The 121,896-nt window shown below is 34.2% G+C and overlaps 9 protein-coding genes across 11 annotated transcripts; 8 read left to right on the plus strand and 1 right to left on the minus strand.

The window, feature by feature from the left end:
• Nucleotides 1–10,755: 10,755 nt before the first annotated feature.
• LOC133831616 (small ribosomal subunit protein RACK1) lies at nucleotides 10,756–12,776 on the plus strand. The gene is made up of 2 exons (XM_062261985.1): nucleotides 10,756–11,723; nucleotides 12,457–12,776. The coding sequence occupies exons 1-2, from the start codon at nucleotides 10,839–10,841 to the stop codon at nucleotides 12,556–12,558; spliced, it is 987 nt and encodes a 328-aa protein (XP_062117969.1). The 5' UTR covers nucleotides 10,756–10,838; the 3' UTR covers nucleotides 12,559–12,776.
• A 25,450-nt stretch (nucleotides 12,777–38,226) lies between these two features.
• Nucleotides 38,227–46,158, minus strand: LOC133831618 (uncharacterized). Its single transcript, XM_062261986.1, has 9 exons — nucleotides 45,741–46,158; nucleotides 44,532–45,040; nucleotides 43,728–43,927; nucleotides 43,456–43,629; nucleotides 41,902–42,216; nucleotides 41,465–41,623; nucleotides 41,201–41,350; nucleotides 40,882–41,079; nucleotides 38,227–40,795 (listed from the first exon to the last, which is right to left on the minus strand). Exons 1-9 carry the CDS (start codon nucleotides 46,120–46,122, stop codon nucleotides 38,686–38,688), a joined length of 4,197 nt encoding a protein of 1,398 aa, XP_062117970.1. The 5' UTR covers nucleotides 46,123–46,158; the 3' UTR covers nucleotides 38,227–38,685.
• Nucleotides 46,159–59,329: 13,171 nt separating this feature from the next.
• Nucleotides 59,330–66,922, plus strand: LOC133831619 (alpha-dioxygenase 2). Its single transcript, XM_062261987.1, has 10 exons — nucleotides 59,330–59,469; nucleotides 59,567–59,827; nucleotides 60,714–60,863; nucleotides 61,034–61,167; nucleotides 62,521–62,734; nucleotides 62,850–62,995; nucleotides 63,764–63,991; nucleotides 64,531–64,733; nucleotides 65,228–65,471; nucleotides 66,467–66,922. The coding sequence occupies exons 1-10, from the start codon at nucleotides 59,344–59,346 to the stop codon at nucleotides 66,687–66,689; spliced, it is 1,929 nt and encodes a 642-aa protein (XP_062117971.1). The 5' UTR covers nucleotides 59,330–59,343; the 3' UTR covers nucleotides 66,690–66,922.
• Nucleotides 66,923–69,149: 2,227 nt separating this feature from the next.
• On the plus strand, nucleotides 69,150–74,718 carry LOC133831620 (exonuclease 1). Its single transcript, XM_062261988.1, has 11 exons — nucleotides 69,150–69,353; nucleotides 69,481–69,655; nucleotides 69,743–69,821; nucleotides 70,229–70,273; nucleotides 70,417–70,566; nucleotides 70,720–70,837; nucleotides 71,110–71,210; nucleotides 71,632–71,729; nucleotides 71,857–71,949; nucleotides 72,486–72,703; nucleotides 74,073–74,718. The coding sequence occupies exons 1-11, from the start codon at nucleotides 69,239–69,241 to the stop codon at nucleotides 74,624–74,626; spliced, it is 1,746 nt and encodes a 581-aa protein (XP_062117972.1). The 5' UTR covers nucleotides 69,150–69,238; the 3' UTR covers nucleotides 74,627–74,718.
• Nucleotides 74,719–75,416: 698 nt separating this feature from the next.
• Nucleotides 75,417–77,040, plus strand: LOC133831621 (probable glutathione S-transferase). The gene is made up of 3 exons (XM_062261989.1): nucleotides 75,417–75,528; nucleotides 75,826–76,150; nucleotides 76,556–77,040. The coding sequence occupies exons 2-3, from the start codon at nucleotides 75,842–75,844 to the stop codon at nucleotides 76,919–76,921; spliced, it is 675 nt and encodes a 224-aa protein (XP_062117973.1). The 5' UTR covers nucleotides 75,417–75,528; nucleotides 75,826–75,841; the 3' UTR covers nucleotides 76,922–77,040.
• Nucleotides 77,041–79,622: 2,582 nt separating this feature from the next.
• Nucleotides 79,623–81,766, plus strand: LOC133831622 (probable glutathione S-transferase). The gene is made up of 3 exons (XM_062261990.1): nucleotides 79,623–79,932; nucleotides 80,520–80,837; nucleotides 81,266–81,766. Exons 1-3 carry the CDS (start codon nucleotides 79,663–79,665, stop codon nucleotides 81,629–81,631), a joined length of 954 nt encoding a protein of 317 aa, XP_062117974.1. The 5' UTR covers nucleotides 79,623–79,662; the 3' UTR covers nucleotides 81,632–81,766.
• Nucleotides 81,767–84,771: 3,005 nt separating this feature from the next.
• Nucleotides 84,772–86,664, plus strand: LOC133831624 (probable glutathione S-transferase). 2 transcript variants are annotated; one of them, XM_062261994.1, is made up of 3 exons: nucleotides 84,772–84,818; nucleotides 85,126–85,446; nucleotides 85,896–86,664. In XM_062261994.1, exons 2-3 carry the CDS (start codon nucleotides 85,138–85,140, stop codon nucleotides 86,259–86,261), a joined length of 675 nt encoding a protein of 224 aa, XP_062117978.1. In that variant the 5' UTR covers nucleotides 84,772–84,818; nucleotides 85,126–85,137; the 3' UTR covers nucleotides 86,262–86,664. The 2 variants fall into 2 exon arrangements, with proteins under 2 accessions (XP_062117978.1, XP_062117977.1); XM_062261993.1 differs by lacking the exon at nucleotides 84,772–84,818 and adding an exon at nucleotides 84,877–85,035.
• A 25,729-nt stretch (nucleotides 86,665–112,393) lies between these two features.
• On the plus strand, nucleotides 112,394–113,893 carry LOC133831623 (probable glutathione S-transferase). Of its 2 annotated transcripts, XM_062261991.1 has the most exons (3): nucleotides 112,394–112,435; nucleotides 112,697–113,021; nucleotides 113,477–113,893. In XM_062261991.1, the coding sequence occupies exons 2-3, from the start codon at nucleotides 112,713–112,715 to the stop codon at nucleotides 113,840–113,842; spliced, it is 675 nt and encodes a 224-aa protein (XP_062117975.1). In that variant the 5' UTR covers nucleotides 112,394–112,435; nucleotides 112,697–112,712; the 3' UTR covers nucleotides 113,843–113,893. The 2 variants fall into 2 exon arrangements, with proteins under 2 accessions (XP_062117975.1, XP_062117976.1); XM_062261992.1 differs by lacking the exon at nucleotides 112,394–112,435 and having other exon boundaries at nucleotides 112,684–113,021.
• Nucleotides 113,894–116,557: 2,664 nt separating this feature from the next.
• Nucleotides 116,558–121,097, plus strand: LOC133831625 (beta-glucosidase 44-like). Its single transcript, XM_062261995.1, has 11 exons — nucleotides 116,558–116,862; nucleotides 117,247–117,305; nucleotides 118,104–118,179; nucleotides 118,245–118,316; nucleotides 118,466–118,553; nucleotides 118,949–119,201; nucleotides 119,304–119,419; nucleotides 119,593–119,810; nucleotides 120,197–120,228; nucleotides 120,315–120,417; nucleotides 120,678–121,097. The coding sequence occupies exons 1-11, from the start codon at nucleotides 116,592–116,594 to the stop codon at nucleotides 120,947–120,949; spliced, it is 1,560 nt and encodes a 519-aa protein (XP_062117979.1). The 5' UTR covers nucleotides 116,558–116,591; the 3' UTR covers nucleotides 120,950–121,097.
• The last annotated feature ends 799 nt before the right edge of the window (nucleotides 121,098–121,896 follow it).

The raw sequence follows: 121,896 nt of genomic DNA on the forward strand, positions 1-121,896 counted from the left end.
ATTTGGCCCGTTGAGGGTATAATTGTATATTTGTATGCATGTCGGTGATATGTTGTTGAGACGACATTATAGTGTGGGTTTGTTCGAGCTATTCGGCATGAGACAATCTTGGATTATTAGTTAGCGGTCTAGTCATAATGGGTTTAAGTTCGGGGCTCGGGATGAGTCTCGGGGTAATTTTAATGACTAGAGCGTTACCGGGAGTTAAAGGGTAACGGGATATAAATTATTGGTGTTCGGGATTATTGAGAATAGCGGGAATTGGAGAGAGTTAATTATGATTAACGAGATAAGTTGGAAATGACAAATTTGCCCTTGGGAGTTTTAGAAACCCTTAATTGACCTAGGGGTATAATGGTCTTTTTACCCCTAGGATAGATATAAACCCTTTAGGCTGTGAAACAGAGGGAAAAATAGAGCAAGTCTTGAAGCTTACCCGTACCTTCCTTCTCCTTCGTCTTCTTTGTGATTTTTGTGATCTTGTTCAGGATTCTAGCTTGGGAAGTAGACCTTGGGAGTTTGGGAGAGCGTTCCACCATTGAAGAGCATCACAACCTGAGTTTGAGGTAAGTTTTCAGCCATTAGTTTTCTGGTATGCTCTGTTTTGGCTTTAGTTTTCAGCTTGTGATTTCTTTGTGGATAGTTGGAATTAATGGAAGTTTTGGTTGGGGTTTAACTTGGGTTTTGACGAGGGAGTGTTTTAGATCAAGTTTAGGGGTTGTATTGGATGTTTGAGTGGTGTTTGAGCTTGGTTTGAAGGGTTGGTTCTAAGGGAAATCGCAAGGGAAGAAAAACCAGGGTGTTGGCTAAACTGGGGGTTGGGCCGTGGCATGGCCAAGGAGGGCGGCAGCCCTTGAGGGATGCTGAAGGAGGCCGCCTCTGTTGGAGGGGCGGGCCGCGGCATGGCCAAGGAGGGTCGCGGCCCTTAGTGGCATTTTGGCTAGAAATGGGTTTTCGGCTCGGGGATGCTAGTCTTAGGCCTCGGGATCGATCCTACTACCCGATTTAGTAGTATTCGATGGCTCGGAGGCTAGACTTTGGTTTGGGAACCCTTTGTTATTAATTTTATTGATAGAATCTCATAATTGGTTATGACCAGGTAACCGCTAAGGGACCAAAAGGTTGATCGTTCTCAAGGGTCGTTCTTATTATTAATTCTCGCTCGAACCTGAGGTAAGAAAACTGCACCCTGTGAATATATGACATGCGTGATTGTTATTGAGGCATGTTGATTGATAAATGTGGACATGGATTGCCTATTAAATGCTAGCGAACGTTGTTTACTTGTATATGTACTGACTAGTCAGGAACACTGACCTAAGAGTCATAAATGGCATAGCATCATGAACGCAAGGCCAAATGAAGATTAGATCTAATCGATATCAGCGTTGAATGGCTCTAAGGCATTAACGTTGGACCGACTCTAAGGTCGATGAACTTATAAGCGCTTGTCTAGTCTGAGACTAGTTACTAGAGCCAGGGCCAAAGGCCCGGTGACTGTTTGTCACATGGCTAGGGAACGTTGTTCCAGGGTTATGACTCTAAGGTCATGAGGAAGGTTATGTTGGGGACTAGTCACCATGCACCTATCATGTTCGAACTAATAAAAGTTCACTTATTTATTAAGCCCCGGTGACCCTATCGTCACGAGGCTAAAGGGAGCTAGACCCAACTTAGTGACTTTTGCGACTGTCACCTATTTGTTTGGATTGATAGTCCTGAATGATTATTATGATCATTGTTGATATTATATCATGCTTTATTGTGTTTTCTTGCTGGGCCTTGGCTCATGGGTGCTATGTGGTGCAGGTAAAGGGAAAGAAAAGCTCACCCAACCTTTAGTGGAGAGCTTAGGTGGTGATGTGTACATAAGTGGTCGCTTGACCATCACGGCCAAGGAGTTCTCAGAGGAACTAGGGGGTTTACCCTATTTTTGCCGCTTAGGTTGGCGGGTTTGTAATTTTGAAACAGTAATGACCATTTTGAGTTGTAAATGTAAATGTTCGTGTGGGCCCATGAACAGTTTTATGTATTTAATAAAATATATCATTTCATTTTTATTGATTTTCCACCTTAATCTGTTAATAACACTTAGAACACGTTTTTAACCAAAGGACTCGGGTAGCGATACAAATTTCTGGTTCATCGTAACTGTTATGGGGTAACTAGGGCGTTATAGCACAGGTGGTTGAGAAGGCACTCATAGCTGAGAGTGCAGAAAACAAGATCTGGCGAGATAATGCAGCCAGAAAAGAATTTAGGAGAACAGGTTCTCCTTTTGTGGGTTCTAGTAGGGGTGGAGGCCCTAGTGATCAGAAGAGGAAGGTTCCTGACACCTTCCCAGTTCCAGGTCCTGATAGGCGACCTTGTGGTATTTCAATGGGCCACTAGGGTGGTAGTGAGGCCTGGAAGACTCATTCTAAATGCCCTGTAAAAGGCGTCATTTGGGAGAGTATAGGGCAAATGCCTGCTTTTTGTGTGGAGCAGTGGGTCATTTTAAGAAAGACTGTCCTAAAGCAAGAAAGGAAGAACCCGGGAAAGCGGACAGCTCGGCCCCAGCTCGAGTGTTCGCATTGACACAAGCAGAAGCTGAGGCTTCTCCCTCAGTAGTTACAGGTCATCTTCTTAGTGCTGGAACCCCTTATAATGTTTTGATTGATTTTGGTGCTATACATTCTTTTGTTGCTAGTAGTATTATTGATAGACTGTGTAGACCCTGTGATTTTTATGCTGTGGGGTTTGGAACTTTGTTACCCACTGGGGAGTTAGTAGTATCCAGGAGATGGGTCAGATTTTTGCTAGTGACAGTGGAGGGCAGAGAGTTGTCAGTGGATTTAATAGAGTTAGTTATGACTGACTTCGACATGATTCTGGGTATGGATTGGTTAGTGAAGTATGGAGCAACTATAGATTGCAAAAGGAAGATGGTCACCTTTGAGCCTGAAGGTGAGGATCATTTTGTGTTTGTTGGTACTGTGCATGGACCTCGCATACCTATGGTTTCTATTTTAAAGGCTAGAGATCTATTACAAGAAGGTTGCATTAGATTCTTAGCCAGTGTAGTTGACACCGCTCAGGTCATGCCAGTGAGACCAGAAGAGACCAGATTAGTTTGTGAATTCCTGGATGTGTTTCCATAAGATTTGCCAGGGTTGCCACCGCACAGAGAAATTAAGTTCGTGATAGAACTGGTGATTAGTGGTGAAAAATACACATTTATTGATTTTAATAGTCAAAATAAATTAAGTTTTAATTAATATTTTCATGGAATTAATATGATTTATTTTATAAATGAAAATATTTGATTATAATTTAATTTATTATTATTTTGTAGGAATTAAAGTTGTATTTTGATACTTTGAAATAAAGAGAAAAAATAATAATCAAATCTGAAAAAAAGAGAAGAGAAAATGGTATTTTTGAAGATTAAAGCCCAAGAAGGAAGCCCAATAGGACCCAGGCCCGCCAGCTACTCTTCTCCCAGCCGCCAGGTGTCACTGCCACAGCGTGCCACGCGTCCCAGCAGCACTCCAACTAGCCACCAAACTTGCGTCACCTGTCCGAAGCATTCCTTCCAACATCCAACAAATGCTCAACGTAACCCTCATTTCCCTTTAGTTGACCCGTGCCTTCCCAGTAGCCCAACAAAGCAGTCATGCCCAAGCCTCTTCAGAGTCTTGCCTCCTCCAGCAGCCCAAGGATTCTAGCAGGCCCAACAGTCCATCTGAAGCCCAGTAGACCCAACTCCTCCTGCCTTTCTCCTCCAGCCCGTTGACCCAGTCAACCAGCCACTTTCCTTCATCTCCACCTGCTAACGTGGCGTGCCTTCATTGGCTGCGCTTGGTCAATGGACCAGCTGCCACCAGCCACCTTTGGCCCAACTTTTTGTGCACTTTGGGCCTTGCAAAATTGCCATTTTGAGCATTAAAGCTCATCTTTTTTGGTGTTTTTGAAAAATGGCATTTTGACCATACACCAAAATAACTAGATTAATATTTATAATAAGATTTGATTTTTCAAAATCATATTTTATTATTAATATTTCAGATTTATTTTGTAAACCCCAAATTGTTGTTTAATTTCTTCTTAGTCTCTTTCTCCCTCTATAAATAGGGATTCTCATTTCATATTTTGTATGTAATTTTTAGGTAGCAAAACTCTACCAAATTTTAGTCTCATCTCTCATATTTTCTCTCTAGAATTTTATGAGAATGTTTAGCATAATAGGCTAACCTTCTTGGGAAGGTTAGGATGATCATATATGCACTATGACTTTGTTTGGTATTTTTGATTCACCATGTGCTTAAAGTTTATATATTTGAGTGATTTATTTTCTTTCATCTCTACTTCTTCATCTTGTTATCTATAGTTATGTTTACTAATAGTATATAGATTTTTTCATGCACTTTCTATGTATTATCAAATTAGTGAAAATAATATAGATAATATCTTTATCATTTTCTCCATCTTATTCATATATATTCACTTTTATTAAAATCTATATAGATTTAGTCATGCTCTTTCTATGTATTTTATAAATAGTAAAAGTAATATTTGTGGTAAGTTTTATGTCCAATCTCTTATTGCATTATTGCCAATGGTATAATGTCATTTTTAGATTTCTCATAAGATTTATCTCATCTTTCCATGGTAAAGAATAATAATCACTTGACTACATTTTTGTTAAATATATTTGTGCTTCAATGTTAAATCTTCCAAATAAATAGTTGGGATGTGAACTATCCATTTGTGTAAATTTTGTGAATCAAAGATCCAAACAAATAAGTATGCATATCGGTGATTCTTGATCCTTCCTACTTGTTATCTATTGTTACATCACATTTTATTCTATCTTTATTTCTAATCTTTAAATTTCAAAAACAGCAAAAATATCACTTGTTCTATTTTCCTCACATTATTTATTTCTAACGTTTTTATTTATTGATTAACTTGTTTCTTTACCTCATTGTGGAATCGACCGCCCATCTATACTACGACTACCGCTAAGTAGAAGTCACGTTTGGGCGTTAAACAACTGGCACCAGGGATGGAGCCAGTGTCTAAAGCACCTTACAGAATGGCCCCAGCTGAGTTGAAAGAATTGAAGGTACAGTTGCAAGAGTTGTTGGATTTAGGTTTTATGAGACCTAGTTTCTCAACTTGGGGAGCGCCAGTACTGTTTGTAAAGAAGAATGATGGTTTCATGAGGATGTGCATTGATTACAGGGAACTGAATAAGCTAACAATCAAGAACAAGTATCCTTTGTCAATGATAGATGATATGTTTGATCAGTTGCACGGTAAGAATGTATTCTCGAAGACCCACCTTCGTTCTAGTTATCATCAGTTAAGGGTCAAGGAGGGAGACATACCGAAGACTACTTTTCGCACCAAGTATGGACATTATGAGTTCTTAGTCATGTCTTTTGGATTGACTAATGCCCCAGCTGTTTTTATGGATCTGATGAACAAAGTCTTTCAATGATTATCTGGACCAGTTTGTGATCGTCTTCATCGATGATATCCTGGTTTATTCTCAGTCAGCGTCAGAACATGAACAACATCTGAGATTGGTTCTACAGAGACTGAGGGAGGATATACTGTTTGCAAAGTTCAAGAAATGTGAGTTCTGGTTATCTCAGGTATCTTTTCTTGGGCATATTGTCAGTAAGGAGGGGATTAAGGTAGATCCAGCAAAGATCGGCCAAGGCCAAAGAATGCTTATGAGGTTAGAAGTTTCCTTGGTTTGGTAGGATATTATAGGCATTTCGTGGAAGGGTTTTCAAAGATTTCTACTTCATTGACTGAGCTGACACGCAATAATCAGAAATTTGTGTGGTCAGACAAGTGTGAGAACAACTTCCAGGAACTGAAGCAGAGATTGATTACAGCTCCAGTTCTGAGTCTTCCAACAAATCAGGAGAAGTTTGTGATTTACTGCGATGCTTCACATCAGGGTTTAGGCTGTGTTCTGATGCAGTCAGGCAAGGTGATGGCTTATGCCTCATGTCAGTTGAAGGAGTATGAACAGAGATATCCTACTCATGATTTAGAGTTGGCGGCTGTGGTAAAGGAGTTACCTTTATAGGGAGAAGTGTGAGATCTATACTGACCACAAGAGCCTGAAATACTTCTTCACGCAGAAAGATTTGAATATGAGACAAATACGTTTGCTAGAGTTAGTAAAAGATCATGATTGTGAGATTTTGTATCACCTAGGAAAGGCCAACGTGGTAGCTGATGCTTTAAGCCGGAAGGGTCCAGGGAAGATTTATAGTGCGAGGTTGATAGCTAGAGAGTTAGCAGATGATATGACCAGAGCTGGTATAAAGTTGCTGGTTGGCCAGTTGGCCAATATTACGCTACAGTCTACATTGTTGGAGAGAATCAAGGGGGGTCAGTTAGGTGATCCACAACTGATCAAGATCAGAGATGATGTTTTGGCTAGAGCATCCAGAGATTATACAGTGTCTGATTTGGGCTTGTTGAAATACAAGGGTCAGATATGTGTTCCGTTAGACACTGCTTTGAGGCGAGAGATTCTAGATGAATCTCATACTACACCTTATTCTTTGTATCCAGGCACCACGAAAATGTATCAGGATGTGAGATCGTTGTATTGGTGGCCGAGGATGAAGAGGGATGTAGTGAAATATGTGGCTAACTGCTTGACATGTCAACGGGTCAAGGCTGAGCATCAGAGGCCGGTAGGGTTATTGCAGCCTTTGGATATCTCAGAGTGGAAATGGGAGGACATCACGATGGATTTCGTGGTGGGGTTACCCAGGACTGTTGGTCAGCATGATTCTATTTGGGTTATAGTGGATCGCTATACCAAATCAGCTCACTTCTTTCTAGTGAGGATTACTTATACAGTTGACCAGTATGCAGATCTCTATGTGAGAGAGATTGTGCGCCTCCATGGATGCCCACTGCTAAAGACAAGCTCGACTCACAGTTCGGTGGGTAACGAGTTGAATACATGTTTAAGTGCTTAATTGAAGTATATGCCTTATCTGCATGCTAGAATAGGGAGTATGAAACATACTGATAGGGCCTGACCCTTGACTGCTATATGGATACAAAAGAGATGCTTATTAGCAATATTGTTGCATGTGAATGTTGTATTTGTTCGGTTTTGACCGTGGGACGGTTTCTGAATATGTTATCATTGCCTGATATGTCGAGTCACTGGTTGCATAAATACTTGGAAGCTATGCCTCCAAGGCAGTCAATCAGACTGGTTGAAACTAATATCAACGCCAGAAATGATAACCAGGGCCAAAACCCTCCACCTGCCCCTCAGAATTGGCAACAGATGTTTGCAGATATGCAAGTGAGACTTTAGAGGCAAGAGGAAGAGATTAGATTGCTGAGGCCGCTAGGGAACGATGCCTTGTACGTGCACTTATGGTGGTACCAGTTCTAGCACATCCAAAAATTGAAAACAGGTGGGAACGATTGTATGAAAGGTTCCGAAAGCAACATACTCCAATTTTTGAGGAAGGCCCAGATCCACTCAAAGCTGATCAATAGATGGGCATGATCAGTTCAATCCTCGACTTCATGAGGGTGGCGGGCAACGATAGGGTGGGTTGTGCCACATATATGTTCTGAGATGATGTCCAAATTTGGTGGGAGGTTGCGTCCCAGACCTAGAACGTTGCTGCTATGGGTTGGGAAGAGTTCCGGGAGTTGTTTAACGAGAAATAATACAATGACACAGTTTGAACTGCGAAGGTTGATGAGTTCACTAGTTTGGTTTAGGGCAATATGACCGTGACTGAAAATGTCCTGAACTAAAGTAGTGAAGCATGATATATTATTATTAATAAATGTATTTAAATCGACATAATATGATTACTAATTGCGTATGCACCGATATACTTAATGAATAAATCAAAAGTAAATGAGCTTGAGTACTAGTGACATGTGCTAAATGTGCTAAAATACATATACCATCCACAGAGTAGATAATAGTTCTAGGGACGATTCTAATACACATGCATTGATTTGAAGTTCATTTTCCCAAGGCATATGGGCTAATCTACACTATTCGTTTCTCTTACATAAAAAATAAGGCATCTCATCCAAGGATGAATTTCTAAAAAAACAATCCTTTGAGAAGATTCTAAAATTATAATGGGTATTGTGGTTTGAGAAAAATAAAAGAACCAATTGATAACTTATAACACAAATACAATAAGTGATTAAGTGGATATCTATAATTTTTTTTCTGCTACTGAGTGAGTCGGTAGCATAATCTAAACCTTTAAAAAGTATATTTTTGCCCATAACTATATCCTACCTAAAATTATAATTCATATCACCACCTCCAAAAACATTCTTTAATTATTATTGTTATTGTTTTAACTATTATTATCACTACTATTAAAATTGTTAAGACTATTACTAATATTAATTCTTAAAAGTAATATCTTAATCGAGTGTTAATATGACTTAGTCATGTTTAATCAAAAAAGGTAACTTAACAAATTGGGGACTAATTAGGTTAGAGTCCCAATTAGTTGGATATTTCTGTTATTTTTAAAATATATAATTTTAAATAGATTATTTATTATTTTTGGTTGGTTGTATAGTTACATTATCAACTTTTCAATATGTAACACTTGCTCTTTTGGTGAGACCTAATTGGGCTCAAGGTATTGGTCCTCATGTCCAAGCTATTTACTTTGATTTTCTTTAGTTGGTTTTGGCCATCAAAAATAACTTTGGTGTACCAAAATGAGTTAAGAGTTACAGATTTCAATATTAAAACTTAATTGTCTAATTTTGGGAGGATATGTCTTTCTCATGTTGATTCTAATTTTAATATCATCACTCATTGATTGACTAAACATGTTTTTAGACTAGACAATGAGGTAACTTGAATGGAATAAATTCCTTTCCCTATTTGTAATTTGAGAAGTGCTACACTCAACCTTCTATTTCAATTTCTTAGTTAACCTTTGCCCCCAAAACGCATGCTGTAGAATTTTTTTTTCTTCATGGTGGTGTTCGTTATAGTTACGATATTATTATTGCAAATTTTTTAAAAATTCCGAATAGTTTACATTTATGAAAATAAGTTTGTATTTTTGGTAAACCGAATATTATGAATATTGTTTTCGGCATTGTAACCTATTTAGAATTTTTAAAAAATTTACAAAATGTATGTCGTAATCACAACGAACACTGCCATAAAGAAAAAATTAGAAAAAAAAATACTACGACATATATTTTTGGGAGTTGAAATTGACTAAGAGATTAAAATAGGAGGTTGTTGCTTGCACTCCTCTTGTAATTTTCTACGAGAATCAATCTTTTCTAACAAAAACAATTACTAATTCGGTATGAACTGACTCGATGTTACAAATAAACCAAAACCAAAAGTAAATGAGCTTAAGTACTAGTGACACATACTTAATGTGCTAATCTACACACACCATCCACACCACGGATAATGGTTTAGTTGGCTAAGTATAAATTTTTAGTTAGAAAAATGGCAACTTGATATTTTTGTCATTGGTAACACACATTCATGTATGGTGTTTAAGAAAAAAAAAAGGGGATGTTTCATAAATATGGTTTTTATGTTATTATTGTGCAAAAATACGAGGATTATACTTTTCCTAATTTGTATGGAAAAATTTATTAAGGAGAAAACCAAAGTATGAGAAACACAATTGCTAACTAACTAAATATTAGAAACTTAATTAAGAGTAAAACTATGACATAAACTAACTTTTATACAAAAACATGGAAACTAAACCTATAAAAGTGATTTTTTTTAGAAAAAGCCATAGAATAACTTATTTTTTGAAAAAAAATCATACTTTTGTAAACATTATTAAAAAACCTATATAAAATGTAATTTCTTAAAAAAAATAGATTTTTTCATAAATATGATTTTTTAGCCATTAATATGCAAAAATATGGTAATTAAACTTAATTAGTTTGTATGGACAAATTTAATTAAAAAAAATCAGACTATGAGAAACAAATATGGCATAATAATGATTTTTTTACAAAAATATGGCATAATAATTATTTTTTTACAAAAATATAGGAAAAAAATCTCATAGAAAAGAATACAAGTTTTAAAAAACCATAAAAAATACTGGTAAAAAAAAGCCATATTTTTTAAAACTTTATTTAAAAACTCATATAAAATGTAATTTAAAAAAAAAAAAAAAAAGAGAACCACAATGAGAAATTATAGGAAATGGTCCAAAATAAAGTCATCAAGAAGCTAATGTCCTCATTTTTAAAATTGTAGATAAATGACCATTTTACATTGTTGAGTATCTAAATTGCCTTTTTTTATAATTTATTTATTTATTTAGGATTGTATGACTTTAATATAGTAGTATATGTATATTAGTTTTGTTTAATTAGTTTTTATTTTAAAGTTATATTGATTTTTTAAGTTTTGTTGGTATATTATTTTCCAATTAATGTATTTAGTAATATGTGATATTAAATAGATGATTAGGCTATTTTACTACAAAATTAAAAACATGAACATTTATTTACTTTCACACAAGAACAAAAGTCATTTTGCACCATACCCCAACTACAATTGGAGTGAAAAATTTAGGCCCAACACCACCATTTGGGCTATCCCAATCCAAAGGCAGAATAAGTTTTTACACACCCAAACAGCCGCTTAGGGTTGTCATATCCAAAACCCTAATCATGATTTTCTTCTCCACTCGTACACATCCCATCTATCTCGATATATAAATCCCATTTTTAACACTCTTTTCTTTCCCACAAACCCTAGAAACCCCAGAGGAGCAGCAGCCGAACCCCAAGACCTTCGCACAGAATCAACCATGGCCGCTGAAGGACTAGTTCTCCGGGGCATCATGAGGGCTCACACCGACATGGTCACGGCCATCGCGTGCCCAATCGACAACTCTGACATGATCGTCACCGCTTCCCGTGACAAATCCCTCATTCTCTGGAAGCTCACCAAGGACGATAAGACCTACGGTGTTCCCCACCGCCGTCTAACGGGTCATTCCCATTTCGTTCAGGATGTGGTTCTCTCATCCGACGGTCAGTTCGCTCTATCTGGATCTTGGGATGGTGAGCTCCGTCTATGGGACCTCGCCGTCGGAGTCTCTGCCAGGAGATTCGTTGGCCACACAAAGGACGTTCTTTCCGTGGCTTTCTCGATTGACAACCGTCAGATCGTCTCCGCCTCCCGTGACCGCACGATTAAGCTGTGGAACACTCTTGGTGAGTGCAAGTACACCATTACCGACGGTGAGGCTCACAATGATTGGGTTAGCTGCGTTAGATTCAGCCCTAACAATCTCCAGCCCACTATCGTCTCTGCTTCTTGGGATCGTACCGTCAAGGTCTGGAATCTTTCCAACTGCAAATTGAGGTGCACTCTGGCTGGCCACGGCGGATATGTGAGCACCGTCGCTGTTTCTCCTGATGGTTCTCTCTGCGCCAGTGGTGGGAAAGATGGTGTTATCTTGCTCTGGGATTTGGCTGAGGGAAAGAGACTGTACTCTCTCGATGCTGGTGCTATTATTCATGCGCTCTGCTTCAGCCCCAACAGGTACTGGCTCTGTGCTGCTACTGAGAACAGCATCAAGATCTGGGATTTGGAGAGCAAGAGCATTGTTGAGGACTTGAAGGTTGATCTCAAGGCCGAGGCCGAGAAGACCGACGACACTCACGTTGCAACCGCAAACAAGAAAAAGGTAATCTAATAGTCATATTTATCTAAATGTGGATGTGTATAATTTCTTATCTGGGTAATTGGGGTTCGTTTCGATTTGCTCATTTTGGTTTAAAGTACTCTAAATTGTGCATATATGTATTGGTTGTTGAGTATGGAACGTTGATTGTTATACAAAATGCAGTCTTTTTTTATGTATATATATTTAAGGTGAAGTGAAGCTCAGAGTTAACTCTTTAGAAGGTGATTCAGGCTCAAGAACATGAAAATTGAGAAGTGGTTTAAGAACAAAAGTATTGAAAAGAGTCGACTATCGTTTGTATGATGAGATAGTCTTGGTGTTTAATGCTATTATTTAAGAACATAAGCACTAGAAAGTTAACTGCTTAGAAGGTGATTCAGGTTCAAGAACATGAAAATTGAGAAGGGGTTTAAGAGCACAAGTATTGAAAAGGGTCGATTATCGTTTGTATGATGAGATAGTCTTGGTGTTTAATGCTATTATTTAAGAACATAAGCACTAGAAAATTTGCATTTTTTCTGATAATTCTTTGTGGCTAATACTGTTACTATGTTTACTGTTATAGATTTTGGTATTCGTATCTATCCTGGCCAACATTTGTTTCTTTATATAATATAGTTAAGTCATCTGTGTATGTTGGGCTAGCTGATAATGGATCATCATCTTGTCATTGAATCGAACTGGATTCTTGTCTTGTCTTTTGGTTTCTTATATGGTTGAACTTGAATTACAGGTTATTTATTGCACAAGTTTGAGCTGGAGTGCTGATGGAAGCACTTTGTTTAGTGGATATACCGATGGAGTAATCAGAGTGTGGGGAATCGGACGTTATTAGAGAAGCTTCTCTCAGTAATACTATTCTCCCTAATGCGCTTCTGTTTCTTAGTTTTGAGGACAAAAACCCGTATTTACTCTTCTTAAATTCTAGTGTTTTCAAAAAAAGTATTTAGGTTTTTGTTGGAGATGTTGAATTTTTGGAATACTCTAAGTTGACTTGTGGCTTTGAGGCCTCATTTGTTTTGGTTTTGTTTTTAAATATTTCATTAGATATCATATTGGTCTCACTATACTTTTTTCTATTTTATCCAATTTGATGGTGGAATTCGACGATGGTGTGCAATGTTTCGAGAATTGTATAGGCTCAATTCTCCTTCAAATTGAATGATGAAATATTTTGCTGTCAATGGAAAAAGTGAGTTAAGAGTATGAATAATGATTAGTGAAAAATGTATGTGGATTGTTATGGTGGCCAAAATCAGTGTTATGTTTATTAAAATGTGTTTATGGAGGTTAGTTAAATGTTGCTTAATATCAACAGAACTTTAAGCAAGTACCAGCTTCACTATAGGTGATTTGTCCTTCGCATCATTTGCTACTATAATAATTTCTTTAATTTTTCACTCAAGTATACTTGGGATTTTGCTTCCCTAAATCTGCCAAAATTGTTATTTCAATTAACTTTGTCAAAATTGGATTCGTAGGACTATTTTTAACCAATTTTGAGAATATCCAACCATACTCGTTAATTTTTTTAGTCAAATTTTAGCTTAGTCATTACTAATTCATATCAACTACATTTTAGGTAAATATTGATTAATTCAACGATCTTTGTAAATTTAAATTTTAGACAGGTTAATATAATAAGTATCTACCTATTGTTTGGTCAAGTTTTATTTTTCATTACTATTCATTTCATTTTAACCACATTCCCGGTTTTAGTTAATATTTATTAGTTCAACCATTTTTATAAATTTTGCTCAAAAAAAGTATTTTTTATAAATTTAAACATATGTTAATTTAATAATGACTTAATCTTCATTAAGAATAGGGGTATATGTTGTATAAGTTTCATGCTTGATACAGTTAAAAACATAATATTTTATTTTTACAATAAAAATACTCAATGTTTAGTATATATTAAAAATAAATACTTATAATTTTTTCTTTGCATCGAAAATATCCAAAGTTGATTCATATATAATATTTTTAGACCTAGCTCTAATTTTGTTTTCAAACTTGACTAAGTAACTAAGTACCATGAAGATTAGTTTAAATTTTTTGTTTGGGTCTTATTCTTTTCCAGGTCTGGCTAAGTAAGCGATTATCATTGCAACAATTTTTTTTTTTCTTCAGACCAAGCTATAATCAATTACTTTCATGATCAATTTTAACTCATTTTTTTTAATGTATAATTTTTTTTTTCTAAATCTAATTAAGTAACCAGTTATAATTCAATGAGTATTTTGATAATGATACATTACTTAAAAATTAAAATGATCTTTATAGTTGTAAATAATTACCACCACACCACTTAAAAAATAAAACTGATTTTATTAGTGGTAACTAGTTACCACACACCACTAAAAAAAATTGACAGCAACATACAATTACTACCACATAAAAAAAATCTAAATTGTTTTGATAGTGGTAATCAATTACTGCGGAGAAAGTGTTGAAGAATAAAAATGGAAGAAAAGAAAAATAAGAGAAGAATAAAAAACATGGTGTGGAAGGTCTGAATTTTTTTTAATATTTTATAAAATATCAATGATAAAAAAATATTACAAATAGATTAAAGTTATAAAAATAAACTCAAAACATATTAAAACTAGCTACTAAAATTATATAAAAATAAAATATTACTATGAAGAAAAAACTCATAAAAATGTAAACTAAAAAAATGCGAAAAAAACTGCCATTTTATTCAAAGTTTTAAAAAAATACCATAGGTGTAATTTCTTCTAAATAAAAAAAATCTTAAATAGTAAAATGAGTATAGAATTATAATTTCTTCTTAAATAAAACTATTTCATTGAAAGCTGGCAATTAGCCATAATAATACAAGCAATAGATATTGGGTAGCCTGTTTGGAAAGTGCATGAGTTGCTTAATTGAATTTCCTAGAATAGTAATACAACTTAAAATTATGGCTTTCAAATAGCTTTTCAACTCTATTATTCAAAATTAATTACAATTTTTTTTTATTTTATATCAAATTTTTATATCACTTCATACATCACATTCTTTATATTTTTCTTTGCATCATTCAAATATTATATTTTAAAATACCATTTATTCATTTAAATAAAAAAGCACTAAATATTAATTAAAAATTCTTTAAAGGACAAAAACAAAAGTAAAAATAATAAATATTATTTAATTTTTTTTGAAGAAGCTCTAAACTATTATCTACATTTACAGATAAAATAATAATTTTTAGAGAATCTTTAAAATAAAGAATTAATTTACATCATCCCAAAGATATTTTGAATTTGTTTCTTCAAATATTTGAAGAATTCTCTATCATGAAGCATCTAACTAGAGTGCTCTTACATCTCCAAGAACAACTCCACATGAGAAAGCAAAGATAACTCATAACTCTATTATTAATGCAATCCATCCATAGCATTTGAGCAGTTAGAATAGAATAAAGGATGATTAAGGAGAGCCCTACTTTGTTTGAGAGGATGGCTCCTTAGAAAAGAGCATAAGAGCATGTAGGAGACACTCCAACGTAGCAGTATATCTATATCTAATTTGCTGTGTTTGTTACAGTACACATCATATATGCCGTGTACTGTAGCACACGGTATTCTTTTTTTTTTTCTTTCATTATTTTATTATATATAATTATTATTATATATATATTTATATTATTATTTATATATATATTTATATTATTATATATATAATTTAGAATTTAGTTTATTATGTGGAGATTAAATTGTATATAACACAAATTATTTTTTTAATTATAATTTAAATAAAATATTATTAAATATTTGTATTTTTTTTAATATTACACAATACAAACATTACAAATTTAAAGACACATTAAAAAAACTAAAATTGAACACATTAAACATCACAATCTCATTATAATCAATAGTACACATTCTCAACATTCACAATCACATTACAATTTTTTTTAATATTAATCATAGTAATGCACACGAAACATTAATTAGAGTAGTTTTATTTAAAATATTAATCAGATATAATAATTGTGATGATTTTGATAAATTAATATAATAATAAAAATAATATTCAATTTATTTAAAAAAATAATATAATAATAAATAATATTTTTTTGTGTGTAGTTTTTAGTGTTGTGATTGGAGTGAACATAGTTTTTGACATCAAATTTGATGTTGGTGTGACACCAAATAAGGTGTCAAGGTTGGAGATACTCTAAAAAGGGCTATTTTTTTTTTTTTAACAAATATTATACTAATATATATATCTTCCATATAAAAATATGTTTTAACAACTTTTCTTGATTTTAATTTTTTTTTTGCTAATTTTAATAGAATATTATAAATATTTAATGAAATATGATTTTAAAACAAATTAAAATAAATATTTATTAATTATTTTAATATAAAATCAAATATTATAATAATATTTAATTTTAATACAAAACTAAATATTTAATAATTATATTAATATAAATTCAAATGTTATAATATATCATTATTATAATAATATATAATACATAATTTTAATTTTTATAAAATTTCAATAAAATAAATATTTAATTAACTATATTAATATAAATTTTAATATTATAAAATATCATTATTATAATAATATTTAATACAAGACTATATATTAAATAATTATATTAATATAAATTAAAATGCTATAAAATATTATTATTATAATCATATATAATACATAATAGTAATTTTTATTAAAAAATTATCATTTATATTTTATAAAAAAATGTTACTTTTTTTTATTACTTAATCTAACTTTATACAATATAGGAGTGCACATGAGTCGGGTTTTCGAGTTTCGGGTGCATCGAGTTCAGGCTTTGCGGGTTTCGGGTGGATGAAAGTGGTACCGAATCCGGTCCAAAATTTTCGAATTTCGGGGTGGTTTTGGGTTTCGGGTGGGATTGGTCCAAAAATAGGCTTTGGGCCGAAAATGGGCCTTAGTAAAAAAAATTCAAAAATAGAATTTTTTTGACACTTAATTTTTTTTATTTTTTACTTTTCACATTTTTTTTTAACTTTGTTTTTAGTTTGGTAATGTTGATTTTTTACAAATTGGGTCTTGGTAACTTTTTTTGAAAAAAACATTAATTTTTTCGAAAATTATTATTATTGTTTTAATTATTTTTGGGTTTGGGTCGTGCGCCCTTAATTTCAAAATCCGAACTTGACTCAAACCATGTCGGGTTCGAATCAGATTTCACCCGAATTTGACAAGTTTTGCAAAAATTTGGGTTAGTAAGGTCAGATTTGCAGATTTTTCGGGTTAAATGTTCACTCCTAATATAATATATATTTATATTAAATATCAACAAATATTATAAATATATTGTATATACTTGTCGTGTATGAATACATAACAGTGATGCATTATATGTTGCTTGCATATATTCGAAACCTAATATAAAATACATAAATGTAATTTTTTTTAAAAGGGGCTAATATACAATTTTACATATATTCGAAACCAGCTTGACCCTGGCATTTGCATCACCATGGAAACATCCCAAGAAATCAAGAGCCACGTTAAAACCAAGAGCTCTTCCATTTCAACATCTTTCAAGGTACCAATAGCAATTATAGCACTGATAAAGAACTCTAAGCAACAATCATAGCCGATAGATGAAGTAGGAGGCTTGACCCAAACCAAGTCTCCTAGTAGCAAGCTAATATCCTTATTTCATGGCCATAATTAAGACAACTCTATGATAAATAAAACATATTTTTATTTAAAAATTAACTAAATTTATAATACAAAAATCTAAAATCAAGACCATTTACCCATACCAAATAGCTCCTAAGATAACATTATTCAAAGAATTTTTTTTTCTTGGTTGACTTATAATTAGTGAGAAAATTGATTAAAAAAAGGGATATTTTTTTTCCTAAATATATAATTTGTTTTTCGTTTATTTTTTCTTTTACAATACACATCAACTATTTTGTCTTCAATTTTACGACTTACCGTTTTAAACATACAGTTGATGATTCACTTCCCATAAAATGTTTAAGAAAAATATTTTCTTTTTCAAGCAAAACCGTTTTAAAAAAATGATTGCCGTAGTTTTTATTTTTTAAAAACTATTATGAATGGTAATTTTTCAAGGGAAATTTGATAAATCATGCTTACATTAGCTTAATAATTAAAATTTAAACCAAAGTTAACTACCATATGATAAAAATGCTCATCTTTCATTTAATACCAAAAATACCCCTGTCATAACAAAATCTCATACATTTTCTCTCTAAAATCTTGCAAGAAAGATATACATGGGTAAGTAATTTTCTTTGATTCTTGTTGTTGTTGGTTGTTTTTATGATTTAGAATGCTGTTTAGATGTTGGATCTGTAGTTTGTTGGTATTTTTTGCTGTTTTTTGGGTGAAAATTGTGTTATGTGAAAATTTGCGTTTTTTTTTGTTCCTTAAGTTTTTTTCTAAATGCCCGATAGTGTCCGATAGAGGCCCGATTCGGGCACGATAGTTGTTGATTTTCAAGGTTAGGGATGAAGGTCCGATGGCAACCCGATAGTTTTGGTTACCCGACAGTCATAAAGGTTCGATGGCTACCCGATGGTTGCCCGATTATTATTTTGAATCTATACACCCTTTAAGTACGATAATGGATCGATAGTAGTCCGATATATGCCTGATTGTTGTTATTAAGTTACTGCGGACCTAATAGTACGATGGTACACGATAGTGATAAAAAACATAAATAAAAACCGTAACTTTTCCCCTGCCACTTCCCGTTCCCTCTCTCTGCCAAAACTCTTCACTCCCAAAAAACCATCGAGCAACCCATAACTACCCTCACCCGACCATCTCTCTCCCTCACTCGACGGTCAGAAAAACCCCCACCACCCGACGAAGGAAAACCCAGACCACCGGAGACCAAGCCTCACCCAAACCCTGACACTCACCCAAACCCCAACCACCACCGGAGACGAAGAAAAACTCAGACCCTGAAGAAAAACCGACACCCCATTACGCAAAAATGTCTAGGGTATGTGTTTTTTTCAATTTCTTTTCCATTGCAAAATGTTATAGTATGTATTGTTGAATTTGACTGTGTGAAATCTTTTAAGCAGTAAAATTTTGAATTTTTTTTTTGGTTTTTTGAGAGGTACGATAGGGTACGATAGTGGGTCGATAGGGGTACGATAGTGTTTGTGTTTTCTCATAACTTCAGGTTGAAGATGATTGTACGATAGGGGTACGATAGTGGTTCAATGTTGGTACGATAGTTTTGTGTTTTCTGATAACTTGAGGTTGAAGATGAATGTACGATAGGGTACGATATTGGGTACGATGTGTGCTCGATATTGAGAACAAATTGTTGTGTTTTTATATTCCGATGGTGTACGATGTGAGGTACGATGGTGCACGATAATGTTATAGTTCCAGTTTTTGTAATGCCCCGGATTCCCTATTATGGTTAATGGCTGGATTAGTAGGCCGGGAGGGCCATAACTGTTTAATTATGCCATTGAATGTGTTTATGCATGTTTATGAGAATTATATTATAATATGATGTTAAATGCATGCATGTGAGCCCACATGTGTTTACAGGGGTATTCTGGTAATTTGGCCCGTTGAGGGTATAATTGAATACTTGTTTGTATGATAATGATATATTGTGAGACCACATTATAATGTGGATTGGTTCGAGTATTCCGACATGAGACGATCTTTAAACATGATTTATCAGTTTGGTCATAACAGGTTTGAGCTCGGGGCTCAGGGTGAGTCTCGGGGTGAATTTAAAGGTTATAGCGTTACCAGGGATTTTAGGGTAACGGGTTATGAAATATTGGTGTTCAAGGATATTGAGATTAGCGGGAATTGGGAAGCGTTAATTATGATTAACGGGTTAAGCTAGAAGTACCAATTTTGCCCTTGGGGTGACTTTAGAGGCTTAAGATGACATAAGGGCATTTTGGTCATTTTAGGGAGGATTTATATGATGTTTAGTGGTTGAAGGCTGTAGAATAAAACAGAACAAAAACAGGGGTTTGCCTCTCCCTTACCCGTACCTCATCTCCTTCATTGCTCCTTTGGTGGCTTTGTGTTCTTGGTGATAATTCAAGCTAGGGAAACTTAAGGGCTGGGTTGGAGACTAGTGTTAGCTTGTGTGGAAGGTTCAAGACAAGTTTCAAGGTGAGTTTTGCCATTAATCACAGCTAGTACTCTGTTTTTGTTTATAGTTTTCAATTCATGTTCTTGATGTGGGAAGTATGAATCAAAGGAGGTTTTTGGTGTTAGTTGGTTGGGGTTTGGTGTGAGTGAGATAAGGATGTTGTAAGGGGGTTTAATTACATGTTTGGAGGAGGTTTTATGATGGTTTGAGGGGCTGGTTTGAGAGAAAAACGCACAGGGGGAAAATCTGGTTCGTGCGTGGGCTAGTTGCTGAACTGGGCTGGGTGCCGCGACACAGCTTTTGTGTGCCGCGGCCCAAGCGCGTCTGGCAGATAGGGCTTGGGGGCGTGCCGCGGCCCATAAGGCCAAACTTTGCTAAAAGTGGTTTTTAGCTTAGGGATTCAAACCATAGGCCTCGGGGTTGGACCTAGTACCCGGTTGGGTAGTATTTGAGGTCTCGGGGGCTGGGATTTGGTTTGGGAACCCTCAGTTAGCATTTTTTTTATTGACGAATCCTATATCTTGGTTATGACCAGGTGACCGTCGAGGAATTTAAAGGTTGATCGTTCTCAGGGGTCGTTCATATAATTATTCTCACTTGAACCAGAGGTAAGAAAATGGTGTTTTAGTACAGTTGCACCCTGCGTGGTTTGATACTTGAGGCATGTTGGTTGATATATGTGGACATGGATTGCATATTAAATGCTGTTGAACGTTGTTTACCTGTTTGAGACACTGACTAGTCAGGGACCGACTCTAAAGTCGAGAATCTTGCATTGAATGGCTCTATAGCATTAATGCCAGACCGACCCTAGGGTCGAGAAACTTATAAGCGCTTGCCTGGCTTATAACCAGATGATTATAGCCAAGGTATATGACCCCGGTGACTGTTTGTCACATGGCTAAGGGACGTTGTCCATAGTTTCGACTCTAGAGTCGTGAGGAAGGTTATGTTGGTGACTAATCACCATACACCTGTCCTAAACAACTTATGAAAGATTCATTTCTCAGTTAAGCCCTGGTGACCCTATCGTCACATGGCTAGAGGGAGCGATGCTCATTATTGTGACTTTTGGCTATTGTCACCTAGTTGTTGGACTGATAGTCCTGAATGGTTATTATGATCGTTGTTGATATTATATCATGTTTTATTATGTTTTCTTGCTGGGCCTTGGCTCATGGGTGCTATGTGGTGCAGGTAAAGGGAAGGAAAAGTTTGGCCAGCCTTGAGTGGAGAGCTTGGGCGGTGTGATGTACATACAGGGCCGCTTGACTGCCACGGTCAAGGAGTTCTTAGAGGGACTAGGGGTTTACCCTATTTTTGCCGCTTAGGCCGGCGGGGATTGTATATTTGGAACTGTAGCAACTCTTTTGTAACATGAACTACTTGTAAACATTTTAAAAAGGCTCATGAGCAGTTTATTTACTTAATGAAAAGTACCCTTTCCTTGTTACTGGTTTTCCACCTTAACCTGTTAATAACACTTAGATCACGTTTTTAACCAAAGGACTCGGGTAGCGGGTCAAATTTCCGGTTCACCGTTCTCCGTAACTGTTCTGGGGTAGCCAGGGCGTTACAATTTTCCAGGTAAACATGTCGGTTTCAGAGGTGTGGAAAGAAAGCGAGATCCAAAAGAGCTTAATTGGAGTAAAAATAGTATTTTATTTTATGTGGATCTTTGCATTTCAATAGTTTCCAATCAGAATGGATGTCCTACATTTTATTACTATTGTTTTATAACTAATTTAAATGTAATAATTATATAAACTATAAGGATATTTCTGCTGCTGTTGCCCGTTCTCATGGCGGTGAGCGGGTGATCCTCCTCCAGATCCTTCGCGGGTACCTACTTCTTGTGAGACAGATAATATAATATAATTAGTCTATATTTTATCAATAAATAAAAAATTGTTAATAATTTTATTCAATTTAATTTTATTATTTATTTAAAATATGCAGCAGCTCCCACGAAAAGAAGAGGTAGGTATCGATCCAAAAATTTGGAGCAGCTCATCCAAGAAAATAAAGACTCGTTGACTCTACAATTTGATTTGAAGGAGGGAACCTACAGTAGTTGGTGATTTTGGGACATTGTTCACGAGACTTATTGATAACCTTTTTGGTCACCATGTGTCGTTATATTATGACTTGTGTCAGAGTATTCCGGATGAACACAAGATAGGATCGATGCAAAAGATTGAGGTAAGTTTATCAACTTATTCACATGTAATGTTTTTTATAATTTCAAAATTCTAACAAGTTTTAATTTTTTTTAATGAATTTTTCATTCTTCCCCAAGCTCTCCTAGAGTGGTGATTGATAGAGACTGACATTAAGCGAGAGTTTAAGGATCACTACAAGGATAGAAAATGTCACAAGGGGGAAAATCTGGTTCGTGCGTGGGCTAGTTGCTGAACTGGGCTGGGTGCCGTGGCACAGCTTTTGTGTGCCGCGGCCCAAGCGCGTCTGGCAGATAGGGCTTGGGAGTGTGCCGCGGCACGGCTTTTTGGGGCCGCGGCCCATAAGGCCAAACTTTGCTAAAAGTGGTTTTTAGCTTAGGGATTCAAACCATAGGCCTCGGGGTTGGATCTAGTACCCGGTTGGGTAGTATTTGAGGTCTCGGGGGCTGGGATTTGGTTTGGGAACCCTCAGTTATCATTTTTATTGACGAATCCTATATCTTGGTTATGACCAGGTGACCGTCGAGGAATTTAAAGGTTGATCGTTCTCAGGGGTCGTTCATATAATTATTCTCACTTGAACCAGAGGTAAGAAAACAGTGTAAGAATATAGTTGCACCCTGTATAGATATATGGCATGCTTGGTTTGATATTTGAGGCATGCTGGTTGATATGTGTGGACATGGATTGCATATTAAATGCTATTGAACGCTGATTACCTGCTTGAGACACTGACTAGTCAGGGACCGACTCTAAAGTCGAGAATCATGCATTGAATGGCTCTATAGCATTAATGCCAGACTGACCCTAGGATCGAGAAACTTACAAGCGCTTGCCTGGTCTACGACCAGATGGTTATAGCCAAGGTATATGACCCCGGTGACTGTCTGTCACAAGGCTAAGGGACGTTGTCCATAGTTTCGACTCTAGAGTCGTGAGGAAGGTTATGTTGGTGACCAATCACCATGCACCTGTCCTGATCAAGCTTATGAAAGAAATCACCTATCAGTTAAGCCCTGGTGACCCTATCGTCACATGGCTAGAGGGAGCGATGCTCATTACTGTGACTTTTGGCTATTGTCACCTATTTGTGGGACTGATAGTCCTGAGTGGTTATTATGAATGTTGTTGATATTATATCGTGTTTTATTATGTTTTCTTGCTGGGCCTTGGCTCATGGGTGCTTTGTGGTGCAGGTAAAGGAAAGGAAAAGCTTGGCCAGCCTTGAGTGGAGAGCTTGGGCGATGTAATGTACATACATGGCCGCTTGATCGCCACGGTCAAGGAGTTCTCAGAGGGACTAGGGGTTTACCCTATTTTTGCCGCTTAGGCCGGCGGGGATTATATATATGAACTGTAGCAACTCTTTTGTAACATGAACTACTTGTAAACATTTTAAAAAGGCTCATGAGCAGTTTATTTACTTAATGAAAAGTACCCTTTCCTTTTTACTGGTTTTCCACCTTAACCTGTTAATAACACTTAGATCACGTTTTTAACCAAAGGACTCGGGTAGCGGGTCAAATTTCCGGTTCACCGTTCTCCGTAACTGTTCTGGGGTAGCCAGGGCGTTACAATTTTTTTTAAGTGGTGTCCGATATGGTGCGATAGTGTTCGATAGTTGCTCGATAGTAGATTGCAGAATATAAAATTTGATGTTTTTTTTTGTTATTCTATTTAATTGGGTATTTATTTGTTTTATGCAGAATTTAAGACCTCCACAACTGATAGTTCCAGTAGAAGAATATTTTACAGGACGTATCACTTGGCGCGGCAGTTGGTACTTTCCAAAGATTAAAGTAAAATTTATACAGTGTGGTTTATTGGATAGGGTGAACGAATCCCCTTTCAAACAGTTCTTCATGGCGGAACCATTAAATTTTTCTGGTGCCTTAGTCCATCAGCTGTTGTTGCACAAATTCAGAGGGGAGAAGACTGACGAAGTCCAGTTTTATATTGGGAAAAAACAATGTAGATTTAGCCAATTGGAGTTCGCTTTAGTTACTGGTTTAAATTTTGAGGTCGGACCGTCTGAAGCTGAGATTAAAGCGAAGACCACTTCGGATCGGTTGATTCTTGAGTACTTCAATGGTCATTCCCCAGTGAGCATAGGGAAACTGCGCAGAACTTTTGAGAGTTGTCAAATAGTTGATGATGTGTACAAGATGGGTTTGTGTTTATTAGTAGAGGGTGTTTTGAAAGGTCGTGAGGAGAAGTTGATGGTTTGGACTGACATGCTGAAGATGGTAGATGACGTTGACTTCTTTTTCCAGTACCTGTGGGGGAAGATATCATACCAGAAGTTGTTACAAACTTGTCAAAAAGACTTTGTAGAAATGAAGAAGCATTTACAGAAGAAGATTGAGAAAGGAAAGACTTAGAAGGAGGCCAAGTACTCTATTTATAGGTATGTTGCAGCATTGCAGTATTGGGCTTTTGAGTCCATCATTGAGTTGGGTCAGGATTATGATGTGAGATTGGGCCAAGGCATTCCAAGAATGATCAACTGGCAGAGCAAGGAGAAAGTAGAGATACACAAAGAGCAACTTATTAAATTGTTTGCCAAAAAGGTGAGCTTTTACTTTACTTTTTAAATATTTTGAATGTTCTATATTTTTTTCTAGATATGCAATTCTATGGGTACTGCACGATAGGAATATGATAGAGTACGATTTGAGTACGATTGTGGAGTTATTTTGTGGTTTTTTGTCAATTGTTTGAAAACTGGCTAAGGGGTACGATTTGGTACGATGATGGTCCGATTGGGGTACGATATGTATTCTTTATTAATGTAGTTGTAGAGGTACGATATTGGTACGATGATGGTACGATAGTTAGCAAGTAATTCTCACTTACGGGTACGATATTGTTATGTTATGGGTACGATATGGGTATGATAATTGCATGATATGGGTACGATATGGTACGATAATTGCATGATATGGGTACGATATGGTACGACTAAGGTACGATTGGAGTACGATAGGTTACCATTGTTCACCAATGACAATTATTTATTTTTTATATTGTTTTACTTTCCAATCTAAATATTCATTGTTTTTTGTGGCAGTTGACAGTATACCCCTACCTGTGTGCCCGACCTGCTGAAGAACAGTATGTGAGGACCCTTACAGACAATGAAGCCCCATTGTATGTGGACATGGGGTTAGAGGAACTAGAGGTGGGTGCCGATGGACAGCCTACACAGGAAGCCTTACAGAACCAGGCTGAAAAGCTTGCTGAAAAGTTAGCTGAGCAAGCAGAAGCAGCAAATATTTTTAAGGAGGTTTCACCACCTCCAGCACCTGAGGCACCTGAGGTTCCCCCATCAGCACCTCATGCCAGCACCTCCTCCCAAGCTGAGCAACCAGGCTACTCTATGATTTTGGCCAGGTTGGAAAAGGGTGAAGGGCAACAAAGTGCCCTTATTAAAGGTCAGTCCGAGATCTTGGGTCAATTGCAGAAGCTGATGACAATGATGGAAGATCTTAGTAGGCCAGCTCCAGATCCACACCCTCAGTCCACTGAAGAAGGCCCTCAGTCTCCTGTAGATGAAGACATTCTCCCTAACGATTACAGACCTGATGATGTAGATGATCACATTTTTCGCACACCAGAGGATAGGCAAATTACTGTAATCGGAGATACTGAAGATTCTGAAGTACAATTCTTAGACATAGCTCCACCAGCACCGGAGAAGAGGAGAGAAAGAAAGAGGCCTAGGTGGTTCGATGAGTACACTGCAATGAAGAAAAGGAATAAGAAATCGAAGACATCAGTGAATGTGGATCCATTGAGGGTTGTTGATGGTAAATTACTTATGACCTTTCACAAGTGGTTGCTTGGCACCATTGAGAATAAATATCCGAGGGAATGCTTCTCAGGGACACACGATGCTGCTTGGTTCCTGAAACTGCATACTCCGAGGACATGGATTTCTGACTCTGTAAGTTTTCTATAACTTCATAATTAAAGAATGTTGAAAATTTATTTTATTATTTCTATATGTAGTGGTACGATATAGGTACGATTGGTGTACGATGGTAGTACGATAATTATAATTGTCAAATTATAAACTGTTTATATTGTCCATGGTACGATGATGGTACGACATTAGCACGTTAGGGGTACGATATAATTTGTTAAGTAATTACTATTAACATCGTAATTTTAGAATTTGTAGTGGGACGATATAGGTACGATGGTAGTACGATAATAGTTAGTTTCAAATTGTTAACTTACTTTGTCAATGGTACGATGATGGTACGACAGTGGGACACTAGTGGGTACGATGGTGTATAATACAGTAGTTTTTGCCATAAAGGTACGATGATGGTACGACATTAGCACGATAGGGGTACGATAGAAGGTTTTATTGTTGTTATTTAGTTACTATATTCATGTACGATTGGGGTACGATTATGGTACGATTGGGGTACGATATTTACTATATTCATGTCTGATAGTTTTTTGTTTATTTATTTTGGTACGATAATGTGGTTACCGACTTAATTTTCCTTTAATGTAGCATTTAGATGCAGCATTTCATCTCATGAGGAGGTGTCTAGAAGTTTATCTTGACGTGTACCCTCATAACTGTGTTGTTATGCCTACAATTTTTCCCGAATCATTGAAGGCTCGGTGGGACGCTTTTCCAGGTTCTGACTACTCCAGCTTTAGTTAGGATGACAGTATATTGGACCTGGTTAAGGGTGATGCAGTCTAGTTCTTACCGAGTTGGCAGAACAAGGAGTTCATTTATTTTGCCCTCTTCTTGAAAGACCAATTGCATTGGGTAGCTGTAGAGGCAGACCTGAATGGGTGGATGTTCAACATCTTTGACTCCAGTATTGGATCAATTTTCGAAAACGATTTGATCAGTTTGATGGTTGACTGGTGTACCATTTTCCCGTCGGTCTTGCGACAGTCCAGTTTATTTGAGAACCATGACGTTATACTCGCGCCTCAGTTGACAACATCAGAGAACCAGGTTAGACCCTTCGATTGGAAACTCACTCCACGTGAATTCGTACCGCAAACAAAATCCAGGTGAACTTTATTAAATATCACATATTAATTATTATTTCTTAATTACAAAACTTTATTAAATTATTGTTTATTTTCTAATGCAGTGGCGATTGCGGATGTTACGTAATTAAGCATATTGAACATAAGCTTCTACAACTACCATTTTACAATGTAACTGACAATAATATGAAATTTTTTAGGCAAAGGTGGTGTATAGACTTATTCTACCAAAACTTATGTTGAACGGTCTTAATTTTTTTGAATTGTATAATTTTTTTGATTGCTCTTTTTGTAATTACTACATTTTAATGTGTTTAATCTTTGCAATCGTACTATCATCGATCACTATCGTACTCTATCGTACCCTCACATGACTCACAAATTTCACGAAACTGTACTGAAACCATACCATCGTACCACTATCGGACCAATATCGTACATTATCGTACCCTAATGTCGTACATTAACTATCGTACTACATCGAGTAACATCGTACCATATTGTAAGATACATTTAAATAATCATACAACAAATGATATCGTGCATTGTCGTACCGACATCGTGCACTATCGGACCAACACTGGATTATTACATATTTAAGAGTTTCATAATGGAGAAAAAAACAGAAAAAAACCTGCAAAATCCAGCACATAACAAATATTACTAGTTCAAGCAGAAATAAAACATAATAGGTCAACTAGAATACAAACAAAACAATTTAACCTCAGTACTTGCAAGACGCTTTGTTGTGCCCTTTACCACCACACTTGCTACAACATCGTTGTATCACAACCTTGTCTCCATTAGAAGGATATCGATTTTTCCTAATTCGTCCGACTTTTTGCTTCTTTGGTCAGCCTACAGGTTTCTTCTCAATCGGTACTCCAACTTGGATGTTCTTAATGTCTTCAGGCAATTCCCAATCATCCTCATCACCAACTGGCATAATTGTCCCCTCATATGCGCTCTTCCAACACTCTCTTGTGTAATTGTAACGCCCCAAACTCCAGGGACCGTTACGGTGTGCCTTGTAAACAGTGCTAAACTCGCTAATCGAGTCATTTGGCCAAAATCGTGAACTAAGTATGATTAGCGGTTTAGGGATTAAAAACTTTGGTTAAGATGTAACGTTTCACTAGAACCTTTAATATATACATTGGAATCCCGAAAATATAATTTCAGAGTCTATTACAGAAAATATTTACAACAGGCCGTTCTAAGCGGCAAAACAGGGTTCAACCCTAGTTCCACTTTAAACCTCGGTCGTGGCGGACGAGCAGCTGCATATGTACACGTCATCACCTAAGCTCTCCAACTCAAGGATGGTCCAGCTTCCTTTTGCCTTTACCTGCACCACGTAGCACCCGTGAGCCGAAGCCCAGCAAGAAAACATAATACATCATGATATAATATCAACAATAACCAAAGTAACCATTCAGAACCAACGGTCCATACAGGTAGGTGACAATAGCCAAAAGTCACAATAATGAGCATCGCTCCCTCTAGCCATGTGACGATAGGGTCACCAGGGCTCAACTGATAAGTGATTCTTTCATAGGTTCGTTTAGGACAGGTGCAAGGTGATTAATCACCAACATAACCCTCCTCACGACTCTAGAGTCGAAACTATGGACAACGTCCCTTAGCCATGTGACAAACAGTCACCGGGGTCACATACCTTGGCTATAGTCATCTGGTCGTAGACCAGGCAAGCGCTTATAGTTCTCATTGACCTTCCGGTCGGTCCAGCACTAATACCCCATATGAATCATTCAATGCCGGCCTCGATTAGATCTAATCTTTAGTCGGCCCGGCGTTCACAACGCACTGCCACTTCTGACCCTTGGGTCGGTAAAACGCGACCAGTGCTCAGCCCGTGGTGAACTTAACTGATAAGTCACAGCTTCACAGACGGATCTGACACCATTGTCGATTCTGACTAATAAGTCAGCGCCATACACAGGTAAGCCATGCCACCAAACATATATCACATGTCCAACGTCCATAAACAAGGTATTTAGCATGCTTACTAACAGATACCAGTACAATTAGGACTATGCATTAACACAGAGGCTCAAGCTCTGAACGATATCACACCCAGTATACAAAGCATGTCCTAATCACATGTTTCTTATCTATCATATGCAATATATTCAACACATGCACCAATAACAGCCATGCATGTCACGTTTAGTAGTCAACCAACATTCATCAGGAATAGCCATGCATGTCATACATAATAATCAACCGACATGCATCAATAATAACCACGCACGTCATACTCAGTAATCAACCAACATGCATCATAATAGCCATGCATGTCACGTATACACGGGGTGCAGTTTTCTTACCTCAGATCCGAGCTAGAATCAATATAAGAACGACCCTTGAGAACAGTCAACCTTTAAGCCCTTAGCAGTCACCTAATCATAACCAAACATAGAACACCATCAATAACATGATAACCCAAAGGTTTCCAAACCAATATCTAGCCTCCAAGAGATCAATCTAAACTAATCCAAGTAGTAGGGACACTCCCGAGGCCCATAGCTAAGTTCCTGGGGTCAAAACGAGCAAACGGGGTGAAAACAGGGCAAGGGCTGCGGCCCTAGCACCTTGGGCCGCGGCCCCCAGAATTCCAGAGGCAAGCGCCGCGGCGCCCCACACAAGGGCCGCGGCGCCCAGCGAAACAGAAAGGCCACCTGCTAACTCGAGCTAGGGCCGCGGCGCCCAAGAACAGGGCCGCGACGCCCAACCCAGAACCATTCTACAACGTGTTTCCAACACTTCAAAGTCCCCAAAAACACACCTAAACATTCCACAATCATCAAAGCAAAGTTCCCAAGCTTCCCAATACCTCAAAACCCTCAAAACCCAAGGTTCAAACAAACCGAAAACTCAACAATTCACAAAATCAATTCAAAGCTTAGAAACTCGAAATAACTCAAAACTTAAACTTCAATTACCTTTGATTGGGTTGTTTTCCGTCAAATCCTTCGGCTAAGAAGCTTCTATTCTTTCCTAGGATCGCTATGCCTCGACCCTCGCTTGATTCCGACTCCTAGAACTCAAGATATCTTCGAAAACGCTCAAACGGTAAAACGGACCGTCGAGAGAGAGAACGAGAGGTTTCCTAACGTACGTTCTTATCTGACAAGCTACTTCAAGCTTAAGTAACCTCAAATAAAACCCAGTGCTCGGGGTCCCGAAAACACCCCCAGGGACATTATAGTCAAAACTTCCAGAATTCCATCCAGATCTCAAATACTCCCAATCTATCACCAAATAAACATTTCTATTACCCCGAAATTGACCCCGTTATGACAAAACCGCTAATCCATTATATATGACCGTCTCATGTCGAATAGCTCGAATATATCTCCATAATAATAAAATCTCATTCACAAATTACATTATGCACCCAATTTACAAATATGCCCTCAACAGGCCAAATTACCAAAAATAAATTCTCCCATATGCATGAATTTACCATAATATAATAATATAATTCACGTAAATATGCATATAATCATTAAATACTATAATAAATCAATTATGGCCCTCCCGACCTCCTAATCAAGGTCCTAAACCTTATTAGGAAATTTGGGGCATTACAGTAATATTGAGAGCACAATGCGTACATGCTAATATTTCATTCTTGAGCAGCAGCACATGCATGTGGACAAGGAATCTTCATGATTTGGAATAGGCCGCAACTGCATGTTCGTGCCTCCAAATCAACTATACCACCGCTCTGAACTGTTCCTCCGGGGTGGACATTAAATGTATAATGTAACGTCCCAACTCCAGGGACCGTTATGGTGTGCCTTGTAAACAGTGCTAAACTCGCTAATCGAGTCATTTGGCCCGCCAGAAATGTGTAACTAAGTATGATTAGCGGTTTAGGGATTAAACATTTTGGTTAGGGTGTAACATTTGACTAGAACGTTTAATATATACATTGGGATCCCGAAAATATAATTTCAGAGTTTATTACAGAAAATATTTACAACAGGCCATTCTACGCGACAAAACAGGGTTCAACCCTAGTTCCACTTTAAACCTCGGCGTGGCGGACGAGCAGCTGCATGTGTACACGTCATCACCTAAGCTCTTCAACTCAAGGATGGTCCAGCTTCCTCTTGCCTTTACCTGCACCACATAGCACCCGTGAGCCGAAGCCCAGCAAGAAAACATAACGCTATACATAAACATTATCAAATGATTATCATTATAATCACACTGAGCCTAAAGCTTTCAAACCAATGAGTGAACATCACATGATTCAAGTGGGAGAGTGACTACTAGGTAAGCCACTAGCCTCCAAGCACTTATTTCATTCATCGACCCTCGAGGTCGGTCTGGCATTAATGCTCTTTGAGTCATTCAATGCTGATGGTCGATTAGATCTAATCTCTGTTGGCTTGCGTGATCCACGCTAAGGCCATTCTGACTAATAAGTTAGCGCTATGTGACCAGTGTCCAGTATCACTGCCGAACCTGACTAATAAGTCACAGCTTCACAGCTGATACTAACACCTTTGCCAATTCTGACTGAGGAGTCAGTGCAATGTGACCAGTGCCCAGTACCACTGCCGAACCTGACTAATGAATCACAGCTTCACAGTTGATACTAGCCCCTTTTCCAAATCTGACTAATTAGTCAGTACCATGCACAAGTAAGCAATGCTATCAATATGTATCATATGTCAGTTATCCAAGAATAGGGCATTCAGCATGCTTACTAAACAGTCGCTAGCATAATCATGATCATGCACAAACCCAGAGACTCAAGCTCTGACCAATCTCATATTCATCATTCATGGCATGCCCTAATCACATGTTTCTCGTGCATCACATTTAATCACCCAGCATGCCTCAATGATAATCATATGCAAATGGGCAAGATTTCCAAGCATTCATTATGCTATCAATGTTTACATTTAAACATCCAACATGCATCAATCATAGTCATGCATGTCACACATGGGGTGCAGTTTTCTTACCTTGGGTTCGAGCGAGAATTAATAAAAGAAACGACCATTGAGAACGATCAGCTTTTAGTCCTTTAGCGGTCACCTAGTCATAACCAAACATATAGGATATTAACCGAGATTTTCGGCAACTATATTAATGAATACTATTTGCTAGTGATAATAATGAAAATGGGAAATCGACACGAGGTTTTTACGTGGTTGGGGCGTTAACTAGCCTTAGTCCACGAGTCCATATATTAGAGCAAGAAGAAGCTTTTACAATGGAGTTTTCTGGCTATATCTGGACAGAGTCTCTGCCCTTTTCTTTTTTCTCCCATTTTCCTGTTGTCCTCAGCTCATATTTATAAGCTGAGGGGGTCATCGGGTCTGGGCCGCATCCGACCCAGGCCCATCAGAGGAAAGTGTAGAGGGGCCCTTTCTAGTGAAGGCCCAATACAAAAAGATATACAATGCTCATAATACAAACCAACTAAGGCCCAATTAGTTGACCTGAGACACCAGCCTTCGCCCGACAAAACGGCGCTTGGGTTCTGATCACTTCGAGTCACGAGGCTGATTCAGGAGACAAGATTGGTCAGGGTACTTGGCTGCGCAGTCCTGACACATCAGTGGACAATCCCAACGCTGCCTTTTCTGCAGGCGAAAAGTGGGGGGACAATGCCCACGCGAACTGAGGCGGTCTCAGGATCCTAGGCGCCCGGCCCTTCAACTGGGGAGGAGGCGATCCAGGTCCGTTTACCTTCGGCCTGCTACATTTACCTCGGGCCCGGATCATTCCAGGCTTCGGGACGGGGACGCATAAGCCGCGACGCCTCGGGCGCCCCGGACATCCTCGGGACATTCCAAGCTGAAGATGAACCCGGAGGGACATCCCGGACCCTTCCAAACGGGCCCAATCTGGAGTTCCTGGGCCAGGCCCGAATGCCGAGTCGGTCCACTGACCGCGGCCCATTGCGAAGGCCCAAAGCCCTTCCAGGAAATGGGGATAACAGATACCATTAATAAAAATGACCAACATAGGTTCCCAAACCAATATCTAGCCTCCGGGACATCAATCCACACTTAACCGAGTAGTAGGACCAACCCCGAGGCCTATGGCAAGCATCCCCAAGTCAAAAACCCTATTCTAGCCAAATCTACCCTGATGGGCCGTGGCTCACCATAGCCATGTCGCGGCTAACCCTCAGACAGAGGCAAAATCTTGCCCAGAAGCACACTCAGGCCGCGGCACGCCATAGCCAGGCCGCGGCACATTACCCTGATCAGCCCAAAAACCAGCAACGCACCAGCAAACTCCCCTGCGTTTTTCCCTTGGAACCAGCCCCTCAAACCAATCCAAAACAGCAACCTAACACCCAATTTAACCTCTAAATATCATCAAATTCTCACCCTCATCAAAACCCAAGTTTCCAAACTCAAGAACTTCCAATAATTCACAACTAACACATCAAAATCCCCAACTGAAAACTTAATAGAAAAACAGGGTATACCATGAAACTCATGGCTGGAACTTACCTCAAACTTGATTTTTAATCCCTTTTCATGGCTGAATCAAGTTCCTAAGCTCCCACCTTCGATCTCCTAGCTTAACTCCTCAATTTGGCCTCTCAAAATTCAAAGGAAAATGAAGGGAGGAACATGTACGGGAGAGAAGGAGAAGTGATGAAGATAGGCTCTGTTTTTGTTATGTTTCCACAGCTTTCTAAACCCCAAAAGCTTATATAAATCCTTAAGGTCAAAAGACCATAATGCCCCTAGGCCAATTTTAAAGCTTCTAAGCACTCCCAAGGGTAAATTTGTCATTTCCAACCTATACTGTTAATTATAATTAACGCTATCTGATTCCCGCTAATCTCAACATTCTCAAATACCAAAAAATCATAACCCATTACCCTTTAATTCCCGGTAATGTTCTAATCATCAAAGTGACCCCGAGACTCACCCCGAGCCCCGAACTTGGACCCCTTATGACTAGACCGAACACTTACATTCCCATGATCGTCTCATGTCGAATAGCTTGAACCAATCCACATATAATGTGGTAAAATTATAATTCACCCATATGCATAAAATTACACAATCACGCCCCCAACGGCCAAATTACCAAAATGTCATTGCATTTAAAATATGAGCCCATACGCATGCATTCACCATCACATAATAATATAATTCACATAAACATGCATATAATCATTAAATATCATAATAAATCAATTATGGCCCTCCCGGCCTCCTAATCAAGGTCCTAAACCTTATTAGGAAATTTGGGGCATTACATATAAGGTCCAGCTCTGTCGACGCTTAAGAACCGAGATTTCTCAAATTGACATGACAAGTCCCCCTCCATAACTGGTGATAGAGTCGTGCTACACTTTGCAGCGGTTTCCTTTCGAGTAGCAAACCATGTTTGAATAGTAAACCTGATGAATTCAACAAAAGCAGTGATCGGGAAGGCTCTTGCGTCCTTAGTTTTGCTGTTGAAACTTTCAGCCCAATTACTTGTCATTACATTGTAACGGTCCCCTGGAAAGTACGCACGAACCCATCTTTCAAATCCAATGCCCTCAAGATATAGTGCAACTCGAACATCCATTGCTTTTATCTTCTCAAATTCTCTTTCAAAATTGTCTTCTTATACGAGTATGCACAACTGTAAATATGATCCGTGAAGCAATCAGTCTTGAACTTGCTAGCCACGTTCATAATAATGTGGTGGTAGCATGCGCTGTGGGGTGCATCAGGGAAGACAAGTTCCAAAGCATGAACAATGCTTTGATGCCTATCCGATACGAATGCTAAGTTCTCAACATCACCAATCGCTTGTTTCAACTTCCTCATGAAATAGGTCCAAGAGTCGTGGTTCTCACTGTCAACTATTTCGTAAGCAATCGGAAATATGTGGCTGTCTGAATCCAATGCCACGGCACACAACATTTGGCCACCATACCTAGTTTTCAAGAAGGACCCATCAATACATATAACAGGTCGACAAAACTTGAATCCCCGCCTACAAGCACCCAGAGAAAAAAAGCAATACTTGAAGCGACCCTCGTCTACCTTGAAATCAGTAATGGAATCGGGATTGTTCAACTGCAGCATGTGCAAGTACCCAGGTAACTTCGAATATGAAGCTTCAGGCGTACCCCTAACTATGTGGAGTGCCTTCTCTCTGCATCTCCAAGCCTTCTCATAACTCATTTCGATCCCGAAAGAATTCTTCACATCTTCTCTTATTTTGGAGGCTAAATAATCTGAACCGTTAACTGAGAATTTATCCTTGATCAGTTCGGCAACTACCAAAGGTGATGCTTGACGGTTATCTTTTTTTCGAACATCGAGGGAACATGTGTGTACATTTTCAAATGCTGTCACCTCGAACATGTTAGAAAGTTGCTTCTTCTTCCCTCTTAACCTCCACCCACAATCAGGATCCCTGCATGTAATGTACCAAACATCAGTACCAGACTTCTTAACTATAAAGTCGAATCCCTTCTTCATTGCAAACAAGCCAGCAACCTTCTTTAAATGTTCCTTGTCTCTGAAAAACTTTCCTAAATGAATCTCCCCGCCCGATGTGCCACCCATAGATATTTAGTGACTATTATCCTCAATGTCTTCTCTTGTAAACATCTGAGCTTTGAATTTACTATAATATGTCGAAGAAGATAGTGGATCACTAAATTCTCTAGCATCATTTGTTCCGTCTTGACGACTACTACTAGTACCAGGTGTTTGGCGATCTTCTCTACGGGGTCTACTTCTACATGTTGTTTGCCTCGGTATTTGGTACAAAAATGGACTCAGGCTCAAAGCTTGAGAACGGACATTTGTTTCTTGGTTGTCTCTTACATCATCATTGCAATCAAAATCAGCATCAGGTTCAGGATAATCAGGAAAATCGTCATTGCCCTCAAAATCATCTTCAGGGTCAGGACAATCAGGAAAATCATCATGAAATAGCATCTGTGCTACATGATCAACTGTCGGTATGAAAGGGTTTGATTCAGGTACAGCAGTGACTACCAGCACCTCCGGATTTGTTTCTGGAACATAAGTCTCAACCTCACTACGAGTATCCTTAACAGTACTTGGTGGAGGATTACGATCAACGATGATATTCTTCTCCACCAAAGTCACAAAAAGGGGAACAAATTCATCTGGCTTCTTCAAAAGCATTGACAAATATAAGCTTACACCCTTGTCATTCCTTATAAGTTCAGGCCGATACATTAACCCTTTCATGTACTTATAATTCACTTCTAATTTCAGGTCATACTGCACTTTGTCAACCTCCAGCTCTGAGTACAAAAGTTCAACAAGTTGTGAGTAAGTTATGTCCTTCTCCAACTCGAACGTTATATTTTCGGCTCCATTAAAAACCCAATCTCTACCTTCACGCTCCCAAACACCATTATACATCAAGTACGCGAACAAAGTTGACCCTATCATGTACAAAGAAAAAAAAAATCAGTAAATGGCAACAAAATGTCGAAATTTAGTTCAAATTTTTTAGCATCGTACCAGTATCGGGCCATATTGGGCGGTATTGGGCAAAGTTTTATTTATATTTTTGATCACTTAAAACACTAATATCGGGCAAGTATCGGGTACCATCGTACTATTAGGTCCGCAGTAACTTAATAACAACAATCGAGCATATATCGGACTACTATCGATCCATTATCGTACTTAAAAGGTGTATAGATTCAAAATAATAATCGGGCAACCATCGGGTAGCCATCGGACCTTTATGACCATCGGGTAACCAAAACTATCGGGCAACCATCGGGTTGCCATCGGACCTTCATTCCTAACCTTGAAACTCAACAACTATCGTGCCCGAATCAGGCCTCTATCGGACACTATCGGGCATTTAGAAAAAACTCAAGGAACAAAAACAAAACGCAGATTTTCACAGAACACGATTTTCACCCAAAAAACAGCAAACAATACCAACAAACTACAGATCCAACATCTAAACAGCATTCTAAATCATAAAAACAATCAACAACAACAAGAATCAAAGAAAATCACTTGCCCATTTAATCTCTTCACTATGAGCAAAAATAACACAAAGCTTGATGTTTCTCCTCAAATAATTCACAATGTCCGAATGTGTATCTTTCTTGCAAGATTTTAGTATGAAAATCTTGTGTGTAAAACGTATGGTGAAGAGAGAGTGAGAGAGAATGTATGGTGAAGAGAAGGTATGGTGAAGAGAGGTAGAGAGGAACAGGGAGAATAGAGAGGAAAAGTGTTATGAGAGGAGTATTTTTGGTATTAAATGAAAGATGAGCATTGGTATCATATGGTGGTTAACTTTGGTTCAAATTTTAATTATTAAGCTAATATAAGCATGATTTATCAAATTTCCCTTTTTCAATCACTACACTAAAGCACCTTGGTATATGGAACCATCATTTTGGAAAACAATATTTTGTAGTTCATTGATTTTTGTTTTGCTTAATAACAATTAAAATGCAATTCATGCTACAATTTGTTTTTCCAATAGCAATTATTATATTATATATATATTTTCTATATAAAAAATGTGCCGATAAACGAAAAATTCTAACGGATTATATTTTTAAAACTAACTAAAAATAGATATTTATTAATAATATTAATATAAATTTAAATTTAAATTTTATAACTATCATTATTATAATAATATATAATATAAATCTAGATATTTAATAATTATATTAATATAAATTTAAATAATATAAATATTATTATGATAATATTATATAATCCTAATTTTTTACTAATTATATTAATATAAATACAAATATTATAAAATATTATTAATACAAAATAAGATATTTAATATTTATATTAATATAAATTTATATATTATAAAATTTCATTATAATAATATATAATACGTAATCTTAATTTTTATTAAAAAAATATTATTTATGTTTAAAAATAGTATCATATTATATATATATTTAAAAAAATCATAAAAAATATTTTGATTTAACATGTTTATGTAATTCTTTATATATAATATTATTTATTTATTTGAAATTTATAAAACAAGTTTAATAAAAAATGACGTGTATTGCATTTGTATGTAGTATATATAAAAATATAAAAGTTCAAATGCAAGCATATTTAATTCACAAAGAAAAAGAAGTACGAGGAATGACTGAGTATAGATGGTAACAAAAACTTATCTCCAACATTTGTTTGTCACAAAATAAACAAATGAAGACGTTAGACTACAAAAAGAAGAATCAGCAAAAGAGAATAAAAAATTGACAAACAAATCAAAACCCTAAATACACTGAATCATAAAAGCCAAAAGGCCACTATACAGCTTGAATTCGTTAAAATGCTCTCTTCTATCAACTAACACTTGTCTCCTATTAGAAAACGCTTTAATCTATTTTTCTTTTTCTCTTATATAATAATATCACAAATGATTCAGCTCTTGAGAAGGGTCCAAAAAAATATATATATAGGGGAAACTCACCAATTCATGTCCACCGAAAGAATAATTCCTTCAACCAAACGACTGTGATCACTTAAAAACTTCAGACGTCCAGCATCATTGGCACTCTCTGTATCAAAATCAAAGACATTTTTCTACCAGAAAACTACTACTACTACCATTAGGTAAATTGAAGATGCTTCTTTTTTCGCAATCTGTTTTGACGAACGTAAGCAAAAGTTACACCACCAACCTTATTGTCATTTTCAGCCTGTTTCATCTTCGGTCCCTCGGGAGCAACTTCATGTCCGGTACCTAGATCTTGTTCGCTGGGCTTTTGTTCGCTGGATGCAGTGGTTGCACGATTCCCATCGTTGAGTTGGTTTACTCTTTTGGAAAGCAACTGGGATCCCCTGATCAAACTGGATGGATGACATGGCTCGGTGTCACTTTTGCGGGTTTGCTGCTCCATCTCTGGTTGCTCTTGCGCAAGGGAAACAACAGAAATGTTATTAGCATCGATACCACTTTCCACATCAATGCTCTCCATTTCCATATCAAGAAATGGTCTACCAGCCTCATTGTCACCAGCAAAAGCAGCAGAGTTATCCATTACAAGACCAGATGTCACATTGCACAATGGAAACTTGTCAGAAGCTCGGTCGTCACAGCTTGTCAACTCACCATTTGGCATGGGCATTACACTTCCAGCATTAGATGTATCTGCTTCCTGCTGAATAATCAATGGAGGGCAAGATTGATTACTACCACAACCATTAACTTTAAGTTTTCTCTTCTTTGCTCTATTTTTTAGGAAGCAAATAAGTGGAATGTCCAGATCTGCAGTGACTACATTCTGATCAGAACAGACTATGCCCGTCGGCAGAATGTCCAGATCTGCAGTGACTACATTCTGATCAGAACAGACTATGCCCGTTGGTGGAATGTCAAGATCTGCAGTGACTACATTCAGTCCCTTTTGTCGAGAAGGAACTGATACAACTTCTTTTGCCCGTCGGCGGTACTGTTTAGTACCTTTCGTTTTCTCTGAGGCGATTTTATCATTTTCACAAGGAGTGTCAATCTTCTTACCACCAATTGCTGTTATTTCTGTTGAATCCAGGCATGATGAACGACCATGCTGAACTGTGACATCAGTAGCAATTCCTGTTAGCAATGACTTATCAGAAGATAGACTGGAAGGTTGATGTTCTCCTGAATCTGGAGTACTTTTTCCACTATAATTCTGCTTCAAACTCGTTTCGGTATTTTGTGGCGTACTAGCTCTTTTTGTTTTGGTTGATGCAGTATTACATTCACCAAGAGGCTCGGTCCAATCACCATTACTTGTTAAATTCAATATTTCAGGCTGTAACAGAAGATCCTCCCTCTCTTCATTTGGTTCAGCCAGTTCTGTCATCTCAGAGCATGCTTTAGAAGATCGTTTTCTCTTTTTAGCATCTGGTTTACTCTTCTTTTGTGAATCTCGCCGAGTAATCTCTTCATTTGGTTCAGCAAGTTCTGTCATCTTAGAGCATGCTTTAGAAGATCGTTTTCTCTTTTTAGCATCTGGTTTACTCTTCTTTTGTGAACCTTGCCTAGTAATGGCTTCATGCACATCAAATTTATCAGCCTGGCCAAGAGGCTTAGTCCAATCACCATCACTTGTTAGATTCAATTTTTCAGGCTGCAACAGAAGACATTCTCTCTCTTCATTTGGTTCAGTGAGGTCTGTTTTCTTAGAACGCGGTTTATAAGGCCGTTTTCTCGTTTTAGTCTCTGGTTTACTCTGTTGTGAACCTTGCCTGGTAATGGCTTCATGTGAACCAAATCTATCAGCCTGACCAACAGGCTCAGTCCAATCACCATCGCCTGTTAGATTCAATTTTTCAGGCTGTAACAGAAGACATTCCCTCTCTTCATTTGGTTCAATGAGGTCTGTCTTCTTAGAACGTGGTTTATAAGGTCGTTTTCTCTTTTTAGTTTCTGGTTTAGTCTCTTGTGAACCTTGCCTGTTAATGGCTTCATGCGGCTCGGTCCAACCACTGTCACCTGTTAGATTCAATTTTTCAGGCTCTAACAGAAGACATTCCCTCTCTGGTTCAGTGAGGTCTGTCTTCTTAGAACGTGGTTTATATGATTGTTTTCTCTTTTTAGTTTCTGGCTTACTCTTTTGTGAACCTTGTGTTTCAGCCTGACCACAGTTACTTATGTTACTTATTCCCAAGACTTTCTTTCGATCTGTTCGAGAGTTTTCTCGGGACTTTTTCAAATTCTCCTTCCTTGCTTCTCTGTGGAACAAGTAAAAGTTAGAAACAGAAGGATATATACAAAAAAAAATATGTATCCTAGAGACCAAGTGTTCATTAAAATTTACCTTAGCTTTCCAGCCTGTTTGTTAGATTGATTAATGTTCTCACTAGTAGTCATCAATTGTAATGGACCAAAATCACTAGGGCAAAGAGCAGGACGCTCTGACTCTCGATCTACAAAATTTCCTATAAAAGCGGCTTTTTGTATTCTTCTAGCTGCTTGAAGCAAAGGCACCTCATCTGGAAGCAACTTCTTCCATCTCCTGGAAGCAGAGAAAAAGAGCAGCAGTAACAGAAGTTAAAACCAACCCAGGAGCAAATATCAGCATAAATTAAAAGAGAAATATTCAAGGAGAGTTAACTTCACAATAAAAGAATTCATACCTCCGGCACATGTTATCAGTGCGTCTTGGCATTGCTGCAGCAACCTTAGCCCAGCAATATCCATGTTCAGCAATAGCTGCTCTCAGCTTGGCATCCTCTTCTACAGTCCATTTATCCCAGTTCAAAGAAGGGTCTAAAGAATTCACCCATCTGACACGAGAATTCAAAGTTTTACAATTGGTAAAGTGAAAATGCATGCTTAAATGTTTATACTAAATAATAATTAATTAAAAAAAATGTCCAACATGAAAATTTTAATAGTACCTTTCTCTACATTGCACCTCTGTCCGACCTGGCACAAATTGAGCTGTTTTCTTCCAATTTCTAGGTCCAAACAACAACTGAGCCACTTTAAGTCGTTTGTCTTCATCTGCAGTCCACCTACCTACTTTTTCTCTAGTTGGATGGAGAGACTTTTTCCACCTAGTAGTACAATATAGTCGAGTCAAAAGTTAGAAACCTTACATTACAGGGAAGCATAATATATATACATATGCTCATTTACAAAAAATTTGGAAATCCATAATTTTCTCAGTTTTAAGTAAAACGGTTCTTTCATCAACATCACAAGAGTTATCATATGAGTTTTTAAATAAAGTTTTTTTAAAAAAAGATGATGGAATGAAAAACATTTTCACTTAGTTTAACTTCATAGAAACCAAATATGATAATTAATTTCTAAAATAGCATAGCTAACTAACCTATTGGAGCATTGGGTACCAGTCCATCCTTCTAAAACAGAAGCTACAGATTGCCAATCACTCTCACCAAATATTTCAACAGCAGAACGAAGTTTAGCATCCTCATCCTTGGTCCACTCCCTTTTCAATATCGAAACATTCAAACTCCTCTGATAGCGTGCCAAGCATTGAAAAGGAGTCCTGTTTGTTCTCAATGATGCAGCAATATCAATCCAATTATTGATCCCCTTCTCCTGGATAAATAACAAAAGATATTTATCCTCTTCAGCAGTCCATGGATTACGATTGATCAAAGGATCTTCAAAGTTCAACCACCTGCAGATTTCAATCACACAATTAAGCCGAAGAAACTTGCACACTGATCCACATCTACATGATTATTGGGTCCAACGAATAAGAATGGAAGCATCACAGACGTCTGTGATGATAACATCACAGACGTACTCATCACCACTGTTTTGAGTAAAGTACAGGTCATTATCAGTCCCACCTGTATAACCTAGGCTGCTGTAGCATTTTTAATCAAATCCAACAATTGTAAACTTGTCTGTGATGCTATATCGTCATAGACGTCTGCGAAGCTTGCTTCGTGGAAGGACACATGCTTTGGGGAGAAACCAACACAAAAACACTAGTCAAGGCCCACAAATATTGAGACAACAGCAATATGAAAATGGATCTAAATGGTAATTGATATAGCACACAAACCAAGGTATGCTGCTCGGCTGGTCCTATGTCTAATTGGATAAAGCTGTTTTAGTAATTGATATAGGATGGACATTAGTCAAATTTCAGTTTAAGAGTTCAATTTAGAAGTCAAAAATTCAGTCTAAGTCTAAAAAGACGGTCCTCAAATTAGTCCATGGATCTTAAGCCTTAACTATGCTCTATTTTACAAGTCATTGAAAATTTAGTTGTCGGAGATTCCTACTATTTAATTTTGCCAAGTCTTTATAGTTTCCAAGAGGCTTCAACTTTTTTCAGAAATAACAAATTTGTACAGAATCTCCAGAAATCTAATATTTTCTTTGAGTTTGTTAGTTGTGACTAGCTCCGATTGTGTGATGAAAAAAACTTCTAGCTGTAACTCCTTACAACCCAACTAATAATGAGAGGAAAAGAAAGTACAGCAAACAGCACAAACAAGTGTGTGCCATGAGGACAAAATCCAGAACCATAGCTAACAATTGTTTGGGACACAATATCAGATGAACACATATTCCCAGTTATCAAACACATAAAAGTTAAATCAAACAAAAAGAAACTTTCCAACAAAGTCCAAAATGTCCAGTCGATGGGACAATTCCAAATGTTCAGTCATACCAACTATCAAGTACCTTAGCAGTAATCAAGAATACTAGAGAAAGGGAAAGCATAAAGCTCTCTACCATAATTGAATTTGATAAACTCAACAGTAAAATATAAATTCTTTGACTGCAGAATTAGGATCGGTCTTTTAGTCATGAGCAATTACTGTCTCTTTAAGTCAACATTTTCAAATCTCAAATCAGACAATAGATCAATGCTGAAATCTCACATAACAAGAGAGCATACCTCGCTTCACATTCTGCACCAGAACGTCCCACTACATGCATAAAAGCCAAATGCTCCCAATTAACCTTGGGCAGAAAAGCTTTAATATTTTCTGGAGTGATGTCGAGATTCTTTATTGATGCTAAAATGTTGTCAAGATCATTTGAGATATCATGATATTCTCCAGTGCCACCACTGTTAAAGGAAAAGTGAAATAGATAAAGTAAGTCTCAAGCAAATTGGAATGACCATAATGCAATAGGAGCAGTAAAAGATAAAAAGAGAAGAAATACCTCAGCCGATCCACCATAACTTGAACCATCTTTTCTTGAAATTGTTGCTGAATTCCCCTTTCAAGATTTTGTATCTCATTCTCTGACCATTTTTTACGATCTAATGACAATGGGAACTTTGTCAAAGCCATTTTGTAATTTGCAACATGAGAATTCTCTGCCGGGCCATAATACGTAACAGGGATCCTTTTATCATGAACCTGCAAAACTTAGTGCTTCTCAACATTACAATAAAGCCACCAAATAATAAAAGTAAGTTGAGTTTGACAATAAAACTTGCACTTTGAAAATTAGTCTAATAATCTTGTGGAATACTGACACAATTTTATGCCTCACCAAATGACCATATGCTGGACAGCATAACTTTATTAAAGAAATTAGAAGAGAAACCAGGAGAGAAGGAACAACAATAAACACATAAAAGATAGTCATTACTAATTATAAGAAAATGGGGACAAACAGCAATACATGAAGCTAATATAATGCCAAAAGACAAAAAAGAAAAGAACAACTATAATATGTTGATAAAGAAGCTCACAGAAAGGCAGAAACTATATCCTAAGAAACTTATCTTGAAAGAAAGCTGGCAATATAGATAAAGAAAACCAGTTTATGCAATTACAGATGCACATAAAACAAAATCACCTACAATTAGATAGTTGTCCTGTATTCCTTAATCTATCCCATGTAGCATGTAGGAATCTTATTTGCTGATGCCAAAAATTTCAGATATGTGAAAAACGGTTAGACTTTATAGTCACTTCAAAGACCTTTGAATAACAAAGATTGCGCTGGGCAACTAACCTTTGAATCCTTACAAGGCCATGACTTCTTCCGTGAAATCAACTGAACACGAGAATCTTTCAATTGGGATAAAGCACGTCCAGTTCTTCTTTTGCAATTAACCTGAAAATCTCTGAGGATTTTAAATCGTTCCTTCAACTTCTTGTTCTCCTCAATTTTTGTTTCAATCTGAATCAACTTACTCCTTAAAATCTTTTGAAAAGACCTATTTTTTTTAATGGCATCCATAAAAACCCTTGCAGATTTGGGGAAGCTTGAATAGTTGGATTGTGATGTTGATGGGTTTGAGTTATTTCTGTGATGCCATGTAATTTCAGCAGCAGGCTGCATCTCCAAATGGCCATCCGACTGAGGGGTGGTGCCACAAGCATACTCAGAACCTGAAGGGCTGCAGGCATCATTTCTATGAACAATCAAATCAGTGCAAGAGCCCTTCTCCAAGGATACACGAGGATCAGGAACCTGCTCTTGTGTCTCCAAAGAAGTCTCTGTGCTATTTTTCAAAGCATCTGAAATCATAAGCAGATGAAATTACAGAATCTTCATGAAATTTTCACAAGAAAAGTCAAGTTACTGAAAGATCAATTTCACACCAAGCCTACAGATATAAGGAGTCAGAAAAAACACAATAATTATTGACAGATAAAGACAAGCAAAGAAATGATTTGTGATTCTGCATAGTCTTTGCGTCCATTAATAAAATGAAAAACGAAGCTACAGCCATCAAACAACAAGCACACACCGAAGTATCAAGAATAATAATTGAGCATTTAGAAGTGATAACAGAAGACCTAAACGTCTGGAGGAATAAAATTTGCATAATCAAGATATAGCTTAGGCATATCATTCCACTCAAGGCACTATAGATTACGTCCAAACAAATTTTTTGTTCAAGAGATCGTCAACAACAATCATAATAGAGTGAATCATTTTCAAAGTCCTAACTATTTTAATAGTTCAAACAAAAATATCGAAATGCAAACCAATTTAGCATACATACATACATACAAACGCTCAGCTCAGCTCAACTCAAACTCTTCCGAATCGAAGTTAAAGAAAGTTCAGAAATTAAACAAGACATTGAAATTGCTCCGTAAACAGTTCGAATAACCCAACTCCACAGTTCAATTTGCACACTGACGCATACTCGCATTAATCTAAAACCACACCATTATTACAGCAAAAGATTAACAATATGAATATTATTACCATAATCATATGCCGCAAAGCGCTTCTGTATGGCACGAAGGGTTTCAAAATCATCATCCTCGTCGTCATCGGACGTAGCCGGTGGCAGAACACAAAGAGGCTTCAGCGACAGAGGTTCGAATACGTCGGAGAATGTCGAGAACCGGTTCTTTATATTCCGAACCAGCTCAAGGTCATCTTCATCATCATCGTCGTCGTCGTCTTGGGAGATAGATTCGCCGGCGGTGGGGGCGGCGGAAGGGGATGAAGGATTGTGGAGATCATGAGGATCGGTACCGGTGATCATACAGGCACGTTTTAGGGCTTCCATATCCTCATCGAAGGCGTCGTCGTCTTCGCTACTGGACTTGTCTCGTTCTTCTTCCTCTTCTTCTGGAGCCATTTTTCTGTGTTTGTGTGTAGAGAGAGAAAGAGAGAGCGAGAGAGAGAGAGAGGTTTTGTGGGATTCGTTTTAAAGAGAAAAACCTCTCTAGAGAGTCTGGGGAGAGACCAACAGAGTGTCATACAAGACACGTTTTTTTTCGGGGATAAACAGTACGGTAACGAAAAATCACACTTTTGGAGTTTTATTTATTTTTAGCAAGAAAAATGGATTAATATTAAAAATATTAGATTTTGTTTTGGGCCAATACTTGTACCGAGGCCCAATAAGAAAGTCCAGATATAGGCCCGTCTTATAGCGTGAACCATTACACATCACATGCTAAAGAATACAAGTCCATAACCATAATGCAACTTGGACAAAGGGTCGCAAGCCCATTTATGGAATTTTTCATAAATATACATAAAATATATTTATAAATTTTATTTACAAAAATATTTGCCACGTAATAAAAAAATATCGAATTTCTAAAATAATATAACTGAAATGGACAAAATCTTTGAATCTTGGATTTTTCTTTTTCTAGGTTTTCAAACATGATATTTTTGGTAAGTAATAATAGCGTTAAGGTATTGATTGTTTACTTTTTCTATAAAAAGCTTCATTTTAAATCATCTTATTTCATATATATTTTTCATTACTTCGAAGTCTATGTGTTAAAAAATTGATTATTTTTAGATACTTATTAGTTACTTTTTGATATATGACTAAATTATTTAAGATACAAATCAATTACATTTTGATATATGACTAAATTTTTTGGTATGACACAAATTTAAAACAACCAGACTTAGTGAGCTACCAAAAAAAATTATGTTCTATTTTAAAAGTTACCAAATAGCATCCTAAAATATCTATTTTAAAAACGTTACCTCAAATGTTTCTAACATAACTTTAAAGTTGTTAACGTTATTTATGATACCATATGATATCTTTTAAATGTAAAATAAGAATACACTTTTTAGTAACAAGTGCAACAAAACTTTGAAGTTACTTTTCAAACACAACACAAAAACGCCTCATCCCAACCATCTTCTCTGGAGACAGCAAGAAACTCATGCTTGCCATATATCAAAATGATCACCTCAAAGAGTAGCTCCCAATGTAGGGCTGGACCTAAGCTAAGGTGGGCTAGACCCACGCCTAGGGCTCCCTTAGCTCAAGGGCCCATTTTTTTAACATTTCTTTTAAAAATACCATAAATTTTTAGAAAGATTTTACAAAAAAGGGCCCCTAATCCCCAATTTTTGCTAGGGCCTAAAACTCTTCAGGGTCGGTGCTGATACAACTCTTGAGCATAAATGACCGATGGTGTCACTGAAAAAAGCTTATAAAGTCGCAGATATACCAATGAACTTGCTGGAAAACACCAACAATATATGCAGAGTGGGTGGTTGGGTTGTTTTCCTCCCGAAAAAAACTTGATCTAATGGTACCACCCTTGAGTTTGGCGATGAAACTTAAGTTGAAGCTTCGTCGACAACTCTTCTTTCCAAGCATACGGTGCGTGTATGAAAACTCAACTCAGTTGTATGCATGATATAAAGAAAGAAGCAATGTATTATTTAAAAAAAAAAACCTTGGGGAAAAACGATATTTATGTAAACTAGACGGGTCACGATATTCTTGTAAATTTTCCTTATTAAAAGTAGTAGAAATTACATTTTATATGAGAATTTTAATAGAGTATGCAAAAATATGACGTTTAAAAAAAAAGTTAATCTATGACATTTTTTAAGAATTTTCACTTTTATGGGTTTATTTTCTCATATTTTTGTAAAAAAGTTAGTTTATGTCATAGTTTTACTCTTAATCAAGTTTCATTAATTTGGAAGGGTATGTTTGTAATTTGATTATTATTTTTTTAGCTTGTTTGTTTTTTAATATTATTTTTATATTACTAATTTTATTTTAAATTTTTCTTTATTTGTTTTGCAATTTTTTATGTGATATGAATTGTGTTTAAAATTATTTTTTATTTATTATAAATATATTTTTATTTTTTTTTAGATTGTATTTTCCTTTTTTCAAATCATGGGTAAGGTAACCAGTTACTTAATTGATCTTTGACAGTTATGTAAAAAAAAATCCTAAAGCTATGTTAAATAACATGTACCAGAAGGGATAACCAGTTATCTTGAGAGGAGTATCTTTCTACCATAAGAGGGGTAATCAGTTACCATAAGAGGGGTGACATGTTACTCATATTAAATATGAAAATAAACATCAAATTTAAAAGAAAAAGAGGAATAACAGTTCATTAAAAAAAAAAAAAAAGTAACTATGATTTTAGTAACATAGGTAACCAGTTACCATAAAAAACCCAGAAATATACACACATATTAGAACGTTAAGGTAATCAGTTATCCCCATAAATATATACACAAAAAATGGGAAGGTAACAAGTTACCACAGATTTGAAGTTAGAAAACAAAAATCAGAACCACCCCCTTTCCCTTCTCTTCTATCTTCTTCATATAATTTTTTTTTTCTAGATTTGAATGTTCCCATCAGGGTAACTAGTTACACATTCATGTTTTCATACTTTTATTAGTTTTCTTTCCAAATTTTGGTGTTCCTATAAAGGTAATAGTAAAAAGAAAGTGTTGAAAAAATTGATTTGAATTTTTTTATATATAGTGGAAAAAACTATAAAGAAATTACAATAATAAAAGATAATAAATAAAAAGGTAAAATAATTATGTAATGTTAAATATGTGTGAAAAAAAAAATCGAATGAGAAAAGAATAAGTACAAAAAATGAAGAAAAAATAAGGAAAAAAACTTAGGAAAGAAAACTAAAAAAATATGAAAAAAACAAAACAAAAGAAATGATAAAGGAAAAAAACAGATAAATGAATAAAAATGAAAAGAAGAAGAAGAAAAATAATGGAAAAAAAAATTGGTAGTACCAAATGAAAAAAGAAAAAGAAAAAAAGCTCATATGTGTGAAAAAAATAATAAATACAAAAATGAAGAAAAAATAAAAAGAAAAAAATGAAAAAAAGAAAGAAAATAGAAAAAGTGAAAAAAATAATACAATATAAATGAAAAAAAATAGATAAATGAAAAAAAATAAGAAGAAGAATAATGAAAATACAGAAAGAAAAAAAATGAAAAATAAATTTGTAAAAAAAAAAAAGAAAAGAGAAAAAAATGGAAGAAAACAAAGTAAGGAAGAAAAAAAATAACTGAAAAATAATTAAAAAATAAAAAATAATAATAATTTTCAAAATCAAAGAAAACATAATTAAAATAAAAAATATAACATTATCATATTTTAATTAGCTACTAATTATATTTTTTACACTTTAATTTATTTTTTAATAAATTTTCTTATACAGAGAAAAAAAAAAATATTATTCTCATATACACTGGTGTTATAAAAATCATAATTTTTAAAAATTCCCTATTAAAAATATAGAAGTGGGCTTGACCATTTCCACGGTCCAATATGAAAGACCCAATGACTTCGATCACCTCCAAAAAGGCACGTGGACTGGTTCTACCAACAAGTGGACGAAGTTAAGCAACCCAAAGGGTGGAACAATCTTCCCTTTATATAAATATAGGACAATTCTCTTATAAGTGTTTCACTTTAAGCCCTACCGGTAGGACTCTTAGTGTTTCTCGACTCGTGAACAGTTTTTGACGCGATTTTTTTTATGGCCGTGTATATTGTAGCTATTTAGAGCATCCTGCAAATTTTCAGAAAATTTCGAATAGTTTACAGTACCGAAAACTAGGTTCAAACATGTTATTTTCCACGCGCATAAAAAAAATTAATCACGCGTGCAACAACATGTTTGAACATAGTTTTCGGTACTATAAACTATTCGGAATTTTCTGAAAATTTGCAGGATGCTCTAAATAGCTACAATATACACAGTCATAAAAAAAATCGCGCCGAAAACCGTTCACGGGTTGTAAACACTGAAAACCCTACCGGTAGGACTTAAAGTAAAGCACTATAAAAGAATTCCCCAATATATTTATATGACACCAAAGTTGTTGTAATCTTTAAGATCTTTACTATTTTAATAAAAAAGGGGTGTCGAACACATAATCCAATAAAGAAAAAAAAATGTAAGAGATGATGACTTGATGAATGCTCAATTATTTAAATGTGGAACCCTTCATAACCCAATTGAGAGAGATCCATGGCTTGGGCTTGGTCAGATCATCAACCTCACACAAGGCCTCATTTATAGCAGCAACTAACAACTACTTCACTCTTTCAACTTGTATTTTATTATTGCCATTGTCTATTTTTGGCCATATATACAAAGACAATCTCACATTAATGCAGCAACAAGAGTCAGTTTATTTTTGCTATATATATATAATATTTGCTATGGATAAGTGTTGAGTTTCTGGTTTCGTTACATTGTGATTGTATATAGACAAATATTCAAATAAAAAGCATGTCAATATATATATATATATATATATATGAATACTAGATTACTAGTTAGTTGTAATCGACTCAATAATTCACAATAATTCAAATTCTATGTCTAATTATACCTGATGAAGAGGTTGGGTTTATATTTTTTTGGATCTTGTGTTTTTTTCGATTATCTGATTAGACCCTGTGTTTTAAAAAAATTATTTTTGGACCATATATTTTGTAAAATGGTTCAAATAGACTCCTAAACTCAATTTTGATTTAGAAAAAAATTGAATTTAACAACACAATTTTTAAACATAAATATTTTATTTTTATTCAGAATTGTTAGTTTGGTGAATTATTTGTGATTTCAGTTGAGATAACTTTGACCAAAATCGAGTTTAAGGTTCTATTTGAACAATTATACAAAACATATGGTAAAAAAAGTAAGAGTAATGATATGTGCACTCAAAATATACATTAAAACATTATACTAGGGCTGAGCATAAAATCTGAAAAACAAAAAAAACCGAGTACATCGACCTTTCGAACATCGCAAAAAACCAAAACCAATTAAACTGAATACCAAAAAAACTGTTAACGACGTAAACCGCCACTGTTCGGTCGGTTTGAAAAATCCGTGTGGACCGACCAGTTTGAACCGAAACCGACCGAACTTATAAATATGTATAGGTTATGTTATGCATATGGAGTTTTAATTATGTTTTCAAACTTTTAAATTTGTAAATGTAACTATGTTCTATGTATTTATGTTTTAAAAAAGCATCAAAATGGATTCCAACAATCCAAAAATTTTAGTTTTTTTAACTAAAATTTTCTAAAAAATTATGGAAATTAAATTTTTTTTTTTTACTTCGGTTTAACCGACCAAATTGCGGTAAAAAACGGTCGGTTTTTTTCTTTAATTGGTTTGGTTGGTCGGTCGGTTTTTGGATTGCACCAATCCGAACCGAAAATCGAATTCTGGATTTAATAATATGAAAAAATTGCCCAAACTGACTGATGCTCAGCCCTATATTACACACAGTGATGTGACAGTTTAGCCTAGCCTATCATATTTATTAAAACTGTGACTCATTGTTTTAAAAAGCAGTGACACATTACTGTGTGTAATATTTGAGTGCATATTTTTGGTGCACATATGATTACTCAAAAAGTAATTTGTCAAAACACAAAATCCAAACATATAATGAAACAAAACACAATGTCCAAAAATATATAAATCTTTATTATATGGCTATTATTGAGTAAGGCACTAAAATAAAATTTTGAGCTATAAATATATATAGAGTAATGATATATGCACTCAAAATATACACTAAAATATTATACACAATGATATAGTAGTTTAACTTAGCTAATCACATTTATTAAAACTGAAGCCCAATTTATCAAAGTTGTGGTAGTGGTATAGTAGTGATGTCTGTAATATTTAGGTGCTACTGTCATTACTCATATATATATATATATATATATATATAATCACATGCCTAATTCATCAACCAATAGTAACTTGAATAAAATGACAAGTTTATTAAATGATGCTGCATAGTGGGTAGTACCCAGTAAGATGTATTTAATGCCAATTGTGGTGATCACAATTGACTGGCTCATGTACAGATTTTCATGTGCTGTAACAAGACAACTTTCTGATTTTGACAAATTGTTATATATATTCTCACTCCTCATCTAGGAGCCATTACACACACAAATATATATATACACCATATACAATTAACTGGCAATATATATATATATATATATTTATTTAGTTTTATTTATAAAATTTATTAATTATTTTTATTAAATTTATATTAATGTTACATAAATTTTAAATAAATATCATATTTTAATTAAATAATTTATTTATTTTTGTTTAAGTTTATGTTTGTACTAGTTTTTTAATTTGGAAGGGACAACAAGAGATTATATATTATATGTTTAATGTTGTACGCCCTAATTCTTCACGGGCTATTAGCGAGCTAAGGTATGGCATAATTATATATCAGTTACGTGGATGTCATGTACCCGGAACTGCTGCTACCAGGTCCCACCTCTTTAGCTCGAGGTAACCAAAGGTTCACTAAGATTACTAAGGAGTCGGCTCAGAGGTACGGACATCGCGGGCTAAGAATACAGCAAGCTCGAGGTACGAGCTTGAGTTGGCATCTATGACCCATTATAAAGTCAACCACGCAATGTAAACGTGCATATATCAGACATCGTGTGTCTAATATATCCCTGAATTCTCGGATACGCAGCATAAACGTGCGTGTTCAGGCACCCACGACTGGGTTGGGCCGTGCGGCCCATTACCCTCCTTTACCTATTGATTAGACCACACTTCATTGTTAGGTTTTAGGAATTAATCATGAATGTCACAGAAGTGACATGATGGGTGAGAGGGTCACGGGATGACCCTCCTTGCCAACCCCCAGGTGCCCTCTCCCTATAAATATGGAGACCCTGGGAGTTGCAAATGGTTGAATTCTATTGTGTAAAGAAATACCCTGTAAAGAATACCAGGAAGATAGCAATAATATTGGCTGGTGGACTAGAAGGATTTTAACATTCGAACCACCTAAAAAAGTATTTGTGTCACCATTTTACTTTAAGATCATTCATCTGTTACGGTTCATTACTTAGCATTAATCCTACTCTTTATTTTATTAATTACCTGTTGGCGAAGAACCGCGTCAACAAATGTAATATTAAATATTATGCGTAGAATTTAAATTTAAGTTTCTTGCTAGTTTTTTAAAACAAGTAATTTGTTGCTAATTCACAGTAAATTATATTATATATTTAATATGATATTATTCTAATAAGTCAGTTTAAGTTTAATTAAATTATATTATATTTAAGTTATAAAACATATGATATTATTATTTTTAAATAATTATTATTGTAAAATATCATATTTTAATTTGTTTAATTATTTATTATTTTTAAATAATTATTATTATACAATATCTCAAAAATATCTTATTTTAATTTTTTAATTATTTATTTTGTTTTATTTAAATTTAAGTGTTTACAAACCACCGATAAATATAAGAATATTCTGTTAAAGTTATCCTTAAAAAAATAAAACACCGTTAAAATTAAGAATTTTCGTTATTTACCCACTTATTATATAGAAGATATATATATATATATATTGAGAGAGAGAGAGAGAGAGAGAGATTTATAAGCAGGGATTGACTATAGCCCTGTTTTGGACCGGTGTCACCAAACATTGGTTGAAAATTATGTAAATTTTAATTTTATGTCCAACTTTATTCATACATCAATAAAATATCCATTTAATATATGAGTCAACTATACCTATATCGTTATCTATAAGCCTGTTGGCAAGGCTTTTGAAAGAACGATTTTAGTTTTTAATTTTTTAAAAACTCTCTCAAGTGATGGGTGGATTTTCAAATATTTTGGTCTTTTACTATATAAAAGCTCTTTAAGGTGAAGCCAGAGAATGTAGCTTTGAGAAAAAAGTGTTTTTGGAAAGCTAAAAGCTCATAGCTCAAAACTAGACCAACCAATCATGGCCTATATATTTGACTACAAAGAACATAAATACTATTTTTTGGCATACTATCTCAACAAACAAATATATAATGAAAATGAAACTATATAAAACTCATATAAATCATCAACATAGATTACGAGCTACACCTACCAATTGTCACATGCAACCATGATCTTCTTCACCAAGTTGTTCATGGACCTACAAGAAGTTAGTGACTTTGCTAAATGTCGTTGTTTGGCAGTCAGTTTCATCACTAGGGTTGCCAATAGGTGGTTCAGACAGCTCATCTAGTATCAATACTGCAATGGCCATTGTCATCAAAACCGTATATATTCATTGGCCCACATATAGCAGGAGAGTCCAAGCAAGCTCTCGATCTTTATGCCATGGAAGATCATATGATTAATCACTACTACAAACGTTGGTTTTTAGGAGATTTTTTCAAGGTAAACTAGATGCGAATATTAAAAACATTTATTATATTTTTTAGGATACTCAGTGAGAGTTCTTAAAAAATACATTTTAGAACGTGCAATGCGAACCCTAATTACTTATGTGGGTCCTAAAAGATTATGAGAAAATTTGAGTTGGTGGAAACATTTAAGGGCACTCAAAGTAGACCCTAAAAAAATAATAATAGATCAATAAAAATAAATTTAGAAACCCTAAAACGGAGATAACAATTTTTTTTAAGTCACTTGGTTTTTCTCCCCCCTCTCTCTATTCCACCCGATCTCTCTTTCCTTCTCTCTCCTTCTTCCTTTGCGTTGCCTTTGCCAGGCACGAACGACGGACCTCCGGCCACCAAACGGCGACATGCGCCACACCACTAGGTTCCCGAGCCCTGAAATCCAATGCCCCACAACCTCGCCTCCCTACTCGTCGTCCTCTGCCTCAACGAGTTATCTGAAGCTCCACTACCGCTGTGGCTTCCCAAGTAGTTTTCCGATGATTTCGACATCGTCTCGACTGATGGGTGGCATGGTCGGGTTCATGAGCTCAAGGGGATCAAAACCCTTATGGAGATTGGACTAAAATGTCGTCGGAGGTGCTTGCCGATGTCGTGGAATTTCGAGGGTTCTCGACCTTATTCCGACCTCCATAGTGGGCGATGAGTCTCACCACCACCATTTTCGAGTTTTTTCAACTTCGACTTCAAAACCCAGGGGTTGATTCCTCAACCACCACCGATGGGGTGGCGTTGCCGTTGTCATCGTCGGAGCTCTGGCGTGAACTTCGACCAGAAATGGTGTGGGGCAGCTCGAGGCTTGTTTTGAGCTCTAAAAATATTCTTTTAGGGATCGCAACGCGCGCCCTAAAAAAGCTCACTTTTTAAGGCTCTCAAATAGAGGACTCGAGGGTGGCGTGCCCTAAAAACTTTTTCAAGGCCTTTTTTGTAGTAGTGAATCCTTCACTAACATTTATCATTTAGAACAACGATCATCAATGCTCTTTAAGCAACAATTGGACCTTTCCAAATGAAGATGTTAAGTGGGTTATCACCCTCCTAGTGATGCTTTATTCATAGTGTTGAGATTGGTTAAATATACAGGTTGAGTAGTATTACAAAAGGTGGTATAAAATACTTAACGCTTTTCACTTAAGTTGAAGTGAAAATATGAGTTTTTTTTATAGGCATTAATAATTGAAGTTTATGGGTCCAAAGTGATACAATGATATATCTAAGCATCCCTTAAAAGTTTGGAGTCATTTGGAAGTGTCTAAGGGTGATTTTGGACACCTTAGGTAGTGGAGAGGCAACATGTCAGAACCTAGGTGGCAACATATCGCCCCAAAGCTTAAAACCAAATCATAGATAGAGGACATGCGACATGTCGCCTATCTCATGATGTTATTTACGTGTTTTAGCTCCAAAATGACGTGTTTAAAATTTCTAATCCTTTTTGTTGAACCTAATAACAGTGCCTACGCTATAAAATGAGTATTTTAGAGTTGAGAAACCTTGATCATACTTTTCAACTTTCTCTGCAACCTCTCTTTCTCTCTCTAGCTCTCATAGATGATAAGTCTTCTCCAAGGAATTCATAAGAAAGTGCTTGTCTTGAGAATTTTAAAGGCTTGTTCAATCCAAATTCCATTTCCTTTTAGAAAAAGCCTCAAGCATCAATGGTGGGCTAAAAAATAGAGAATTTAGACAACGATACTTCTTGTGTATGAGCCTTATAGTGTTTCTCCTCCAACATTGAATTTACAAATGGTGTTCTTCTTCTCGTCATAGATTGTATTTTAATTAACGGTTTGCACTTGTTTTCTTTTTGAATTTTCAGGATCTCTATATTATAAATTTTATCCCGGATCTATTTAGATAGGTGGTGTAAGTTCACTCTCCCTCAACACGTGGTGGCGATGATAGGGAACAACATAGTGCACTACATCCTACTTGATAACAAGAGTGCAATCAGCATCCTATAGACCTCTACCTTCCAAAAGATGGAACTCACTAATGGGAACCTAAAGCCAATCACCACTTCATTATATGGCATCACTAGAGATTGTCAGGATTGGTTAAAATACAAAGTCCAAGTGGTTTTACACAAGTTGGGTGTAAAACTCTAAACGATTTCACATAGTGAAGATGTGAAATTTGACTTTTTGTTATAGGCATTTCAAAATTATATTTTTGGGTATAAAGTAATACATTGAGGTATCTAAGAATGCTAAAAAAGTTTGGAAGCAATTGGAGGTGTTTAATGTCACTTTTGAGAAGTTGGACCTGCCCATGTGACATTGCATCACCTCCTTGTAGGCGATGCATCGCCTGTAGTGTCCATACAGACATGTAATTTAAGCCCCAAATGGTGTGTTTAAAATCTCTAATCCTATTGATTGGACTTAATGATAATGTCTACACTATAAAATGATTATCTTAGAGTTTTGATAGACTTGATTACTCTTTCAAATCTCTCTTTTTCTAGCTCTCAAGATCATAAGTTTTCTCCAATAAATTCACAAAGAATAAAGTACTTGTCTTTCTGAATTATAAGGCTTGTTTAATCTTAATTACCTTTCCTACTAGAGAAAGTCTCAAAAATCTATGAAGGGCTAGGAAATAAAGAATTTGGACAATGATACATCTCATATATAAGCCTTGTATTTGATTATCTTAATTAGATTATTCAAGTGGTGTTTTCCCTAGGGTTTGAAGCTTACAAGAAGAACAAAGTATTTGTTCTATAAATATGGTTTGCATCTCTCTATCTCAATTTTTTTATTAAACTATGTCAAGTATTATTGTGTATAGATTCTTGTCACTGTAGTGGTATAATTTCACTCTCTCCCAACAAAGACTTTGTCATGGTAGACTTCCTAGTGGGGGACTACCCCTCTGCATTCAATGCAGCTTTTGGACCTCCCTCTTTGAAGACTTTACTACATTAAGTCCCTAAAGGTAACAAACAATGGTAGTGGAGCAAGGAGAATACACTTTCATACATATTAATTAAACTCAAATCTGATTTTTAATTTAATTATTTAAATAACAAATATATTTATATATGGAAGACTTCTCAATGGTTACTACCTATAGATGGGTACTAACAATTATGATGATTTGGCAACATAGTGATTTGGCATAGCAAGTCACAAACAAGTAGATATTTTTTTCTACATTAATTTCGAATTTAATTAATTTTTTTTGCTATAATTAATGGTATTTCGAACTAATGAGAAATAATAGTTATATTTTGAAATTGACATGCATTTGAAAAATGAAAAGCTTACAATATTATATTTTCATAATAAATACACGTTTTTCATCAGGTAATATTTCTAAAAATTTGAAAAAAATCAAAATTTACTTTTAGAAATATTAATTAACAACTATAAATATGGACCATTGATCTTAATCCAATAGTTAACATTAAAGTAACCATCCATGGGTAGTAACCATTAAGAGTACACCCATTTATATATACCTATAACACAATAACAAAAATGGTGAAAAAAAACCAAAAAAAAAAATCGAAATCTTACCAGTAGGAGTCGGGTCAATCTTGGAATGTGTTTGTAGACATCAAATCAACCAAAAATACTTCATAAAAACAAAAAAATACACATAAATCTCGGATTAAAAATAACACAATAACAACAACAAAAAAATCAAAGAAAAACACAAACATACCTTCAAATCTTGGAATGAAACTCAAAATCTAACCATGGGAGAGCTGAAATTGGGGATAAATGAGTTTTATAGTGAGAGAGAGTGGGGAGTTTTTTTAGAGAGAAGTCGGAGGAAATGAGGTTTTGCTAGAGAGAGAAGCTGTTTTTTTCGCATCTGGAGGAAGAAGAAAAGTTTTAGTCTTTTTAATTATGTCGCCAACTTCTACCGAGAACATGTTCTCGGTAGAGGGTTCTCGGTGTATCAACTAAAATGAAAAAATATCGCATAACCTTGGCGCCGTTCTGAAATGTTTCTACCGAGAACATGTTCTCGGTACAGTGTTCTCAGTAAAAACAACATTTTTTGTAGTGTAACTAGTGCTTATCTAATAAGAGGAAATAAGTTTTTAGACAAAGGTCTTGAACCTTGTTCAAGTTAGTGATCACACTACTCTACACTTTGGTTGTGCGAGAGTTCTTGTTTATATTCTTGTTATTTACATCTCTTAATTGTTTTATTTATTTCTTAGTTTGTATATTTGTATTATTCAGACTTCGAGTTTGTAATTATCTTTTCTTCTACTACTTCTCAAATCTATTTACTTGTATTTTTAGTAATTGAGTTTATAACATCTATTATATTTCTTGCTCAGAATTGTATCTTGATTTTTATTTATTCCATTGAATATTATATTCTCTAACACCATTTCAACGAGGAGAGCTCATTTCATAGGCGAAAATGAGGAATCTCATTTGGTATTGGGATGTCATGCATGCCTACCTTTGTAGCAACTAGCCACTAATCAATTTCTTCAATGACATGAGAGTTAGTCACATGATCTTTTGCCTAAGAACACTTACAAGAATCTATATCCATAATTTTCACTTGTTTAACCTAAAAACTCCTAATTCCTTATAACTTTTTTTCCCCAACTAATTTTTAACATTATTAATTTACTTATTTTGAATTTCAACACAACACATTTTAAGAATTCCTTTATACAATAAAAAAATAAAATTTTAAAATCCCAAAAATAATTAGAAACTGACACTTCATCACTGGACCAATAGTGAGAGCACACTAAAAAAGTAGCAGTCTTTTGTATTTTATGGCCTCAAGCTTTACTGTCCCTATATTATATATCCTTTAATCTTTTGTTTTATGTATTATCTCAGATCAGAAGAATCAAACATGGCTGTTTTCTCTCTCTCTTCTTCAACCTTGATCCATCCTCAGCTCCAGCCCATGGTGGCCAAAATGACTCTCTTTGACACCTTTCTCTTCTGTGTGACTTCAAACCTCTCATCATCATGATCTCATTTTCCATCAAAGTGTTATAATAGACAGTGTTTAATCTACTGGTTTTTACTATGTGTATGTATAGGTGATACACATGGTGGACAAGCTTGGAATATGGCACAGACTGCCTGTGATAATAGGAGCAGCATACTTGGGGATTAGGAGGCACTTGCACCAGCGTTACAATCTCTTGCACGTCGGAAAAATGGCCGGAAAACAGTACGATGAGAAGGAAATCTGGTACCGGACGGCCGACGGCAAATGCAATCACCGCGATGATGATTTGGTCGGCAGTCAAGGAACCTTTTTTGGTCGTAATATGCCTCCCTCCACTTCGCCCTACGGGGTAATAACTCCTCTCTACATATTCTTTTTATTAATTTATTTTAGGGTCTTTCTTCAAAATTACTTATTTTTTAAAATTATTTTTAACTATGACTTAATTTTAATAATTTGTTTGTAAAATCACCTCTCCTAATTTAAACAGTTGGTGAAAATTTTTAAACAACTGTTCGAAAAATTTAGACAACTAGTCAAATTTTAGACAAATATCATTAAAAAAAAAAAAAGGTCATTTTCACAAATTTCTTTTTATTTTATTATTATTTTTTTGTTGCTAAAAGCTTATAAAGAATATTGCTACGGAACTTATCATCAATACCCCATTCTATTATTTGCACATTTTAATATGGAAAAATACCAATTTAACCTTGTATTTTTATTAAATACATGATCGGTCTTTATGTTGTATTAAATGACAAATTGAACCTTGTATATTACAAAATTGATCAAAATGGTGCCTTAAACCTGATTTTGGTCCAAATATTTTCAAATATAATATTTTTTTCTCAACTTTTCGACCAACTTCTTCTTTCTCTGAACCTATCGCATCGCCAACGACGTAAAAATTGATCTTATAATTGAAAATATTTTGACTAAAATCAAGTGTAGGACACTATTTTGATATATTTTGTAAAATACATAGTCTGAATTTTTATTTAACAAAAAAACAGGGATTGATTGCGTATCTTGAAAAAGCACAGAGGCCAAAATAGTATTTTCCCATTTAATATCGGGTCTTATATATTTTAATTTAAATTATAATTTGTGACATGTGATGTTAAATTACAGTACATTACATCAAACGATATTGGACAACATACTTATCAAGATCAAGTGGTATTTGCACTATATTTTGAAAAATACTTTCTTGGATCCCTATTTTATTATAGGTGTTGGAGCCTCATCCTTCAATAGTGGCCTCAAAGCTTTTAGAAAGGAAGAAATTTAAAGATAATGGAAAGCAATTCAATATGATAGCCTGCTCCTGGATACAATTTATGATTCATGACTGGGTTGATCATTTGGAGGATACTAACCAGGTATATATATATATATATATATACATACACACAACTTAGGTTTGTACTGCCTTGTTTTTTGAGCTTTGTTTGGACCTATTTGATAAATCAAAATTGAAATTCTATGGAGTCATGAGGCAATATAGTTAGCTGTTGAATTAATTAATCTTACAACAGATTTGTCAAAACAGGTGGAGATTGGAGTTGTTGAAGAAGTTGCTAGTGGATGCCCCCTAAAGTCATTCAAGTTCTTCAAGACCAAAGAAGTTCCCACATTCACACCTCACATAAAATCTGGATCCTTGAACACAAGAACTCCTTGGTGGTAATTAACCTATAATGAGTATGCTTATGAAATTACTTTCACCAATATATATTGAGTTTATACTTTTTTGGACCATGTATTTTTTCCCATTATCTGTTTGGACCCTATATTTTGATAAATTACTTTTTGGACCCTATGTTTTGTAAAATTCTTAAAATAGAACTCTAAATCTGATTTTGGTCAATGTTTTCTCAATTAAAATCACAAATAATTTACCAAACTAACAATTCAGAACAAAAATAAAATCATTCTGCTTAAAAACTGTGTTGTTATATTCAATTTTTTCTTCATCAAAATTGAGTTTAAGTTCTATTTTAACCATTTTACAAAACATATGGTCCAAAAAGTAATTTGTCGAAATACATGGTCCAAAAAAGTAATAGGAAAAAACACATGGTCCAAAAAGGTATAAACTCATTTATATATATATTTATATATACAAACATAGTGCAATATGCATGCTTAGTTTTATTTATAGAATTTATTAAATTTATATTAATATCATATAAATTTTAAATAAATATCATATTTTAATTAAATAATTTATTTATTTTTGTTTGAGTTTATATTTGTTCTAGTTTTTGAATTTGAGAGTGACAACAATAGATTATATATTATATGTTTAATGTAATATTAATATTATACGTGGATTTTAAATTTAAATTTTTTGCTAATTTAAAAAAAAAAGTAACTTGCTACTTATTGACAGTAGATTATATTATATGCTTAATATAACATTATTCTAATAAGTGCGTTTAAGTTTAATTAAATTTTATTTAAGTTATAAAACGTATGATTTTATTATTTTTAAATAATTATCATGGTAAAATATCTCAAAAATATCCTATTTTAATTTTTTTAATTATTTATTTTATTTTATTTAAGTTTAAATGTTTACAAACTACCATTAAATATAAGAATATTTCGTTAAAGTTAATATTAAAAAAAATAAAAAACCGTTAAAACAAAAAATTTCCATTATCTACACACTTATTATATAGAAGAGATATGCATTCACTAAAACATTGCATATAATTCATGTTACTTGAATTTATTGTTCTTGATACTGCTTGTACTTCATATGCTATGTATGTCTCTTATTATTTTGAAAATAGGCTATTTTAGAGTGTTGAAAATTTCTGATAGGGTTGAGAGAGGTATTAAAGGTGTTTATGAATGTCATTTTGCAAAGTGTTATTAAAACTAGATTATTACACAGAATAACTATAAAAAGAAGACCATTTTGCCAAACAAATCAACCATGTTAAAAAATAGTATCAAAACTGAAAATAAGTTACATATTTTCCTCTATGAACTGTACTTGTTGAGTTTTGAGTAGCATATTTTGAGCAGGGATGGAAGTGTAGTGTATGGGAATAACAATGAGGGAATGACAAGAGTAAGGAGTTTCAAAGATGGGAAACTGAAGATCTCAGAAGACATGCTTCTTGATCATGATGAGAAAGGCATTCCGATCTCCGGCGATGTTCGAAATTGCTGGGCAGGTTTTTCTCTCCTACAAGCTCTGTTTGTCAAGGAACACAATCTTGTTTGTGATATGTTGAAAGTAAGCCAATCTTTTCCTTATGTTTCTTTCTATTTTCAATTTTTCTTTATGTTATGATTATTGTGTTTGCTGAATCTTTTTCTTATTTACATTAGTCCAACTCTTATTTTTTTAGGAACATTATCCAGAATTTGATGATGAGAATCTCTACAGGCATGCAAGACTAGTGATTTCAGCAGTCATTGCTAAAGTTCATACAATAGATTGGACTGTTGAACTCCTAAAGACTGATACTCTTCTAGCTGGCATGAGGATTAATTGGTATTTTATAACACTAATAATTTCTATAGCAAAAGATAAATTTTTTACACATCCTTGACCAAATCCCACTAATATAGGTGTTGTTAACACTTAAAAAATAGTTTTATTTAATTAATTAAAAATTTGATAATTAAACATTAAATGTGTTTGGTAACTCTATTTTTATTTATTATTTTTTTAAAATTTATTAAATTTTGAAAATAGATTTTTTTCACTTTCAACTTTTTTTAAAACAATTTTCAAGTTTTTTTTTTTTTCATCTCTTCTTCTAATCAACACCTCATATTGTTAAACAAAAAATAAAAAGAAAAGTTATCAAACGCGTTTATTATTTTTTGTTTTTAAAAACAAAAAATAAAAATAGTTACCAAACATTTTATTTATTTATTTTTAAAATAAATAAATAAATAACATTTCTATTTTTGTGTTTAAAATATTCAAAAACAAAAATAGGGATTACTTGATAAGTACCTACTTTTAGGATTAGTCAACTAAAATTAGCCATTAAATAAATTCAGTTAAATTTTATCCATTATTATAATTACATTTCTCATACTACACTTGCATATACACATATAACTTAGGTATAACTGAATAGTATAATCGGTAGATTCAAATCAATATTAGGTATGAAATTAATTTTTTTAAAAAGTGGCTAAAAATTAAATGACATCTCTAAAACTGGACACTCCGTATAATTTGTACACAACAAAAATATTACCAAATGAGCCCATAGTAAATTGCTTTTCTTGTGTGTTGGCTGGCCAGGTATGGATTATTAGGAAAGAGATTTAAAGACATGTTTGGGCATATTTGTGGACCAGTATTTAGTGGATTGGTTGGTCTAAAGAAGCCCAGAGATCATGGAGTTCCTTATTCACTGACTGAGGAGTTTGTGAGTGTTTATAGAATGCACTCACTTCTACCAGACAAATTCATCCTTAGGGACACCAACTCTGCATCTTCAGAAGACAAATGCCCTCCTATACTAGAAGAGTATTTCTCTCAATTTTATTTTTTATTTGACTAGAAAAGTATCTGTCATAGAATTATGGGAAAAAAATGTGAAAAGCTTGATTGGTTCGCGATTGAAAAATTATATTTTTAAAAAGTGTGTTTCTGAAATAAAAATATGAATTTATAGTCTAAAAACATGATTTTGAAAATGTGATTGATTCAGTTTCTGAAAACTATTTTTGGGTTTTTAAAATCTGAATATGTGATTGATAGGGAATCTAAAAATATAAAAAAAAAAATGATAAATTTGTAGGATTTTAGGATACGATGATTTGGAAACAGAGAAAATGTAATTTTCTTGTTTTTGATTTTAGAACACAAAATTAGAATACTGATTGGAATTTTATTTTAAAAAACATCTTACCAATCACTTATTCTTGTAGGTCATACTGTTTTCAAGTTTTAAAAATGATAAAATTGGATTCAAATCCTATACCAATCAAACCCTAAATATACATTGCCCAATTCACTGAAATTTACATATGGTGGTGACTGTGATGCAAAAAAATTGATTGCAGGATTCCAATGGAGAAAATGATAGGCAAAGAAGGAGAAAAGAGACTATCAAAGATTGGGTTTGAGCAAATGTTGGTGTCATTAGGTCATCAAGCTTGTGGAGAACTCTCACTGTGGAACTACCCATCATGGATGAGGAATCTCATTGCTCATGATATCAATGGAGAAGATAGACCAGACCCAATTGACATGGCTGCCTTAGAAAGTATATCTCTTACACTCCAAAGTGACTATTCATACACTATGCTTCTTACCTTTGTTTTTGGAATAATACCATTTTGAGCTCTTTGTTTTTGCTAAATGTCGATTTGAACCATATATTTTGAAAAATACTTTTTTTGAATCCATATTTTGTTAATTGGATCAACATAGTCTATTAAATATAACCCTAATAAAGATCGATGCCCGTTGAAGATCTATGTGTTTTCTAGGTCAATAATCCTGTAAATAAATCCTAAGAGCAAAAATATTTTTGACAATAATCGGTTTCAGAAGACTATTTTGATCCAATTTACAAAATGCAGGGTTGTAAAACGATTTTTCCAACTAGTTATTTAGCAAAAATAGAGGGTTCAAAGTGGTATTATTCACCTTTTTCTTATAAAGTTTTTACATGCTTATTTTAATTGATTTTAAGTTTTTTTTTCTTCCTAATTCCTAATAGTTTTGTAATTGTTACAATTTGTTTGGCAAAAATAGTTTACAGAGATAGAGAGAGAGGAGTTGCTAGGTACAATGAGTTCAGAAGGAACTTACTAATGGTTCCAATTAGCAAGTGGGAAGATTTAACAGATGATGATGAAGCTATTGAAGCTCTTTATGAAGTTTATGGGAATGATGTTGAGAAGCTTGATTTGCTAGTGGGTTTACATGCAGAAAAGAGAATAAAAGGCTTTGCCATTGGTGAATCAGCTTTCTTTATTTTTCTACTCATTGCATCAAGGTATGCTTATCTTTTATTTTATTTTGTAAAAAAAAGGGTTTATACTTTTTTGGACCCTATGTTTTGTCCTATTACCTGTTTGGACCCTGTATTTTGAAAAAATATTTTTTGGACCTTATATTTTATAAAATGATTAAAATAGAACCATAAACTTAATTTTGATGAAGAAAAAATTAAATATAACAACATAGTTTTTAATCAGAATGATTTTATTTTTGTTCTGAATTATTAGTTTGGTAAATTATTTGTGATTTTAGTTGAAAAAACATTGACCAAAATCAAGTTTAGGGTTCTATTTTAACCATTTTACAAAACACATAGTCCAAAAAGTAATTTGTCAAAATACAAGGTCCACACAGATAATGAGAAAAAACACAGGGTCCAAAAATGTATAAACCCTAAAAAAAAATACCAATTAATCCATAAATGACAAAAAATAAAGGAATAATGTCACCAAAAGGAAAAATTCCATTGATTTTTCAGAAAAATAACAATGGAAAAAGCTTAATGCATGGGATGCTATTGTAATTATCTCAGATAAAAAAAATGCTACATTTTTATAACACCAATTTTATAAATCTATAATTCAATTAGCATACACTATACTCTAGAATAGGATTATGAGAGTAGTATAGGATAAGGAAATATTTTAGGGGTGTTTGGTATGGGGTAAAGTAAATGTGGGAATGAGAATCTAAATCACTTTTCATGTTTGCTTCAAATTTTAAGGGGGTAAAATTAATAATTTGTATGAGTCTCACATGTATTTTAAGGGTAAAATGAACTATTTTGTACACACGGGTTTAATATTATCTCCATCCTAAGTCATTCTATACTTTCCAATTGAACTCAACTGCACAAAACAAACTTAAATTTTTCCAAACGAACTCAATTACTTAAAACAAATACCCCCTTAAGTTTAAATCTAACAATTTTTTATTTTTTATTTGAATTTTAAGGTTAGGGATATTATAATGTTGAATTTGTATGTGTAGGAGGCTAGAGGCAGATCGGTTTTTCACATCCAATTTCAACATCGAAACGTACACAAAAGAAGGGTTTGAATGGGTTAATAGGACGGAATCCTTAAAAGATGTGTTGGATAGGCATTTTCCGAAGATGACAAAGAAATGGATGAGCTCTTCTAGTGCTTTTTCGGTGTGGGACTCTATCTCAACTCCTAATTACCTACCTTTGTATATGCGACCAGCTACCTAGTTTTACACAACTTATAGTAAGTGTTTTGTATGGCAGAATAGAATAAAAGTAGTAATAAGAATAAAAATTAGAATGGTAATAAGAATAATATTCTCTTGTTTAGTTGAATTTTGAAATCATCGTGGAAATAATAGTTATTAGTTTGGTCAATCATAAGAATAATATGGAATACATATTACATTAACCAAGATACATTTACTCTTATAATATTTTATATGAGTTTATATTTTTTTGGACTTTGTGTTTTGACAAATTATTTTTTGGACCTTATGTTTTGTAAAATAGTTAAAATAGAACTATAAACTCAATTTTGATTAAGAAAAAATTGAATAGAACAACACAGTTTTTAAGTAGAATGATTTTATTTTTGTTCTGAAATGTTAGTTTGGTAAATTATTTGTGATTTTAGTTCAGAAAACATTGACCAAAATCGGATTTAGGATTCTATTTTAACAATTTTACAATATATAAGGTCCAAAAAATAATTTATCAAAACACAGAATCCAAACAAGTAACGAGACAAAACACAGAGTACAAAAAAGTATAAACCATTTTTTTATATATATATATATTTTCAAATTTCAATTTAATTTGTTATTTTAATTCAAAAAAACTGTTATGTAAGTAGAAAAATAATTAATACTCATTGGAATTATAATACTTCTTGAATCTCATTCCTAAAGCTACAAGTATATACTATAGAGATGTACTTTGCATAGGACTCACTTTTCTATTCTAAGGTCCATTGTGCCAAACCAAACTAATTCAAACATACATTTAAAGTGTTTTATATATGACCAACTTAAAATGAGTATCACATCAAAGAAAAACGAACTTGAGAAATTTTACTTTAGCTCCAAGTTGGCAAGTAGTTGTTTGTAATAATTTCAATTAATATATATTTTTTAAAATTGAAATTATTTTGAAGAATGATTTACTCTATTTTTTTCCCTTTAAATTGGATGGATTTTTTTAAATTTAATTTTAGGTTGATTTATATTTATATTTTATTTTGTTGTGAATGAGGGTTTTTTTTAATGCATTTTTAGGTGTTTAATTAGAAATTTAAGTTTAGATTTAATATTTTTAAGTTTATGTTTTTTTAATTAATATAGTTTTATATATTTTTTAAAAATTAAAATTAATTAAAATTATTTTTAAGAAAATTATGAGCTTGACAAATTAGAATGCCAAAGGTATACTTAATCAACAATTAATAGAATTAACAGACACCATAATTGAGTTTTGAGATATGAATTTTTGTAGGCTCTTAGCTTTATCAAAAAATAATTAATAGAATTAACAGAGAAGTTTATAATAACTGAGATAATTTTCGTTACATCACACGTTTTGTGCTATCCTACACTTTAGAGTCATTTTCTGCACGTAAATAGTTATAATTTCATTTTTTTATATATTGTAGTATTTATTACATCTTGTAAAATTTCAAGAAATTTTAAATAATTTATAGTGCAAAAAACAATGCTCAAAATAGGTTATATTCAAGCGTATAAAAATATAGACATTTGTGCAACAGACGTTTTGAACCCTATTTTCAGCACTATAAGTTGTTCAAAATTTCTCAAAAATTTTAAGATGTTTAAAATAAATACAATATACACCCGCATAAAAAAAATAAAATTATAATAATTTAACTGCCAAAAACCATCATTGGTTGGGATGTAAGTACATTACAAAACGCGTGATGTAGTGAGATTTTCCCTCTAACAATCTCGCTCATACTATTTTATAAGCTTCGAGTATTTTCCAACTAAAAAAAACTAGATATTTGTGTTTGGTAAAAATTTTGTTTTTGAATTTTTTATACACAAAAATAGAAATATTATTTTATTTTTGTTTATTTATTTAAAAAAAATAAAAATATGTTTGGTAACTATTTTTGTTTTAAAAAATAAAAAATGTGTTTTATAACTTTTATTTTAATTTTTTGTTTAATAATATAAAATGAAAGGTTGATTTGAAGAAGAGAAGAAAAAAAAAAAAAACTAAAAGTTGAATATTGTTTAAAAAAATTTTGAAAGTGAAAAAATTATATTTTCAAAATTTAATGAATTTTAATTAAAATTTTTTAAAATAATAAATAAAAATAGAGTTATCAAGTACTATTTTATGTTTAATTATCAAAATTTTAATTAATTAAATAAAAAATTATTTTTTTAAGCATTACCTAAAATACTGCATTTTATAAAAGTTTAAATTTAATTAAGCCAAAATTATTTATTTCTATGCTTAAAGTGCGCGCGAGGAGTCTAGAAAGACCGTTTTATCCTTCTGCCATTTCAACCAAAAATATTAGGCAGCTGATAATGTATACGTGGCAGCAGACCATTGGTTAGTAGTAGAGAATCAATTACTGTGTCTTCTCTCCGCCTTTTTCTATTCTTCCCGCCATTTTCTCTTATTAAAACCCTCTCTTTCTCCATTTCGACATAAAAATAAACCAATACACCTATACATACACATTCATCATATAATTATATAAACAGGAGTAAAACCCAAAATCCCAAATCAGTACCAAGCAAGGGAAAATGGGTATCAAAGATCTTCTCAGATTCATGAAACCTTACATTGAACCCATTCACATCAAGAAATATGCTGGAAAACGAGTTGGAATTGATGCATATTCATGGCTTCACAAAGGAGGTAATGTAATAATGTTTCTCCCTTTTTTTTGTTATTTGTTATTGTTTCCTTTGTGGGTTTGTGTTAGAAGACCGAAATGATTCAAAATAAGTAAGAAAAGTTTGTTTTTTTTTTTGGTATTTGGCAGCATATTCTTGTAGTATGGATCTGTGTCTGAACTCAAACGGTGAGAAGAAATTGAGATACATTGACTACTTTATGCATCGAATCAATCTGCTTCGGCACCATAAGATTACACCGGTGGTTGTTTTTGATGGTGGTAATGTACCTTGTAAAGCTACAACTGAGCAAGACCGCCATAGGTATGTTGTCAATGAAACCATTTCAATCCTCCTTGTGTTTATATTTCTAAGTATGTGCTTCTGATTGTTATGTATTGAATGATTCAGGAGAAGAAATAGTAATCGTGATTTAGCAATGGAAAAGCTCAAAGAAGGGAATGTTAGTGCTGCTACTGAGTTCTTCCAGGTAATATACCTTTCCCATGTTTGCAAAACTTGTAGATGGGTTTTGCATAATGCTCTTATAGGATGTAGTTTGTACTTAGTCTTCTTAGTCAGCTGAGGAGTACTTTAATTTACATTATGCACACTATATGAAGTTGGATGATATTGATTCTGATTGCTAAGGTCTTTTATTTCTTAATTTTTTTTATTAGGGTCATGACAACTCTAGACGGTTTTTGTAATCTATAGTATGTTAAGGGTAAGCAAATATATCCCATGATTGAGTAGTCAACACATGTCTCAACTAAAGCCAATTCATGTTGATCTTTTTTTTTCAGTAAAATATGATTCATTTACTCCTATTTTTCCTCTAGCAAGTGTAATGTTGCTCAGTATGACTGACCTATTGTGTTTGATTTTCACTTGTAGAAAGCCATAAGTGTTACTCCTCATATGGCACATCAGCTGATACAGGTAAAGTTGCCACATTCGTTTGGCATATACATTTTTTTTGGTTGTTGAAAGTCCATTTAACCTTACCAAAGATTTATTTGCTCAATTTTCCCCCCAAACTTGAATCTGGTTCACTACTAATTCCTACACTGATGAACTTTCAGATTTTGAGATCAGAGAATATTGAATTTGTGGTAGCTCCATATGAGGCTGATGCGCAATTAGCATACTTATCCAATCTTGAGCCAGAACAAGGTGGAATTTCAGTAGTGATTACAGAGGATAGTGATCTCATAGCATATGGTTGTGAAGCTGTAAGAACTCTTTCTAGACTTAATTTGGGTGTAAATTGATATTTTGAATGAGTTAGTTATGGTCCTGAGTTCATTGTTAAATTGCTATTACTTGTTATCAAACTGCTATTCTTGTTTTGTTGTGATTTACAATTCCACATTGCTTGTCAACAGATTGTATTCAAGATGGATCGATATGGCAATGGAGAAGAGATACTACTAGATAATGTTTTCAATAATTCTAAGGCTCGCACACCTTCCTTCCAAAATTTTGATAAGGAATTGCTTACAGGTTATTTGTCTCTGTATTTTATTGGAACTTCTTTGTACTTGTATCAATTGAGAAAAGTTTCAAACAAAGATGGAGCTTTATTTAATGAACTGGATCCAAATCTCATACATTGTTAATCATATTGTATTAAAATTACAGAGATAACAAAAAATTGTCCAAAACTAAAGCATAAAAAAAAATTCTGTTTTAATTTTGTGAGAATAATTGCATAACTCACTGGTGTTTGTATGCACTATTGATTTTTATTCCTTTTGTTATCCATTAATTTACAGGTATGTGTGTCTTAGCTGGATGTGATTTCCTAACCTCTGTTCCTGGAATTGGGATTGCAAAATCTTATGCTTTTGTGTCCAAGTATTGGAACTTAGACCGTGTGAGTGCAGTCTATTCACTCCTTTTAACTTCAGCAGATTTCTTAGCTAAAATGAAAACTTAAGCAGATTTAGTTGATGGTCCAAAGACAGAACTTTAACAGAAGTAAAAATTGCAAATAAAAGGTTGTGCTTCTATTTGTTTGTTTGTTTTGTATACTTTTTCTCTTATTTTCCCTCTTGGTAATGCCTGAATAGTTGACTTTGTTGTCTTATCTCAACTTCTGATAAGATTGTTGGAATTCATTAGAAACTTCTTGTTAAGTTTATTTCATTGTATAAATAGTGTCACGAGGGCTTTTAGCAGGGGTATTTGGGTAGTTAGAATATAGGTCCTTTTAATTTCAGCAGTACTATTCCATATTTTAATGTCCAGAACTGTAAATGATGTTCCATGCTCACATGCTGATCTGATGTTTGCAGGTTTTGTCTGTTCTAAAACTTGAGAAAGGATCCCAAATGCCTGAAGATTACCCCAAATCTTTCAGAGAAGCAGTGGCAGTTTTCCAGCATGCTCAAATGTCAGTATAGAGCAAACCAGTACTTTATTCCCAAAACTGATCAATTTAACTCTCTTTTTCATATGTGGACTAGAGTTTTATTTAGCATTACTAGTGTTACATTCTGATCTTGAGTATTTCCATACAGATATGATGCTGACATGAAAATGCTCAAGCATATGAGACCTCTTCCAGAAAAGCTTCTGCAGTCTCTAGACGGAGAGCTTGATTTTCTTGGACCGTATCCTTCTATTTTTACATTTTAAAAGTCAATCCCTGCTGTAAAAAGCTTAAACTTGAGCTGTCATTGACCACAAACAGTGTTCTTCAGAAAGATTACCTTCACTCAGGTTGTATATGCCAGTTCCTGGCAATCTAATACTTGTAGACTGGCTTTGGCCACAAGACTCTTTGGAAAAGAGCAATGCTAAGAAGCATCATTGATATTTAGCATTGCATAATATTTGTGTCTCCTATTCTTCATCTGTGTTTGCTGTTAAGCAACATCATGCTCACCCAAGAGGGGCAGCTCTTGTGGTTTGCTTAGCTCCCACAAGGTCTAAGGTTCAAGTCCCTTCTAGGTATCTACATAGAAATTGCTAGAGTTTCTTGGCCCCCAAATATTGTAGGGTTAGGCGGGCGGGGGCCTGATTTTAAAAAAAAGTTAATAAACATCATGCCCTTGAGCAATTTTGTTTTGAAGATAAGCCCTACCCAAGTTGTGTGGGTGTGTGATATTTGTTTTGTTTCCCTTGACCAATTTCTGGGTGGACCTAGTGAAGTCCCTCCATCAATAGCTACAGCAATTGCAGAAGGAAAACTGGATCCAATTAGTATGGAAGCCTTTGATCGTTTCCCAAGTTCCAAATGTCATTCAGGTCCTGTTAGGATCCAAACTTCAGGTCAGCTGCCAAGAATTGAGGCTCCTATGGTGTCTGCAAGAGAAAGTTGCTTTGTGACATTTTCCAAAAAAGCCAGACAAGATGATGATACAGGCAAGTAATCAACTGAATCCTAACCTTACCGACCTTTTCTTTCTGGTTTCTTAAATTTCAACATTGTCTTAATGTGCACGTTCTCTCCCACTTACGTGCATATACTATTCTTAATGATTATGAAGGGGAAGTTTTAGGTTCTATGCATAAATTTGTTTAATATGCCAACTTAAACACTCTTCTCATTAATGTGTCCCCAACCATGTTTTGGATAAAAATACCCATTTCATAAACACTCATCTCATTAATGTACAATCATGATTAATTTTTGTATTTTACATAAAAAATTTAAGACTTTAAATATGTTAAACGTGGAGATCTCGAAAAAAATACAAAGATTAAAAAAAGATCAACTAAAAGGGATATTTAAGCAAAAAATTATGGCTCATCAAAATTTTTGTTAAATTTCAGCACAAAGTATCGATGGACCATCAATTTTGCAATGCAATCATGTAAATTTGATTTTTGACCAAAATGATGTAAAATCAATAGTACATCGATCTATATTGATGTTTTGTGTTGAAATTTAACGAAAATTTTGGCGAGTCATAATTTTTTGTTTAAATGTTTGTTTTAATTGATTTTTTTTTAATCTTAGAATTTTTTTCGAGATCTATATGTTTAACATATTCAAAGCCTTAAATTTTTTATGTAGAACATAAAAATTAATCATGGGTGCACATTAGTGTGAGAGAGAGTGGGAAGTTTAATGAAATGAGTATTATAGTCAAAATGACATATTTGGAATGTCTCTTAAATTTGTAATCTAGATGAAATAGAGTATATTATTAAGCATATAATTTGAAATTTACCTTATGAAATTCCATCTTAAAACTAACGGGTGATACTATAGTTAAATATTCCCTCAAATTAGTGCCTATTCCAGATCACAAGTTAATTTTGATCGGTTAATGCTCGCTAGAGCTATAAGGATTTTGATACCATGTTAAGAATTATGGAATTACATTTTAAAACTAATTGGTGATAAGTGGAGTAGCTCATGTTCAGTATATGGTATAATATTCTCACACATTTTTCATGTAAGACACTATGTCGACTCAATAATAACGAGATCTTCAAAATTCATGCATTACATTCATCTGCTAATTAACACTGGCCACACAAATGGAAAACTAATTTCTCTTCTTTAACCTAGAAGTTACTACAAACTGTGATATTTCTATTTTCATAGCATATGGTATTACTCTAGTTATATGCTAAGGCCATTTTTACCTTAATCATGATAGTTGTGTTTGTCAACATGCTTGTATATTTGCATTTTTTTTTTGGTATGAAAGTATGTATATGATTGAGAAAAAGGTTCATAACTAAAACAACCCTATACACAATGTGCTCTTGGTGTCTGCAGAAAAGCAGAATACAGTTTCAAATGAAAGAAAGTGTACTAACAAAGTTGAAGCACTTCAAAAATTAGTAGTGCCATCATCGATTCAAGAAACGGTGGATACCACAGTGGTAATTGCCAAAAGCCCTTTGAAGGTTCCCAACAACAACCCTTTCAAGAGAAAAAAGTTTGACCAAACTCATTCAAGTCAAAGAAAGGACCAAACTTCACATGTTGAAGATTTTGAAGTCTTAGACTGTTCAATTATCTCTACTGATAATATATCACATGAAGTTCCAGAAAGTGATGTTGCTTCCAGGAAAAGAAAGCTAGAAGAAACAACCCCATGTTGTATCAGCATTAGTGAAGAGGTTTCTGGAGTGACCCAGGAGGAGAATTCAGAGGTTTTAGAATCCCAAGAAAGTGTTAAGTTAAAGATAAATAATAGCAGTAGTATTTTGAAAAATAAGATCAGTGGTGGAAAAAGGAAAGGGAGAACTGGGACACTGAAGAATAGTAGTTCCAATAGTTCGGATAGTAAAAAGAGCAGTATTCTAAACTTCTTTTCTCGTGTGTAACCCAATTTTGATTTATATAGTGCTTCAACAATTTTTGTTTTTGAACTTTTAGCTGGTGTGCCATAACTTTAACATTGAACTTTTTATATAGATATTGAGTGTTGTTATTTGGCATAATAATGTGCCTAATACTACATAAAATAATACTATATAGTTGATTAGTGATATTCATAACATTTATTAAATTTAAATGTGTGACAATAGCATAATATACGTCCTTTTTTTATATATAATAATATTGATTTTGAATAGTATACCCGCGTGTTTGGATAAGGAGAAAATCGATTGTATAGATATAAATTTAATATTTATGGAGAAAATGACAAGGCGACTTTTCCCAATGATAGTCACGTATGAGTTTTGTCCACAGCATATTGATATTTTCCGGGAAACTTCGTTTATCTTGTCACTGTCAAAATCAAAATAGTAAAAGGACATTAAAATATTGGCTGGACTTTTCTGCCGCAAGTCATTTTGTTTGATAAGGCAAACAAGTGGAAATCACATATTTGAATAATAATATTATTATTATTAAACAAAATAATGAATATTATTATTATTAAATAAAACGACTTGCGGTAGAAAAGTCCAATTCAGTCAGACATGATGTAATGACTAATACATTATCTTCCAATTATTTTTGTCTTTTCAGAAAATAAATATTTTAATTATAAATGCCTAAGAATTCAATATTCAACATCGTACGGCTTATATTAAACTGAGTCAGACATTTGAAGATTCTCATATACAATCACAAATGAGATCACCATTCAACATAAATATTCTAACTTGAAAATGTGGACCAGGTATGTATATAATTTTACACTATATATACTAGTCCATCACACCAATTGTTCATATCAACTACGAATTATATTCCTCTTTCTTTTTTAGCTCTCCAGGTACTATAATTTTCTCTTAGTTTTAAAATTTTCAGATTAATCTTTTTTTTACTATATATTTGTAGTAGATACTTATATATAAAGTATTATTATTTGACATATTAATGTGTCCAACACCATATGAAATGACAATTTATGATTGGTTAACAGTATCCATAATTCTCATTAAAGTCAAATGTGTGAGATCCGATATTGGATTGCACCAATAACAGTATGTCACCTGCTTGTTGTGTTAAACACCAATGATGTTCCTTAGCAATTCTCATATATATATATATATATATGTATTTGTTGTAGATTTTAGACGACGAATATGGAAGAAGTGAAGGTGATTGGTTCGAGAACGAGCGGATTCTGTACTAGAGTAGAGTGGGCGTTGAAGCTAAAGAGTGTGGAGTATGAGTACTTGGTGGAAGATTTGACAAACAAAAGTCCAATTCTTCTCAAGTATAATCCAATTCTTAAGAAAGTTCCTGTTCTTTTACACTTGGACAAACCTATAGCTGAGTCCCTACTCATTCTAGAGTACATTGATGAGGTGTGGAAAGAAAACCCTTTGCTTCCCCAACACCCTTATGAAAGAGCCAAAGCTAGATTTTGGGCCAAGTTTAGTGATGAGAAGGTACATACATATATACATACATGCATCATCATCAATTGTGATTTTCATTCCCCTTTGATCTTAATCAATTATAACTTTTTCCATTTTGTGAGACAGTGTAAAAAGTAACAAGCATTCAAAGATTTTATGAAAAAACTTTATATTAGTTTTCATCACGACATGATGATACAACTAAAAAGTGACACGAAATAAATGAATTTTGGGAAATACATTTGATTTTTCGTATTGATCCATTTAACACGTATAATAAATGTATCGTTTTTGTGCTAACATGCTTAACCCATTTATGACTCGTCTAACTTGTTTAGGTAAAAATTTAAATTGAAAAATATATTTCTCATTTTATGCTAAATTATATTTAAAATCCTAAAATAATTTTTTTTTCCAAATGCTTATTATATCTAGGTTTTGATGGGATCATTTGAAGCTTGCAAAGCTCAAGGAGAAGGGAAAGAAAAATTGATAGAAACTGCCCAAGAATATTTGGGTTTTCTTGAGAAGGAAATCGAAGGGAAGAAGTTTTTCGGAGGAGAAAGAATCGGTTATCTAGATTTAGTAGTGGGATGGATTCCTTTATGGCTTGATGTGATGGAAGAAATTGGAGAGATGAAGTTAATCCAAGTAGACAAATTTCCATGTCTTCATCAATGGTGTAAGACTTTCATGGATAATCCAGTTATAGCAGAATCAGCTCCGTCAAGAAAATCACTTGTCGAGTATTTTAATGCTAGTATCACCTATATCCGCTCATTGGAAGCTAGCAAAGAGTGAAATAAATTAATTAAGTTTGACTTTGAATTGGATTAGTAGAATAAAAATTTGTCAAGTGAGTTGACAATGTCTATGAATGCTTTTAATGTACTACAAACTTTCTTTTGTTTCTCTTCAAAGCTAGACTTCTTCTAACATGCATGTGAATTTTTTCTGAATATAATGTTCTTTTGAAGACAAAATAATATCTCAAAGAAGATATTCAAACAACCGTTTTAGCTATCCAAAGAAGGAAAACAACTAATTAAACCATGTGTGTAAATAAACTAGAACCATACCCAAGGACGAATTCATTCAATTTTTTTTTAAAATTTATTAATTTTTTAACAAATGTTAACAAAAAACACCGAAAAGTATTTTTATAACAATCAAGCCCCTACAAAATGTATAAAAATTAAAATAAAAAAACTACAATCTTTCTATAAAATGGATAATTATAGTTTCTACATTTATTAATACCAATTAATACATGTAATTTTTATTCTAAGTTATAAGGGGTATTACATTTGCACCTCAAATTTTGATTAGAAAATCTTATTTGTATTCAAAATTAATATATGCTAATACTATATATTATGCTCACATTTTTCTTTTTGGAGTTTTCTTTTTAGTTTTAGAAATGATTAAAAAAAATCTTAATATTTTTTAATGAATTTTGGGTTTCGGGCCTAAACCCAAACCCATGATGTTTAAAATTCAAAACCCGAACCTGAACCATGTCGGGTTCGAATCGAATTTCACCCGAATTTGATGAGTTTTCGAGTTACATGTTAGACATGTTTGCGGGTCAAACGTTCATACTACTAAAACACTACCCTAAGACAAATATATATAGGGATATTTACGGCAAAAATACCTAAGTTTTTCAAATTATGACACTTAAATACCTAACTCTTTTTTTTTTTTTGCGGCTAAAATACCTTTCGTCACACTTTCTTGACATCCGTAAGTACCTAGCCATTAAGTGCCAGGTAAGTGCCTATGTGGCGGCTCCTCATTGGTCCACGCTATTTATTATTTAATTTTTAATTAAGAAATCCATTCAAATATTTAAAATAAATAAAAAAGAAAAGATAATACTAATTTTAATTAAATTGAAAACCAAACATATATTAAACTACAATAACCAAATCATTAAAATAACTAATAAAAACAAAAATTAAATTTAAAATAGATAAAATTTTAAAAAAACATAAAAAAAAAATTCTTCTTCACCGACTTCTTCTTCTTCTTCTCCTTGCGACTGGGATGGGAAGGTTGTCACGCGGCTCAAATGGGGAGGCGACGACTGGAAGCAAGGGAAGGGCAGGTGATGGAATGGCTGGGACTGATGGGTGATGGGTCTTCGTGGGCCTCTTCGACGTGGGGCTGAGATGGAGCTTGAGAAGTGGCGGTGGTTAGGCTCCAACGATTGAGGGAGGTTGGGCATCTCCCGATGCTTCATTTTTTGTTCAATGGGGCGGATCTTCAAAGCTTTGTGATATTGGTGGCTTCAAGGCGAAGCTTCGTGACAGAGGCATGGCTGGGATGTGCCTCCCTCCACATTCTTCATCATCTTTTTCCGATTTTTGACCTTGGATGTCTACCTCTACATATCGTTGGCTTCTCCGAAACTCAGACGTCAAGGTTGCAAGCTTCGTCAAGATCTGGGGCTGGGTTTGGGGGAGGACGACTGGGTTGCTTCAAAATTGGGGTTTTATTCATATTTGGGTAATGTTTGATTGATTTTGTAATGTTGTATGTACATATTTTGATATTAGTTTTGATTCTGAAATTGATTTTTTTCATTCAAAGAATCTGAGATCTGAATTGTTTGTATGTCTGTATGGATTTTGAAATTTGTTTTGATTATTATATTGGATTGAAATGTTATTTTTTTTATGATTTGGGAATATAGATTTTGTAATTGTTCTTGAGTTTGGGTTAGCTTGAATCTTGTAAATCTAGGTTTGTGAATAGGTTTTTGAATATGAAATGAGTTTGTAAATCTGATCTTATCAGCTTGGGTTTGTAAATCTTGGAAACAATTCATTCTTTAGTTCTTAATTGTTTTAAATTTATTTTAATTTTGATAATGTTTTAATTTTTAATTAGTTAATAATCAGATTTTTGTTTTATTTTTAATTAGATTTTTATTCTTGGGGATTTTAATTAATAATATTTAATTTTAATTTAATTAAATATAATTTTAAATCATTTTTTTATTTTTATTTAATTTTTAAATATTTTGATTTTTATTAGACAAATTAGAAGTTGCCACGTAGGCGCATACCTGACACTTAACGGCTAGGTACCTACGGGTGCCATAAAAATGTGACAGAAAGTATTTTAGCAGCAAAAAAAAAAAAGAATTAAGTATTCAAGTGTCATAATTTGTAAAACTAATTAAGTATTCAAGTGTCATAATTTGTAAAACTTAAGTATTTTCGCCGCAAATATCTCATATATATATATATATATATATATTAGACAAATATGTATAAAAATGTAATATAAAAAATATATATACATATAGCTCACACCTATAATTATCTATAAATAAATAAACAAAAATATAAAAAGTAAATTATTAGTAGGACCCACCCCAGCAACTGCTATGGATTTGCATGGGAGGGATATAATTGTCATTTCACTTTGATCTCTTTGTCCCCAAAACTGAACAAACAAAAATATCCATAAAATAAAACCACTCACCCACTACTACCACTATCAATAGCTTCTTTCTTTTCTTGGTTCTAAAGATGAGAATCCCACCATCGCTGATCCTTCTCCTACTGAGTATAGCTCAGTTTTTAATCAGCTACGATGCTGGTGCAGTGGAGCTCAGTGAAGACGCGGCCACATTCCCTGGGCCTGAGGAGGCCCTTAATTTGGACACTAATGGGCTTAGCAAGGCCCAGTTTCCGATGGGCTTTGTGTTCGGAACGGCGACGTCTGCTACCAGGTCGAAGGCATGGTCTATAAAGACGGCCGTGGGCCCAGCATTTGGGATGTCTTCATTAAAACTCCAGGTCAGTTGATAAACTCTCTTTCTTTTGTTCCCAATTTTTGTTTAATAATAATAATATTATTATTCAAATATGTGATTTCCACTTGTTTGCCTTATCAAACAAAATGGCTTGCGCCACAAACAAAATGGCTTGCGGCACAAAAGTCATACACATCACTTTATGTATGGTTGGTATATGTGAATAGCCATATGAATAATTTTACACTATATATACTAGTCCATCACACCAATTGTTCATATCAACTACGAATTATATTCCTCTTTCCTTTTTAGCTTACCAGGTACTATAATTTTCTCTTAGTTTTAAAATTTCCAAGATTAATCTTTTTCTTACTATATATTTGTAGTAGATACTTATATATATATAAAGTGTTGTTATTTGACATATTAAGGTGTCCAAAACTATATGAGGTGACACTTTATGGTTGGTTAACAGTATCCATAATTCTTATTAAAGTAAAATGTGTGAGATCCGATATTGGATTGCACCAATAACAGTATGTCACCTACTTGTTGTGTTGAGCACTAATAGTGTTTCTTAACAATTCTCATATATATATATATGTATGTATTTGTTGTAGATTTTAGACGACGAAAATGGAAGAAGTGAAGGTGATTGGTTTGAGAATGAGCGGATTCTGTACCAGAGTAGAGTGGGCGTTGAAGTTAAAGAGTGTGGAGTATGAGTACTTGGTGGAAGAATTGAGAAACAAAAGTCCAATTCTTCTCAAGTATAATCCAATTCATAAGAAAGTTCCTGTTCTTTTACACTTGGACAAACCTATAGCTGAGTCCCTAGTCATTCTTGAGTACATTGATGAGGTTTGGAAAGAAAACCCTTTGCTTCCCCAACACCCTTATGAAAGAGCCAAAGCTAGATTTTGGGCCAAGTTTAGTGATGAGAAGGTACATACATATATATATACATACATGCATCATCATCAATTGTGATTTTCATTCCCCTTTGATCTTAATCAATTATAACTTTTTCCATTTTGTGAGACATTGTAAAAAGTAACAAGCATTCAAAGATTTTATGAAAAATTTATCACTATCTAAACAAAACTTTATATTAGTTTTCATCACGACATGATGATACAACTAAAAAGTGACACGAAATAAATGAATTTGGGTAATACATTTGATTTTCGTGTTGATCCATTTAACACGTATAATAAATGTATCGTTTTTGTGCTAACATGCTTAACCCATTTATGACTCGTCTAACTTGTTTAGGTAAAAATTTAAATTGAAAAATATATTTCTCATTTTATGCTAAATTATATTTAAAATCCTAAAATAATTTTTTTTTTCCGAATGCTTATTATATCTAGGTTTTGACGGGATTATTTGAAGCTTGCAAAGCTCAAGGAGAAGGGAAAGAAAAATTGATAGAAACTGCCCAAGAATATTTAGGTTTTCTTGAGAAGGAAATCGAAGGGAAGAAATTTTTCGGAGGAGAAAGAATCGGTTATCTAGATTTAGTAGTGGGATGGATTCCTTTATGGCATGATGCGATAGAAGAAGTTGGAGAGTTGAAGTTAATCCAAGCAGACAAATTTCCATGTCTTCATCAATGGTGTAAGACTTTCATGGATAATCCAATTATAGCAGAATCAGTTCCATCAAGGAAATCACGTGTCGAGTATTTTAATGCCACTATCACCTATGTCCGCTCATTGGAAGCTAGCAAAGAGTGAAATAAATTAATTAAGTTTGACTTTGAATTGGATTAGTAGAATAAAAATTTGTCAAGTGAGTTGACAATGTCTATGAATGCTTTTAATGTACTACAAACTTTGTTTTGTTTCTCTTCAAAGCTAGACTTCTTTTAACATGCATGTGAATTTTTTCTGAATATAATGTTCTTTTGAAGACAAAATAATATCTCAAAGAAGATATTCAAACAACCGTCTTAGCTATCCAAAGAAAGAAAACAATCTAATTAAACCATGTGTGTAAATAAACTAGAACCATACACAAGGGCGAATTCACTCAAATTTTTTTTTAATTTATTAATTTTTTAACAAATGTTAACAAAAAACACCGAAAAGTATTTTTATAACAATCAAGCCCCTACAAAATGTATAAAAATTAAAACAAAAAAACTACAATCTTTCTATAAAATGGATATTTATAGTTTTTACATTTATTAATACCAATTAATACATGTAATTTTTATTCTAAGTTATAAGGGGTATTACATTTGCACCCCAAAATTTGATTAGAAAATCTTATTTGTATTAAAAATTAATATATAATATATATTATGCTCACATTTTTCATTTTGGAGTTTTCTTTTTAGTTTTAGAAATGATTAAAAAAAATCATAATATATTTTCATGAATTTTGGGTTTCGGGTCTAAACCCAAACCCATGATGTTTAAATTTCAAAACCCGAACCTGAACCATGTCAGACATGATTGCGGGTCAAACGTTCATACTACTAAAACACCGCACTAAGACAAATATATATAGGGATATTTACGGCAAAAATACATAAGTTTTTCAAATTATGACACTTAAATACCTAATTCTTTTTTTTTGCGGCTAAAATATCTTCCGTCACACTTTCTTGGCATCTGTAAGTACATAGCCGTCAAGTGTCAGGTAAGCGCCTATGTAGCGGCTCCTCATTGGTCCACACTATTTATTATTTAATTTTTAATTAAGAAATCCATTCAAATATTTAAAATAAAAAAAATAAAAAAAGAGAATACTAATTTTAATTAAATTGAAAACCAAACATATATTAAACTACAATAACCAAATCATTAAAATAACTAATAAAAACAAAAATTAAATTTAAAGTAGATAAAAATTTAAAAAAACATAAAAAAAAAAATTCTTCTTCACCGACTTCTTCTTCTTCTTCTTTCTTCTTCTCCTTGCGACTGGGATGGGAAGGTTGTCACGCGGCTCAAATGGGGAGGCGACGACTGGAAGCAGGGGAAGGGCAGGTGATGGAATGGCTGGGACTGATGGGTGATGGGTCTTCGTGGGCCTCTTCGATGTGGGGCTGAGATGGAGCTTGAGAAGTGGCGGTGGTTAGACTCCAACGATTGAGGGAGGTTGGGTACATAATTGATAGCAGCTTGATTAAATTGACAAAATTTTATATGTAATTATGTAATTAAATTTAAATTTGTAACTTACATAATTGATAGTAGTTTGATTAAATTGACAAAATTTTATCTATCAAATCTGAGTTTAGGGTACCAAATATATACGATTTTAAAATACATGGTACCATATGAGCATTATTGAAAACAAATAGTACCAAAATGATACTTTGCAAAAACATAAAGTACCGAATGATCATATTCTCTATAAAAAATGTATATACATATAGCTCACACCTATAATTACCTATAAATAAATAAACAAAAATATAAAAAGTAAATTATTGGTAGGACCCACCCCAGCAACTGCTATGGATTTGCATGGGTTTCACTTTGATCTCTTTGTCCCCAAAACTGACAAACAAACAAAAATATTCATAAAATAAAACCACTCACCCACTACTACCACTATCAATACCTTCTTTCTTTGTTGGTTCTAAAGATGAGAATCCCACCATCTCTGATCCTTCTCCTACTGAGTATAGATCAGTTTTTAATCAGCTACGATGCTGGTGCAGTGGAGCTCAGTGAAGACGCGGCCACATTCCCTGGGCCTGAGGAGGCCCTTAATTTGGACACTAATGGGCTTAGCAGAGCCCAGTTTACGATGGGCTTTGTTTTCGGAACGGCGACGTCTGCTTACCAGGTCTAAGGCATGGCCCATAAAGACGGCCGTGGGCCCAGCATTTGGGATGTCTTAATTAAAACTCCAGGTCAGTTGATAAACTCTCTTTCTTTTGTTCCCAATTTTTGTTTAATAATAATAATATTCATTATTTTGTTTAATAATAATAAGAAAAATTATAGGAAATGACCCAAAATAAAGCTATCAAGAAGTTAATGTCCTCATTTTTAAAATTGTAGATAAATGACCCTTTTACATTGTTGATTATCTAAATTACCTTTTTTTTTATAATTTATTTATTTATTTAGGATTGTATGACTTTAATATAGTGGTATATGTATATTAGTTTTGTTTAATTAGTTTTTATTTTAAAGTTATATTGATTTTTTAAGTTTTTTATAGGTTGTTGGTATATTATTTTTCAATTAGTGTATATGTTTTTTGTAGTATGGTATATAATTTTTTTTTTGTGATATTTAATTTCTATTTTATTATACATAGTGGTAGTATATAATTTTGTATCATGATATATATATATAGTATATACATTTTTGAGTAATAATTTTGTAAGTTTTGATGGTATATTATTTTTCAACTCAGTATATATATTTTGTGGTATAATATATCATTCAACAACCCATAAAAAACGAAAAAAAAAATCAAAATAACTTTAAAATAAAAACTAATTAAACAAAACTAATATACATTTACCATAATATTAAAATATTTAGAATAAAATAGTAATTTGTTAAATGGTGTATTTGGTAATATGTGATATTAAATAGATAATTAGGCTATTTTACTACAAAATTAAAAACATGGACATTTATTTACTTTCATACAACATCAAAGGTCATTTTACACCATGCCCCTAATAATAATAATATTATTCAAATATGTGATTTCCACTTGTTTGCCTTATCGAACAAAATGACTTGCGGCAGAAAAGTCATACACATCACTTTACATGTGAATAGCCATATGAATCTGAAAGAAGAATAAGTCATACACATCACTTTGTGTATGGTTGGTATATGTGAATAGCCATATGAACAATTTTACACTATATATACTAGTCCATCACACCAATTGATCATATCAACTACGAATTATATTCCTTTTTCTTTTTTAGCTTTCCAGGTACTATAATTTTCTCTTAGTTTTAAAATTTTGAGATTAATCTTTTTTTTACTATATATTTGTAGTAGATTCTTATATATATATATAAAATGTTGTTATTTGACATATTAATGTGTCCAACATCATATGAGGTGACACTTTATGGTTGGTTAGCAGTATCCATGATTCTTATTAAAGTCAAATGTGTGAGATCCGATATTAGATTCCACCAATAACGGTATGCCACCTGCTTGTTGTGTTGAGCACTAGTAATGTTCCTTAACAATTCTCATATATATATATATATGTATTTGTATATTTGTTGTAGATTTTAGACGATATGGAAGAAGTGAAGGTGATTGGTTCGAGAACGAGCGTATTATGTACCAGAGTAGAGTGGGCGTTGAAGCTAAAGAGTGTGGAGTATGAGTACTTGGTGAAAGATTTGAGAAACAAAAGTCCAATTCTTCTCAAGTATAATCCAATTCTTAAGAAAGTTCCTGTTCTTTTACACTTGGACAAACCTATACCTGAGTCCCTAGTCATTCTTGAGTACATTGATGAAGTTTGGAAAGAAAAGCCTTTGCTTCCCCAACACCCTTATGAAAGAGCCAAAGCTAGATTTTGGGCCAAGTTTAGTGATGAGAAGGTACATACATGCATCATCATTAATTGTGATTTTCATTCCCCTTTGATCTTAATCAATTATAACTTTTTACATTTTTGTGAGACATTGTAAAAAGTAAAAACCATTAAAAGATTTTATGAAAAATTTATGACAATCTAAACAAAACTTTATATCTATAAATAATTGTTTGTAAAAATTTATGCCGGTAGTTTTCATCACGACATGATGATACAACTAAAAAGTGATACGAAATAAATGAATTTGGATAATACATTTGATTTTCGTATTGATCCATTTAACACGTATAATAAATGTATCGTTTTTGTGCTAATCTGCTTAACCCATTTGTGACTCGTCTAACCCGTTTAGGTAAAAATTTAAATTGAAAAATATATTTATCATTTTATACTAAATTAAATTTAAAATCCTAAAATAATTATTTTTTTTTTCCGAATGCTTATTTTATCTAGGTTTTGATGGGATCATTTGAAGCTTGCAAAGCTCAAGGAGAAGGGAAAGAGAAATTGATAGAAACTGCCCAAGAATATTTGGGTTTTCTTGAGAAGGAAATCGAAGGGAAGAAGTTTTTCGGAGGAGAAAGAATCGGTTATCTAGATTTAGCAGTGGGATGGATTCCTTTATGTCTTGATGTGATGGAAGAAATTGAAGAGATGAAGTTAATCGAAGCAGGCAAGTTTCCATATCTTCATCAATGGTCTAAGACTTTAATGGATAATCCAATTATGGCAGAATCAGCTCCGTCAAGGAAATCACTTGTCGAGTATTTTAATGCTGGTATCACCTATCTCCGCTCATTGGAAGCTAGCAAAGGGTGAAATAAATTAATTAAGTTTGACTTTGAATTGGATTAGTAGAAGAAAAATTTGTCAAGTGAATTGGATTAGTAGAAGAAAACTTTGTCAAGTGAGTCAAATTTGTTGCATGTGTGACTAAATTTTTTTATGTGCGTGGAAAACAACATGTTTGAACCTAGTTTTCAGTACTGTAAACTATTCAAAATTTTCTGAAAATTTGCAGGATGCTCTAAATAGCTGCAATATACACGGTCATAAAAAAAAAAAGTAGTACCGAAAACTGTTCACGGGTCGAGAAACACTAAAAGCCCTACCGGTAGGGCTTAAAGTAAAGCCCCTGTAAAAAAATTCTCATATATATATATATATACACAGAATGCATCTGCGTGTGGATGAGACAAGTCTCTCTCTCCCATATATTTGTTGTTCTGACTAACGGGGTCACCCTTTTCCACCTTCTTCAATCGAGACATTAACATATCATTAATTAAACATATTTGTAAATACGATTGATATATTATATATTATATATAACTCAAATATGATCTGGTCAATAGAAACTTATACACTTAATTTAGCATATATATATATATATACTAGATACAAACAACGTGCAATATATATGTTTGCTTAGTTTTATTTATAAAATTTATTAATTATTTTTATTAAATATATATTAATGTCATATAAATTTCAAATAAATATTATATTGTAATTAAATAATTTATTTATTTTTGTTTAAATTTATGTTTGTTCTAGTTTTTGAATTTGGGAGTGATAATTATATATTATATGTTTAATGTAATATTAAATATTATATATATATTTTTAATTTAAGTTTCTTGTTAGTTTTTTTTTTTTAAAATCAATTTGTTACTAATTGACAGTATATATTATATTATATATTTAATATGATATTATTCTAATAAGTGAGTTTAAGTTTAATTAAATTTTATTTAAGTTATAAAATAATTTTATTATTTTTAAATAATTATCATTATAAAATATCTTAAAAATATCCTATTTTAATTTGTTTAATTATTTATTATTTTTAAATAATTGTCATTGTAAAATATCTAAAAAAATATCATATTTTAATTTGTTTAATTATTTATTATTTAAAAAAAATTATCATTGTAAAATATCTCAAAAATATCCTATTTTAATTTTTTAATTATTTATTTTATTTTATTAAGTTTAAGTATTTACAAACTACCGTTAAATATAAGAATATTCTGTTAAATATAAGAATATTCCGTTAAAGTTAACATTAAAAAAATAAAAAACCGCTAAAACCAAGAATTCCCGTTATCTACACACTTATTATATAGAAGAGATATACTAGCTAAAAGTATTGTGCAATAAGCACATTTATTTAGTTTTATTTATAGAATTTATTAATTATTTTCATTAAATTTATGTTAATGTTATATAAATTGAGAAATTTGCGGCCAAACTCCCTTATGTTTGTTTTGTTGAACACTTAACCCCATTTTCTTTAATTTTGATGGGAAAACCCTCTTATGTTTGTTTTGTTGAACACTTAACCCCATTTTCTTTAATTTTGATGGGAAAACCCTCTTATGTTTGTTTTGTTGAACACTTAACCCTCTTTTCTTTAATTTTGGTAGGAAAACCCCCTTATGCTTTTTTTTTTTTTTGACGGTCAATAGAAATTCATTAAATAAAAATATCATCCAGTAGTACATTGAGAAGTTGAGAGGGAGCATTATCAGCTCTAAATACACGATCAGAAACAATACTAGTAGACCTCGCTAAGTAGTGGGCTACAGCATTAGCAGATCGTTTAATAAAAATCAAAGATACCATCCTATGTTTGAGCAACTCAAGAAGTTGTTTACAATCCTGAATAATGCGACCAAAGTATGAAGGTAGCGCATGGGTGCAACGTATGGACTGTAAAGCAATGAGACAATCAGTCTCTATACTAACTTTTTGCCATCCTTTGTCCTTTATCCAAGATAGTGCTTCCCGTATGCCCATCGCTTCAGCCACCTCTGGAGCAATCTTTCCTTGCTTACAAATGACTTTGCCTTCGATTAAGGAACCCGTAGAGTCCCTGGCCACACAGGAGTAGCTAAAGCAATTCAAGGATTCAAAGAGGGCAGCATCAGTATTAACCTTAATTGTGTCTTCAGGTGGTGGGTTCCAATGCTCATTTCCGTCTGATGGATTAATAAGACCAAAAGAAAGATCAAAGGTCTTATCTTGAGCAAGTTGCCATTGTTTAAGGACTGTGATAGCTAATGACGCAACCTCATGAGTCTCCAAGCATTTTTGATTCCAAATTAAGTCGTTCCTGCATTTCCAAATGGCCCAGCAGTGCATTGCCATAACATGTCGCTCTTCTCCATGCTTTCGTTGAAGCATCTGTGCAAACCAATCAGAGAAAGTGCCAATAATATCTTCTGAAATTTCAAACCCAAGTTGGTGCCAGCAAGCCTTAGAGAAAGAACAGCTTAGCAACACGTGGCAAATAGATTCACGTTCCAGATTACAAAATGGGCAGGTGGCGTTGACTCCAATATTCTTCATCTGGAGTTGTGTTTTTGTTGGGAGGCACCCTTTACAAGCTTGCCACAGAAAGCATTTGACCTTAGGAGGGATCTTCAGGGTCCAAAGAGTCCGCCAGAAACCGGAATTAGGACTTGTAGTATTGCTGTCTTTGACCGATTGGAGAAGATTATATGCACTACGTACAGTGTAATTGCCCAAACGGTCCGGTCTCCAATACCAAGCATCGGCCTCAGAGTAATTGATAGGAATATTGAGAATAAGGTCTACATCACGTTCATTAAAAATGTCTCGAATCAAGTCTTCGTCCCACGTATCATGATCTATATGCATGAGCGCCGAGACTGCTTTGTTTTGTAGGGAGGTAGATGATGTATGGATGTAAGGATCCTCATGAGGAAGCCAAGGATCAGTGAGGATATTAATTGTTGCACCCGATCCCACTCGGATAGAAGCCCCATCCTTGATTAAAGTTTGAGCTGCCAGGATACTCCTCCATACATAGCTGGGACTGCTTCCAAGTTTGGCTGAAACAAAAGATCCATTTGGGTAATATCTAGCCTTGTAAAGCCGACTCACCAAAGAGCTAGGCTTAGTTAATAGTCGCCAACCCTGTTTCCCCAATAAAGCTATGTTAAAATCATTAAGCAAACGGAAACCAAGGCCACCAGCAGATTTAGGAGTGCACAAGCGCTCCCAACACATCCAATGTATCCCTTTGCCTTTATTTGAAGAAGAAGTCCACCAATATCTATTCATTAGCCTTTCAATATCCTTACTTATTTCTACAGGGAGTAGAAATACACTCATGGCATAATTTGGGAGAGATTGCGCCACCGTCTTTAAGAGAATTTCTTTTCCTGCTCGAGATAAAAATTTAGCTTCCCACCCTTGAATCCGTTGAAAGATTCGATCTCTGAGATAACCCAAAATTACGGATTTCTTTCGACCCAAAATGTTTGGAAGCCCCAAATAAGTGTTATGCTCATCTGCTTCATGTATGCCCATATCTCCACATATAGTATCTCGAACATCCACCTCTGTATTTTTGCTGAAAAAGATTGAAGACTTGTCATAATTTATCTTCTGGCCTAAAGCCGACTCAAATGTATTGAGGAGGGAGTGAACATGGTGCGCTTCTTCAAGATTGGCTTTGCAAAAAATGTAACTGTCGTCAGCGAAGAACATGTGGGAAATCCGCGAGGCGCCACGAGCCACCTGAAAGCCACTTATTAGCTTCTTCCTTTCATATTGTTGGAGCAGAGCTGAGAAGTCCTCGGTACATATAATGAACAAATACGATGAGAGGGGATCACCTTGACGAAGACCCCTTTCAGGAATGATATTGCCGAAGTACTTGCCCCCATGTGCTATCTGATAATGAGTCGATGAAACACAGGCCATAAATAGGGATACTAGTTTGTGGTGGAATCCCATCTTGGTGAGGACAACTTTTAAGTAACCCCATTCGACACGATCGTAGGCTTTACTCATGTCGAGTTTGATGGCCATAAATCTTGTCTTGCCTTCACTCTTTCTCTTCATATAATGCATCAATTCATACGAAACCATGATATTATCAGTGATTAGACGACCCAGGATAAAAGCGCACTGAGATTCAGAGATAACCAAATCAATATCCTGCTTCAATCGATTAGCCAATACTTTAGTAATGATTTTATACAATACATTACATAGAGATATTGGTCTAATATCCAACATTGAGGATGGGCATTTCTTCTTTGGGATCACGGCTATATTAGTGAACAAAAGGTTGTCTTCAAATTGTTCTGTATCCCAAAACCTGCGAACAGCTTGGACTACATTAGTACCAACGATATTCCAGTACTTCTGGTAGGAAAATTCCGTTTGCAATTCATTGTTCCGTGCATTGACCCCGTTATCCACATAATCCAACTCAGCCTATCTACCAACGTGGCTGCTCATATTCAATAAATAAAATAATTAAGCTAAAAAAATAATAACTAGTAAACAAACTACTATGGTATCAGAAATAACATGAACTTTAGCTCATATTCTTGATAGGAAAATTTCCATTATATTAAGTTTGAGTTCACATTCAAAAAATTGGTTTTCGGCTAAAGGAATAATTGGTGAAAATAGATATTTTCTTAATAGTATTTTGATAATTTTTTGCAAAGTAATCTTCAAGGTAGACTATTGAGTGTGTTAGGAAGACTATTTTTGTATAAAATTACCTAAAAAGAAACTATTTTACAAAATAACATTTGTGGTACGACTCAAGCACTAGTGCCATTATACAATGCAATTTTATTCATTAATTGCTTCTATGATACTATAAATTACATACAAAATTTGATATATATATATATCAAACTTTGGTGAATGTAACACTTAATCTGTGAATGTTTGACTAACAGGAATGGATGATCCAGGCAATGTGACACTCCCTCAAGGATTACACGATACCACAAGAATCAACTACTATAAAACCTACTTGGCTCAATTGAAGAAGGTAGTTGATGAAGGAGTCAATGTGATTGGCTACTTTGCTTGGTCTTTGCTTGACAACTTCGAGTTTAGATTAGGCTACACTTCAAGGTTTGGCATTGTCTATGTTGATTTCCACAACCTCAATAGGTACCCAAAGATATCAGCTTATTGGTTCCAATAATTTCTCCAAAGAAACTAGTACTCAGGGTCCGCCCATAAGCATTGGGGGCTAAGAAATTTTTTAGTATTTTTACAATATTTATATATAAATTAGTATTTTTACAAAATTATGAAATTTTTTTGTATGAAAAAAATAACATTTTTAAAAAAATAGGGTTTTTTTTTTATTTGGTGCCCTAGTCACAGGTCTGACCTGCCTATGCTTAGGATCGGTCGTGCTAGTACTTGACTATAAACAATCAATAGGTTAGGTTTGACATTCTGTTCATTGAGTTGCGATGTAACTTAATACATAAGACCTTGAGAATGTATCATTGGGGTGCATAGCCATATAAGGAAACTCTTTTCTTACTCATTTTTGCCCTCTTCTAAAATTAAATTTAAGATTTGTATTTTAATACTATTGGTAAATACATAAATCTAATTTAATATTATTGAAAATATACAATTGTAAGTAGATATTTAAAAATAAAAAAATAAATAGTATACCCCATAAAATAATCCTATCAACATATACTAATGTAAAATACATTGTCTTGTGATCATTAGGGGTTAAATTATGATCTCCTTGTATGATCTTGTATTATGATGTCTACTTCTCTTGGAATTGATCTGCGTTGGCAACTATTCTAAATAAATAGATTACTCGATCTAGATTATTCAATTACATGATAATTGAATTAGAAATGGTATTTGTTCTCGTAAATTTTCTACGTGCAACAAGGTTAAGAGACTGTTTGGTATGAGTTAATCTCCATTCTTATGTTTGTTATGAAAATTTTCATTTTTAAGCACTGGAATGTTATTCCAAAGATGTCGGCTTATTGGTTCCAAAAATTTCTCCAAAGAAACTAGTACTCAGGGCCAGCCAACCCCGTGAGCGCTCGGGCCCAAGGAAAATTTTAATATTTTTACAATATTTATATATAAAATTGTATTTTTGTAAAATTATGGTGTCTTTTTTAATGGAAAAAAAATAACATTTTAAAAAAAAATGAGCCTTTTTATTTGGAGGCCTAGTGTTGACGGTGAGAACTCGTCAACTAAGTTAAGTCGGAAAAATTACGGAGTTAAGATTATGCAAAGAAAAGCTCTGGGAATCTAAGTATCAACTCTAAGAACAATTGCAACAAAACAATGGTGAAATCAATTTTCATTCACTAGGATGCACTTGCTACAGTAAATTTTCCAACCCCCTTCCAAATGGAAGTGAAGTTCATTTTATAGTGGGCTCTAATGACCATTGATACATTGTGGTCCATGGGACCAATCTGTGCACAAGTACACTATCAGGAGAGTGGTATCAGGTGTAGTGGTGTCGGCGCTGGTACACGGTCAGAGTTCATGGGAGCACCTTGATTGACCCAAAACGGGTATGTTTAAAAATTTATACTCGCAAGCGCACGAATCGTATTCATAGAATAGTTTTCGTGTAAGCACGAGATCGAACCCAAATGAGTTGTCTAAAATAAAAAAGAAAACTATTTTAAATCAAAAGTAACAAATTCTAACCTAGCTCCAAAGATTGATGAATTTTAATATTATGAACATGAAATAAAAGATTGAAAAATAAAGCTATTTAAGAGAATAAAAATAAAGCAATAATGAGTTGACAATAAGTGTTAAAAGAAAAGATTATTAAGATACTAGAATCCACAAAATGTAAGTTTAATAATATTTATTAGTATATTGATTCTCAAGTTTTAGTGATAGTTAAAATAATTTAAACTATCATTTTCCAAAAAGATTTATAATTTTAAACACAAATTTCTTATAAAAAGATAGGATTTTTCTTCACTTTTCAAAATTATAATTTCAAAGCATTTAGTGTAAATCAATCTAATGAAATAACAAATAAATCAATGAACATTATTTATAAGGCAAAACATAATATTTTTGTTCTAAGCATGGATGTGTACAATTTAATGACACATCTTACACAAAGAATATTATGTTTATGCACTAATGAAGAACAAAGTGTAAATATGTTCTAACAATCTAAAATACAAGATATTTAAGATGAAAGAAATATATGTAGAAGAAAAATCCATAGACTTTGTTGTATTACAAGGGAAATCAACATACAACATAAATATTACCTAGTTACAAGTTGCTTCATCATGATCTTAATAATCTTATGAAAAAGATTAGAAGCACATAACTAGAGTAGAAATTACAAAATAAAAGACATACATACTTGCAAAATGCTCTTGAAAAACCCAAATGGAAGAGAGAATGGTAGAGAGAAAATGAGAGAAAAAGATGGTAACCAAAACATTAAGCACCCCAAAATGGTCTTCAAAACCCTTATTTATAGCCAAAATGAGATTATTAAAATAATCAATTTAAATTAAGTAAATTGATTAAATTAATAATAATATGGTAAATAGGGGTAAATTGTAGGAGTGATGATGACTTTGGGTAAAAAGTGTGTAAAAAATGGGTAAAAATGTGGCATTTTAGACAAGGGGACAATGAGCAAATTTATGGGCTCAAGATGATTTTGGTGAATGCAGGGACAGGCGGCTGGGGAGCTGGGTTTCGGTGGCAATTGTTGGAGGCTTCAAGTGGTGGGCCACGGGTTGGGCTTGGGCCGAATTGCTGATGAAGACTGCTGGTAGGAGCCAGGCGAAATGGGAGTGGGCCTTGTGGGCTGAGTGATCTGAAAAGACCCAAGTTGGCTTGCTGAAAATTGCTGAATGGTGGGTCACGTGAAGGCTGAAGCTTGCTGAAGAGAAGGAGCTTGTGGCTGCTGGCAAGGACACGTGGCTGGAGGGAAAGAGCCAGCAGTGGAGTTGGGCCGGCGTGGGCTTGGGCCGAATGAAGGAGATGGCTTTTTGCCACAATTTGCTTATTTTCTCTTCATAAATGCCACTTCTATCATTGATTTCCTTTAAATAAAAAAAATGCAAATTAATTTCTATAAAATAGTACAAATTAACTTCAAATAAATATTTTCAAAATACAAATACATCTTATTAATTTAAAGAAAATATTAATTTAAACTTAATTTGTTTTGACACTTAAGTTGAATAAATATGCCTCTATTTTTACAACTAAACACTCAACAATAATTCAAATAATTAAATTACAACATATTACAATATAATAACTATAAAAACATACAAATAAATATAAAATCAAAATAAACCTAATAAATTCAAAATTACTTAAAAACTTAATAAATCAATTAAAAACTCAATAATTAAGCAACAATTAGCACATAAAAAGCGGTAAAATAACTCTATTTTGTAGAGTTATCACACCTCATCTTTTGTACCTGGTCATGACTCCACCACTCGCCTTGTACGGGTGTTAGAGACGTGGCGGTGGTGTAGCCACTCTTCGTACTATTCCCAACCGCCACTATTTGTCGGGTACAGGTGTCAGGCCTGTCCCCTGATCCTAGCAGGCATGTACGTACCCCTTTAGAGGTACCTTGTTCGTACTCTTTTTGTCTCTTGTGGGCCACCTCGAACATTGGCATCATGCAAGCGAGGCCTTGGGACGAGTTTTTTGGGAATTATAATTTTTTTTGGGAATTATTTTGTTGTTTGAAATATGTATTATTTCTGTGTTTAATGGATGAATAAGTTTTTGTAGTTGCTATGCACACCAAAAAATTTGGCATTAAGCTATCTGATTACTACATCAATTATTTTTGTAAAATTACTTATTGTACTCTAAAAATAACTTGGCCTGGTTTTTTATTGTAGAATGTAACTTACAATGTAATTGTGTCCTTAAAAAAATTAACTTTTTCATATTCAAATCTTTCTTTTTTATGCCAGAATGCAATATAATTCCTACAAAAATAATTCAAATTAAATACAAACTAAATTTATTTAATTGTAAAGTATATTCTATTAATCTCTTAACAATATTAATTAAAACTTAATTTAATTTGATATTTAAAATCAATAACTGAGCATTTTGACAACCAATCAATGACAAAGCTCGTTTACTACTGTGACTGCGAGAAGTTTATCGGGTGATAATAGTGGTTAAAGCCTACCACCTAAGGACAATATCGGGTGTGATCGACAAAGAACACGTTTCTTTGACAATTTTCTTTCATAAATAACACTTTTGAGTAGGGTCGTTGTTATCTTGTTGATCTTGTAATGCATGGGCCAGCAATCAGACCATTGGATATGTAACGACCCAAATTCGCTAGTAAGGCTTAAGGGCCTTGATTAGTATGCCTGGAGGGCCTAATGGAGATTATGTGTGGTTTTAATAATTTAGATGCATGACTATGTGTGTTAGTGTGCATATAGGCCCTGATTAGGTTAGAAGGGCATAATCGTAATTTTGGCCATTATGGGCATAACTGCTTTGATATATGTGATAATTGTTGAGACCACATTATTATGTGGATATATATTCGCGATCAGTGACTCGAGACGATCCTAGTGAGCAAAGTAGTGGAAAAGTCATAGCGGGGATTTATACCCGGCTCGGGGTGAGCTCAGGGGTATAAATGGGAATTTAGTGGATGAGCTGGAGATTATTATAACATTGAGGCATGCTATTGGTGATTAATTAGGTATCGGGAATTAAGCGGGAAATAATAGAGACATTCGAGGAAGTAGCGGGAATTAGGTAAAATGACTAAAATGCCCTTAAGTGGACTAAAGGATTAGAGTTAATTGGGAGGGCATAAAGGTCATTTGACTCTTAAGGATGGGTATTACTGAGGTTTTAAGTTAGTGGAATTTGTAGAATATCAAAGAATTCTGAAAAAGAAGGGAAAAGAAAGAGGGAAAACAGAGAGAGTTTCTCTAAGTCGGTTTACACTTTCCTTCACCTGTTTCTTGAGAATTTCTGGAGTAAAGCTTAGAGGAGAGCTGGGATAACTAAACATCAAGGATCTTGACCTAAGACTAAGGAATTGACAGAGGTTTAGCAGGGTTTCACCAACACTTGAGGTAAGATTCTAGAGTTCATCCATTTCTGTTTCTGGTTTTTAAGTTGTGGTACTTGAGTTGAATTAAGTGGAACTTTGGGGAATTCAGGCTTAGGGCTGAGAAGTAGCAAGCCAAGGGAGCCTAGGGATAGCTTGTGGGCGAAATTCTATCAAAGGTATGAATTCTAAGCTCTAATTCTGATGTTCAGCTGGTTTATGTTGGGTTTTGGAGTTTGGAGGTGGCTATGGTGAATTTTGAGTTTGTGATTGCATGTGCTAGGATTTTAGATGTTTAGGGTGCTTAGGATGGGTGGAGTGTGGTCATGAGGTTGTTTTTAAGTTTGGGTAAGAGTTGGAAGAGGTTTGGTTGAGGTTGGCTCGAGAAAATCGTATAAGGGAAAAATTTGGTGTTGGGCTGCCTGTGATTAGCGCTACAGCGCTAGCCTTTGGGCGCTGTAGCGCTAGGCCATTTTGCTGGAAGGGTTTTGGTTTCTGTCTGTAGCGCTATAGCGCCCTCCCAAGAGCGCTGTAGCGCTACCCTGCCTTCTGAAGGGGATTTTAGGGTAATTTGCAAGGGTTTTTGACCTAAGGTTTGGGGTTTGGTTCCACCACCTTGTTTGGTGGAACTAGGACATCCCGGGGGCTCGGGATTGGCCACGGGGCTAGGTTTTGAACTTGAGGGTTGATGTTGACTTTGGCCATGATTGTGTTTAGGTGAGCGCTAGGGCTCGAGTGGGATCGTGCTCAAGGTGTCGAGGGATTAAAGCTATTGAATTGAAAGGTAAGAAAACTGCACCCGAATGTATGGTTGTGAATGGGACTAAGTGCTCCCGAAAGTTGTATTGTGTCATCGTTGGTATTATGCCAAGGGGCACGGATAAGCGGTCTAAGAGTACCGTTCATGATTTTAGCGCACGGGGCGCGAATTGGCCATTGGGTGCCGGAAATAATAGGATAACAGAGGGAGCTGCCTGTGAGCGCTAGCCCTGGTTATCATCTGTGCATTATGTATTTGAGTTGAGATGCTTAGTATATGAAATACTTGATTGATGATATACTTGAGTTGATGAGATGCTATATGTGTAATTGATTTGTTGCTAGTTGTTGATGCTCTGTTGTTGCTGTGTTTTCTTGCTGGGCCTTGGCTCACGGGTGCTTCGTGGTGCAGGTAAGGGCAAGGGCAAGCTGGACCAGGCCTGAGGTGGAGAGCTCCGAGGTGAAATGTACATAGCCAGCCGTTCGATCACCACGGTCGAGGAGTGTGTCAGGACAGAGATTACCTAACAGCTCGCTTTTGCCTTAGAACGGCCAGTCAATGTATTTAAATGTTGTAACTTTTGTAAATGGCTTTTAAACTGTCAATTTTGGGATCCCATGTACATAAACAACGTTTAGTAATGAAAACGTACTTTAGAGACCAAAACACTTTTAACCCTAGTTCCTCTACTATTTCAGTAACACGCTTTTACTTTAATGACTTGATTAGCAAGTCTGGCACTTTATAAACACACAGTGTAACGGTCTTGGCTATCCAGGGCGTTACAGGATATGTCCAAAATGGTACATAATTAGCAAAGGTGGCCAAAGCCTACCACCTAAGGCCAATATCGAGTGTGATCGACAAAGATCGCACTTCTTTGACTACTTTATTCTAAAAAAACACTCTTTATTAGTACCGTTGTTGATATTGGAACGCATGGGTCGACGATCACACCATTAGATACGTGTGAAATGACACATAATTAGAAAAGGTGTTCAAACCCTACAATCTAAAGGTGAGATCAAGTGTGATCGACAAAGATTGCACTATTTTGGCTACTTTATTTCATAAATAACACTATTTAGTAGAACCGTTGTTGATCTTGGAACGCATGCTTCAGCGATTGGACCGTTAGATACGTCCAAAATGGCACATAATTAGCAAAGGTGGTTACTTTGACTACTTTATTTAAAAAATGAACACTATTTATTAGCACTGTTATTAATCTTGAAATGCATGGGTCGGCGATCACACTGTTAGATACGTCTGAAATGACACGTAATTAGCGAATGTGATCAAATCTTACAACCTAAGGGTGAGTCGATCGCACTACTTTGGCTACTTTATTTAATAAATAACACTATTTATTAGGACCGTTGTTCATCTTGGAACGCATGGGTTGGTGATTAAACTGTTGGATACATCCAAAATGCTACATAATCAACAAAGATTGTCAAAACCTATAACTCAAGGGCAAGATTGGGTGTGATCAACACAAATCACACTTCTTTGACCACTTTCTGTCATAAAAGCCGAGATTGATATATTATATGTTAAACAAGTACTTGAAATAATATTTTTCATTTGTTCATGAGGTCTGTTTTTTAAACCATTTGTTCTTGAGGTCTTGATTAGTACATGAAAATTTTATTTTATTATTCTTAAATATTAAATAAATTCAGGTTTAAATAATATTTGTTGATGACGTTTTTTCGTCAACCAAAATAAAATGTTTCAAATGTTAGCACTATTAGTGGCGTTAGACATAGTCAAATGTTTCAAATATCATACCTAGTAACCAATTAGATAATGGTTACCAAATTCGTTCTCAAATTATGAGAGATTAGCTTGGCGGTTGCAATTTGTGGATACAAATGATGTGGTTTCCTCATTATTAGGGCTCCTGAGTAACAAAGTGGGATATTAGGGAATGTTAGTACAATTAGGGGAACTATGCATAATCAGTTGCTCTAAATATCATAACTAGTAACCTAATTAGTGGATGGTTACGAAGTTAGTTCTAAAGTTTTGATTTATTAGCTCAGAGGTTGCAAATTGTGAGTATAAATCATGTAGTTCTCTTCATTTGAAGGGATGTTGAGTGAGAAATGAGATATTGAAGATATAAGTAACACTAGACACAGTCAAAATCTTTCAAATATCACACCTAGTAACCTAATTAGTGAATGGTTACCAAATTAACTATCAAATTGAGAGACATTTGCTTGGAAGTTGCAAATTGTGAGTACAAATGATGTGGTTTCCACGTTATTAGTGCTCTCGAGTAATTAAATGGGATATTAGTACTTTTAGTGATACCAGACATAGTCAAATTGTTTAAATGTCACACCTAGTAACCTTATTAGTGAATGGTTACTAAATTAGTTCTCAAATTATGGTAGATTAGCACAAAGGTTGCAAATTGTAGTACAAATTATGTGGTTCCCTTCATTAGTAGGGTTGTTGGGCGAGTAAATGGGGTATTAAGGGTGTTAGTACCATAAGTAACACTAAACACAATCAAAATATTCCATATATCACACCTAGTAGCATAATTACTAAATGGTTACCAAATTTGTTCTCAATTTATGAGAGATTAGCTTCGAATTTCTGACTTCTAAGTTCAAATGGCGTGGTTTTCCTCATTAGTAGGGCTCTCGAGTGACTAACTGGGATATTAAGGGATGTTAGAATAATTAGTGACACTAAACATAGTCAAAATGTTCCTAATCTCACACCTAGTAATCTAATTAGTGAATGATTACCAAATTAATTCGCAAATTGTGAGATATTAGCTTAGAGGTTGCAAATTGTGAGTAAAAATGATGTTAAGTGTGATATTAAGGGATGTTTAGTATTATTAATGACGCTAGACATAGTAAAAAAAAAATTCTAAATATCACATCTAGTAACCTAATTAGTAGATGATTACCATATTAGTTATCTAATTGTGAGAGATTAACTACAGCGTTGATACCATAATTTTGAATTTCTAGCTCGGTACTCTTAACCCGAACGCGAGTCTTGGTGAATCAAAACGAGTCCATATTTTGTGTAATCACACCCTAATGAGTGCCTCGATCACCTGTAATGATTTGCATGGAAGTCGGTGCATCCGAAAGAGCACCGAGACAATGTTAATCACACTAATGTGTGACTCGGTGCATCCGAGCAAGTCCAGAGAGGGACTCCTGACCCGAACCCGTGTCTCGGTGAATCGAGATGAGTCCATATCTTGTGTAAGCACTATAACGAGTGACTCAGTCGCCTGTAATGATTTACATGGAAGTCAGTGCACCCGAAAGAGCGTCGAAAGGGTGTTAATTACACTAATGCGTGACTTTGTGCATCCGTACGAGTCCAACGCCGGACTTCAGACCCGAACCCGTGTCTCAGTGATTCGAAATGAATCCAGATATTTTGTAATCACCCTAACGAGTGCCTCGGTCACCCGTAATAATTTGCATGGAAGTCGATGTACCCGAAAGAGCGCCGAGACGGTGTTAATCACACTAATGCGTGACTCGGTGCATCCGAACGAGTCTAGCTCGGTACTCCTGACCCGAATGCGTGTCTTGATGAATCGAAAATAATCCAGATCTTGTGTAATCACCCTAACGAGTGCTTCAATCACCTGTAACGATTTGCATGGAAGTCGGTGCAGCCGAAAGAGCGCCAAAAGGATGTTAATCACACTAATGCGCGACTCGGTGAATCCGAACGAGTCTAGTGCCGGACTTCTGACCCGAACGCGTGTCTCGGTGAATTAAAACGAGTCCAAATCTTGTGTAATCACAACTAGTGCCTCGGTCACCCATAATGATTTGCATGGAAGTCGGTTCACCCAAAAAGCACCGAAAGGGTGTTCATCACACTAATGCATGACTTGGTGCTTCCGAACGAGTCTAGCTCGGTACTCCTAACCCGAACGCGTGTCTCGGTGAATCAAAACGAGTTCATATCTTGTGTAATCACCCTGACGAGTGCCTCAGTTACCCGTAATGATTTGCATGGAAGTCGGTGCATCCGAAAGAGCACCAAGACAGTGTTAATCACACTAATGCGTGACTCGGTGCATCCGAGCGAGTCCAGAGCGGGACTCCTGACCCGAACCCGTGTCTCAGTGAATTGAGACGAGTCCATATCTTGTGTAATCACCCTAATGAGTGACTCGGTCGCCTGTAATGATTTGAATGGAAGTCGGTGCACCCGAAAGAGCGCCGAAATGGTGTTAATCACACTAATGCGTGACTCTGTGCATTCGTACGAGTCCAGCGTCGAACTTCTAACCTGAACCCGTGTCTCAGTGAATTGAAACGAATCTAGATATTGTGTAATCACCCTAACGAGTGCCTCGGTCACCTGTAATGATTTGCATGGAAGTCGATATACCCGAAAGAGCGCTGAGACAGTGTTAATCACACTAATGCGTTAGTCGGTGCATCTGAACGAGTCTAACTTGGTACTCTTGACTCGAACGCGTGTCTCAGTGAATAAAAAATAGTCCAGATCTTGTGTAATCACCCTAACGAGTGCCTCGGTCACCCGTAATGATTTGCATGGAAGTCGGTGCACCCAAAAGAGCGTCGAAAGGGTGTTAATCACACTAATGCATGGCTCGGTGCATCCGAACGAGTCCAGCGTCGGACTTCTGACCCAAACTCGTGTCTCGGTGAATCAAAACGAGTCCAGATCTGTAATGACCCACTAATCTAGATTATTTGGACCATTAACAAAACTATACATAAACTTACATTTTTACGAAAATACCACAATTTTATTTAGTAACTTGTAAAATAAGAGTTACTTACAAATAAATAAAATTCTAATAAGGATATGGGATCCCATTGTCTTTAAAAACAAAAGATGATTTTAAATAAAAGACATTACATAATTGGAGCGGAAAATACACATAAAACCATAAAAACATAAAATGAGACTACATCCTCGAATCGAATAACGCTCGACCCCTTGACTCCATTCACCATCGATACACATCCTCTAAGCGTCACGAATCTTACCGCCTCTAAGGCTTATTTTCCTGCACATAAAACAGAAAGGAATGAGCCTAATGCCCAGCAAGGAAAAATCTAACACATAGTCATACAAATCAATTTCATAATAACGTAAAGACATATCATAACACATAATACACTTATTATAATGGCCATTATTACTTGGGGTCCCATAGACTAAACAAGCTTATGCCCATGAGATTAGTGGGGTCCTACCAGCTAAATAGGCATATGCCCACAATCTTTTTGGGGTCTTGTTAGTCAAATAGGGCATAGGCCCAAGCCTACAAACAAACACATTTATAACATATTCATAACATATCATAACATAACACATAAGATAACATAAACATAAACATATAGATTCTAGCCTATTTTCCTTACCAAAGTTACCGGGATATAATGGACTGAGTTGAGACTTTTGGAACACTCCTAAAACCATAATGAACAAGAGTGAGTTGAAAGAAGGAAAGAGATGAAAAGGAAATGAGAAGACTAAACCATTTGAGAGACATGCTTACCGAAACTTATGTGCTTAAGAACTTGGATTCCCTAACCAAAATAAGAATGAGGTTAGGGGACTGAGTAGAAGGCTTTGAGAAAGAAAATAACATGAAACAAATGAAAAAGAGTTTCGGGTTTACCTCAAAGACTTGTAAGACCAATCTACACCTCAAACCGAAATACCATAAAACCTTACTTCCCAAAGTGTTTGATAAGCTTATGATGATCAAGCTTATGATTCCCCAACCCAGGTGTTTAACTCTCACACTCTCCAAGCAATCTTGCAGCCTCTGAACTTAGAGTAAAAGGTGAATAATGGCTGGGTACTAGGTCCTATTTATAGAGTTCTAGGAATAAAAATCTTCTTTTTAGCTTTGAATAAAAATAATAAATTTAATTGAAAATATTTGAATATCCTTTAGCTAAAGGCTTAGGAATTGTTCAAATTTTTCAGAGAGATTTAAGGATTCAAACCTTGATTTTTAAAATAATAAAAACAAATAGAATCCTAACTTCTAACTCCCTAAATCTCGTAACTCTAAACTCCCCTTCAGTAAAATCAACATATCTGATGCTGTAGAACTCCGATTTGGACTCTCTTTATACCGTTAGAAATCTCATTAAATTATCTACAACTTTTAAGAAATACTATTTTTCGAAATTCCTAATATAACTGGGGAAAAAACAAGTCGGAAGTTACAGTATCCTAAAGGTACGAAAAATCTATTTACAACCTAATTCACAAATAAATAAAATTGTGATAAATGTCATGCTCCTATCAGATTTTGGTGAAGACTAAGTCTTATATTTCTCTTATTTTATCATTAAAATAATAATTTCTTAATAATCATATATATGATAAGTGTTACTACCTTATTGGGTCTATCTAAACCTTATAATATAATAAATATTACCATCAATATCAGTCATATTAATCAAACCTTAGGTTAAAATTAATATTCTTAAACTATAGGTTAAACTTAGAAAATCTACAAGTGTTACTATGAGTGTCCAATTAAATCCCGGTCTGAACCAAAATCCACAGTAACAAAGATAACACTAAACATACTATAACACTACTAAACAATTAGCTAAGTAAAGTTCTTGGACTCTACAATTCTCCCCTACTAAAAAGAATTTCGTCCTCGAAATTTACTTACCAAATAACTTCGGATACCGGCCTTGCATGTCCTCTTCCAACTCCCACGTTGCCTCGCGTTCAGAACTATTGCTCCATAGGACTTTAACTATAGGAAAGCTCTTGGACCGTAACTGCTTCATCCACCTATCTAGGATGCTAACCGGTCGTTCCTTGTAACTTAAGTCTTTCTGGAGTGCTATGGTATCGTACTTGAGGACGTGAGATGGGTCTGACACATATTTGCGTAACATCGAAATGTGGAAGACGTTGTGACTATCGGCTAGTGCTGGTGGTAGGGCTAGTCTATATGCAATTGGTCCCACTTTGTCCAATATCTCAAAAGGACCTATGAATCGGGGACTGAGCTTGCCTTTCTTCCCGAACCGCTTGACACCCTTCATAGGAGATATCTTCAGGAAGACTTGATCTCCAACTTGGAACTCCACATCGTGTCGCTTGGTATCCGCATAGCTCTTCTGATGGCTTTGAGCAGCAAGCATACGCTGTCTAATAAGCGTTACTGCTTCTTGAGCTTTCCTAACAGCTTCGGGCCCTAGAAGCTGCCTTTCTCCTACCTCGTCCCAGTGCAACGGTGATCGGCACCTTCTTCCATATAGCAACTCATAAGGTGTCATCTCGATCGTCGACTGGTAGCTGTTGTTGTACGAGAACTCGATCAGCGGTAAGTACTTGTTCCACGATCCTCCGAAATCAAGTACACATGCGTGTAGCATATCCTCTAAAATCTAAATCGTACGCTCGGACTGCCCATCTGTCTGAGGATGGAAAGTTGTACTAAGACTTAACTTAGTACCCATGGCTTGCTGTAAGCTTCTCCAAAATCTTGACGTAAACACTGATCCTCTATCTGATACTATCGTCTTGGGGATTCCATGCAATCGTACAATCTCTTGGATGTGGATGTCTGCATATTGGTCTGCCGTATAAGAAGTCTTAACAGGCAGAAAATGAGCCGACTTGGTTAGTCTATCTATGACTATCCAAGCAGAATCATGCTGCCTATTCGTCTTTGGCAGACCCGTCACGAAGTCCATGGCTATATCGTCCCACTTCCATTCCGGTATGCTAAGCGGTTGCAATAATCCTGCAGGCCGCTGATGCTCTGCTTTCACTTGCTGGCATACCAGACACTTAGATACATACTCCGCTATATCCTTCTTCATCCCTGGCCACCAATAGACTGCCTTGATGTCATGAGTCATCTTGGTAGACCCTGGATGAACTGAGTACGGGGTGTTGTGCGCTTCTTCTAGGATTGTCTTCTTAATACTTTGATCGTCTGGCACGCATACCCGATCCTTATATCTCAATAAACCTTGACTGGATATTGAGAAATCTGTAGTCTTGCCTTCTCTGACTGCATCCTTGTGTGTTGCTAGTGTGCTATCATGTCTCTGACCAATCCGTATGTCCTCTAGCAGATTCGATTGGATAGACAAGTTAGCCAGCTTGCCTACAACCACTTCTATTCCGGCACTGATAAGCTCCTGCTGTAGCGGCTTTTCTATTCCGGATAAGGCTGCTAAGTTCCCATAACCTTTTCGGCTAAGTGCATCGGCAACTACGTTTGCCTTCCCCGGGTGGTATAGGATTTCACAGTCGTAATCCTTTACTAATTCCAACCACCGGCGCTGCCTCATGTTAAGCTCCTTCTGAGTAAAGAAGTATTTTAAACTTTTGTGGTCCGTATAAATCTTGCACCGTTCTCCGTAAAGATAATGGTGCCAGATTTTTAATGCAAAGACCACCGCTGCCAACTCCATATCGTGAGTTGGATAGCGTTGTTCATACTCCTTTAACTGATGTGAGGCGTAGGCTATCACCTTGTCATTTTGCATCAGTACGCATCCCAATCCTAACTTTGATGCATCACAGTAGACAACGAACTTGTCGTTGGGTGTTGGGACACTAAGTACTGGTGTTGAGCAAAGCTTATCCTTAAGCAACTGGAAGCTTTCCTCACACTTATCATTCCAGTTAAACTTTTGTTGCTTCCGGGTCAGGTTGGTGAGTGGAGTGGCTATCTTAGAAAAGCCCTCTACAAACTTTCTATAGTAACCTGCTAGCCCTAAGAAGCTTCTTACTTCCGACACGTTCTTTGGTCTAGGCCAATCATTCACAGCCTCTACCTTCGATGGATCCACTGCAACTCCGTCTTTCGATATGATGTGCCCGAGGAACGCCACTTGTGAGAGCCAAAATCGCATTTCTTGAACTTCGCGTAGAGTTGGTGCTCCTTCAATCGCGTCAAAATCGTCCTCAAGTGTTCCTCGTGCTCTACTTCATCCTTGGAGTAAATTAAAATGTCGTCGATGAACACAACGACGAATTTATCCAAGTAGTCTTTGAAGACCCTATTCATTAAGTCCATAAACGCGGCTGGCGCGTTAGTAAGACCAAAAGACATAACCAAGAACTCGTAATGTCCATAATGAGTCCTAAAGGCTGTCTTAGGAATATCTTCTCCCTTTACCTTGAGCTGATGATACCCGGACCGTAAATCGATCTTAGAGAATACAGTCGCGCCTCGGAGTTGATCAAACAAATCATCAATCCGAGGTAGCGGGTATTTGTTCTTAATTGTTACTTTATTCAACTCACGGTAGTCTATGCACATTCGCATATTTCCGTCCTTCTTCACGAATAGTACCGGAGCTCCCAATGGTGAATGGCTTGGCCTAATAAAACCCAAGTCTAAGAGTTCTTGTAGCTGTGTCTTTAACTCTTTGAGTTCCGTAGGTGCCATTCGGTATGGTGCCTTAGAGATAGGCTTGGTGCCCGGTACTAATTCTATCGTGAAGTCTATTTCTCGATTTGGTGGCAATCCTGGCAAGTCATCGGGAAAAACTTCTGGAAATTCTTGTATAACCCGAACATCTCCAACTTTGAGTGATGTCTCCTTCTCCACATTCGTGATGCTGGCTAAGAACGCTTGGCATCCTTTCTCCATCATTCTCTGAGCTTTGAGAGATGACATTAACGGGGTGCGTAGTCCTTAAGCTTGTCCCATGAAGCACAGTTTCTGGCCGTCAGGAGTCTCGAACATCACCTTCTTGCGTCTGCAGTCGATCGTTGCGCCATGCCGTGCTAGCCAATCCATGCCTAGTATGACGTCGAAGTCTTTGATCACCAGCTCTATCAGGTCTCCCTCTAGTTCTATGTCCTCAATCTTGATCGGTACGCCTCGTACTATTCGTGATGATAGAACTACTTTGCCCGAAGGCAACTTGGTTACAAACCTAGTTCTAAATCTTTCACTAGGTTTGTCTAGTTTATCTATCATTCCTAACGAAATATACGAATGAGTGGCTCCCGAATCAAATAATACATGACATAAATTATTGAGGATGGAAACCTGACCTGTGACCACCTTGTTGCTAGCATCCGCCTCTCCTTGGGTTAAAGCAAAAATCCGAGCAGGAACCATCTTTTCGTCCTTCTTTCCTTCCGGCTTTTGCCGAGGACAATTTTTCTTGCGATGCCCCTCTTGACCACAATTGAAACACTCCTTGGTGTTGGCACGACATTCTCCGGGGTGCTTCTTCTGACATTTGGCACATGGCAGGTATTCCATGTAGCCCGACCTATTTCCCCCATTATTTGGTCGTGCTCTTTTTTTGTTGTCAGATTGCTTGTTGTCAGGATGCCTTCTCTTCTGTCCGTTACCGTTGTTGTTGGCTTGATTGTTGCCGCTATTGCTAGACTGATTGTTGTTCCGACTGGCCTGAGGTTGGCTCTGCTGTCTAGGTTCCGGCTTGCTAGCTTCTTCTTTGCTTACATTGGCCTGCAACCTTTCTACTTCGATTGCCGTCTCAAGAACGTCGGCATATGTAGTGTTTCCCGGGTTTGCTAGCTTAACCCCCATCTCGATCTTCGGGCGAAGTCCTCTAACAAACTTGTTCACCCTCAGAAAATCGGTTGGAACCATTTCCGATGCAAACTTTGCTAAGCGGTCGAACTGGCAAGCATATTCCGCCACTGTTAAAGCACCTTGCTTCAAGTTGGCGAACTCCTCAACCCTCGTAGCGAGTATAGCCGAATTGTAGTACTTCTTGTGGAAGAGCTCCACAAATCGAGTCCATGTCATGGTGGTCGTATCATGAGATTGCTGGACCAAGTCCCACCATATCCTGGCATCCTTCTTGAGTAAAGACGAGACGCAGGATATGCGGTCCGCATTGCTGAGATTCATATGCGTCAGAATCGGCTCCACATTCCTTAGCCACTCTTCTGCCTCAAAGGGGTCTGTAGTCTCTTCGAAGTTTGGAGCGTGCTGCTTGCGGAACCTCTCGTACACTGGCTCCATGTTCGGTACTGGATACGGCGCGTAATTCGTCATTGGCCATCCCCCATAAGGACCACTTGTTGGGGTGCTGGGGCCATTTGTTGGGGCTGCGGCTGCGGCGGAGGCTGAGTTTGAGCCTGTTGGCGTTGTTGCTGCAAAAGTTCCTCGACTTGCTGTCGCAGTCTGGCGATCTCTGCGGTGTTGTTAGCTGGTGGTGCCGGTGCATTGCGGCGGGCAGTAGTATGCACTCCCCTTCGGCGAACTGGAGGGCTTCATTGGTCGCTGGAACATCGTTGGAGGCGTTTCCATTGGTGCGTGCAGATCTTTGGAGCGACATCTTCACCAAAAGTTCTAACAGTCGAAAACATGTTAGAACTTACCCTAATAGGCTCTAAGGCAAAAGTTATTCTAAAACAAACATATCTCGGACCTATTTATTATGACTTCTTATGAAAAGATTATATAGGTCTTTATTTATTATTAGAGTGGGTTTCTATACTTAGAAAAACAAGTCATCTTTATTTTCTAAGTGTGTTTCTAATCATCCTATATGACTTAATCCTCAGGCTCGAAACTTATCTTTGTTCCAAAGTTAACCATATTGAGGGAGGGCTGGGATCAGTAAAATCGTTCCCACTACTATGGCCCCCTAACTCTCAATAAGGAAACTTGGTTCATTGATTTGTATCCACCCTCACCGAACTTAGTCATTATTCATTTTATTTATTACTTATTATGATTGCGGAAAAAATCAAACTCATACATGTCATTCAAAAATAACAATTGTATTTATTTGGAAAAAGGTTTTCACTAAAACAATCATACATGAAAAGATAATAAATAAAATAAATAACAAAAAATAAACTAATTTACAATTATTATTAACTGAAAACATAAGGGCTAAAACGTTAACTAAACACATAATCAAAACAACTAAAACATAAACACTTACATTGGCGGTTAGATTCAGAGCTTTGAGTGTGTGTATCGAGGAGAACTTCATGCGAAGGAACCGTTTCTCTGATACCAACTGTAATGACCCACTAATCTAGACTATTTGGATCATTAACAAAACTATACATAAACTTACATTTTTACGAAAATACCACAATTTTATTTAGTAACTTGTAAAATAAGAGTTACTTACAAATAAATAAAATTCTAATAAGGATATGGGATCCCATTGTCTTTAAAAACAAAAGATGATTTTAAATAAAAGACATTACATAATTGGAGCGGAAAATACACATAAAACCATAAAAACATAAAATGAGACTACATCCTCGAATCGAATAACGCTCGACCCCTTGACTCCATTCACCATCGATACACATCCTCTAAGCGTCACGAATCTTACCGCCTCTAAGGCTTATTTTCCTGCACATAAAACAGAAAGGAATGAGCCTAATGCCCAGCAAGGAAAAATCTAACACATAGTCATACAAATCAATTTCATAATAACGTAAAGACATATCATAACACATAATACACTTATTATAATGGCCATTATTACTTGGGGTCCCATAGACTAAACAAGCTTATGCCCATGAGATTAGTGGGGTCCTACCAGCTAAATAGGCATATGCCCACAATCTTTTTGGGGTCTTGTTAGTCAAATAGGGCATAGGCCCAAGCCTACAAACAAACACATTTATAACATATTCATAACATATCATAACATAACACATAAGATAACATAAACATAAACATATAGATTCTAGCCTATTTTCCTTACCAAAGTTACCGGGATATAATGGACTGAGTTGGGACTTTTGGAACACTCCTAAAACCATAATGAACAAGAGTGAGTTGAAAGAAGGAAAGAGATGAAAAGGAAATGAGAAGACTAAACCATTTGAGAGACATGCTTACCGAAACTTATGTGCTTAAGAACTTGGATTCCCTAACCAAAATAAGAATGAGGTTAGGGGACTGAGTAGAAGGCTTTGAGAAAGAAAATAACATGAAACAAATGAAAAAGAGTTTCGGGTTTACCTCAAAGACTTGTAAGACCAATCTACACCTCAAACCGAAATACCATAAAACCTTACTTCCCAAAGTGTTTGATAAGCTTATGATTCCCCAACCCAGGTGTTTAACTCTCACACTCTCCAAGCAATCTTGCAGCCTCTGAACTTAGAGTAAAATGTGAATAATTGCTGGGTACTAGGTCCTATTTATAGAGTTCTAGGAATAAAAATCTTCTTTTTAGCTTTGAATAAAAACAATAAATTTAATTGAAAATATTTGAATATCCTTCCGCTAAAGGCTTAGGAATTGTTCAAATTTTTCAGAGAGATTTAAGGATTCAAACCTTGATTTTTAAAATAATAAAAACAAATAGCATCCTAACTTCTAACTCCCTAAATCTCGTAACTCTAAACTCCCCTTCAGTAAAATCAACATATCTGATGCTGTAGAACTCCGATTTGGACTCTCTTTATACCGTTAGAAAGCTCATTAAATTATCTACAACTTTTAAGAAATACTATTTTTCGAAATTCCTAATATAACTGGGGCAAAAACAAGTCGGAAGTTACAGTATCCTAAAGGTACGAAAAATCTATTTACAACCTAATTCACAAATAAATAAAATTGTGATAAATGTCATGCTCCTATCAGATTTTGGTGAAGACTAAGTCTTATATTTCTCTTATTTTATCATTAAAATAATAATTTCTTAATAATCATACATATGATAAGTGTTACTATCTTATTGGGTCTATCTAAACCTTATAATATAATAAATATCACCATCAATATCAGTCATATTAATCAAACCTTAGGTTAAAATTAATATTCTTAAACTATAGGTTAAACTTAGAAAATCTACAAGTGTTACTATGAGTGTCCAATTAAATCCCGGTCTGAACCAAAATCCACAGTAACAAAGATAACACTAAACATACTATAACACTACTAAACAATTAGCTAAGTAAAGTTCTTGGACTCTACAAGATCTTGTGTAATCACCCTAACGAGTGCCTCGGGCGCCTGTAATGATTTTTCAAATTTAAGCATTCCGTATTTCATAAATATATTGTATACAATATAAACTATTTTTTTTTTAAATAACCTAAATTCCTATATGATTTTAAACATTGTACTTTAAATAACTAGAATTTTAAATTTTAAAATAACAAGCTTATAATCAAAATCTCATTATTAAGAAAATAATTTAACTTTGTATTTCCAAAAATTATAAAAAAAACTAAATAAATAGTTGTTAGTCATCTTTCAAGTAAAAAAAAATTAATATAAATGTTGAAGGCCATGAGTTCTAGAAAAAAAAATTAATATAAATGTGAATCTTAGAGCAACAGCTGTGTAACTTTTATTAAATCTCTGTGCCAAATTTTGTAAATAATGTGCAGTTGGCTATTACATTGTATGTATACTAACAATTTCAACATTCTACTTTTATATGGAAAGACATTTATATCCCTATTCAATTTATTTTTTTAATATAAAATAAAAAATGGACCATCACTCTATAAATCAACTGTCAGAATAGTACACAGAAATGTATTTGTGAACAACTACACAATACTTTTACATTAAAATAATTGATATATAATATTTATATAATAAAGTGGAACAGCGGGAGCCATTCCGCTAACATACCAAGCGGTTTGGAATCATTGGCTTCCGAAAAATATATATTGAGAGATAAATCATACACATCACCTTATGTATGGTTGGTATATGTGAATAACCATATGAATGTGAAAGAAGAATAAGTCAACTTACATGCAATTTATTATTGGTTAATCCATTTGATCTGAATTGGTATTTGTTTCTAGAGAACTCAATATAAGAACTAACACATAATTATTCCCCAAAACTAATATTTGCATCAACCAATTTACACTATTATATTTTCTTCCAATCCAGACAGACATGATGTAATGACTAATACATTATCTTCCAATTATTTTTGTCTTTTCAGAAAATAAATATTTTAATTATAAATGCCTAAGAATTCAATATTCAACATGGTACGGCTTGTCATGTAATACTTAAATTAAACTGAGTCAGACATTTGAAGATTATCATATACAATCACAAATGAGACATATTTCAATTCATTAAACTAAAGTAAAATCGAAACTAAATACAAGAACAACAACACAAACACTAATAATAAATTAAAGTATTCAACTACCATGCTGATTTCAACAACATTGTATTCATTGTATTTTTTACTCTTTCGTGCCCTATTAGGATTCTTAATTATTAATTAATATTTCTTTCTGTAGAAAATGTGGATTAGGAATGTGTATAATTTTACACTATATATACCTAGTCCATCACACCAATTGTTCATATCAACTACGAATTATATTCCTCTTTCTTTTTTAGTTTTCCAGGTACTATAATTTTCTCTTAGTTTTAAAATTTTCAGATAAATTTTATTTTTACTATATATTTGTAGTAGATACTTATATATATATAAAGTGTTGTTATTTGACATATTAAGGTGTCCAACACCATATGAGGTGACACCTTATGGTTGGTTAGCGATATCCATACGTGATATTGAATTGTACCAATAACTGTATGCCACCTGTTTGTGGTGTTGAACACCAATGATGTTCCTTAGAATTCTCATATATGTGTATTTGTTGTAGATTTTAGACAACGAATATGGAAGAAGTGAAGGTGATTGGCTCGAGGATGAGCGTATTCTGTAAAAGAGTAGAGTGGGCGTTGAAGCTAAAGAGTGTGGAGTATGAGTACTTGGTGGAAGATTTGATGAACAAAAGTCCAATTCTTCTTAAGTATAATCCAATTCTTAAGAAAGTTCCTGTTCTTTTACACTTGGACAAACCTATAGTTGAGTCCCTACTCATTGTTGAGTACATTGATGAGGTTTGGAAAGAAAACCCTTTGCTTCCCCAACACCCTTATGAAAGAGCCAAAGCTAGATTTTGGGCCAAGTTTAGTGATGAGAAGGTACATACATATATATACAAAACTTAATCATCAAGTGTGATTTTCATTCCCCTTTCATCTTAATCAATTATAATTTTTTACATTTTGTGAGACAATGTAAAAAGTAAAAACGATTAAAAGATTTTATGAAAATTTTATCACAATCTAAACAAAACTTTATATCTATAAATAATTATTTGTAAAAATTTATCCTGGTGGTTTTCATCACGACATGATGGTACAACTAAAAAATGACACGAAATAAATAAATTTGGGTAACATATTTGATTTTCGTATTGATCCATTTAACACTTATAATAAATATATCGTTTTTGTGCTAACCTGCTTAATTTATTTATGACTCGTCTAACTTGTTTCGGTAAAAGTTTAAATTGAAAAATATATTTCTCATTTTAGACTAAATTAAATTTAAAATCCTAAAATAATTTTTTTTTCCAAATGCTTATTATATCTAGGTTTTGATGGGATCATTTGAAGCTTGCAAAGCTCAAGGAGAAGGGAAAGAAAAATTGATAGAAACTGCCCAAGAATATTTGGGTTTTCTTGAGAAGGAAATCGAAGGGAAGAAGTTTTTCGGAGGAGAAAGAATCGGTTATCTAGATTTAGCAGTGGGATGGATTCCTTTATGGCTTAATGTGATGGAAGAAATTGGAGAGATGAAGTTAATCCAAGCAGACAAGTTTCCATATCTTCATCAATGGTGTAAGACTTTCATGGATAATCCAGCTATAGCAGAATTAGCTCCACCAAGGAAATCACTTGTCGAGTATTTTAATGCTAGTATCACCTATCTCCGCTCATTGGAAGCTAGTAAAGAGTGAAATAAATTAATTAAGTTTGGCTTTGAATTGGATTAATAGAATAAAAATTTGTCAAGTGAGTTGACAATGTCTATGAATGCTTTTAATAATGTACTACAAACTTTGTTTTCTTTCTCTTCAAAGCTAGCCTTCTTTTAACATGCATGTGAATTTTTTTTTCTGAATATAATGTTCTTTTGGAGACAAAATAATATCTCAAAGAAGAGATTCAAACAACCGTTGAAGCTATCCAAAGAAGGAAAACAATCTAATTAGTCACGCGTGCAACAACATATTTGAACCGGATTTCACTCGAGTCCAACGAGTTTTGTCAAAAAATGAATTTTCGAATTGCGGGTCGGGAGAGTTTGTGGGTCAAATGCTCACACTACACTAAGACAAATATTTATCTAAAATTAGACAAATATGTATAAAAATGTAATTAGATAGTATATATAAAAAATGGTAGGTAACCCTTTGGTACCTTGAGTTTTTGCAAAATATCATTTTAGTACCCTCTGTTTTCAATAGTGCTCATATGGTACCCTGCATTTTAAAATCGTACACATTTGGTACTCTAAACTCAAATTTAATTAATAAAATTTTATCAATTTAATCAAACTGCTGTCAATTATGTAAGTTCCAAATTTAAATTTAATTACTTAATTACATATAACTGATGACAGTTTGATAATTGATTAGTGGTGAAAAATGCACATTTGTTGATTTTAATTGTCAAAATAAATTAAGTTTTAAGTAATATTTTCATGGAATTATTATCATTTATTTTATAAATGAAAATATTTGATTATAATTTAATTTGTTGTTATTTTGTAGGAATTAAAGTTGCATTTTGTCATAAAGAAAAGAAAGAAGAAAGAAAGAAATAAAGTTGAAGAAAGGAGGAAAAATTGGCATTTTTGCAAAATTGAAGTCTAAAATTCGGCCCAAATAGCCCAGACCCAACAAAATATGTCTCTTTTATACCATTTAGATGCATATGGATATGCACAGTTAATTAATGGGTATACTAATCACATATGCATATTAATCTTTGGAGATTCCTCCTGGCTAATGGTTTGATACCATTAGCCAAAGTGCAAACCCATTTGGACATCTATCTGCCAGGCCACCAACGTGACTCCTCCAACACAACTCCCTTCAGCCTCACTCCAGGCCCAACTCAGCTGAGGCCCATCTGAAGCAGCCCAATCCTCTCCCAGCTAGTGTGACGTGGCACTTCCTCATTGGCTGAAAATGGGTCAAAACCCTCTTGTGTCACCAGCCATGTTTTGTGGGTATTGAACTTTGTAAATTGTTATTTTGAGCTTTAAAGATCATGTTTTTGTTGTATTTTAGAAAATGAGCATTTTGACTATACACAAAAATAGCTAGGGTAATATTAATAATAAGATTTGATTTTTGAAAATCATATTTTATTATTAATATTTCAGATTTATTTTGTAAACCCCATTTTGTTGTTTAATTTTTTTTTAATCATTTTCTCCATCTATAAATAAGGACACTTTCTTTACATTATGTATGTAATTTTTAGAGTAGAGAAACTATAGCGAAATTTCCACTCACTTTCTTCTCATATGTTCTTCTTAGAATTTTGTGAGAATCATGAGCATAATGGCCTAATCTTCCTAGGAAGGTTAGGGATGATTCCATATGCAAGTGATGTTATTTTGCTACTTTGATTTACTATGTTCTTAATGTAATATATTTGAGTTATTTATCTTCTTTCATCTCTATCTTTATTTTGTTATCTTTATTTACTTATGCTAATAGTATATAGAATTAGTCATGCTCTTTCTATGTGCTTCTAATTAGTAAAAGTAATATTGATACATAATTTTATGTCTAATCTTCTATTGCATTATTGCCCTTGGGTATTTTGTCATTTTTAGATTTTTCATAAGATTAGCATTGTGCTTTTAAAGTAAAAAACTTTATAACTCAAATGAACTTTTGTTAGAAAAACTATGGACTTTAATGTTAGATTTTCCAAGTAAATGTTGGGATGTGAACTATTTACTTGTGTATTTTTGTAAATCAAGTAACCAAGTAACTAAGCAAGCATATGGATGATTCTTGAAACCTTTCACTTTCTCAAACTCTTGATTAGATCTTACACTTATTTCACTTATCTCATTTCATCACTTTATCAAAAATACAATACCAAAATCTCAAACATCTTTCCATTTATAATTTTATTTACTTCTTGTTACTAACATTTTGTGTTATTTTCTACTAACCTTTTGATTTTAGGTTACCTCCTTGTGGATCGACCGCCCGATCTTCCTACAACTACCGTTTAGTGTAGTCACATTTTGGGCGTTAAACAATCATATTGACAAAATTTTATCTATCAAATCTGAGTCTAGAGTATCAAATATGTATAATTTTAAAATACAGAGTACCATATGAGCATTATTGAAAATAAATGGTACCAAAATAATACTTTACAAAACCATACTTTGCAAAACCATAGAGTACTAAATGAGTAAATTCCCTGTAAAAAAAAATGTACATACATGTAGCTCACTCCTATAATTAACTATAAATAAATAAACAAAAATATAAAAAGTAAATTACTGGTAGGACCCACCCCAGCGACTGCTATGGATTTGCATGGGAGGGATATAATTGTCATTTTACTTCTATCTCTTTGTCCCCAAAACTGACAAACAAACAAAAATATCCATAAAATAAAACCACTCACTACTACCACTATCAATAGCTTCTTTCTTTGTTGGTTCTAAAAATGAGAATCCCACCGTCGCTGATCCTTCTCCTACTGAGTATAGCTCAGTTTTTAATCAGCTACGATGCTGGTGCAGTGGAGCTCAGTGAAGAGGTGGCCACATTCCCTGGGCCTGAGGAGGCCCTTAATTTGGACACTAATGGGCTTAGCAGAGCCCAGTTTCCGATGGGCTTTGTGTTCGGAACGGCGACGTCTGCTTACCAGGTCGAAGGCATGGCCCATAAAGATGGCCGTGGGCCCAGCATTTGGGATGTCTTCATTAAAACTCCAGGTCAGTTAATAAACTCTCTTCTTTTGTCCCCAATTTTTTTTAATTAATTTTATTTTTCTTCTTAGTGATATGCTATTAGGACTCTTTTATTTTTACTAAAATACTTGTTGTTTTTAAAAAAATATTTTTTTACGTGTATTAAATAAATTTGTTCAAATAAAGTTATAATTTTTAATATAATCGATGTTTCTCAAGTTCAGAAGAATATATTGTACTATTTAAATTAAAATTAAGTTCAGAAGAATATTTTGTACTATTTTACAAAAATGATCTATTTTTTGTTCGAAATGGAGAATCTAAATAAATGTATAACAAAAGTAGAGATCCAAAATGAGATTATTTCATTTAATTATTATTTTAATTGTTTTGAAATTATGATAACAGGGATTATTGCAAATAATGACACGGCAAATGTGGCAGTAGATCAGTATCACCGTTTCAGAGTAACTTTTTTTAATTTTCATTTTTTTTTTGGCATAAATAACTAATGTTTGTCTTTGTTGTAACTATATATATATAAAAAAAAAATTAACTGATGCTGTCTTGCTATAACAAATCACTATGTTATCACATCATCATAATTGTTATCATAATTGTTAGTACTCATTTATGAATAATAATTATTGAGAAGTCTTTCATATATATATTTGTAAAAACAATACTCAATGTTACTAAAACAGTGAGTTAATTACTAATTTCTTTATTAATTGCTAACTCAACAAATACGTGTTAGCTCATTATTAAAATTAATTGAGTGACATGTGCATTAATAGAAAACAATAGAGTTAGTAATCACTGATTTAGTAATATTGGGTATTTTTACCGAAAAAAAAATATATAACTACAAAAAAATAAAAACATTATATATTTATGTCACCAATTACATTTTATCTCTCATCTAGTTGTCTATTTTGTATTTGTAGGATAAATTGTTAATTTCTATAGAATATATATGTCAAAGTTGAAACTAACTGTTATTAAGTAGGGACAATTTTAAAATATGATATTTTTTAAAATTAAATATATATATATAAATATATAGCATGGGGTTTATTTGTGTATTTATTTTTGGATTTGATCTTAAATATAATACTATAGTAGAAGTAACCAGTAACCAGTGACTAGTAGAAGTAACCAGTGAGAACAGAACATAGTAAATCAAATTTATCTTATAAATAACATAAGCTAAATATTGATATCAGGAAATAATATTAGAAATGGATATTTTGTGGCTGTTTCAGGAAGACATTGATATCATGAAAAAGTTTAATTTTGATGCTTATCGATTTTCAATTTCATGGTCCAGAATTTTCCCAGGTACTCATCCATTTAACTAAATACACATTTTTTTATTAAAAAAAATTAACCAATTTTCAATGCAGATGGCACTGGAAAAGTGAACTGGAAAGGAGTTGCTTATTACAATAGGTTGATTGATTACTTGCTTAAATCAGGTAACTTTGTTTCACTTAAGCAACAGATAATAATAATATTAATAATTTTTATTATTATCATAATAATTTTAAGAAATAAAATAGGAAAATGAAAAAATTTTAATTTAATTTGATGTTGATATATACTTATTATATATATATATATATAGGCATTACACCATATGCAAATCTTTATCACTATGATCTTCCTGAGGCACTTGAGGAAAAATACTTGGGATGGCTAAGTGAGCAAGTTATGTAAGTTAAACTTAGCAAATTTATATCATTTCGAGTCATTCTGTTTTGTTTTAATGTTAATATTTGGACTCTCGACTTCAAACAATTATAAATTTTTATTTGATAAATCGGTAAGAAATGATACATTGAACTCAAATTTAGTTAATATTAAAAAAATAATTTGATTTTTGTTGTTGGTTTCTTGTAGCGGACTGAGTTCATAAAAGATGAAAGAAAAATAAAATAAAAAGTATAAGTCCAGACAATTGAATCCTGTTCGTAATTGTTTGAAACCGACGATTCAAACTGACACTAAAACAGAACGGAAAAACCTAAAATTATATCAACCGAATAATAATATTTAGTATTTTGGAACAAATTCCATTAACTAATAATGTCATTACTACTTTTTGTAGAGAAGATTTTGTTGATTATGCAGACTTTTGTTTCAAGACATTTGGGGACAGAGTAAAGAATTGGATGACAATGAATGAGCCTAGAGTTGTGGCTGCTCTTGGGTATGATAATGGTTTCAATGCCCCAGGAAGGTGCTCCAAGGCATTTGGGAATTGCACAGCTGGGAATTCAGCTACCGAGCCTTACATTGTCGCCCACAATCTAATCTTATCTCATGCAGTTACAGTTCAAAGATATCGCGAAAAATATCAAGTAAAATCAATTCTTAATCAAAGTTTATTTCGATTATTGAACTAATTTTATAAGTTAATGTTCTTAATTACACTAATTACCCTTTTTTGTTTTAATTTTCAGCCTGAACAAAAGGGAAGAATTGGAATTCTACTAGACTTTGCTTGGTATGAGCCTCTCACTAGATCAAAAGCTGATAACTATGCAGCACAAAGAGCAAGAGACTTTCACGTGGGATGGTAAAATCTTCTTTCAACTTCTTTAGATTATCGATCAATTCTGATTCTTTATTTTCTTATTGATTCTTTTCCGATCGAGAACTACATTTTAGGGAGTTGTTTGTAAGAAATTATACAATCTAAAATGCAAAAAAATAGATTTCAAAATATGAGGCATATCACTTGTGTGTTAGGTTCATTCATCCCATTGTGTATGGTGAGTATCCAAGAACAATGCAAGAAATAGTAGGCAAAAGGCTACCAAAGTTCACAGAAGAAGAGATTAAGATGGTGAAGGGCTCAGTGGATTTTGTGGGCATCAACCAATACACTGCATACTACATCTATGATCCTCATCAACCAAAATCAAAGGTTTTGGGGTACCAACAAGACTGGAATGTAGGATATGCTTGTGAGTTTTCCCTATTTTCCTCTCAATCTACCATAAATACAAAAATAGTTTATATATTTTTGGATCATGTGTTTTGTCAAATTACCTGTTTGGACTTTGTGTTTTGTAAAATAGTTCAAATAAAACCCTAAACTCGAATTTGGTCAAAATTTTCTGAGCTAAAATTACAAATAATTCACAAAACTAACAATTTAAAGCAAAAATAAAATCATTTTGCCTAACAACTGTGTTGTTATATTCAATTTTTTCTTCATCAAAATTAGGTTTAGGGGTATATTTGAACCATTTTACAAACACACAAGGTCCAAAAAAATATAAATCTACACAAAAATCATAATATTACAAATATAACACTGTTATACTTTTCTTTTTTATGAATCTTTCAGTTGAGAAGAATGGAGTGCCTATTGGTCCTAGAGTAAGTTACAATTCAATCACACAAATTTTATGTACTCGTAACTTCAAAAGTTATGTTATCTTAACACAATTGGCTGAACTTTGCAGGCAAATTCTTATTGGCTTTACCAAGTTCCATGGGGTTTGTATAAATGCTTAACATACATAAAAGACCATTATGGAAACCCAACTGTGATCTTATCAGAAAATGGTATGTCTCAATAACTTTGCTTACATTATGTTATTTTGATAATTTTTTGTAAAGTAGTCTTCGTGATAGAGTGTCGAGTGTAATGGTATTTAAAAACCAAACACTCGTATGTATAAATATATATAGGGTACGAGTGCAGTGCGTTCCGACACTAATATCATTCTATACTGAAGAACGACATTACATCTGAAGTCTATATATTTAAATAAATGTATCAAATTTTTCTCATTCTAACAATCTCTTAATATTTAACCTATTAGGAATGGATGATCCGGGTAATGTGACACTCCCCCATGGATTACAAGATACCACAAGAATCAACTACTATAAAACCTACTTGGCTCAATTGAAGAAGGCAGTTGATGAAGGAGTCAATGTGATTAGCTACTTTGCTTGGTCTTTGCTTGACAACTTCGAGTTTAGATTAGGCTACACTTCAAGGTTTGGCATTGTCTATGTTGATTTCCACAACCTCAAGAGGTATCCAAAGATGTCAGCTTATTGGTTCCAAAAATTTCTCCAAAGAAACTAGTACTCAGGGCGGCCTGTGAGCATTGGGGCCCAAGAATTTTTTTAGTATTTTTATAATGTTTATATATAAAATGGTATGTTTGTAAATTTATGGTACCTTTTTGTATAAAAAATAATATTTTTAAAAAATGGGGCCTTTTTTATTTAAATTTTCATGCATGAAATTATAATTTTATACAATGGGTTTGACTCAAATACTATAATTGAAAATACAATGGGTTTCATAATTCCCCTATAATACAATGGGTTTGACTCAAATACTATAATTTTATATAAATAAATGTGAAAATGAAATTATTGTTCATTTTAATTATTCCATAAATATAATGAGATTTTATATTTACCAAATAATAAATATTTTTTATATTTTATTTTATTTTTATGTATAATTAATTTAAAATATAAATATGACATAATTATTTTGTTTTATTTGAATTTTTATATATATTTTATAAATAATATATAAGATTCTTGCATTAAACCAAATAATATAATTCAATTACCAGAAATCTAACCAAATATTCACACATATAACCAAACATAATTTACAAGTTTTCATACATTCTTATCATCCTCCTTAACATTCCCAATAATAAGATTATTTTGAACTCCTCATACCAAATACCTAATTCAATATATATAGAATCGAGGTTTTACCGAAATTTAGTTAGACATAATAGTCTATTTACACTATTAATTAACTTATTTTTAGTTAATTGAATAATTCATTTAGAATATTCAATTAATTGATTAATACCAAATCTTACTTAAAAATGATAGTTTATTATTGTCTCAAACTTAAAGAAGACAACTTCAATGCAATCCTAGAACCTAATATGATAATAATATAATCAAATCAAATTTCAATATATCAAGGAAAATCAATATTTAATTTAAAATAATAAGATGATAGGATCAACCACCTAAAGAGTAATGACTATTATTATT

Source organism: Humulus lupulus, chromosome 4 (genome assembly GCF_963169125.1).
Source record: "Humulus lupulus chromosome 4, drHumLupu1.1, whole genome shotgun sequence".
Classification (NCBI taxonomy): Eukaryota; Viridiplantae; Streptophyta; class Magnoliopsida; order Rosales; family Cannabaceae; genus Humulus; species Humulus lupulus.

Coding starts and splice junctions, on each gene's coding strand:
- LOC133831619 (XM_062261987.1), top strand. CDS start 59,344: ATGTATTATCTCAGATCAGAAGAATCAAACATGGCTGTTTTCTCTCTC. Junction 62,996..63,763: donor GCTGGCATGAGGATTAATTG/GTATTTTATAAC, acceptor TTGGCTGGCCAG/GTATGGATTATTAGGAAAGA. Junction 65,472..66,466: donor TTTCTACTCATTGCATCAAG/GTATGCTTATCT, acceptor TTGTATGTGTAG/GAGGCTAGAGGCAGATCGGT.
- LOC133831618 (XM_062261986.1), bottom strand. CDS start 46,122: ATGGCTCCAGAAGAAGAGGAAGAAGAACGAGACAAGTCCAGTAGCGAA. Junction 45,041..45,740: donor CTTTGCGGCATATGATTATG/GTAATAATATTC, acceptor TTATGATTTCAG/ATGCTTTGAAAAATAGCACA. Junction 43,928..44,531: donor GGCCTTGTAAGGATTCAAAG/GTTAGTTGCCCA, acceptor TAAGTTTTGCAG/GTTCATGATAAAAGGATCCC.
- LOC133831616 (XM_062261985.1), top strand. CDS start 10,839: ATGGCCGCTGAAGGACTAGTTCTCCGGGGCATCATGAGGGCTCACACC. Junction 11,724..12,456: donor CAACCGCAAACAAGAAAAAG/GTAATCTAATAG, acceptor CTTGAATTACAG/GTTATTTATTGCACAAGTTT.
- LOC133831625 (XM_062261995.1), top strand. CDS start 116,592: ATGAGAATCCCACCGTCGCTGATCCTTCTCCTACTGAGTATAGCTCAG. Junction 116,863..117,246: donor TGTCTTCATTAAAACTCCAG/GTCAGTTAATAA, acceptor TTATGATAACAG/GGATTATTGCAAATAATGAC. Junction 119,420..119,592: donor AGAGACTTTCACGTGGGATG/GTAAAATCTTCT, acceptor CTTGTGTGTTAG/GTTCATTCATCCCATTGTGT.
- LOC133831620 (XM_062261988.1), top strand. CDS start 69,239: ATGGGTATCAAAGATCTTCTCAGATTCATGAAACCTTACATTGAACCC. Junction 69,354..69,480: donor TTCATGGCTTCACAAAGGAG/GTAATGTAATAA, acceptor GGTATTTGGCAG/CATATTCTTGTAGTATGGAT. Junction 71,211..71,631: donor AGTATTGGAACTTAGACCGT/GTGAGTGCAGTC, acceptor TGATGTTTGCAG/GTTTTGTCTGTTCTAAAACT.
- LOC133831622 (XM_062261990.1), top strand. CDS start 79,663: ATGAGAATCCCACCATCGCTGATCCTTCTCCTACTGAGTATAGCTCAG. Junction 79,933..80,519: donor TGTCTTCATTAAAACTCCAG/GTCAGTTGATAA, acceptor TGTAGATTTTAG/ACGACGAAAATGGAAGAAGT. Junction 80,838..81,265: donor CCAAGTTTAGTGATGAGAAG/GTACATACATAT, acceptor TATTATATCTAG/GTTTTGACGGGATTATTTGA.
- LOC133831623 (XM_062261991.1), top strand. CDS start 112,713: ATGGAAGAAGTGAAGGTGATTGGCTCGAGGATGAGCGTATTCTGTAAA. Junction 113,022..113,476: donor CCAAGTTTAGTGATGAGAAG/GTACATACATAT, acceptor TATTATATCTAG/GTTTTGATGGGATCATTTGA.
- LOC133831624 (XM_062261994.1), top strand. CDS start 85,138: ATGGAAGAAGTGAAGGTGATTGGTTCGAGAACGAGCGTATTATGTACC. Junction 85,447..85,895: donor CCAAGTTTAGTGATGAGAAG/GTACATACATGC, acceptor TATTTTATCTAG/GTTTTGATGGGATCATTTGA.
- LOC133831621 (XM_062261989.1), top strand. CDS start 75,842: ATGGAAGAAGTGAAGGTGATTGGTTCGAGAACGAGCGGATTCTGTACT. Junction 76,151..76,555: donor CCAAGTTTAGTGATGAGAAG/GTACATACATAT, acceptor TATTATATCTAG/GTTTTGATGGGATCATTTGA.